Source organism: Dermacentor silvarum, chromosome 11 (assembly GCF_013339745.2).
Source record: "Dermacentor silvarum isolate Dsil-2018 chromosome 11, BIME_Dsil_1.4, whole genome shotgun sequence".
Classification (NCBI taxonomy): Eukaryota; Metazoa; Arthropoda; class Arachnida; order Ixodida; family Ixodidae; genus Dermacentor; species Dermacentor silvarum.
Genome location: NC_051164.1, coordinates 113,602,921 through 113,747,099, shown reverse-complemented (window position 1 = coordinate 113,747,099; position 144,179 = coordinate 113,602,921). Strand labels below are relative to the sequence as shown.

Genomic DNA, 144,179 nt, shown 5'->3' with positions numbered 1-144,179 from the left:
GATTGATTGATTATAACATCCGCTGTAATGTCCTCAAGAGCAGGTACGAGCGGCGCGCATTTTCCGTCTTATGAAAGACGCGGAACGTACGACCAGAGTAAACCGAAACTCGTCCGGATATGGGTTAACGAGAACTATCGCGCGTGGTTACTCGCTGTCGCTGGGTAGCTAATTCAGCATGCTCACTAACTCGGCATCCGAACCGCAATTATGTACACCACCGTCGCACGCGGGTTAATTACCGCGTAAACTATAGCATTATCTTCACGGTACAGTGAAGATTCCGCACATGCCTGAGTAGCAGCTACCTATATTTATTTTTGCCAGGACCATTTATTGATTTAGTTTTCTATTGTGCACACACCTCTCCGAGCATAATTTTAAGGATACTAGTTTTTAGCCAGCTATGTGTCATTGTGCGTAGATGTCGCAGCGTTGATAGGGTTGACCTATACGGAGCAATGAGTTATGCTAAAACTACCTCTGAACAAAACCGTGCTGAAAGTCGCGCATGCTGGCAAATGAGGAAATGCAAGAATAGGTTATAGGCGATCTTTTCTTATGCGTGTTTTCAAACCTAGTCTGTTAATTTTACTTAGCTGATAAGGGTACCAACCTCTCTCTCTCTCTCTCTTCTTTTTTTTTTTTTTTTTTTTTTTTTTTTTACGTGACACTTCTTTCAGATAGGACAGCATAAGGGTTCGCTTGCTGAAACAGCGTGTAACGAAGATACGTTAGACTATTACCGCTTATTTCTTTGCAACTGTGCTACCCACGTGCCTTAGTTTGGTAGCATTGTGTAGAGCAAAGAAGCCATTACTCGATGATGCATATGTCGCGTGTCGCGCGCCACGCATTGCGCATTCAGAGCTGAATTTCGGCATAATACGCTCGTCTACCCCAGCGGGAGTGGTCGCGTTTGAGAGAGCTCACTTAGCCGTATAGTTGGTATATAATCGAGGAAACCCTAACCTGTGCTCATAAGGAGTTATAAGATCTGCAAGTGTGCAATTTCTTGCGGAGAGTTCTCGATCGCTCGGCCGTGCCCCCCTCCCCCCACCTGCGTTCGACATGTAGGGTCCGAAAATGGCGCGAAGAGACTCGGGCAGCGGAACAGAGAGATTTCAATTCGCGCACACCGCTTGTGACCACGGTGGGCCCACTACGAGTCGAGCGCGATTGCAAAATTATACCGTAAGACCCCCAACTAGGTGTAACGTAAGTTTAGCACGTAGTCTTTCTCATGCGTGAATAAATGTAAATTGTGCATTTGGTTGCTTCATTTCTTTACCCTAGTGCACATATGCCCTCTGGAGCACGCGCAAGGCTTTCCACGTATCCCACTGCGGCTCCGTTCTTGATATAGCCTACCCATTTGTTTGTTTCTTTAATTTTTAGATAAAGAAAAATCAGTCCGGCTACCCATACAGATTCATAAATAGTGGAAGCAGTTTGGTCGAGCCGTTTCATGGACCAGGCGCAACGCTGTGGAAGCTACGCGAGAAATTCGGTCACCAAAATGTATCACTCCGCGCGTTCCGTCTCGCTGTGCGCCAGCGCCGTTCGCTCGCGCGAGCATACACTCGACACTGCCGCGACGGGCTGCAAATGAAAAACAACGAAACGCAAATTGATCTAAGACAACGTGTTTACAGCCGTACTAGTACATCCTAACGGTAAATTCTTTTTTATTATTATTATTGAGAGCTGAGCTTATATAAAGACCATTATCACAAAACTCGGTCGGAAAACACCGAACTATTTCCAAGTACGAACGCAGGCACTGCAGAAAGTATCTGTAGCCTCCACAGCGTTGCACCTGATGTATGAAACGGAGTATAGTGGGAATGTAACGTGAGGCTGCATGACACCAACTTTGGCCCGCAGAGAATGTGCGAGTGCCTGATATGTCCGCTTCCGTTGACGGCACGAGTGATGGTTTTCATTGCTTTCTCGCCTGTGGATCGGCTTACCGACCGCAGGAATCGTGGCAGAGATGAAGAAGATTTCAGAACGAATGTGTTGGTGCCCTTAATTTTCTCACCGTAAGCTACGGAACCTTGCTCAGTTTCCCGTACTGCGGTGTGGCTGCGAGCGTGGTATACTGCTTTATTACCTCAATTCATTCGAACCTTTAGCCTCTTCACTAGCGAAGGCAATGCAGGCAAGGAAATAAGTGTGGTGGTGGTGGTTATGCTGTTGAAGCAGGCGGGGTTAGCCTGGCATACATAGCCGGCAATTGTTCCGCCTGATCCTCCTTTGAGTTGAGATCAGGGGTGTGTCACCAGGAGCTAATAAGTGTCTCGCCACAGTAACCGCCGCTTTGCGATGTGGAATGAAATGCAATGACGCCGATGCACTGGAATGTCAATCCGTGTTAAAACAGCCCACGTGTAGGATCGAAATCAGTCGCAACTAAGCCCCTTCCCCCGCCCGTTCACAATTCCTTAGCGGTGCCGATAAACTTCACAAGTCAGAATACAGTGAAACAAGGACAGCTACCTTGCACAACCATAAAGTATGGCATTTCTTTCTGGTGCACAGCTAGTGCACAATCCAGCAACACGCGTTTCTGCTTGTGCCTCGCCATGCTTCAAACCAAACGACACGTCATAGAAGCAAAAAGCGAGCAGAGGAACGACTCGTCTGCCAGGTTTGCTTTGTGCCTGTTGGCTTTGCGACCAAGGCGTCTTGCAGCGTACGGAGTGTGTTCGACACCAGCAGAACGAGCGGTGTATACACGGCGGGGGAAACACGAGAGCAAGGAGCGCGGCTTTCTTTGCTGTCGCGCCTCGCATTCTCCGGGCAGAGCGCAAACGACGCGGGAAAGCCGAGTGGTGCAAGCAGCGCGACTTGTCCTGTTTCTATGGCTTCCTCACTGGGCTCTCAGTTGCCGAGGCTGAGCGTAGGCTGAAAGACCGTCTGATCCGCTGCAGCAGCGCACACTCTTGTCGCCGCCAGCCTGCCGCTCCCCCAATCCCCGAGTGTTCTTTTTTGGGCATTTGTTTCTCTCGTAAATGCGGTATTATTTTTTTTTAGTTCTTACGGCGCTTTTGTCTATCTGTGCACCACTTCTGCTTATGTTGCACCTCAGATGCAACACTCGTCCGCATCGCTGCGAACAGGATGTAATCGTCCTTCGCCGAGCGCGTGTGTTGTGCCGAGTGTCTGTGAAACAGGAACCGTGAACGACAGAACAACACAGGCGCTTTGTCTTTCATTGGTCCTGTTGCTGCGATGTTTTTCTTTAAATGTTGCCCAATCAACTAGCCCAACTTCGCACTCGTGTACAGTACACTTCATCGTGCGTAGCTGCGAGTTCGTATTTACCACTTTTGCGAACTTGGAGCGCCAAAATTTTCTACCCGGAGCTATTCAGCTTTCGTGCCAGAAACAGCCTTTCCAGCTCAAAGTTCTCTGACACTATCGGAATAGTCAACACAGGACCAGGTGATCACTTGCTGTATATCACTCGGATGTTTTTGTTGACATCTGCGAGTACAGGCGACAGATAGACGCGGTCTTGTTTCAGGCACAATCTTGCTTCCAGCTAGTGTGTCCTTCATGTCGAAAGGGAACAAGGGGCGCAAAACGAGGACAGGAACACAGAGGGGGCAGGACACGTGACAGAGTGGTGGTCCTGTTTTCGTCTTTGGGTTCTTCGTATTTTTGCTCCCCTTGTTCCGTTTCGACATGGTGTTCTCTGTAGCGCCCCTAAGCCACTGCTAGTGAATAAAACAGGCGAAACCTGTTTTTTTAAACAGGCTTGTGTGTATTGCACGAGCATACATTATTAGGGAAACCGGGGTACAGGCTGAAAAAGCTGGTCAACGGGCCACCATTACGTGTAATGTGTCACTTGGCGGCAGGTAGCGAAGACAGATAGGCTGTCTGCTATACAAATAACTGTTACACACAAGAACCTACTTTATCTAATACGATAATATACTCCATTAGGCCACAAATATGTGCGACTATTGGCAAACATACTATATAAAAGATGCAACAGACGAGAGAGAGCGAAGAAGGAAAAAAGGCGTGGATGTTAACCAGAAAAAGTGTCTGTTTGGCTACCCTACGCTGGGGGAAGGGACAAAGGGAATTGAACGAAGATGGGAGTGGGGGAAGAAAAGTGAAGTACTGCACATGAAAGGCGCACTAGACTGCACAAACTAACCCTTCGCAGCTACTGTATGTTGTACTTTATTCTTTGAGATTTGTCATCTCTCTCTTCCTCCCCTCCTTCCTATCTTTCCTTTCTATGTTTGTCTCGTCCTTTCTAAAGAGTTGTGCCCCTTCTGGTGGCAGTTGCCAGCCTTGCTCCTCGCTTTTTCTTTCCTGTATATATGTTTACAAATCAAATAAATAATAACCCTTCGCAGCAACATCGACCTCTATACCCGAACTGCACCGACGCGAGACACCGCTTGTGTTTCGGTTGTGGTTAGGTTGCCTTCACATACTAGGCACTAATTGAAATGGCTGACAGTATTTCATATGATGCCTGCGGCTGCGAAGAGAACATCAACCACTTATTGTGCAACGCTGCTTGATTTGATGTACTAAGGGTGTGTTCCAATACTCGCCTTAGACGGCTAAATAGACAGCTAAGCGTACGGCGGCCATCTTAAATCTCGTTCCAATTCTCACGAAGACGTCAAAGTAGACAGCATCGCGAAGACAGCATTGAAGTCAAGAACGATGCAGGCTACTTTCCTGTCTAAATAAGATGGCGACTGAACAGGACGTAGAAACTCGACGGGAAGGTTGTCTGCGCACGCAAAAACGTAGGCACGCTTTTCTATACCCTAAATAATGTAAGTCACATCATGTTTTTCATAGGTTCGCAGGCGAAAATACTCAAAATACAGAACTAATGTGTGCTTTTGTTAACTTTCTTTTTGTCGCCGCGAGGTGGCGTCACGTCGCAGAAGCGTCTTCCAGACGGCTCGAAACGCGTTCCATTATTTGGCCTCGAAGCTGTCTTGGCTGTCTTCGTAGACGTCAAAGTAGACTGTCTACGATGATGGAAAGAATTGGAACACAGCCTAAGACAATCAATGCCCAATGGATTGCGGAGACTAGACGATTGTTTACTGTTCGTGCAGACGCTACTGGAACACCGCCTCCAGCGATCATCAGCCCGGAAGGCATGTTTATGCTTTTTGAAAACGACTCGATTGCTCGAGCGCCTTTGACTGCGTTCACACATTCAAGAAACAGATAAAGTGCACAAGACTGGAAAAATGAGTTAAATAGTTCCAAGGAATGATGCGTAAATGCCCACAAACAAAAATAAGATGTTTCTTCGTCAGCATTTTATTGCATGTTTTTAACTATTCGACCCGGTCTTCGAATTGATGAAAACAATAATATAAGCTCTTCATTCTGACGTTGTCCTTGTGCAGTCGTCTGCTGGCTGGTCCGCCACGGTTGGCCTGGGGAAAATTCTCGGAGCCTTTTTTTTTTTCCCGGGTTCTTTTACATTCGGGCGCCAAGTTAATACAGTTCTCGAAAACAAACGCCAATCGCGATGAGAATGTACCTTTTTTTTTATTTTTCCAGCGTTTCCACTAGTGAACACGACGTGGCGTTGGCCCAGCAGGGCCACCTCTTCGATAACTTCCCGGCATGGCGGCGCCTGTTTACTTTTGGCAGTGTCGTATATATAGGCTCGTCGGCTTTGCACGCTCCTGGGTAGACAGAGCGTAGGCAAACTTTCCAGTGTCTTTGAGTGAGAACAGGAGAGACTTATTTGAACCCGAGGCTCAAGTCGCCAAAGGTACAAATAGAGAAAAATGAAAAGAAAAATAAGAACGGAAGGAGGAAGTGAAGAAGCTGTTAGTTTTCATGGATGAAAAAAGAAAAGTAACGCCTATAAGTGGGAGGTCCAGGCGTTGGAGGCGTCCGCCGCCTCACTGTGAGGAGACGCAACGCAATCGGAAGTCAGGTCGGCCTCAATTCCGGCCCGAGTTCCGCTCAATTGTTTCTGCTTCCGGGCCCCGAGAAAACGGCGTCCCTGATGCAATTTGCAGCTTCCCGTCTCCACTAGGGAGGAGCACGCGCCCCGGAGACAGCTATGGTGTAACGTCTCCATGCAGGCCTCTCGTTGTTTCATTCTTCATTGCTTCATTTCCTTGGAGTTCATCTTTATGTGTCTCTGATTTCGCCCCTTGGATGTTTGGTTCTCATTTGCCGCTTCATTCGCTAACCCTCTTTTCCCACCTTCTGGTTATTCCGTTCCATATTCTCCGCTCGCATGTTGTATTCTCCAACTCGGCGAACGCTTCGCGTTTTCTTATTGTGATTTTAGTTTGTCACGCCCTCCATCTGCCTTCAGGGAATATGCCATAACTCGACGTTCTTGGTTTCTCTCTAGCTGGCTCTTTTTGTTTCATTGATTGGGCGTTTTGTTTTCTGCACACCGGCCTCACTCGAAGCGCACAACATTTCTCGCGGCTGCAGACGAGAAAACTTTGAAGCGGGACTGGCCTTTATAACTGATGTCGTTGTGGTGATCAACGAGGAACATGCACCTCGTGACTTCGTTAACTTTTGTGAAGCGTCGCGAATCATCCGAATTGTCGACAATGGAATTTGTGTTCCTCTCCATGATTGTCGTTTTGCAATGCGACCTTTCAGCGGCGAGCCCCTGCCGACAGTGTCTCGCATCCGTTTTTGTTTCTTTCTTTGTGATGGTGTGTTTCGTTCATGATTGTTTACTTACATATTTAGAACTTCTTTCTATTTTATTATATAATTCAAGGCCAAATGTCGCGTACTATCTGTCGACATCTGCGCGTAAATACATACTGAGTCAACTTCTCGCTAATTCTGGGTTCGTGCATTGATTTATGCTTCACTGTTAAGATTAAGGATAACCACCTCACGTGTATGTCTCATTGACTTGAGGTTTTATTAGATGCTCTTGTATGCTTTTTCGTGTGTTATTCGTTAGCTTTCGTTGTATCTATGGTATCGTGGTGTGTGCCATTGCTGCAGATACCACTATTAACGCGACAGCGTTAAGGGCCCCGTGTTGCAGAAAATCCTCTGTTGGCGTCCAGCGTTGGCGACCTGTGAGCGATAAATAGTCTATACGCCGCTGAAGTACTTCTGCCACTAAAATTGCTCACACTTTGTCTTACATTCTTTCAATGTTATTCCTCGGAATTGTCACAATGACAGCCCACAAACAAATGTCATGGAACAAAACACCGACAGTGCATGCATGTTATGTTTAATCTTCTCAGACTTAAATATTAAAAGTGCGAAACAATAACAGAAGATTGCCCCACGCAACAGGTCGCGTTTCTACCAGAAAGCTCACCTTCGTGCATAGCGTTAGCCGCCAGCGTTTCCCGGTAAACATTACGGTTACATAAGCTGCAGTTGCTGGGAAGCAAGCGTGACAATCAGTCAGGGATCTTTGAATGCTGTCGCGTTCCTCTCTTAAAGGCGAAGCTTAAGCGTCCTCCAAAATTTTTGTGACAGAGTTTTGAGCGGCCAAGCAGATCGCGTTCGCGGGCTGACATACGGTTGAAATCCGATGAGATAGCACACCATTTTTGCACAGGAGGGCGTCCAATCTAATACGCAAGGTTAGGGAGCCTACATGCGAACAGCGCTTGCATGTAGACTCTCTACGCAAGGTGTAACCGTGTGCGTAATTGAGAGGAAGGGGGGGGAGACAGTGCGCAAACAGCTGTTGCGTTCCCGAGTTCATTTAAGGCTCTTGAGCTTAAAATTTTAGCACTGGTAATGTGTTGTTCGTTATGAAATTAATAATGCGAAGCACAAGAGATTTCTATGAACGAAATGGCTTCGGCGTACCGAGAGTTCTGTGACACAACCGGGCTCTCGCAAGATAAGCGTGATGAAGCTTTGAAATGGAGTAATTTAATTCTATTCTCCACGACGCCCATTGGAAATATATTGGCTGGAACGGCGCCCAGACTACTCCATGGCCATCCTCCCCATGATAGGCCAGCTAAGCTCCGCACATTTATCGAACGCGGAGAACCACTTTTGTATACCTGCAACACCGTCGTTCTCAAAATATATTTAAATAATTATTTTTTCTTTGTAATTCCAAAACATGTTTACCCATTTCTTGCAGAATAGCGCAGTCATTTACCATTGAACCTAAAGACTATTGAGATGCTCGTTCCTATAATTGGCCCACTTGCCGCGAAAAGAAGCCAATTAGGCATGCTCATTTTAATGGTCATTAAAAGCGAGCATGTGTCTACGATATGACACGTTCATAGATGTTATATTACGATCGCGTGGCTCATACACAAAGACGAATGTTTTAGAAGATTCAATGGGCAAGAAGCCTTCGGCACCGTCTAACTTGTCAGCCGGGGGCGTTGATCAGTCATTTTCGTTGTCACCGACGATGATGGTGCTCCTAGAGGTTCATCAGTTCATATGGCGTGAGATGCGCCGCAAAAGCAAGATGACGTCGCGCTTTGGTTTTCTTCATCACTGCGGTTTTCCCGCATCCCGATTTTACTCTTCAGGCTTGAGAGTATAGTGCCGTTGATGGCTTAGATCGTGCTCGTTTATTGTCACTACACAGCTTCCTTTGCCTATACTTCTCCATGTATCCACTCATCTTCTTGGTGCTTTGCTGAAATTTTTTATCTATCAATTTATCTGAAAGACCAGCAGTTCCTGAAAGCTGTCATCGATTACAACCTCGCGTGCTCCACAGTGTTAGCAACCTCGCTTGCTCCAGTGTTAGTCGCTTACTCGCTGCCTACGTGTTTCTTTTTTCCTTTCTTCCTGAAACTCGGAACTACGTTTTGCTTCTTCCTTTCTTCCTGAAAGTTTGTATTACATCTTGCTCCCAAATGTGTGACGTTCTGAGTGCACTTGCAACTGTGAGATTCCTTGAAACTTTCTGCAATACTTGCGTACAAAAGAAGTTCCCTGCCTACTAAACTTGGTCCATCGCGAAAAAAAAAATACACAGATGTGCGAGTGTGCAAATACTCTTCTCACGTGAGCTGCTGGCCAGCTGAGCCCAATAATACCCGACGTGAATGCGCATTTCGATTTGCTTTTCGCAGGGAAGCGCTGCCGTACTTTGCAACTGTGCTATATGTAATTCCTTCACATCGCATTCAGCGGTATGAAATGTTCACGTACTTCTCCTACCTTTCTTCTACCCTCGACGACGTGAATGATTTGACAGCGGGTGCACTTCTTCGTTACGTAGTAAGAATAAAACCAATGTAAATGTTGAAATAAGCTCAAACTTTAGACCAACAATTCTTTTTTTTTCCCTCAGATTTTGTGTTCGCTGTCAATACATCTCAACACAGTTTCCTAAAAATGCCGCTTCGAATGCGCTGAGGGCTAGAATCAGCTTTGTTTATTGGCCGCCCAAAGCTCTGCCCCGAGAACTTCCTAAACTTTTCCACGAAGTGCGGCTGGCGACGTGCTAGGTAATCGCACCCTGCAACTATGCAACACACACATAGGGAGGGCACACTGGCGAAACGTCTCACTCGCCGGCTTCTCCGTCTGAGCTGATATCTCTGTTCTTAGACGCCACATCGAGCGTCCTTGCGTTCATTCATTTTCCACTGCACCCTGGCCTCCGAAGGCAGGATAGGGGACGCACGAGGGGGCAGTTGTTGCAATCAATAGATAAAGGCGGAACTCGTGTAGCCCTCTCAATCGATATTGCGTGCAGCCACCGGTTCCGCTCCCACCCCACCCGCAAGACCTTGCGGTGAAGCTTTTCGTTGTCATCGTCGTAGGGCTGATGCTGCTCGACTGGGCCAATCTCCTTCCCTACAGCCTTCCGCGTAACTACGCCCTGCTGCCGTGAAACCGTGCAGCAGATTGCATTCTATAGTGGGCTTGATCCACTTGGCAGTCCAACTCGCAGGCTAGACGACCGTCTTGGCGAGCTTGTGTATTCGGTCGTTTTAAGCCAGAATAATGGCGCAGCAATGAGGACATGGACGACGCGGACAGGCCCACTCTCCGTGTCATTTCTATGACACTGCGCCACTATTGCGGTTTAAAACGTGCACCAACTAGCCCAAGAGCTTGTTTTATCAAGCTTTGCTGTTGTAGCGTTTTCTGTGCTGATTGGCTAACGAGCCGTCTGTCAGCCAAAACGCGAGCCGAAGGCTAGTGATGCGCGAACATGTTTTTGTGAGTTCAGCGGCGGCAGCCGCATTTCGATGGAGGCGAAGTGAAAAACGTTCGTCTACTTATACAGGGGCATCTTCAACTGTTTGTTAAAACGGGCATGTTAAAGAACTCCGGGTGGTCAAAACTTATTTGGAGACCCTCACTATGGCGTGTTTCATAATGAGATCGCGGTTTCGGCACCTAAAATGCCAGAATTTAATTTTTTTTTCGGCGAGTTGAGCTCTCGAAAACGTGTGGTAAAACGTGCTGTAGCCTTTTCACAACGCTATAGTGTAGTGCGACACAGCCAGAGCGGAAGGTGCTGGTGAACCAGAAGTGTTCGTTGCGCGGGGTCAGCCTTGATGTATTTTTGCCACAGATTGGCTGAAGCGCCGTTGACTTCGGGCAGTGCTGCACGGTTATCGGGAAGCGCGGTGCACCACCCCAGCGCCTCCTTCCGACTTCTTTTCTTCACTTGTGCGCCGTGAGCAGTGCCATTGTTTCAGTGACGTGGCGCCTGTGGGACGGGGCATCGATTGAATCTCCACTGACATAGCGGCAGGTTCCGTCAGTAGCCGGCAAGAACGGATGAGTAATGGTGCGCGGCTCTTTATCTTGTCCGTCGCTGCTGGGTCCCGACCGCGGTCGCGTGTGTACCATCCGAACTACACCGCTTTCTGAGGCCGCGCCGCCCACCCGTCCTCCTAATCCTCAACCCGTGCTTGCACTAGCACGTCGTTTCTGACCGTGAATGGCGGTGGCATTCGCTAATGAGAAAGCTGCCGCGTTATACGCGTCTTGTCTTGCTGTGTATACACGCCTCGTGTCTTATGCGCCGTGCAGTAACCGATTGGCTTGACTCTTCTCTGGTACGACTTAGGAGCGCGCTGTTCCTTTTCATTTTTTATTTTTGTGTGTGTGTGTGTGTGTTTCGTATTATTATTTTTTATTTTTCAACGCACACGTCTCACCATAATTCTTCCAAAAACTGCAGCGTTAATGGCGACGGTCTGATCGCAAGAGAGAGAGAACGAAAGGGAAAGAAAGACAAGGAGGTTAGCCAGTGTAAATACCGGCTGGCTACCCTGTGCTGGGGAAAGGGCAAGGGGAGTGTAATTCGTCTGGACAATATATTTTGAAACTGTTTTCGCAGCGCGCTACGAATTATGTACTCGTATCGCGAGTACGGTGTTTACTTGTAGCGCAGAGGCCGACACGGAGGAGTTGCTATTGCTGCAGGCGGAGTGCGGTAGAGTACGCATCCCCGTCGCAACACAAGATCGAAAAAAAATGCGGCAAATCTTGGAGAAGACAAGCGACAGTCAGAAAAGGGGCTGTTGATCAACTTGTCTTTTATCTCGTCTTGCCTATTGCTGGGCTAGTAAATAAAGGGAATCGCCGACTTTCTCAGTAGTGTGTTCTGGCATAGCTAGAGACCCGCTCTGTTATGAAATTATACCTGCATGTGCGTATGTGTGAATGAATTTGCATTATCGCTCTTTCCTGGTAACGGAAGACGCGACGTTTCTTTACGGAAGTCCGAAGATGAGTGTCGTCTCATTTGTCACTACGTGCTGTTATATCTCAGCGTTTTCGATGTTCTTCCCTTTTGGGCGATTGTCTTGGATTCGCGCTACCTCATACAGGCTTATAAACGCGTATACGTTTGCTTCCACGTCATAATAGTATGCGTCAGAAGAATAACAATAGTAGTCATAATAGTAATAATTTTGCTGGAATGTAAGTACGCAGTAGTGGTGTCACCAGCCTTGTTTGGGAATGGAATCCGCGATCTTGTGCTAACTCTACAGCGTCACAGTTGCTAGGCCACTGTAGCGGACACTTTAGAATTCCATTGACTGCATATACTTTGCCTAGCAACTTTAGCTAATAAATAATATTGACTAATCCTCATAACTGACAGATACGAAGAGACGTTCTGAGCCACCGACTACACAATTCATTGGGAGACCACCTTGCGATGTTCACACGAGCTCCACAGCTCCACTCCCGGTACACTTTGAAAGATATTGTGAGAACTCAAGGTATACAACTCTGAAAATTCCCGGGTAACGCGAAGTGGCAGAAGCGTTCAGCACGCATGCATCGGAGTATAGACGCGCGCTGGTGGTACAATTTTCACTCATGTGTTTCATGAGCCCATGAAATAGCTAGGGAGGAGAGCTTAATGATAGGAAAGGTGGAGAGGTTGCTAACTTGCTACTATACAACTGGGGTAAACGGTTTGGGAGAGGCAGGGAAATGAAGAGTGAGAAAATAAGGTGACGATGCAATACTGCAGTGAGTGTTAGTGATTACTCCAGTATACTGTATACACACCGTGTGTACATTTTATGAAAATGCGAATCTTGCACACAGCCCCTTCAATGAAAATCAACGCCGTATGAGTGACGAAAAAGCGTACCGCAGTGCACATGGCAGCATGTTTCGATATACGCTGTGCTAAGGCGCACCAGACGGGCCCGACGGAACGCCTTATTTTCCCTCTCTTCATTTCCCAGCCCCTCCCAAACCGTTTACCCCAGTTGTAGAGTAGCAAGTTAGAGACCGTGGCGTGCTTTTCTGATCCTTCTGGAACCATTGAAGGAGATTTATTTGCTGGTGCATAGGTAATTATTGCATGTGATGTTACTGACTACAATAAATGCCGTGTTATGAAAAAAAAATGCCGTGGTGCATGGTGATTAGAATACCGGACGTTGAACCGATAGGTCGTTTGTTATATCTCACGTATACATATAAATCATTTTTTTCATGGCATGCCTGAAATAAAACACAGTGAGCAAACATGGTTAGGCTGTTTTTTAGCTGAGAACTATTGTTTGCAGTAATAATATTGAACGTCCAGCACTAGTCGAGTCGCCCGTGTTACGGTAACACTTCGCAAAACTTCCCAAGACTTCGTCACTAATAGCAGAGCTTCTCTTTCAAGCTAATCAATCGTGTAAACGATAATACGTGCGCTCGTCTCGCCAAAGCTCTCTTTAAAACTTGTAGCTGGGTATGCATCAGGGTGATATATAAGGACGTATTTGACGTAAAGACTGTACTGGTGTTGATTTGGTGTATGTAACTTTTGTGTTTTCAAAACTTCATTTCTAGTGCTCGCGAGTTCTCGTCTGTGCTATCTCTCCATGTTTTGTTTTTAATACTTTCATGTTTGTTTTTCAATGTCCCAACTCGGATTTCCATTCTACTTCTTCGCCTTCAAAGTCACTGGCGTGTCGCATCTTATTATACCAGGAGGACCAAAGACGCAAAAACACGATTACTTGCAAAGCAATACGTATTTCGAACTTAGTGCTACGAATTCTCGTTTCCTCAGTGGGTTTTGGTTGTATATTTATGACAGTCAGTTGATATCTCCGGGAGAAGACGAGTCTTGACGCCTTGATCCTTTGTTACGGGTTTGAGACGGTATCATTCCAACAACCATCAGCCGTCAGTCACAATCCAGTTTTTCTAAGCCTGCTCACCATCTTTCTTCAGAGGTAGCTGCGGCGTAATTTCGTTACCCCCCCCCCCCCCCCCCCCCCCATTTTTTCGGCTTTCGTAAATTTCTTTTTACTTTGCGCAGGATCGATAGCGTTGCTCTCGCGAGCCTTTCTCCGGTGAATCGATCCGCCGGTACCGACCAGTGCGTCGGCAGCGTGCTACTAAATTGCATTTCTTGCGATATCTTCCCACATATTCACGGGACACACGTCAATCGAACACCGCGCTGCGGAGAGAGGTACGAAGCGCAGCCGATAACGTCGACTCGCTTCCCGGGAATCTTTCAAGAGAGACCGTTAAAAAAAAAAGGAGAATGCGGCAGCGAAAGAAAGGGGAAAAAAAGAAAGTGCCGCGTGCAATCGTCCGTGCTGCAAAACCGACAACTGCGACTAGCACAGCGTACGGACGTCGTCGGCTCTCCGCGAACATAGCCCTAAAGTTGATGCCTTGTCGATTCAGTGAAATCAGAATTGTCAAACCGCCCGGAAACGCTCAAAAAGAGTAGTCCATCTCTTGGGCGAATGCAGAAGTGTGCCTTTCGAACGTTACATTTGCTTTTTTTTTTTTTTTTTGCGTTCCTCGTTTTAATGCGAATAGCTCGGCATGGAAGTGTGCGCAGTACCGCGGCTGCGTATGTGATGGGCGCAGAGGGTGGAGAAGAAAAGCACGAAGCTCTTGTCTGCGGCGCCCGATTCGTTTTTCTTATTTTCTTGTACTCATCAAAGCCGCCTGGATAATACCACGCGGTGAACGAACCAGCCTGAAAAGTAAAGTAAGCAAGTTTGGAAACAACGCGGTGCGGCGTCGTTTACGTTTCACGTCGTGTTCGTTCCACGAGAGCTGCGCTGCCGTCGAGTGTTCGCCCGACGCAAGTTTAACGCCCTGCGGTTACAAAATTGACGCGTGAAACCGGCATTAAAATAATAAAAGGCGAGAGGAGGCAGGAGAGCATGATAAATAGAGCTATTTGGGATGGAACGGCTGCAAACACGAAGGAAAGCGCGCCGAGCCGGGTGCAGTCGGATAAGCGTGTTCCGAAACCGCGGCGCCGAATCTAATCAAGACCGCCACACCAACTATGCCGGCGGCGCTGTATCCCAAAGCTTCTTTCCCTATCGCTGTGCGTTCGACGAGCTGAACCATCCACGCGTGCTTCGTTTTGTGCGTCTTGTTTTTCATTTGCTCTCCACACATGCGTACTACGTTCATTTTTACTGATCCTCGATGACTCATTTGCCTTTTAACCTTTATTTCCTTCGAAAATGGTCGCCATAAGCGGGCACACTGCTGCTTTTTTATTATTATTATTATTGCTCATTTTCTCGGCTTCGTCTCATCACATTTAGTGGGCTTTAGCGTAGGGCCGAGTCAGTAACGCGCGCATTCAATTATTGTTCTTTCTATGCAGAAAAAAAGCGGGTGCTCCTGAAATGTAAACTTGCTTTTTGAACCACCTTTGAGGTATCGCTGATTTGTTAGTACTGTTTTCTGTTCCAGCTACAGGCCTGTTATTTGCAATTAATCAGACCGTTGTCTAGGCAGTCCAGATATATACCTTTATAATCTTCGTCTATAAAGCTCAGTAGGGATCTAATGAAATCTCGGTCCGTGAGCCATTCCTTCGGTTTCAAACGAATTAATTCACTAATTGATCTCATGGACATATTTATTTCTAAGCACCGCGGGAAGACAATTGATTAGCGCACGGAGAAAGATGATAAGCGACATCTGATAAAGAAGCTGTTGAACGTGGTGGCAGACTGCATTCTTTCTACTCTGCCAGACGTGTCGAGAGTTGACCTATGTTTCGGCTCAGGAAAAATGTGAACTTCTCGTAACTGTGCTTCTATGTCCTTCTTCCTCTTAAGTATCATAATAAAATAATCACCTTTGATTCAATATATTTTTATGCTTTTGCTTCTCGGCGCACGCCCTTGACGCTTTGGCTGCGTTGCTGATACTGCAATTAATCTTCGTTGAGCAATCACTTTCGGAAATGCCACTTACAAAAGCGTACTAGTGGCCATACGGAAAGAAGCCTTGTTGAGAACTGCGCCCCGCCGGCGTTGTTTTGATATCGTGTAGTTTGTCGTGTTAATTCACACGAAAGGCAGACTCTGCAATGCCGCTGAATGCCTATAGTTAGTACAGTTTAGCTCCACAGCTGTTGATCTCTCGTGCGGAGGTGAAACCGTCGTCCAATGTCTTCGGTTGACAATGTTGGCATGGTTTCGTGCTTGTAAAAATAGCATATACAGAGACGCTATGTATAAGCGTCGCTTATTGTCATCGGCACAGCTCCAATGCACTTACCGGTGACTTACACGGCACGGATCACTTTCGAGCAAACTTACGGAACTTGGCGGCATTAAGGTCCGCTCGTACATTCCTCTGGACAATGATACCACTACTGGTGTTATCAACGACGTGGACGTCTCCATCTCCAGCGCCGACTTGCCGATTTTAATTAAGCCAGCCGTTGATTGCTGCGTTATCACTCATGTGTCTCTACTCGGCACATCCCGCTGTGTGAAGGTGGTTTTCAAGGGCGAATCTGTTCCCTCACACGTCAAGGTGGGCCACTTTAGACATCCCGTGCGTCCATTTATCCAAATACCACTCCAATGCCAGAACTGCCTGAGGCTGGGACACGTGAGTGCTGTGTGCGAGAACACGAGAGTTTGCTCGCGCTGCGCACAGCCCCACGCTGCAGACTCCTGCGTAGCCGCAGTTCTCAAATGCGCCAATTGCATTGGGTCCCATGGTGCTACCTCAAAGGACTGCCCTCAAATGAGGAAAGAAAGGGTGGTCTTGAAGCAGATGGCAAGAGACCGTTCGTCTCGTTGGGAAGCTGTTGCGGCCATTAGAAAGCGACGCTCCCGACGTCGTCGGACTTAAAAAACGAAGATTCCTCTGTGAAGAGCGCGGCACATCCGACAACTCCTCCTCCTCTGCCCCCACGGTCTGGCGCAGTCGAGTCTAACTCTGACAAGGTTGTGCCGGGGAACACCCATACTGAAGCCTGGCCCGCGTTACCAAAGTTACAGCCGCTTCCACAGCAGAAGCCACAACCGAAGCCACAACCGAAGCCACAGCTGAAGCCACAGCTGAAGCCACAGCTGAAGCCACAGCCGAAGCCGCAGCCGACGCCACAGCCGACGCCACAGCCGACGCCACAGCCGACGCCACAGCCGACGCCACAGCCGACGCCACAGCCGATGCCACAGCCGGCACCACAACCGATGCCACAGCCGGCACCACAGTCACATCAAAGGATACAGTGCATCACGGTAGAGTCCACAATGCCGATTCCCGATAAATTGCCCGAATAAGACCGGCAAGTGGTTGTGATGCTTCGGTCCCTTATAAATACCCTTCGTATACTCTTAAGCAAGCTGCATACTCCGTCAGCGCGAAGTGCAGTGCAAGTTCTGGATGCTCTTAATCTAGCGCTTGCAAGTCTCGATTAAGCCCCATGGCTCACCCGCAGCACCCGCATTCACGCAACGACGCTCTTTTGTGCGCCCGTGCCTCACTCGCTATCCCTTCTTCCTACCCTTCTTTTTTATTTTCTTTAAATTTCTTCCCGCATCCCCTCCCCCAATGTAGGGTAACCAGGTGCAACCAGTTAATCCCTGCCTTGCCTTTTTTTTTTCTTCTCTCTTTTTTTCTTTGCAAAATTGTCTATGGGTGGCGATGCCGTTCTTGAGTAGGCGGGAACTTCTAACAGTGTAGCTGTAAAACGAGCGCAGTACGTGCTCAAGCGTTTGACATGATCCGGCCTGCACACCGCAGCCGTCTAAACCTCTCTCTCTCTCCTGCTTCTGTGAAGCGTGCTTCTCCGCATCGAAACACTCGATGCGGCAAAGATTCGCACGAAGTGCGATTCGACGTTGCAACTGTCGACGTTCTTCTGCTTTCTTTTTCTCATTCTTTTTTTTTCAGTCTTGTTCTAAGTTATGTCGGTTGTGTTTCGCCGTTTGTTGCTTAGAGTTCTACTTGTTGCTTCATCTTCAGTTGCCTACAACGACGGGACTGCGGTGTGCTGCTTCGCGACCCGTATGACGACAAAATGGCGCTCTCTGGATGTCTCCTTTGAAGCGCGTGCCCCAAAAGCGGTTCCCGTTGCGAGAGCCGTGCACAGAACGCCTTGATTTACGACTTCGCATTGCGGGGGTCTTCTTCATTCGCTGCGTTTCTTTTAAATTTTGCTTCATCTCTTGCCTTCTCTGCTACATCCGCTGGCTGCAGTTCAAATACGCGTTTCTCCATTCATCTTCGCCCTGCTGTACCTTCATGTCATTTCAACCTGTTCGCCAGTGCGTGCGTGCGTGCGTGCGTGCGTGCGTGTGTGCGTGCGTGCGTGCGTGTGTGTGTGTGTGTGTGTGTGTGTGTGTGTGTGTGTGTGTGTGTGTGTGTGTGTGTGTGTGTGTGCGTGTGCGTGCGTGTGTGTGTGTGTGTGTGTGTGTGTGTGTGTGTGTGTGTGTGTGTGTGTGTGTGTGTGTGTGTGTGTGTGTGTGTGTGTGTGTGTGTGTGTGTGTGTGTTCGGTTGTTTTGCGTAGCTTGTGCGAATTTTGGCGATTCTCAAGCGCCTTCGCTGAGCATTTATCTTGGAAGAGATTGCACTGCAGGGGTTAAAGTTTTGATTTTTGGAATGTGTCTAGCGCTTTTTTAGGTTAAGAACGTTCCTTTATTATTATTATTATTATTATTATTATTATTATTATTATTATTATTATTATTATTATTATTATTATTATTATTATTATTTTCTTCCCTTGTTGATGTATGTATCAGAAGCGGAAAAATCTTGAACCATTATAAAATGCATAACAATTCGTTGTGGCATGCAAAACAAGATATATTAACCTTTACTGCGTTTAACGCTTTGATGTATGTTATCTATAGTTATCATACGGCACGTGAACCCGACGCCGCGGTGTGTAGTGCCACCAATGGTCAGTCAGCCGTTACGTTACGTTATAAAGTGGCATTCGATGCATTCACGTTCCTCTGCATTATTCCCGTGCGCGCTTGAGATTGTTGCGTTCACTTTCACTAAGACAGACTGCGTTGACGCAGCTCAATCCCTAAGAACTGAGAACGATTACAGCAAGCATAAATTGGACAAGATAAACCTTCTTATGTAAGCCTCGTGTAACAAGAATGCAGATTCCAAACATATTTTTGTCTGCCCTTTCCCCTCCCCCTTGTAGTTTAAAAAAACCGTCTGTTTCTCCTCTGGTTAATCTTTCTGTTTCTTCGCACCTCACTTCTGTTTCTATCTCTCATTCTCTCTTGATATCGTATAGTAAAATGTGGACGTCGTCGGCTAGTACCTGTCGCTTCAAGATCGCCTTATCTTGTTTTTGAAGCAAGCAGTGAAATGTGACCAGGATGTCTCTTTTAGGCGAATAAATGCTAGTATACTCTCGAAACGTAAACAGTGACATGCTGCGGTTGCGATGCTGTGCAGACAAATCGACACATCATTGAAACGAAATAACAAAACAAATTCCTGTCACAGTGCTCGCGGCACGCATTGTACATGCCGTCGACTACAGCGCAGGAATAGACAACTTTAGAATAGCGTTTGTCGGCTTACGCACGTTAAACGTAAGCACGTTTGCGGGACATTACGGTGCGCGTTCTTTCAAGACCTTTAGTTTGCCGTACGGAAACGCAAACGTAACGAAGACGTTCTAAAACGGGGCGCCGTCTGGTGCCTCGTGGCAAACGTATCCAAGCCAAGACAATCCATTAGCAGCCATCCTGTTGTTGCTATGGGGACGCGTCTCGTTAGGCCTACGGGTGCCGGAATCGCCGAACGGCCTCGGAAATTGGACGCGCTATGCGCTCATAACTAACGTTTCAGGTGAGTTCGAGAAAGCGAAAGCCCACTTCAATAGTTACTGGCCATAAACATAAGTGAGAGCGTAGCCATCACGCCAATTCACGCTGAAGCGGGAGCCGTTGGTGCCTCCATGTTCGACAACGCTATTTGTTAGCGTCCGCATACATTACGAACATTAAACTCGCTAATTAACGTACGTTATCATAGCACACGTAAACCAGATCAACCCAACAACGTTCGGAGCATGCGCAGTGAGGACGACGCAATTTCTTTACGTACGTAATGCGTTTACGTTTGGTTGCAAACCCCAAACTAAAACTGTCTAATATCTCGTAACTAAAACGTCAAAGCATGCAAACACACGTGCGTTGACACTGTCATAGCTAATTCCATACTTTCCTCGGTTATTGCACATACACCGCTAGCTGCAGGAGCCGCATCATATATGCTGCAATGATGCACAATAGCCGTCGGTTTAACACGGGTTTCGTATAGGCATATAGGCTGCGCAGCCACTCATTCTTCCCGCTGTCCTCTTCGGCCTCTTCCCTAACCACGCGCCCTGCTCAACGCTGTCTTTGGTTATGCGACCGTAACAATATATACAGTGTGTGTGTGTGTGTGTGTGTGTGTGTGTGTGTGTGTGTGTGTGTGTGTGTGTGTGTGTGTGTGTGTGTGTGTGTGTGTGTGTGTGTGTGTGTGTGTGTGTGTGTGTGTGTGTGTGTGTGTGTGTGTGTGTGTGTGTGTGTGTGTGTGTGTGTGTGAACGAGAAGAAACGACACCGACGGGCCCGATTTTTAGTAGTCATATCATAAGAAACCGACCAAACAATGACACCAGGGACAGCATTTCCCCTATGCTGTCCTTGGTGCTATTGTTTGTTGGCTTCTTATGATATATATATATATATATATATATATATATATATATATATATATAGGGTGAGAGAGAGAGAGGAGAATTTATTAGAGGAAAGGCAGTGAGGTCTATTTGAGCTAGTATGCTCTGCCCTACTACTCTGTACAAGAGAAAGGGTACATAAAAAAAGTGATGAAATATGATGATCATGAGGCCACATTATATATGCGCCAACTGAATGCGTTCCTCTATTGAGCAGACTTCTGTAGCTGTAGTTTTCCTTTATCGTTATGAACGCTAGCTGGAATTGAGTTCGCATGTGGACCAAATGTTTCGGTATATAATAGTTGAAGCTGCCCTATGACGGTACGCAGCATGCGAGAGCTCTGTCAGGCGACTTCAAGCTAGCGCAGTACCGGCGCTCTATGAACGAAGCCTGATTTTTGCTGACCGTTCCAGACAATATGCATCCGCCATAACGTTTTACGCGATATTTTTTAGTCGATGTTCCCTCTTTGGTATAGCAAGCGACGGAAACTTTGAGCACGTTATAAACCTAGCCCAGCTTTCTTCGTCAGCTTCTACCTTCTGGCGTTGTTCAGAGTTCCGTAGCAGCTCTGCGAGAAATGCGCTTTTTTCCACCTACACTTTCAGTGCGGCAGCATTAAATATCGTTATTCCTAGTACGTAGGTGAACAACCATGTTTTTCAATAACTTTACACCTTACACTTATAACAATCTAACTCGATGTAATCGAAATCTAACACGTCTACTAGAGGAAACCTAATCGAAGTTAATCAGCTTACGGCGAATCACTGTGTCCAGAACCATAGTATTTGTTTAAATAAGAGACCGTGTTGTAATTGACGGGATACATCCGAGCAAAACCCCGCTCAAAAATAAATCTGTACGTGTGCTTTTTTGATGTAGTTACTACAGTTATATGCATTAATTTAATATCCGGGTATTCCCTTCAACCTGTTTTTTTTTTTTCATTATTTAGAAGCCGAGGGATGCCTTCTTAACATAGTACGTACACGTTAAAATACAGGGTGTTTCACGTAACTTGAACCAAGTATTTCAAAAAAGTGATTAGCCGCAGCTGGGTGAAACCAACGACATATGTGTTGCCGTTATGTGGCGCTTCTTGGAGGATTTTTTTTAATATTCCGCTTAATTAGTTAATTAACTGAGAGGGAATTATTCGAAATTTTGTTATTCACTTTAGGGCCAAGTGCGTTTCGTTACGTTGTAGAGGGGGCTCAGAAACGACCGATCCAATTTCCTTGTGGCAACGTACATGCTGCGTGGGGATTTTTTTTTTTTTTTTGTGTTCAATGAAAGGCCCGCGAAATATGAAATAAAACCATGTGGCTTCGCTCATGTGCTATCGTGTTGCAGCGCTCTCAACCGCGCCTTGACCGAAAGAACCCGAACGCCAGGCTGGGGCACGCTTGTACCCATTTGAACCAGTGGGTGCCCAGCGGCGGTGGGAATCGAACCCATAGCCTCCCGCAGCCGAGACGGGCGCTCTCCCACACACACGTGTGTGTGTGTGTGTGTGTGTGTGTGTGTGTGTGTGTGTGTGTGTGTGTGTGTGTGTGTGTGTGTGTGTGTGTGTGTGGTGTGTGTGTGTGTGTGTGTGTGTGTGTGTGTGTGTGTGTGTGTGTGGTTTTTTTTAAATATTTTTTTTATTATTTTCCTCTCTCACCCATCGCATCCCTCTACCCTCTGGGGTAGAGGAATGCGGGATGCACTACTGGGGTAAGATCGTCATCAAAATACGCTAAGTATTAGAGCCTCAGACCCGAAAGTAATAGTTTCGGAGCCAATTAGCGAAACATGGCGTCCTGGTTACGGGCTCCATTGTACGGCTACGACAATATCAGTTTTTTTTTTTTCTCCTTCCGTGCTTTGAAATCTGTGCGCAGCTGCACGATAAGAGCTGCGGTCTGATTTGTCGTTCGGATCTCTCGCGGTCGCCCGCTTGGACCGCGTTGCGGCCTCGGCGACGCGACGGCACTGCGACCGCGTTCGATCCATCACCGCAAAACGAACGCTCGATTGACCGATCTGTTTCCTCCCCGCGACACCGGTGACGACGACTACTTGGCGACGAAGATGTAATGCGTTTGTGTCTCTCTTTTTCGCAACATTGCCATTGCTGTCACTTTGTTAATGGTGGCGCCTCTTCATTTTTTTCTCCTCTGGTTTTTGTTTCGTTGACGTTATCACGATTTCATTCGCTCGCTTTTTTCTTGCAGTCTCATTTTTGTTCCTTTTTTACTTATTTTTACTTATAGTGATTGCAGCCTACAATGTTTCGTTCCTGCAGCACTCAACGAATAACTTAAAGGGCCAGGATTAGGTATCGATATATGTGTTTCTCTATCAGTTTGTCGGCTCTTTGCGACTTGTTTTCTTGCCTTCACCGACATCTGCTGCTGACGGACCATTGTCGTACCTCTATTTGAGATCTTCCCTCTTACTTGCTGTGTATCTTTTTCTTTTTTTTTCTTTCAGAGCGTTGCTTACGCTCCGCTCCGCTAACGTTTCACGCACACCCCTGGTTGCATGAACTGCGTTGATTTGGCTTGTTTGACAAGTGCGTCTGCCAGAGACGCCGGCCACGCGCGCTCAGCGCGGCTGTAAAACGGCAAAGCAACCAGTAGACGCACCCTAACGCTCCGCTCAAATGGCTTCGTAGCGGACCGTGGGCAGCGTTCTTCGTTCCGCTGCCGATATGAGCGTTGTGCGCACGCGCATTAGCGCTCCCGCTAGCGTTCCGCTGAGCGGCTCTGCGCGAATCGTTCGGACACGACGGTCTGAGCGGAGCGGACCGTGAACGCTCTGCTAAAACTGTCTACTAACGCGCACCGACAGTGAACGCTTCGGTGGTCTCAGCACTACGACGCCTCGATGCCAGCATTCGAAGGGACGCTGGCATCAAGAAGCACTACCAACGCCACCTAGGTGGCGTTCACCGTACTCAGCACAGCGGAGCGTGGCCTCCGCAATTAGCTCTGAAAATGTTTCTGAAGTTGATCGCGGAGGCTGCAATTACGACGCGCTGTACGCGCTGATTTGACTCGGTGACGATTCAGTTACGTGCTTTGTCTTGCGCGTTGTATTAGTGTGTCAGTTACGTGCTTCGTCTTTCGCGTTGTGCTAGCGTACGTGGGCGTGGTATGTCTGCCGTTTTGCTTCTAAGAAAATACATCTGTCATCACTATTCGATTTTCTTGTATTTCTCGCCTCCTTGGCAAACGTTTCGCCTGTGCCGTTTGCAACAACGACTGTTACAACTGGTCAACAAAGGCCAGTGTTTTCAAATCTCGTCCTTCGCTTTCAGAATGAGAGAGGGGGTACGTGGTCGATGAGTCAATGACCGCGTTGCTTCTCAGAAGACGCACACGAACCTGTTTTGCGCTGCACGCGTTAGAATATGAAAAAAAAAAGTAAAACCTTAAAGGAAAACACGATTGCACCGTCACAAGACCTGGTTTGTTTTATTGCGGTATCAATTACACGGACACTTTATCCCGGATGCGACGGCGCATGCGCGGGCCGCTTGTGGCACGCTTAGAGAACGCAGAACTGGCGTTCCGCGTTACATGACACGCAGCGTTCCTTTGTCCTCTGTCAAACACAACGCACTATGTCGGAGCACTGGTTCGTGAACGTGGCGGAAAAGGACAAACATTTCGCGGTACGGGCAACACCTTACGAGACGCTGGCCAAAGCATAGTTGATATTATAGTGATAGGTGCAGGCAAAATGAACATTTTGGCGTGTCTTTTGTCTCGTCGCAAGGCGAAGGTGAAGGCTAGCTGTGGACTCCGATTTGTCCATATGCTACACCACCCACACGCCTCGTAGTATTAACCAATAAAGGTAACCTGTAAGTGTTCCAGCAGACTCAGCAGATCCAGTGTAAAGCTATCACTTGACTTTGAGTATCGCCATCTTATAATTTATTCTTTTTTTTTTATTGTTTTTAATGCGTTCGCATTAGGAGTGTCAGTGTGAAAAAAAAAAGAGTGTAGGTTAAATGTGACAATCCGGTGCGTAATAGTGCTCCGGACCACCGTCAGTGTCACTTCTCTCCTCGAAGAGGCAGGACGTGTGTCGAATGAGCTCCTGAACAACAATTTGCAATGTGGTGAACGCGGTTTAATATCGTGGATCCGGCACCTCTAGGAGGTGCGACGTAATGTAACGTATTTCTCTTGCATTTCCTACTAAATCGCCACTAAATTCATTTTTCTGCCACTGCTGCTGTAGCTGCGGTGTTGTGATCGTTAGCGACATCGACGCATTATGCATTCATTCTGCCTTGCTATCACTGTGCATCGTTACTCGCCGCGCTCCTTTGACGACTGTAACGCTCTGCAGCTGAGAACAGTGCAGTGCGTGTCGATAACGCGCAAGGCGCCTAATTTTGATGGGAGCTAAAGGGATGCAGTAACGCTTCTAGACGTGGCATTCACCGCAATTTGGAGTATATTCCTCCGCCCAACTGGAAATTTTAGGGAGAAATGCGAGGCTGAGCGTGTTTACAGGATAGGAAAAGATGCTTTACACGGTATACGAGTACGCTCTGGGACAAGATGTGTTTTTAGATGTGAAGCATCTTATGGTCGGGGCTATGTCACTCCCTCCCTCCATCCATCCGCCGTGCGGCGTCCGCACCCCTACTGCGCATGCGCGTCCTCCTCCCCCTCCTCTCCTCTCGGCATTCATGCGCATCCTCCTCCCCCTCCTCTCCTTGTATCATGTACTCTCCTCTCGGCATTCCTCCTCTCATCTCCGACGTTTCTCTCCTCTCCGGATTGCGCAACGAATGGCAACACCTGCGGCTCCGCGCGCGATAATGCGAAGTAGCTTAGGTTAGAGGCGCGACGGTAGGCGCTGCATACTCCGCTGGGGGGCGCCACTGTAGCTCGCGGTATAATGACGCGCTCGCGCCTTCCGCTCCTCTCTCCTCCCGCAACGCACGGTAAATATAACGGTAGCTACGTACCTCAACCTAACGGAAACGACGAACTGAAAGCTAATGGGAACTTGAGTCGGGGACCCCATGGCTGCTTCGCATACTATTCAGGGTTTCCCTACGGGAAGATGGTGTAATTTTTTTCGGTGCTTTTAATGTAAATGTCAACGAGCGAGCTATTTTCAGCAGCTTCCGTTGCGAACCACTTAGAAACGGAGCAGTCCTTCGGATCGCACGGCTGGACGCGATTTTTTCCGCATCCTCTAAGCTTTCGTGGTTGGTCTTTCTTCGTGACAAGAGAGGGCCTCAGTTGCTTGCGCAACGTGTATTGCAATAGGGTGCTCTGTTTTTTTGACGCCGAACGTTACCAGCGATAATTACTTTGCACTCGTTTCACTACTGCACGCTAACCAACGTTTTGGAGGAGTTCTTACTACAAACTTTTTTTTATGATAGCAGACGCTTCCAGCTGCGCTTACACCGTAATCGCATACGCTACGATAACCTGGATTTAGTTCGTTCCAAGTTTCCTATAAATTCCCGTACTTTTCGGATTGAAATGTCTAGCCAATTATGTCATGCCACATGCAGTGCACAAGCTTTCCTTACCTGGTTACGTTTCGTTCTCTTTCTCCTGTACTGCGCAAAACCGAGAGGGTGAACGGCGTGCGCGACAGACTCGTTATTGCAATGATGCTTGTGATAAACGCTGCGTTATTGAGCTTTCAAGCGTAGCGGAATAATAGCATGTTGACAAACGGACGTACAAATGTCGGAGAAAAATATCTATGTCCTTCTGCTTCTGTACGTGTGAGTTTCCAATCCGCTAAGCTGAAACGCTCAATATTGTCATAATAACAAGATCAGCTAAGCACGTTTCTTAAACACGAAACAAAAGATAAAGTGGGGAGGCGGCTACAGGAAAAGTTAGTCTTGGACACAAGGGGTGGTAAGGGGGTCGGTAATGCCGCGCAGCGTCCATTATTTCGAATTCGCCGTCTTGGAGTACGCATAGAGTCGGAAATACAGAACAACCTGAGGAAACGGTAGGCAGGCTGGCGAGAGAGGTGAGGCTCGGCGTGTTCTCGAGACGATAGTCATCGGGCGATACTACCAGCGGAAGGATTACGAAGGCACCGATCTGGGCTCAATTTTCGGTCTTGGAAGGAAGGAGTTATGGCGCCGGACGAATTCGCTAGTGCGCAATGGGAGCCGGTTTCGCAGACACGGGCGGCGGCCGCGTCGGCAAAGTCGCTGGTGCTCCGGCTCACGAGTGCGTGCAGCGTAGCCAAATCTGTGGGTCGAGTGTTGAGGCAGCGACAAAGCGATTGCGAGTAGCCCATCCTTTGTTCTCGCACTCGTCCTGGGCAGTCGATACATTTTAGGCGTGCATCTATTCGCAAGCTTCGTGTACTTCTTCCATGTACGACCGAAAGCTAGTAGTGGGCTAGGCACATTAATTGCTTTTCAACCGTAGAGAGAGAGAGAAGGCATCGAGGTTAAACAGATGGTGAGTTTCCGGTTTGCTGCCCTGCACTGGGTGGGGGAAATAGCAGTTAGAAAGAGGACAGAGAGAGAGGAACCGGAAGGACGTTCGAATTTGAATCGTTCACACAAGCTGGTGGATCGCGAGAAGTGCAGTATAGCGCTTGCACGGCCTTCTGATGCGACGTTAAGTGTCGTCGACTCTGTCGAACTCATACTTCCGACAGAAGCCGGTCGTCCAATTGGTTGAGCACGGCGGATAGCGATTGTCTCTGTACACTGCACTGCGGGCGCTGGTACAGAGCATGACGTATATTTTCCTCGTCTTTTCCTCGTCGCCGCAGTGGCCACTGGCTGGGGTGTCGGATGTCTCTATACGGAACGCGTAGGCATTGGTAAACGCGACGCCCACCATTGCCTACATAAAATGGTCGTGTCTCTTCAGGGAAGTCTTGATGTAAATGGAGGCTTAAGTTAGGATCCAAGGAATATAATCGGGTACGCATAAAGTATTGTTCATTCATTTAGTGACGAAATTCAGCCTGTCGGATGCGATGCATGCCTGTCGTTTTGGTCTTGAGTGTAAGTGTTGCGATGTCTGCATGAATTGTACCTATACTTTTTCTGGTGCTGTTCAGTTGAACAGCAACACGCAATGCTACACTAAGCTATCCACAAAGCAGCTGTGGGGTGACCGCGCAACGGTTTTCTGTCTCGTCTCAGTGTCTTCTGGCAAGTAAAACAGAAAGCTGAGTATCCCGGTCCGTATCGTACGACCTATATAAGCCGAGTGTAGTTTCCCTTCTGTATCCGTTTTTGGCACTTTGGTAATGTCTCTCTATAGAATGTACAGTAGTGGTCAAAAGTTTCCAGGCCACAGCTTGCGCGAACACGTTATCTCTCAAGCAAGTGGCGGGGCTCCTGGAGTAACTTACAGTCGGAATCCGTGAGTGGTGAGAAACAGTGTCCCTTACCCTCTTCACAAAAACCTTGGAGCTCTTATAATTCGATACATGACACACCACCGGGCACGAAGTCAACGTGTTCGCGCAAGCTGTGGCCTGGAAACTTTTGAACACCCCGGTACATTCCGAGAAGGCGTGCATTGACCGTTTCAGTCCACTGGAAGTAGTGCGCTCTTTGTGTTGCTTTCACGCCATTTCGTGGCCAATTCGAACGCAGATTTTTGTACTGTGGATGAAGATAAGTCGTTTTTAAATGTGACAGTTGCGCATCGCATTAATGTGAACTCAATAATGCGTACTGAAAGCGCTTCATCTGAATGTGCCAGACAGGTGTTAGCGAATTCTTGTAAGCGCGGCCGGTGCATGTAATGTATTAGGTGAAAGAAAATGAGAACCTGACTGCATATGACAAGTGGGAATGTATAGAAAAGAGACCGACGCGGACACCTCCACTGTTCCGTCTTCCTCTTTTACATCCTCGTTTGTTTTACGCGCCTTTTCAAGTGTTGATTAGTGCCAACACGCCCAATTTGTCATTGCTTTGTTCGACAGTTTTTTTTTTTTTTTTTCATTCTTGTATACCTTGCTCAACTACTAAGCCCCCACATTGCTACTAAGTGCTCCTAATGCAGATAGAGAGAGAGACAAGAAGGAAATGCAGGGAGGTTAACCAAGGTCTTGCCACGTTGGCTACCCTACACTTGGGGAAGGGGAAAGGGACAAAGAAAGATAAGAAGGAAAAAGGAGAGAAGGAGGCTGATTGTGCGCGCACTCGCAGATGAAAGTTCACTCACGTATATATATGTTCCCTCATGGGGAATCTTCACTCATAAGCGCTCATCTAGTCCGGTTGTCTTCAAAAAGAACATTAGCTCTTTGGTGTCATTGTGCATTACTACAAATCTTCGGCCAGGGTCCCAGGATCTTAGCTTCTGAGAATGGTTTGTCGTCTAAGCGGCTACGACTGATACGCAGAATATCTCGTTGAGGAGTGTAAGTTGGACATTGGATCAGAATGTGTTCTGTGATCTCATCCCGTCCGCAAGAGTTGCATACGGTGCTCTGGGCCATTCCGATGAGGAATAAGTAAGCGTCGTAAATGCGATGCCCAACCATAGGCGGCACACTAAAGTTGTTTCACGACGGGATAATCCGGGTGGCAGGCGAAGTAGCGTGTTAGGGTCCAATGAATACAATCTAGAGTTCGCAAAATCCAGCGAATTCCAATGTCGAAGCGTAATGTTACGTGCAAGTGAGTAAAGTTGCCGCTATGCATGGGTTCTCGAAACTGTATTGGTAGTCACTCATTTTGATGGTGAGCCGAGCGGGTTGTTTCATCTGCCCTGTAGTTGCCGGCAATTCCGCAGTAGCTCGGCAGCCCCTGAAATATAATATGATGTCCGAGGCTTGCAACATAAAACGAACGAAATAAAATGACTTTATTTTCCATAATGTTTACACAGAAATGCACGCGGGGTTTTGTGGAAACGTTTCCAAATTTATTAATTCATTCATTCATTGTTTAACTCACTGACTGACCATCTGATTGATTGATTGATTGATTGATTGATTGATTGATTGATTGATTGATTGATTGATTGATTGATTGATTGATTGATTGATTGATTGATTGCGATGCCTTGCGCTGAACTACCCACGAGTGCCTTCAACTGCGTACAATTGTTGAGACGAAGTGCCTCCTCTTTTCGCCGTGTCCGGCTGGCCGATCTGCCCGGGGGCCGCGTATTTCGATTGCGGCGCGTTGTGTGCCCCTTCCGAAAACGCTTACGGACGAGGGAGCGCCGATTATGCGCGCTGCAGCAACGCGCGCACCGCGCCTGCGGGGGGCGTAAAAGCCTCCGTTATGCCCCGCGACCCATTTCTCGCTGCGCAGTTATTTCTGCGCGGTCTTCGGGCGGTCGGATTATGCATTCAGGCGCCGCGCGCGCGCGCTTCGATTGCGTCGAAGCGAACAGCCTCCGGATGGGCGCTCATTAATTACGACGTCTGGGCGCGCTTACGCCGCTGGACACACCAGCGCTGCTGAGGGCATCTGCGAAATGCTGCCGGCTGAACGACGACGACGAACAGTGAAAGATGGATGAGGCCGCGAAGGAATGATCTCTCTTGACACGCCCCACGGTTTTGCTCCGCGACGTTCGTGTTGAGGGCCTGGTCAACGGGGAAGGAGGGAAGGCGGAAATTTTCTTTCTCTGAGGCACACTTATCTGTAAGTTCAGCTTTCGTTGAGGTAGCATGCGGCCTTCACGAAGAGAATAAAAGGCTTCGTGAAAAAGAAAATGTGAGACGTAATTTTCATCCTAAAAAAGTGCAAGAAAAGAAGTGTCAGGGACGCATTTCACTGAGCAACAAGCACACATATGCACAGATTGGGGGGGTGACATGTACACGCAAGTGTTACGTTGAGATATCCGCAGGAAAATGTCGTGGTGTGTGTGGGACGGAACGCGAATATAAGTAAAACACGTCGCAGGGAGATAGAACGTGGAAGACGATGACTGCGTAAGCGTCGAGGACCTAAGCGAGATCGTTTGGGCCTCGTACCTCGATTTCAAGAGTTCGGACTTCTGATAAGTATATGTGCTCAGGAGAGTGGAGTCAATTTGAGCTGCATCTTCGTGGTGGAAACTGGTGTCTGATTCATGCAACCCCGAATGATATTAGTTACGTCGAGGGGGCGCTGTTGCTGGTCTGGTCAGTCTATGATCTGCTCAGCAGTTGGAGGTGAAACTTGAAGCTTGACCCCCGCTATTTTCCAATTTCTGTCGATTTTCGTAAACCTTTTGAGCCGCAGTCGAAATGCCCCACATGCATTTGAATCAGAAAAACCCGAGGAAAAGCTTCTTAAGACTTTCCGCTCCCAGCGCTGCTCAATTGCAGTGTCGCATATATAGTGAACTGACAACCCTCGCAATATATAGTGGCAACGGTTAGCAGAATAGTCATAGTTTTCATGCTTTCGCCACGATTTGCTTTGCCATCGAAACGTCGATCTATACGCGTAACGTCGCAATTCAAAGTGCTTGGGTTTTGTCTGCGTTCAAAGAAGAATAATATTATCTGACCGTATGGACGGCACCGTGTGTTCTTTAAAACTGAACCGATTCTCAACATCTTCCTCCCTCCCCATCCTCCCGTAAAATCGAAGTTCCAAACTGTATTTTCTCTGCATAAGCACTTGCCACAAACGCTGTTTATTGCTCTTTCGCCTCTTGCTGTAGATTCTATATATATATATATATATATATATATATATATATCGGCCTAATGTATGACGCTATATCTTCAAGTTATCCAAACCGTGTTGTCATTGTTCCTGTGGTGGTCGATCGAAGTTCATGTCAACGCTGTTGATAATTCGTTCACGCTAACCCTGGTCTTTCATTTACGTAAATTTGGGGTGCAAACACTGCTAATTTGAAGCATTTGCAAATGCAAACCGGCGTAGAAAGGGAAGAAAATGTTTTACTGAGAACGCATCCGTTGGTAAGGGTTCATAAGATACAGCAACAGCCGCGGCAGCAAAGGTCGTCTTCCTCGCAATAACTGTTAATGCGAGAAAATCTACAGAGGCGCTTGCAGCGTTGTATTCGAAGGCGGATGCGCTTCGATCACAAACGCGCTCAATGGTATTTCGCTAATGCGTGTAGATTACCGTCGACAGGCATGCGCAGGCGGCGTTTTTGGTGCAGGAACATGTTCGTATCGGTCTCGTTATGACATAGTACATTTAAAGATGTCGCCTGGTGGTGAGCGCACTACGCGGTGTCATTACTCCCGTTCCTCTTATGTGGAGGACAGCAGAGTTGTTAACCAATTATCTGTAGTATACAGCAGTAAGAGCATTCTGCACCAGTGCAACCTTCTGCTGAAAGTTACGCTAGGTTTACCTATACGATTGCCGTTTAAAGGAGGCTTTATTCATACTACAACTTGAAAACTCTTTAAGCGCAGTGATTGACAGTACACGAAGGAACAACAGGACAGGGCGCTTGTTCATTCCTGTCTGCATATCGTTGTGCTTATAAAGTTTTCGATATGCAAGTCAACTAACTAGCCCGATTGACCATTTTGTTGCTGTTTATTCATATATAATGAACACTATTTAGTGTGCATGAAGACTTTCGAGTGCTGTGAAAGTTGACAAGTTCTTTCAAGTTGGCCGCTATTCAGGCTTCACTTTCTGCCTCGTTATGAATAAGCTTTGATAGTTGTGTATGTCTCTAATTTAGATCTCGTTTTGGGCGCTACGGCGTGTTATACGGCGAAAGCGTGGTGCGGAGCCTGAACGTGTCTTTTGTTTTTGTTTTTCTGGCGCAGGTTGCCTTTCCATCCTCGAGCACGTTGCCGAGCCGCCGCTGGTGTCCAATTGCTCCGCGGCCGTTCTCCGCTGTCGCCTGGACACCGCGGGTCCCAACATCGAAGTGTGGTGGACGTTCCACGGCGAGAACGCCTCCAAGCTTCCGAACGTTGTCCTCGAGCCGCCGCCCAGCCGTGAAGCCAGGGCGGTCTCAACCGTCGTCGCGCCCCCGGCCACAACACCGACAGTGATCGCAGCGACATCGAGCGCAACAACCACACCATCCAGTACAGCGGCAGCGTCGGCCCACAACTCGACTTCGGTACACAACTCCACGTCGTCGTCTAACGAGACTGTGAGCGGGACCGAACCGCCGCTGACGACGGCCGGTGGCGACGTCTTCTCGGCGGAAGACGCCGAGAACGTCACGACCGCGTCGCCGCACGCAACGACCACTTTGCCGAGTGGCGGCGGTGAAGCGGCATCGTCCGAGGTCGAGTCTTCCTCTTCTGGTGAGCATCAGGAGGAAGAAGAGGAAAAATCTGCCGTGTGGACACTGCGGCTGAACTGCCCGACACTTGAACACGCCGGGAGTTACGCCTGCTACGCGCTATCGCGAAACGCCAGCGAGTTCATCTACAAGAAGGAAGCGTCCCTTGACGTCTATGGTAACTGTTGCATGTTTTCAAGCTTACAAGTTCTCGTGCTTACAAGTGAAGCTAAGAGCCAATCGGTATATCCCTTCAATTAGAGGAGAGCTTGACTCGGCTCGTGACACTCTGGTCTGCCGGCGAGTGCAACTCTCGGTGTACAGGGCGATATTGTCCTGTCAACTTAATTGGTTTGTATGGACGATAAAGCCATCGTTTAAATTTGCAACGGTATTGTCCTTGCGTTTCTTTATTTTTTTTTCAGAGCCTGAAGCTGCGCAGTTTGCTTGCTTTAGTCATTACTGTCACCTTCAGTGTGAGCTGGGAAACTGAGCAGCGCTAAAACGACAAGGAAACACATAGGAACGGCAACAAACTGTGCTGTTGGGCCGTCTTTCTCGCGCTATTAAGTTTCTCACTATGACAGACCAACTAGCGCGAATTACTGCCTCTGTAGTAGCTGCAACCTGCGAGACAGCCAGAGCGTTCGCGGGGTTTAGCTAATGACAGTAACGTGCGGTGCGCCCGAGAAAGAAAAAACAAAGAAAGTGTGGATAGCGTATTGCTATTCCAGCAAAGGGGGCAAATGAATCCGGGCGCTATCCGTCGCCTGCTTTCTTCTGATGCAGTGCGCATGCATGTATCGCGAAGCGATAATGCCGGAAACCACAGAGGAGCGACGCGCCATGACAAAGCACGTCGCGCTAACCGCAGGAAGTCCAGCTCCACGGAGAGCGAGTGTATAGCAGCGTTTACATGAATTCGGGGCGTATCGCATCGCACTTCTATAGAGCATCGCATCCATGTATATGGAGGTAATGCCCTAGGAAGGCAAACCGCATTAATGCTCCAGGAAAGGGTATATCGAGGGAGAGATGAAAAGTGGGACAGCTGCCGGCCTGTGCTACCCTCCACTCACCGGCGAAACGCACTCGCTCGAAACAAGTTCCGGCTTGTGTTGGACGAAAAGGACATGTAAGCGCTGTCGCATAGTATTACCGTGATGCGCTATAAAATGCGATACGCTGAGGCCGCATTCATTTAAACGTGGCTTGTTATCGTTTCGCGGTATAGGCACACCGTGTCCAAAGAAAGCCGGCGACTGAAAGCGCAAGGATTGATGCGCATTATAGAACTACCTTCAGCTTCCTTGAACTGTCTTGAGAGACACCGGACGATACGTGGCAGACGGAAGTGTGCTTACTAACGGATGTAAACTGTGACTGGAAAGGAAGTCCCTTATACACGCAAGCACGTCATGGTGAATATTAGCATTTGCGAACTTTAGGAGAAGCCGGTAATGGCGGACATGGTCGAAAGCTTCAGAAAAGTCATGAGAAATTGCATCAAATTGTAAGCCAGTGTCTATTGATATGCCCGGCGATCTGTGTTTCACACCAGTTTCATCACTTACGGAATCCGTGCTGGTACTTAAACGTCGTGATCTTCTAGATAATTTATAACTTGAGAGTGTACTCTTTGCTCGAAGTGCTTGCAGATGATACTAGGTGAAGATATTGGCGGGCAGTTAAGTGGTGAAATGTGGCCTCAGACATAAATGGGTATTTATCAATAAACACCGTTCCTCGTGTCCGGCGTGTTGAGAATGATTGCGAAAAAAAGACCGGAAAAGTGAAGGGTTATGCTGAGTGATATATTCCTGTGGATCTTGTTTTTAAACCTAATGGGTTCAGAAGTGGTCGAAATTTAATTACGAAGGGGAAAAAAAGTGCAATTGCAACCAAGAATTACTTCTGCGAAAGAAGTGTCGTAAAAAGCATGTATCTTGGTGTAGGAGCCATTGGTAGGACGGGACGCAATGAAAAAAAAAAAAAAAAAGAGAGAACAGGTATGGTTGTTAGTTACTTGGTAACGTCGTACGCCATATTTATAAGGGAGCGAACATTTTCAGTCAAGTTCAGTTTCAAGTCTGTTGCCTTTCTTCGTGGTCCTTCTTGCTGCTCGGCAGTTTCGCAAAGATTCATTCGAGCCAGTTTGCCTAGCTATCGCATTAATGCCCTTAAATGCTCCAGGCTTACGTTCAGATAGCGGTGAAAGTCAGTTTCATCGCGACACACGTGGTCCGGAAACTCTAGCACGCACCCGTGTTCGCACTCTATGGGTTAGCTAGGAGTGGGCCTAGACTCTTCGCCAAGTTCTGATTGCGCCGCATTCGTAGTCGTGAAGGTGAGCAACTTCGCCTCGTACTCGTTCGTAACTCGGTGCGAGTACAGAAGGGAGCGTCAGGCATGGCGAGGCCGCAACGTAGACTCAGGTTAGCGGGCGTCGGACGTCCTTCTCACCTCACAAGGTGCCCCTTTCGACGTCCTTTGGAACAGCACCCTCGGGGATCGTTCCTCGCGCCACTCGGTCCACGCTGCGGCAGGCACTCCCCCGCGGACGCCAGCCGCGCGCGGGCTTGAGCCTCGGCCCCCTTTTCCTCGGCCTGTCGTGGCGCCTAGGTGTGTTGTATATGCGTGGACGGGTCATTCCTGGCCGGGCGCGTGGTGCGGCGTATTTATGGCCCTCGGCCGCGCTTTCGCGACCGCCGTGTAAATCTCGTGCGTGGACACGTGCCTATACTCCGCCACACAGCAACCGCGCAGCGTTGCGAGGCCACGCGCTATGTCGAGGTGCTTGTTTGTGGCGCGTAGCAGGATTTAGTGCCGCATATCGGCGCTGCGGCACAGTTGACAGCATTAGTGGCGCACAGAGTTCCCGTACTGAAATGCGTATGCGCGTCGACTGACAAATATGTCGTTTCTGGTGGCTCAGCGTGGTATTTGGGAAGCTGCTTACCCATAGAAACGGGTGAGAAAAATGTGAGTACCTTTCCGAGTCCGGGCGAAATTGAAGATGTCTAGAGATGCACTCTGTTACCGTTGGCCGAGCGGTACGTGAGCTAAGGAACTAGTCGCTTGCAGTGCGGCTCGCAGTCGGAACTTTCATCTTGATCTCCGCTAAGCAGCGGAATCCGGCACCGCGCTAAAACGAGGAACATCGTCAGTGCACTTAACAGCAAGTGAAGCGCAAAACCTTAGTTCTAGATTGCCGACGACATGGGGGCGGATGCACGCAAAGTGTCGATGCGGGCTGGCTGTCGCCGAGCGGATATTTCAGGATGCTGCACCTTAATAGCGAAGCTGGCCATGCGAGGCCGCTCTGTTGCTAAAGGCCTGTCGTGCGCCATGGCATCACTGGCCGCGTCTCTCCGCCGGTAGCACCGCACCGTTTCTTACGGGAGCGCACAACGAGGGTCGGCGATGCGAGAACCTCGTCTGGATCGTGTTTCGTGAAGTTCGTGAAGTGCAGTCGCTTATGGCGTCCGCTTGATGGTCGTTCATCTCCTGTTTCGCTTAATGTGCTGTGAGTAAAGAGGAAAGCCTTGGCGGCTAAAGTGGTATCCGAGAGGTCCGTCAGAAGCGGTATGCTTTATCCTGCGGAATCTCAGCAAGGACGGGAACTGACGCACGCATAGAGGATAGGGCATGGTTAGCGGCGGGAGAGATGCAATAAGGTGAAAAATCACGCTGTCCGGACTCGTTAGGCGCAGCTACGCACGTATACGTATATTGCTCGTGCGCAGTATACTATACATAATGTGTACAGCATCACGTGTGTTAGGCGTGTCTACAACGGAAATTCGGCTACATCGTTCGCACATGTCTCGCTGTCGTGCTTATTATTTCAAGCTTGTCATCTTCCTATACCTTGTTTAATCCGACTTAGATTAATCATTAATCAGCACCGTACGCACAATAAATTAGCATTAAGAGGTATAAAATCCTGCCAAGCGTTATTACATGGTGCTGGACGCTGTTGGTAAATTGGCACTCTCTTTTATTTGTCATTTCTTGTACTCCTGCTCCTCATATTCTTGTAACGTTTCATTCATTTCTGTCTTATATCTTTTTTTTTTTTTTTGCAGAGCTGTCTTTATCTATTGATGACAACCTCGGAATCGTGCCATGTTAATTTCTTCTTTCGCATGCTGTTTTTCTAATTTAACACATTAGTGATGCGTGTAAGGAGACGCTTACCGTTTAGACTCACTCAGCTTTAATTTTCCCACTCTAGCATTGCCCAATATGAAGGTTTTGTCTTACCGAAGTTCATATGTAAGGAAATACACAAACTAAACATTTACTAACCAAACAAAAACCGTTATGTGTTTTCCCCCTTAATCTGGGATAGCTTTGCTTGTTTGTGTTTCTGTGTCGTTTGTGCGTACAATCTACCCATATTTAAGTACGCCGTTTTGTTCTTTGGTTAAAGTGATTCAGTCCTGATTTGCGGGCGTATAGACAAACCTGCCATAGTGAAAGCAGCCAAGTGTCGTGCCGTCGTTTCAGGCTGCTTCTTCCCGACGTCTAGCGTTTCTGTTCCCTCCCACCTCTCTCCTCATCCGTCTAGTTCCCGAAAAGCCGAAGTCAAAGTGGTGCCCCGCGCCATCTGGTGGTGACTAACGAAGGCGCCTCTTGAAAAATGGGCTATCCGGCTCATTCGCGGGTTTCACGACAGCGGTGCCCTTTTGTTTTGCTGTTCAGATTTCTTTTTATTTGTTACGTTGCGTTTTTCTTTTTCCTTGCGTCGCATGTTCCTGCGCGGGATTCCCCGATCTCTGAAGGTCTTTGTTCGTGTCTTGCGCCAATCTATTAAGAACAGACGGGTAGTTATCTCTCGACCCTTCCTTTCTTTCTCTCGCTCTCTCCATCTTTTCATTTTCTCTGCTCCTGATATTTCGTTCCCGTTCGTTTATTTTTATCGTCCCATCTTCGCTCTCTGCCAACACACATGGCTTTGTTTGTTTCCTCTTCTCCATGCGGAAAAGAAGGCACTGTTTTCGTGTTCTTGCGCGTTTGCAGCGCTGTTGCAGGGAGAAACTGAGCAAGACGAACGCCTGTGCTGCGATTGAGCAAGAGCGCCGAGAGTATAGTACCTTATGCGTCTGGACATCTATTTGTCTTTCGTGGCCCGGCAGACGTTCAGGCGAGATAGGACACGTGTTACGCCGCGCCATTTCCAGCTCCATTTTTCAATACATGGGCGCTGCTCGACAAAATAAGATAATAATAAGAAGAAATAAAAGGAAAAAATTAAAAGCTTATGATTTCGTAGCTCCCTTCGTTGCAATGGTTAGTGCGAGTTTTCTACTGGCGCACCTGTGTTAAGTCATTTTGTCCCTTTTCTCTCTTTTTACTGCGGAGACATGACCGTCGTCAAGCCTCGTTTTCTTTTTCGTTTTTTTTTTTTAATCTTGCCGGATTTAATTTGCGGCAATGTTTGGCAGAGTTGGATTGCTTCAGGGCCAGATGAGACATCGCAATCACAGAGGCCATTGCGGTCGGTCATAGGCTATGCATTGCGTGCTTTATGTTTCGATTTCTTTTATTTTTTTATTTTTATTGTATTTTTCCCTAGAACATTGAGGGCTACCCTTCACGCCTGAGCTGATAACATTTTGATGGATTCAAACATGATGCTCGAGCACTCACCTCTTACTGCGCAGTTAAAAAGTTGAAACGGTTGAGCTCGACTTGGTGCCTACTATGTTGGTGCCATTGGCTGTCTACACCGTTTCACTTAACTGATAGCCTCAAATTTCTTTCACATTGGAGAAGCTCACATTTCCTTGCAACGTTCTTTTTCATTAATGAAATAAAACAAGACGCTGTCTATGATCAAGAATGGCACGATAGATCTGTGCATTAGTCTGAGTAGAGAAAAACTTGCGTCACGTGAATGTGCATAAAAGTTAGCCTACTGCGGTATTTTTTTTTTTTTTAGATCAGCCAACTTAAGCGATCTTTCTAGCTCTGAACGCATTTACTGCAAAAGCAGCCCGCTTTCGCAGCAGGGGACACCGCCTCCATCTCATGGACAACTTGACCAAGCGTCTTCGTCCGCTACTGTTTTGGCCGCTCTAGCCTCCGAAATACGGAGCCGGACGCGCACCCGTGCTGCACCTGTTTCACTGACGGTAGCCGATGCGAGGCACTTTCAGCGCTGGTCTTCCTAGTGCGATACGAAGAAACTGCAGAACAAGAATTGGCTGCGAGAAAGCGCAAGCAGGAGGACCGGGCCTATCCGGAAACGAATAGCGGAGGCGAGCGGAGAACTAATGTGATTTATGGAGGCAAGGCGGTCTATTATACGCGAAAAGTGGAGCGGTCGGCCAGCATATGTAATGAGCATTGTAGAAACGGAAACGAGGAATGTAGGGATAAAGAGAGAAAGGTAAGGCCGTGACGTCATCAGAGTAACGTGTATGTTCACTCGCAGTTTAGCCATAGATAAATTAATAGGCTGATGGGCTAGTTGGTATGACATCATGTACAGTGGAGTGCGAAAGTTTGAGGATCAGAGGTGCTGCTAAGCTTCTTTTTTTTTCTTCGCAGCCTAGGCATCGAGGCTGTAATCAAGTGGTACTGCCTACGTGAGCCTGTTTGCCCAGTGTCGTGCGTTAATACAATTTGACGTTATACGGCTGTGCTAGAAGAAAGCCATTTTTTTTTTTTTTCACTGATGCCGTGGTCTCTAGATTATTGCACTCAGCTGTACACTGCTGCGCAAATAAAACACAAAAGGCAACAGTAAGAGCGCCGTGTCTCCGCCATTCTGTCGCCTTGTGTGTGCCGTTAGCGCTACACCGTACAAGGTTCATAGATTCTGCATATGAAATGCTGCGCACAATATACGTATGCAATATTTATGCGTTTCCTCTATTCGGTGACGCATTATTTTTTCATTCTTACGTAGATATGACAAATAACGATGAAACGCCCGAAAGGCGAAGTATCGATTGCGATAGCGAACTAGTAGCCTCCTGAGACCCGAATACAGCTATGGGCCATAATCGCTCTTCAAGGCGGTTTTTATTGTCTACTGTTATGTTATGAAGGCGAAGGACAATTTAAAAAATTAGATACCATGCGTTAAACTTCAAAAGCTGCGTCTCCATGTACGTGAGAAATCTATTATCTTCTCATGTTTGCTATGGTAAAAACTTCATTTCATTCCTTAAATGCATAGATGAAGATGGAACTAATGAAGTGCATTGCCATGTTGCTACACCGTCCGGAATTTTCACGCAATCTCTAGTGATTTCGAAACACACCTCAAGCTTGCTTTCGGCCGTCACGGACGACACAGAGGTCTAGATCAATTTAGGGTCAAATTATCGAAAGCGGTTAACAGCAATATAAGTAAACCACTTCTTTACAGTTACACATGCACCATACTACAAACCCAGAAGAATATTTTGCGTAATCACTTCCGAGTGCATGTCGAAAAAATGTTGAAGGCAATGTGCAATGTATTGTACAAGGGGTCTAGAAAGGTAGACAGCTCTACGAAGTAAGGATAATAGTTTTATCGGCCGTATAAACTTGCAAACATTTCATTACTAACTGAATTAACAAGCATGGTGTCACGCGCGCACAGGTAAACATGAGCACACCTAGCTCGATGACCGCGGAAACTCGCTGTCGAAAGGCTGGAGGAGGAAGCACGGCAGCAGCAGCGAGCGAATTGACCGTCGTCCTGTCTCTCGCTTCAGCGCGAATTAAACGTCGAAAGCACAGCGCATACGAAGCTACCGGCACTCGGCGTAGCGTACTTTGTTCACATCACAGATCACTTTGAAGATGAGGCTCGCGCGGGCGCGCACTTTTTCCACATCACAGATCGCTTTCAAGATAGGGCACCCGCGCGGCCGTGCCGTAAGCAGCAGCCGCCGGAGTCGAACGACCTCCCCCCCCCCCTCCCCTTTCTCTCACGCGTGCGAGATTGAGCCGCGATCGTCGGCTGACCCTCGCAAGCTTTCACTCGCACATACAGCGTACGGCGTGCGGCGACGATGTGATCGTGTTTGGACTTTATACCAAACAGCACGGCGACGCCGACGGCAGAAATACGCTTTGCAGTGCCCATATAATTGTTCTCGCAATAAAACAACCGAAAGGGCATAGAAGCGCTACCAGACTTGTTGCGAATTAAGACGAACGGTGTCATCAGTGAAGCAGCTCGCGTACTGTTTGTTATTCCGGCATTTACTTATTTTATTTTACCTTGTCGTTCTGTAAGCATCGAGAGGATTCTCTTCCCCGTTGCCTTTCCCATGCAGTGCAATCAGGTCCCTGAGTCGCGAAGGCAGCGACATGTCAACACCATTTCCTCTTTAAAGGTTAAGTGAATCGATTATTCCCGGGGCGCCTACTCGCGGCGTTGTTTCCGCCACGGCCGTCAGTCGCCGCGCTTCAAGCTCCATTCGTTTTTATTTCTCTTTCTTTACGGCCGCTCTATCAGACGACGCCGTGCCTGCATGTTCACGTTCTCTGCGGCGTAATCGCATCGTTCGTCCGCGACTTGTGTTTTTTCTGCGTCGTTCTGCCGAGACCGGTGACCCGTCGTCGTCGTCCCATGACGCCTCAGTCAGGTCACGTCTCAGAGCGCGCGCAGAGACGCTCAAGCTGCCTCTTCCGCTCCCCCGTGGGGGCCCCTCCTCAATTTCTAATGGCGTTGTCGGCCTCCGTTTTCTTCCCAACCCGCGCCCGCACTTTCTCCGCGAATATAACCACTCGCGGCGGCGCCACGGCCCAAGCGAAAGATGCGTGCGTACTTTTGTACTGGCGCATTTGCCCCGAGGAAATTGGCTTTCGCCCGTCTTTGCATAATGGAATTTTAAACAGACTGCACACAAATGCTGGCTTGCACGATCAGTCTCCGTACTTGTCGCGGCCCTTTCTCTACTTGCCTCACTCGTTTCTTTATTTTCTTGTTTCGATTCTGGTCGTCTGCTAAGCATCTGTGTGTAACTGTCTTGCTAAAAGTGTGCAGCGATATAGAAGCTAGCGCGCACGTTCGTTAATATGACGAACTTACAAAGCCGTGTGCGCATATTTTGACGGCCCGAAGGAGTACTTGAGATGTTGGAGGACGCCATAGTGTAGGGCTTCAAAGTTATTCTGACTACCCGAGCTTACTTAACGATGTAGGGAATGATCAGTGCCCGAACGTTTTCGCGTTTTGCCTTCGTCGAAATGAGGCTGCCAACGCACGGTGTCTAACTAGCGACATTATTCCGGCAGCAGAGCGCTAGTGTCGCCGAGCTGTTGCCGTAATTTCACTGACTGGCGTTGTTCGGTCGGTTTGCTGGCGCCGTCAGAATTCGAACCATTCCTATAGCGGGCCGTCTTCAAGCATTTATGCATAAACGCAAGTACTACGGTGGTATCTCAGCGCCTCTTGCCTACTCCTGCCGAACTTCTGTCGTAGCTTTTATTCCCGCTGGCGGCTGCCGCTTCTCGATAGGAGTGCAAGGCAAAAAACGCCAGCTTACGTTCGTTCAGCCGTACTGTAAATCACTGATGCGGAAAACGCTATAGATGGCAAAGGTCTTGCTAATTAATCATCATCATCAGCCTATATTTATGTCCACTGCAGAACGAAGGCCTCTCCCTGCGATCTCTAATTACCCCTGTCTTGCTCTAGCTGATTCCAGCTTGCGCCTGCTAATTTCCTAACTTCAACACCCCACCTAGTTTTCTGCCGTCCTCGAGTGCGCTTACCTTCTCTTATCTTGCTAATTAGACCATGGCAGCTTACACCATGCACCAACTCACGCACGCGTTGCCGCGCGATGGCACTGATTATGCTTTTAGTGCTTTTTCTGTTATTCCATTGATTACTGGCGTTCTCAGGCTGATCGTCTCAGAGCGCTCTGGCAGTGCAACTTATTTTGTGCGAGGCACTTTTAAAGCTGTATTACAAAAATAATCGGGTTACGTGGCATTTATTTGAGCCAAGTTATTCTCAAAGTGAAGCTTAGTTGCTGTGTTGCATGACGTGTGAAGTGCTGGGGAAAATACGCGTACAATATTAGACAAGTCTGTTCACAAATATATCGTCAGACCTTTTTTTTGTGCAGCTAGGACTGCGTCATACATACATACATACATACATACATACATACATACATACATACATACATACATACATACATACATACATACATCATACATACATACATACATACATACATACATACATACATACATACATACATACATACATACATACATACATACATACATACATACATACATACATACATACATACATACATACATACATACATACATACATACATACATAATACATAACATACATACATACATACATACATACACCTACATACATACATACATACATACATCATACATACATACATACATGCATGCATACGCATACATACATACATACATACATCATACATCATCATACATACATACCATACATACATACATACATACATACATACTCAATACATACATACATACATACATACATACATACATCATACATACATACATACATACTACATACATCTACATACATACATACATACATACATACATACTACATACATACATACATACATACATACATACATACATACAACATACATACATACATCATACATACATACATACATACATACATACATACATACATACATGGACGGACGAGGACGACGGACGGACGGACGGACGGACGGACGACGACGACAGGGAGGTTAGCTAGCGTAGACCGGCTGTTACCCTACGCTGGGACAAGGGGGTAAACGAAATTAAAAATGACAGAAGACACTTGCAAAAAAAAAAAAGAACTGTACATGAGTACGATGGAATAACACACCGGTAACGACACCTGTGACTGTCTGTCTGATCCGTTCATAGCTTGGCAGCTCTTAGTATCCTCTCGCATGACGCATCTAGCGAGCGCTGGAGCTGTGCCAGGAAAACGCCCTACAATAAGAGTGTGGAATTATGGCGTACAGCCCCTAACCGCAAGTAAAGATTTTGTCACCCTCACCGAGTAGCCCTCGATCCGGGGCAGAGCCGTAACATGCGCTGAATTTCCGCTAAAATCAGGTCTGCTGTCGAGGGGTTGAAAGCTATGGCATTGACCTCACCAGGCGCCATGGCGCACCTAAGGTTCCGTTACATGCGCATGTAACTGATCCTTAAGCCTACGTTACATGCCGCAAAAGTACACAGGAAGGCCACAGGTCTGGCTATTCGGGAATCTGAGATTCCCGAATAGCCATTGCCGTAGCTCAAGTTATGAAGCACAGTTCAAGCCTCGCGGACGTTTCGGGTTCGGTCCGCGCAGTCACATTACTCTATATTCTACTCTGCATCACTTTAACGCACTTCTAAACGTAAATCCATGGGTCCATGCTATGAAAGTATTTCAACACATCCGTATTTTTTTTTTTTCGCTGAATGTGGGCCCCTCTTTTTCATCACGAGCAGTTTAACATCACGAGCTGTTTTCGTCGTGCACGAGTTTCTAATATTTCCAGTTCCATGGTGCCCGAGATGGAGTTTAATGCTCGCGATCAATTTCCACACACAAGCGAAAACGAAGTCGTCCAAGTTCTTTCCCTTCCCGCCTATATTCCCGCTTTCGCAGTTGCCCACCTCTGCGTATGCTTCGGAACTCGAGCGTGGCAGGGCCTTTTGTCCTGCCCAATCTTCGTTCCGTTCTCCATATGTCTATTTTCTTGTTTGCTTGAGAGGGAGGGTTGTGAATTTCCCGCCCCCTATGCAGCCTTTCCTTTTTATTTCCTCCCAATTTCATGCATATCCTCAGAGTTCACCTCCCAGTTTCAGCAGTCATTACTTCAACTTTCTTTCTGTTTCCTCGACGTATCGAGGGCCACTCGCAGTTCTATTCACTCTCGTTGTGCGTTGCCGCTTCCTGCTAATACCAGTGAGCCTAGTGCAGCGTTCAGAAGCGTAGGCACCACCGCAGGCGTAATTTTGATTGCCGTTCGTGCCGGAAACGATACGTCGTGTGAGCGAAAAAAAAAGGGGGGGGGGGGGGGAAAATGTGGCCTTTTTTGTTTGTTCTTCATCATTTCTCGAGGAACTTTCCACCCGAACTTCAACGTTCCCACTTTTTGTTCTGTTTCTTTTAAGTTCTCTACCAGTCTGTGCGCTGTGCTTCGTCACTCGTATGCCATCCCAGCGCCCTCTGCTCGGCCCCTACTACTGTAATGTATGCCGTGTTTGCCTATGCGATCGCAATTATTCCTTCCGTCTGAGGCTCGTTTGCTTTCGGCGAAGGAGTGTGCGTCTTCCTCTAGTGTGTATACCGTGCTTTTGCGAGTGTTACGTGCGTGAAAAGTTTTTAGGCTCCTCGAAATAAACTGCGGATGCGACAGAGGAAGAGGAGAGAGGGAAAAAAGAAGGAAATACAGGGAGGGTAACCAGGTGACACTTATTTTGCTACACTCTAGAATACGTTTGGACCCTTTGGGCTTTATCTTGTCCCACAACAATTATCGCCATCTGTATTGCGTGCCTTTCCTTTCTTTAACGCTGCGTGCCCGTTAGTCCTACGTCACGAATGGCATGCACGTTATTAGCGTGACATGGCATTCTCGACAGGAAAACAGCGAGCGCAGAGTTTTTAAGAAAGTAAATTCGCAAGCAAGGCAGATGGCGATTATTGTTGTGGGACAAGATAAGTCCCAAAGGTTGCAAACACGTTTAAGAGTGTACCCTACACTGGGGTAAGGTGAAGCTGAAAAAAAAAAAAGAAGAAAAAAAGAAATTGAAAAAGGATAAATTGTGGATGGCGAGAATCTTGCCAATTTATATGCGGCTTCACAGGTGGGGGAACCGCCTGCGATAGGGAGTGCGTAAAGATTCTGCGTCCGTGGGTTATCAATTCACGTAAATACAGTTAAACTTCAAAGAAATGAAGGGAGCTGCACGTCAAACTTAAATAGCAGCTTCTGCAAGACTGTCACAAATATATTTAGTCGTCGCTTGTTGTTAACTAAATCAATATAATTGCATTGCTCTTCTTTATATATATATATATATATATATATATATATATATATATATATACTATTCTTTTCGTAGGGTATCTCAACAATGTTGTATGCTTATGTATAGAAGGTTGCGGATATCCGTGCGTTTTTCGACGTGAGGGCTTTTCCGAAAGCTAATGTCTCCTGTGCCGTGTCATGCAAGATAGTGTGTGCATGGGCCCTTCTTTTCGCTGAAAGAATTATGACAAGATTTATCTCCATTGGCACTACGATCTTGGCAGGTTTCAGATATATATATATATATATATATATATATATATATGTGTGTGTGTGTGTGTGTGTGTGTGTGTGTGTGTGTGTGTGTGTGTGTGTGTGTGTGTGTGTGTGTGTGTGTGTGTGTGTGTGTGTGTGTGTGTGTGTGTGTTTCTCCAAGAATGAGAGATGTTTTCCGCCGCATGGGGCAATGACCACATGTTATGCGGATTGTTTACCTTTGAGACAGGCTGCGCCTCGCAACTGTGTGATGTAGCATACTTTAGTGAACAGAAAAGGAAAAGGCGTCATCCAAATCGAACTGCATCGAGGTACTACACTGGCACATACCTCCCGCGTGGCCTGTTCTGGTGTGTTCGTGCGTATCGGTCAGCCTTCCTTTTCTTCATTTCTCTTTCTTCCTCCGAGCTCTTTCTATTTGAGAGCCAAGTGTTTCGTTTTTGTCTCAGACAAGTTATGTGGCGGACCATCTTTTCTCCCTGATCACCTCGCTCTCGCTTCATGGCCTCTTAAAGCTCTCCGGTCCATTCTTCCTCGACAGTACATGCTGTCGAGGATTCTTTTTTTTTTCCTGCTTTATATACCGTGCTTCTATATGGCCTTGATTGTGATGTTATTGTTTCGACCTGTTTTATACCTTCGCTCTGCCGTATCTGTGACAGAAATAAAAGCGGCACTTTCTTTTTTCTGTCACGGCCAGCATCAATAGCTTCGGCACTTTTTTCCGGCTTCGATACTTTCAGTTGTTTTAGCCTGTCTGATTTCTTTCGGATTTTTGTCTTAACGCTCTGTTGCATTCTCTCTTCTGCTTCGCCTCTTCTGCTATTATGCTAATCAAGTGTCCAGCGCACTTACTTTACTCTAGCAATCAATATCCAAAATTGCATATGTCTACATCCGTGATGTGGGCTTTTTTCCTATGGTCCGGTATCGCTCGGTACAGAACCGTAGAGAATCACTTCTGTTCTCACTGCAAAATTAAATTCATTGGGGGGGCGCGCCTACAATTCAACTTCTTTCTCTTTTCATTTTTTTTTTCATTTTTGTTCCTTTTCGTCACTGCTCGGACGTTCTCTTTTGCTATGCTTTTTGCACCATAGGCTCTTGAGAAATGTCCGTCGTCCCCTTGAGGTCTTTCCCATTGTCTGGATTACTTACTTTCTAGCATATCCCGCAATTTTCCGGGACGTTCGTCGGCTAGCATACTTAGGCAGCATCAGAAATGAATGTATGTGGATGCGAATGTGACGTCACGAAGACGCGGCGCCGTTACTATCATTGTTGGTGCAAACAAGAGATGTCCATCTCCCTTGCGTCAAACGTCCGAACACGTTTGCTGGCTTACGTGACGTAAGTACGACAGACCCACCCGGCGTGAATTTTGTGTATGCGAAATTGATGCAAAAAGCATTTTTTTAAACACTAAAATGTTTTATCCCGGGTTTCACGACTGATTTCCGGCAACGGATGTGATAGTCGCCATCTAGGAGTGGTGAAGCGAAGCACTGCATTGCGACACTAACGAGCGCCGACAGGGAGCGCTTCGGTAGTCACAGCACAGCGGAGGGTCGAACGCGGTGTAGCCATATAATAAACAACCAAGTATAGCCTCGTACATAGTTTCATACAATAATTATGCGATAAATAATCATACAATATAAAAACATTAGTAATATTGTCCGACGGCAGGATTCGAACACAGGAACTCTGGAAGAGAAGCCCGATGTTGAAACCATTACGCCACGGACGAACTTTCCTTTATTCCACGGACGAATGCCGCGACACGCGACATAAAACGCCCTTATGAATTTATCACGGGCAAGCCAGTGCATTGAGACGCTTGGCGCGTTTCGATTTGGCCACCTCGCCAAGCTGAACCGTTGTAATTAGTAGCGATTGTGCGTGTTCGCAGCGTCTGCTGCACTTCGAAAAGTATACAATGATGCGAAATTTACCACAATGAAGACATGTGAAGCGCAATAAACAAAGTCACAAGAACGTCTAAATCCACAAGCACGAAGATCAGACAAATCCATGTACTTCCCATCATTCCAATGGTGGCTGAACGATTGCAACGCCAGAATACGTGGCCCCGTGTAGGCACTTACCGCACATGGTTTGGCCATATAGGTGTTCTGTGGTTTGGCTTTCGCGTCGGATTAGCCTATGGCGCCTCGTCGCCTACGGATTGCTGCTTCAACGTGCATCAGCAGCGCATCGCCTACTGCTTCGCTTGCGATGGCACCACCTTAGACAACTGCTGCGCTAAGCGCCACAGAAAAGCAACGACGTCGCCGGGCGAATCTCGCTTTGCTCCGGCGAGAGACACGCCAGTGTAAAGCAGAATGCCTTCGCCTGTTCGCGGCGCACGGTGCGAACTCTGCCACGGGCATTCCTGCAGCTGCGCGCGTCGCAGCTCGACTGGCTGCCTTAGCCACTACGGAGCCGGAACAGGTCGAATGCTCGCACCTTCGCCGAAGCCACTCGCCAGCAGAACCGCGCTCGCCAAAAGAACGCCGCGCGCCAACAAACCTGCAACAAGGTCGCCGCCCCGCAAATCTTGCGCCTTTCGCTGCAGTGGACCGCGAGTTCACGAAGCAGACATGCGACAGCTTCTGTGAAGACACGTTTCACTTTCGTGTTCTACCGATTTCTATGAAAGAGGGGTGCAACCGTAATTTTTTTTTTTTTAGGATTTCACCTTCTGAGTATCATTCAAAGAGGCTTATTGCGAACAAGAGGGCTAACTTACCAAGCTTTCGCACTTGAACTGTTTTCCTCTGGTCTACTAACTTTGCTATCGCATATGTTTGCTTTCACGTTTGGCCGGTGCCACTTCTTACGCACCCCTCTTGCTTAGGAACTGCCTTGTGAATATGGGCCAAGAAGCCTAGAGCGCATGTGTATTCGTCCGTTATTTTTTTCCTGCAGCCTTGCTCCCTCACTAGATGTTTTTGTACACCGTGTGTCGCAGCGCCCCCTTTAATGTCTAGGAATTTCCAGGTTGTGTGTTCGTGCCCCCTTGAGAGTTTGTCTCTGCTTTAGCTAGCAGTTTTACTATGGTCTTTTATTCAAAACCATAAAGCAATGTAAACTGTAGAGCAAGAAAGTAATATCATAAGTATTCCGAACGTTAAATTCATGTGACGTCGTCACCTTCTGATGATTTCAAATAGGTCTCAACATGTCCCATCACGCTGGAGGCTTGCCTTTCTCGCTTCCCATGTGCCACGTCAGCTGGACTAATATCGTCGATACTGTGTTCCCTTCTCCTCCTGTCATCTCTGTCAAGCTCACTGGCATGCTCTTTTAATTTTCGTTTGACAAAATTGGTCGCCTTCCTTTCAGCGCGATTGACTTGCCTGATAAATCGTAGACTCGGGCTTCTTGGTCGACGGTACGTCAACTTCCCATACGAAAATTTGCGACGTCGTACGTCGTTCTCACTGAAAAGTTTGTTTCGTCATCGCCAGCCGACTAGCTTGCTATCTTACGTATAGCGCAGCATGGACACCCCTCCCACACACAAAAAACTAATAATTTAAAACCTTCTTTACTATTTCCGTGCGCAAGCTGGTTTCATCCTATGCCTGCAAATTTCTAAACTGACCAACCATGTACAAACTTCTACCACCATATACGTAAGTGTAGGCGGCGCTTCCTTTCACACGGCACCCATTTGTTTCTGCGGCTGTGGTATTGTCCTCCCTTCCGCTGTCACATTGTAATGGTGTGCATCGATACGCTGACGAACTTTGGTAGCGAAAACCAGCTGTACTGAGGGACGCCGTGGTGCAGAAATGGCGGAAACGATGACAAATGGAAATAAGTTTTCGTCGCTTTCTGCTACGGCGCGTCGCGCTCGCCTGCGGTTTGCAGGCCCCCGCGTTGTCTTCACTGCCTCGTCGTTTCTGTGTTCTAGGCGTCTTTCCGCGCGTGCGCGGACTCGCACCGTCGGCGAACCGAGACGGCGCCAGATCGGCCGAGCGTGTCCGGAGCCGGCAGAACATCGCAGCTCTTGGGGAGCGCTAAAATCAACCCGAGGGGAGGGCGTTCGATGTGGGCAGGTGCGGCAGCTGGGATTCCCGAAAGTGAATGGAGTACCCCACGGATGACGATGGGGCCGAGTCTAATGTCTGGTTTGATATGCGCAGTAAACCCTCGTTATAACAAAATCGATTTGCCGCCGCGTTACTTTCGCAATCTGTCAAAGAACTTGCGACATGGTAGACAACAGTTTGGAACCGCCGCTCTCCACAAAAGCTAATTAAGGCTTACGAGACGCATCGCAGCACGATGGCAGTAGTGAAGGCAGCATACAGGCACGTTCACTTTGTCGCTGAATAGTTGTATTTCCTGATAATTGGCGTGCCCGTGTGTTTGATCGTTCCGAATCGGCGTTTTGTAGCGAAACCAATTGGTCAGGGCTCACACTCTGAAAATTGAAAAACCGAAAAGAGAAATGGCTGATTCCCTTTGCGTTTCTTCTTTTTTTCAAATCGTGGTTACAAATCAACGCTATAAATGTGAGTTTGCGAATAACGTCGGCTTCGCTTAAACGAGCTTCATTTGCTCTGGCGAGTTGCTTAAGACCAACGCGAAAGCTGCTGCAGTCAAGAAGCTCAGCTGGCAAATTCGCTGTTTGCAGTTGCAGTTTATGCTCGTCCTTAGAACCGCACTGTCACCATGTGCAACTATGCACAGGAATATATACGCTCCCGCACTGTGTGTAACTCAACTGTAACATTCGGACGCAAGCTATTGTAATGGCTATTGGACGCAAGTACGTTATATTGAATATTTAGTCTTACTTACTGTGCGCGAAAGAAATGAGGAAAGCTCAGCCGATTATTGGCCAAGTTTCAGTAATATTTATAAACATGGATCATTCTACTTTCTGTATAAACTGTTTGGCAAAGCGGTTTCTCGAAAAGACGCATTCTTCTCGGACACAATATTAAAGAGAGAATGCGGTATCGATGTTCCTTGCCAGCTACGCGTTGTTGAGATGCCCATCGCTATATTTTTATTTATATATTTTGCGAACACCAGCCCATTGTGGTAGCAGTAAGAGGCCACAGAATTCGTAATGCCTGGAATTCGTGATGACTGCACTAGTGAGCATGGCAAGAGTTTTTTCTGACCACCCAGCGCCAACTTCTCCGTCAGGCGATCTGACTGAAAAATAAATTCGCGTGAATAGAATAATTCGCGTGCATTGTTCAGCGTGAGACAAGCACGCTTGGCGTCACGGCGAGCAGTGAATGGAAAATGTTTTCTCAATTATTTAAGCAAGCAAGACACCATCAAACTAGAGGGAGCCATTGAGCCGAGCGGCGCCGGCGTCGTATGCATTTCCATGCATGAAGCTGTCGAATTTGAAACTAGAGATCGCTTGCTTTTTCTCTTTTTTCAAACGCTGGGTGGCCCTTCCTGAAACTTTCTTTTAATACTCAATAACAGACTGTACCGGCGACTATACGCCGTTGAAGTGGAATACCTTTCACATATGAACTGAATTTTTAGAGCGACTTAGACGCCTGCATGCACCTAAGAAGTACGCGCGCGTTTATGCGCAGTTTTAAGGCTCTGAAGGAAAGTCCTTGTCTGTTATATCTGAAGGCAATGTAGATGGTCTTTCCCGATAAAAGTTGTGTGCATATGAGCTTCTTAAGCGCGAAGGTACATGTTGTTTTCTCACAGAACAGGCATCGCGTTTCATGCGTTTAAATGCGCGGACCTGTTTATAAGCATTAAATATTTTAAGCGCCTTTCACCGGCGTTCTCCTTTCAACACCTGGATCAGTTCACCTTATTCTACGAATGTAAACAGCTAGCTTGCATCTTTGTGTGATAAGTGCTTTCTGTCTCGTGCTGCGAAGTGTATCATTCCTTTGTCGTCCACTCCAGCGTGCAGTCTCTTTGGAGCCGGGATTAAGCTGCGTCGCGTATTAATTTCGTGCAGGAGAGCTGGATGCTCGTGTGTTATATAGTCTCGCATCTGCACCCTCCAAAATAGTTTAGAAACTCTTGGACATAGTTAAGAAACGAAGACTTTAGCATTGTACACTTTTATTTAGGAGGGGGGGGGGTTCCGATTAGTATCCAGCCTGAAAAACTCGCAGACTACTGTTCTAAAAACCGTTTACTCGAATAGAACCACGGCTGCTCAAACGACTCGCCCAGTAGTGTCAAGGACTGACGTTCGACGTTCTAGGATATATGTCAAGGTCCATTGCTCGCGCCGGAAAGTAGAAGCAGGGTCAAAAGTTTATGGGGCGCGGGTTCCGCGACACATTGTAAGAAACCAGCGCAAACCGGACACGTACTGAGAAAGGGCACGACACATGTGCTTTGTCCTTCCTGAGGCCGTATTCTAGTTGCACTATTTCCTCGCAATATGTAGTGTACACACAAGGCCGAATCCGTCTCATTTCTCTAAAATGTTCAATGTTAACCTAGATTTGGCTTGTAGCCAATTAAAACAGTACAACACTATGTTGATCGTGTACACAAGTGCACGTAGGCCCAATCCCATACTCATATTACCTCTTTTCTGTGGGCTGTGTGCACATATTCCCCGTTGATCCTAACTCCTAAGCCTTCCCAGTCTAAGAGCTTGAATACTTCTTCCAAGCATGCAGTGAATAGCATTGGAGAGATTGTGTCTCCTTGCCTGACCCCTTTCTTGATAGGTAACTTGATACTTTTCTTGTGGAGAACCAAGGTAGCCGTGGAATCGTTGTGGATATATATTTGCCAAGATATTCACGTATGCGTCACGTATATTATAATATGTAACTACAGTACTATAATATATCACACTACAATACAAGCATCTGTTTACACAGGTCAGTGACCACTGGTTTTATAGTTTTAAAGCGCTATTTCTTTCCGCTCACGTACGCTGCACCAGCGGTGCCCACAGCGGTGCACGAAACTCCCCGGGACGGACTGTGCTTCCTCCAAAAATATTGAAGCCAGGCGCGAACTGGCGACCTTGTTTTCAGCGCGGAGTGCGCCGCGGTGACTTGGCGCGGCGTCTTTGATTAAGCTGATTCTTGAGAAAGACCTGAGGAACAATCCTTAGCTCCCTGTGGTGGCTCGCCGACTTGTTTGAAGTCAGGATACCTCGCCCGTCTAATTAATCACTCTGTCATGGAAGTCGTCACGAAGCTGAGCCTCTCAAAGCGGTGATAAATTTTAATCTTTGCAACAGGGCCATAGTATTGCTTTCGCAGGAGTTTCGCTCACATTGTTACGGTTGGTGAAGTCATCGTTGTCTTGGGGAGCTGGCGTTCGACCTTGAAGAATTTCTCCCCGGAATACACCACTCCAGTACCGTACGGTACTTCGACATATCGTTACGTTCCACATCAAAACGTGCTGCATTGTGGGTTTTCACTCATTGTGGCGCAAATACTTAGACTTTGCAAGTGGCTCACCCTGGTGTTAGGTGTAAGATTTATAACCCTGTCTTCGAGTATATAGATGACCCCACCTTGCAAGCAGCGGTGAGTCACAGCTTATGCAGCCGTAATGTTCTAGGATTGTGAACAATAACCTTATTACCCACGCTCTCAGCTAGCTTTTGCGCACTCTTGCTAGCGTTACAGATTAGTGAAGAGCATAACAAGATGACATATTGAGCGCGCAAATGCTTGTTTTTAAAATGCTGACCAGTGTTTCGGCGCACAGCTTTCTGTATATGCTATTGCTCCCTGCACGCGATTCTAGAGCATTGTGAGTGCGCCTGCAATTGTGAGTGAAAGTATAAAGCAAATCTGGCTCTGTTGGAAGTTCTTGTGTACTTTTCATGTACCATTTATGTTTGCGAATCTGGGAGAAAAGGCTACAAAATGTTTTGAAACAAAAGTATTTCGTGTTTCCGCTTAGTGCACGCTGCACAATAATTGAAACACGAAAGAGTTCCAAAGCTCACATTTTTAAGTCGCTTAATACCGAGCATGGTTCGACGGGCTTGAAGCCATCGATATCCTCGTCATTCTCTGGGTTTAATGAGGTATATATTGCAAACGAAGCGGGGTTACAAAATGCACCCGCACACTTGCTTCTGCCAGCGTTTATCTCTCTCCGTTATAGAAGCCGCAGCACAGCGGTTCCCAAACGTGGCGTTGTTAAGGGCCTCACAGGAAAGGCATGAGCGCTTCTGTGGGCGCTTGCATCCGTATCTCCATTTTCTTCAGTTTTAAACTTTGCCCAGTAATGGTTCTTCCCGCCGTCCCAGTGATCAGCAGCAAAGCAAATATACGTTGAATGAGATAAAGGTTGTCCCCGGGTGCTGTGGCGGCGCGCCCGAATCGTTTATATGTTCCAGCTTTGGCACGTTTCTGGGACCGCCCTTTCACCCGAGGGGTCGGTAGCGTCATTCCTAAAGTTCGCAGAGGCGTGGCTTTGTTATCCCAGCGGCCTGTTGTCTCTGAGCCAAGCCTCTCAGGGAGCAGAAAGAGGGCACAAGCTAAAAACAATAAAGGGAAGAAAATGCAGCTGGAAAAAAAAAATGCGACATGGACGCGGTGCTTCTCTCGTTTCAGCGGGACAGCAGATTTAGTGAAAGTGAAAGCGTGCCGTTTTGTGGAGAAAGCAAAACTTTAAACTGCAAGTGCTCTGTTTTGCGCAGAGCTAAGCACGTGAAGATTTGATGCTTCTGGGCGCCCCGGTGTTCTGACTTGCTTTGCACGGCTGCCTGCCGATTTCGGTCCGTAGTACTTTCTCTCTCCTCTCTCTCCTCGCTCTCTTTTCCCCTGTTGTGGTTTTTCTTTGACACTCACACCTCCGTCTATTTTTGTCTCAATACTTGCCATAGCCATGCCGGACAGACGGCTGGTGATGCATTTCCCGCCGAGACCTAATGGTTTCCGCGTGCATGTGGGTGCGCGGTCGTGCGTTTAGAAAGTGTCCTGGTCCTCTCTTTCTCTGATTTGTTGTCACAAGGTGTTTTAGTCTTCGCCTACTGTTTCTGAAGTCTTCGTATATTTTTCGCATAGCATTTTTTCTCTCTCCCTCTACCTTTTGTCACTCTTTTTATTCTAGTGGTTCGTTACTACCCTTTTCCTTAAGATTGTTTGATGCATGTTCGGGAATTTTTTTCCTCTTGTCATCTTAGCTGCAACCATTTATTTTACAAGCAGTGTTGCGCTGACGCTAACATCCTTTCTTTCCCTTGGATTGTCACCTAACGTTTCTCTCCGGCCCCTCCCTCTCCCGCGGGCTCTATCCATTCACCTTATTCGAGTAATTTTACTTTCTCCTGTAAAGCGTGCTTTGCCGCGTTTGAGTTCTTTGCGAGGGAAAGCACAATTATTGCCGAAGGGGCGTCGTCCACGTCGTCTTTCGTCTGTACGCGGGCATCCGTCCTTCTCGCTCCGCTTGATTAACGATCATCGACGTTGAGCGATTTCTGATAGCTTGTTGTGCGCATTCTTTTTTATGCTTGTATGCGGAGAAGCCGGTTATTTTTGGTACTTTATGGTTACAATTGTAACCTGATGTTTCGAGGACTTTAATTTGGTAAATTGCTTATTCAACTTCACTTCATTTGTAGCAATGTTATAAGCTGGCGTGAAGAGCGTAAAACTGCATTTAGTGCTGGTCACTCCGCGTATTCTTCGCACTCACGTATTTAAGCACGTTTGATTTCATTTTATAATCCATTTTTTATTATAATTATTTCTTGTTGTAGTATGGTTTCTATTTACTTTTATGCGAAGGTGCAATAATAAATAACGCCCGTAATTTTCCCTGGGTCAGCAGCTGTATTTTGTTACTGTTGGTTTCTCTTTTATTTTGTTCTTTACTTATCCCCTACACCATGTAGCTATATAACACAGCAACGGCGGCGCGGCGACTTGCTGGGAAGTGACGAAAAGAAAAAGTGATGAAAATTTTAAAGAATCGCTACAAAAATCGACCTGCATGCAGAAAGCAGTCTGCAGAAAGCATTTGTTCACAGCGAGAAAGCTTTCGCCAAGTTTCTTGCAAGTTTTGTTTTAAGAACAGCGGCCCCTCGTCAGACCTATTCCTTGCTGGCGTTTTCCCGCATAGTTATTTGGTTTGGCTTGTAGCGGTTTTTATTATTATTATTATTATTATTATTATTATTATTATTATTATTATTATTATTATTATTATTATTATTATTATTATTATTATTATTATTATTATTACTTAGCTGTAGGGATACGACCCGCCGCGGTAGCTCAGTCAGCCAAGGCGTTGCGCTGCTGAGCACGAGATCGCGGGATCGAATCCCGGCCGCGGCGGACAGCACCGGGATGGTGTTCAAATATCTTCGTAATGGAGTTATAAATGAAGTAATTACTAAATAATTTATACAGCTCCAAAAATGAGCAAACTTGGCCGTGCCGTTCTTTTCTCTCACCGACTGTAATTGTTCTCATTTTCCCTCGTTTTCTTTACCTTCGTGCATTTTCTACGCATGCTTAACCTTCGCAGTGAGCTACAAACAAAAAATACTTCCGAGTGCCATTTCAGCGAACACGCTTTTTCTCCTTAATCCAAGGATTTCCGTGTGTCGAGGCAGGGGTGAAGAAAATGCGCCCGATGCGCCTGTATACGTTAGGACCTACGTGGATTGCCGAGCTCGTCGAGTCCCATTTAATCTCCCCTCGGAACTCAGAGCGCCTTTGCGGCGCGAGGAATGGCATGGAAACTTCGGGCCCGGCGTTTCGAAGACGCACGACCCAGCAGGTTGTGAGAGGCAGCCAGGAAGGCCGACAGGAAGCATTTTGTCCAGTCCAAATCGGCTTCTCTGGGTCTCCGTTGGTGATCCTCGCAGATGGAAAGAACGAGACGGATAATGTCTTCTACCTTCGTGAAAAACAAAAAGAAAATGTTAGGAACTGTGAGGGCAGAAGACTGGAACACGTGGAGTAAGAAAAAAAAAATGCTGCCGTGGGGAGGAGAAATGAGCTGATTATTTTTTGATGCCACTGTTGTCCGATGCGACTTTTTTTTTTCTCGGTGCAAGCGGACACGTGGGGGCGCTCGCTCAGTCGTGTTCGTTGATGTGGCCAGCAGGATAGGAGGTGGTCGTGCGTAACTGCCGCGCTTACAGCTACAACTGACCCAGGAAGTTTTGCTGCTGGGCGTTCGCAGCCTCGCCACTGATCATCGCTGCAGTAGCTCCTCTATGATGACTATAATCACGTTATCTTGCCATGTATAAAACAAAACGTTAGTGATAGAAAACGAGGCACCTCAGCTGATATCACAGCTGGCCTTCACCTATAAAAACCAGCACTCCAACCAAGTGGGCCGTAGAACTTTTTTTTTTTTCATTGACGGTATGCTTTACATTGAAAGCAACGGTATGCACACAATTTATTTGCGAGAGCACCAGCCTGCGCTGTAGACACAAGTCAAATGACACGGCAAAACGCAAATTATGAGAAATGTGCTGTAATGATTATAGCGCCACTCCACGCCAACTGATCCAGACTTCGGGCTCGACCATCTTCGATTTCTTAAAAAAAGAAATAATCATGGCTTATTGCGTTACTGTGACAAACGATAACCCAGCTTGGTTCTGGTGAAAAAAAAATTTTTTCGCACCGTGGCCGCCATGTTAAACTTGCAAGCGGTCGCAAAACCTAGCCTAACAAAACAAATTTGTTGAAAATAAACATTTTTACCAATGACTATGAAACTTTTTTCATGCATATAAAAGAGATTGTTTTTTTTTATATGTGAACTTGATCTGAATTTGTTTTACTTTTGTTTAAATATAAAACATGGAAGAAGGTACAAAAAGGTGCAAATTCAAATTTTTAATTAAATTTTGTGGTCTCACAGTAGTCATTCCAACTATTTGTCTAAGTTGTCCAGAAGGCAAAGAAGCCGATAAAATGTTTCAGAGATCATAGGAGATCATAACGCATAACGCGTGCGAGAAAAAAATTACAAACTTGAGAAAATTTGCTTTTTGAGGCATATTCAGCCGTCAATTGCATAGTGAGGTGGTCCAAGTAAAAATGTGGAAGATAGTAGGTTACACAGTACCATTCAATGGAATTTATTTCTTAAAGTTTAATTGGAACAATTTTCGTTTTAGGCAAGAAAATAATTTGGAATTCCTACTCGAGTTGCTCTTGGTCGTAGGCATAGTGTTTCTTTCAGTTACCCAGATGGGAATCTAGCGCCACTGTTTATGGGAGTTTCCTAAAGTACGCTGTGCCACCGTTGGTAAAGTGTGGATATGTGTGGTTTCGCTTTTTCAGAACCTGGATTTGCCTATAACATGACCATATTGGTGCAAATTTAGATTTTTGGAATGAAATCTTCGTGAGAAGTCTCAATTCCCTCCCGCGAATGAATCTTATGCAGTATACGCGCAGATGTATTCGTCTTTCCTCCGACGTTAGCGACCTGTCGGTAGTATTCACGTTTGGTATAGCCAGAACCCTATAATTCAAATGACTCTGATATAGCTCTGCAGCCCATCTTGAGTGATTATGGTTCAATAAAAAGTGTTCTTAATTAATACAGAAAAACTGCATTTTAAACGCTGTTTCATTGGAGAGTCGACTGCTGTGAGTGTTTGCGAGACGCGTTTTCGTAGTGTCTTGACTGTCCCAGCAACGTGTTAATCTGAAGCCTCCATATCGCGGCATTCCCTTGCATGCAACAGCACCGCAGCGCCATTTTTCTCTCTAAAAGCTACAAGAAGCTCTGTGGTCGTCGTGACTTTAAAGTGCAGAGCGATTGAGCTTGAATGCGCTATTTCGGAGAATCAGTGCGTCAGATTGCATCGCAGAAGTAGTACAGATTGTTTCATCAAGTGAACCACTGGGATTAATGTGCTCCCGGGCGGTCACACAACTTATCCGTTAATCTCTACCACGGTGGCTCTCTCAACCGCTGTCCTTCATTTTTTATTGATTTATTTTTATTGGTATATTTTTATTTTTTAATCTTATTTTACTTTTATTTTATTTTTATTTATTTTTGGGGGGAGGGGGGGGGGTATTAAACCTCACCGATCAATTAATGTTGGTTTCGTTTAGGTGGGAGCCGTATCAGATCCTGTAGTTGCTTGTGAGACGCACAGTTTTTTGTTCTGGCTGCAGCTTCTGAAACGCGGTTATGACAAATGCGATGCGTGCGATGATATAATTTCATAGTCCCGCTATTACGAACTTTTCGAAAGAATTGCACATCACTAGCCTTAACATCCTCACATTCATTCTGCTGGACGGACACTGTAAGAAATATATCATGACTCCAACCACTGCGTTGGGCTACGGAGTTTTCACTATCGGGTACTCCGTTTCCATCTGTGCTCTTGCTGCCTTCAGCAGGACAGAAAAAAGAAAAAGAAAGAGAAACATTGTTGGGCGCATTTGGTAGAGCCCATGGAGGAAGAAAACCCCGGAGAGGCCCCGGCCAGCACGGACGTATTGGAGAAAGTGTGGCGGAAGTCACGTGCTGTTTTTCGTAAAGTAGCACTAGGACGAGTACTCTAAACGTAGACGTTGCCATAGCAACCGCGCTCCTGGAACTCTCGCTGCTGCTCTCGGCCTCTGAAAACTGAGATAAGATTTTTCCGCCGGTGTCTTTCTCGCAGCACATTTTGTTCGCGAAAAAAGCTGACTTTGGAGTGTGGTGTTTAAGCTTGAAAGTTGTGTTTTGGGTCAGTGAGCGTGAGTGTCAGCCAGCAACAGGTACACTCAAGCAATTACGGTGCAGGTCTTCGTCGTCTTCTTCAACGTGCCACAGAAAAACACAGAGCGCGTCTGCTTCGCTAAAATTGCTACAAAAGTTTTGTAAGGTTTGTTTTGAGGCGCGTCGGCAGCACATACTTCTGGCGGCTGGTAACAATGCAATTTCAAAGCTCACGCCCCGCTCGCGCCAATCTGCTCCGGCGAGCTGATTGGAGGTTCAAAGGGAGATGGCACACCAACATGGCAGCACTTCCGGCTTCAAGAACGTGACGTCAGGGCCTCTCCTGTTTTGTTCCTTTCCTCGATGGTAGAGGCTAACGATGCTCTCCACTTTAGCTATTGACCAAGTACCACCGTGATGTCCACTACAGACTTCTTGACAGCTAGTCATTCTCTGTGGACGCGCAGTTTCATCCCTTGCGTGGTAGAAGGTCTCGTTGTCAAGGATACTTGCAGAGCGTTGCGTGACAAGGTGCGTAAGTAAGGTTCCTTGCGACCCCGATGATTCCTGACTGCTTCTCTCTTTTTCTCCCTGTGTCCTCGCAGCAGCGTCCCTGAAGAGGGCAGAAATGCGCACGGTATGCCGCAGTCTGCCACCGCGACAACCTTATCGCGGCCCGCAGACATGGCTTGCTCGTCCGCTCTCAATTTCAGCACGTCTCTCGCGCTGCCGACCCTGACGGGCCTGACAGAGTGCGGCCGCGCGGCCGCACACACATATGCCGTCGCACGTCGCGCTGCCACCCACCGCTTTCTTTCTTTCGTTCGTTCTTTCTTTCTTTCTTTCCTTCTTTCTTTCTTTCTTTCTTTCTTTCTTTCTTTTGTGCTTTCATTGCGTCTACCGGAACGGAAATAGAAAAAAAAAAACGGCGCGGTCAGATGGAGTGACGGTCTTCAACGCCGACGACTGGAAAGGAAGACCTCGCAGCATGCGCCGAAAAGCGGGCTAGAAAGAAACGGCCACGCACACCCTCCCGTCCTACGTCCTCTCTGTGTCTACACGGTGTTTCACTAAAGGCGTGCAGTGTTAGGTAAACTACGGTTCGCGTCGACCAATCGGGTGAGGGCACCGCGCCGACTCGTGGCGTCCTTTCCTCGGCGCGCACATCCGCAATAACGTCGTTTTGCTTTCGACGCGATGAGCAGACGACGCGATGAGGCGTGCGAAGGGACGTCCGGGTGGTTCGTCATGTCTGCGCTGAACATAGACGATTTTCTCCTTCAGTGGCAGTATTTTGCAAGCAAAATGAGTTAACGGTTAGTCATCGGCGCAGTGCACCGTGGCGCTATGCCGCACCGTGTCTCACTGTGGATAGCACAAACAGAAGTCCCCGAGCTAACAGCAGTACTTATTTACATATTTTAGCGCAATGATTTCAGTGAGCGAAAAATCTGTTCTGTGTGTACTTTCGCATCTTGCTTGCGCTGCTTCTGCAAGTCACTCGTTCGAGGATCTGAAAGCGACAATTTAAAAAAAAATTAAGAACTGCGTGAAGCTTACGACTTCCGCACGAGCGCGGTGCAATAATGGCGCGTATTATGTGCGCAAAGACTATTTGCCGATGCCACGAATTACAGGCATACCTTACACGAGCTTCCCAGGCTCACCACAGCAACCGCCCCGCGACGCGGATCACAGCCTCTGTGGCGCTGCACTGTTGTAGTGAGGCGTAGTGCAGTGCGTGTCCCATATTTCACGGCGCAAAAGCGGCGCGACACCGTGCGCGAAAAGAGCGACAGTGGAGACAAAAGAGGCTCATTAGGAGGCAGAGGAGGCCGCTGACAGTCACGATGTCGAGCTGCTCTGGGAGCGCTCGTTAAAGCCTCGAGGCTCCCTCTGTCCCGCCTTGCCGTTCTCTTGCCCATTTGCCCACGTCCTGGATCTCGCCACATTTCATCGTGGATCCCTGCCCTCCCCACTTTGCCCCCCGGTGCTACACCGTGTCACGCTATAGGTGCACTGCTCCTTTAATATATATATATATATATATATATATATATATATATATATTCTTTTTTTTCATTGCACATTGAATACATGCTCTTCACTCGTATGAAAGGGATACTGCTCGCAATTTCATTCGGTGCTCTATGCCGTGGTTATCCATTCACCCCTCACATTCTCTACGAACACCGTCTTTGCCTTTTGCTCGCCGCACGGAGTCTCTTGGGAAATACTGTCGCCAGCCGAACGAAGGAGCTGTGGCTAAGCACGCTGAGCTGACATTCTGGAAAACCGAGTAGTGAGGCGAGCCCCCAAAGAGTTAAAGAAAAATATGTACCAGTACCAGGTACCAGTACCAGGTACCAGTACCAGATATGAGGACAGGTACCAGTATCGCTAAACTTCTTTCTCCTCATTGCTGGTATACGGCAGCATCGTGCTCAGTAGCGCGACGAGGTCTGTGCTTCATCGAAAAAGGCCGGGCATTTCGAGCCACGGACGAAAAGCAATCGGTCTCGACGTGGAGTGTGGCGAAGCCAGCATTTCGCCGTAAATGTAAAGAACGAATGCAGTCGTCTTGCTGGTATGCATGCTAATGAATTCTCCTGTATACCTTTATGCAAATGCGTACATGCTTAGATTGTCATGATGAATGCTTTTGGATAAGGCAGGAGCGTCGAGAATAATGGACAATGTACTTCCCCTTGCCGACAGCGACTGGCAAAACGCGATTGAATGCCTCCGCACGGTGACTGATTGCCCCGAAAGAAAGCGGCACTCTGAGAGACGAGGTGGCGATATTTCATTTCATCTTTATTCAGACAGCCGGTACCTAGTTGCCTAAGGGGCCGGCGTATAAGGGTTCAGAAAACGTGACGTCCCCCAACCTCCCATTCCCCGCTTTGACACATCTCACCATTGACTAAATCGAAACAAGTTTTGCAGAGAGATTAGGGGGAAAAGTACATGGCGACTAGATATTATGACCTTAAATATACAGGTGTTTTGCCTATGAAAACAACATGAAAGTGAAAAAAAAATAGGGGCAGCTTCACACTAAGTGGTGCGAAGACTGGGCAAACAGCGAAGCTGGTGGCCCTTCCCTAGCTTTAACTTTGCTTTCCTTTGCTTTCCTTTGCTTAACTTGGTTTGGCTTGGCTTGGCTGGTTCTTAGCCAAACGTAGCCGACCCCGAGTATCGGGACGATACTCGGGGTGAGCGCGCAGTCTTCTAAAGGCCACTTGATAGTCCGACGCAGCGTTGACGCGCGAGCGCGCTCGGCACGGGGACGCCACACCAGCGAAAGCGCAGCACTCTATAGTCCGGCTCGAGGCGTGGCCGACGAACGAACGCCGGATACGTCGTCCGCGCCTCGCGCTGTGACGAAGGTAACCTGTGAGAGGGTGGTAACCTCGCCGAGCGATGACGTCATGTGCGTCGCCTAGCACCGCGCGGTGACGTAATCGCCAGGCGCAGTTTTCTGCTGACGCTCCACGGCCTAACCAAAAGCTTAAACAGCTCCACTGTTAATAACTCTATACACAACTTTGGACCGTAAAGTTACCCACCCGTTATCCAACAGGCGTCCCCCGGCCCGACACTCGGCTTTCTTTAAGGGTGAATTGCCCTGGGGAAGGAGCCCGCGCCATGCGAATCGTTTCGAACCCTGTGGGGACAACGAAACTCTGAAGGAGCGGTAGTAGGCCGCTCCCTTGGTGGCAATTTCCCATGTGGCGTTCCATGGCACCTATTAGGTGGGGGCGCTCTGGGGTTGGGGAGAAACACCCCTTTACGAGAGTTGAGGTCCCATAATGACTCGAGTACCTGGCCGGGAACGCGCTTGTACCTATTTTGCCGGTAGGTATACCGGGGACCTCTACGACAAGGCCGTCTGTGGTTGGACAAAGGGCGCCCAGAGAGGACGCCTAGAAATTTAGATGGGAAGCCCTTTCTAGATGAGAACCACGGCAAGTAGCCGAGCACCAGGCCGGGGGACATTTTTTTACCCATTAGAAAAAAACAGACGGGTTTCCGGTGGCACCGGGATTCGAGCCTAGTACAATTCCCGCTTACGAAGCGAATGCTCTACCACTAAGTCACCGCTATGGTCTGTAATACGTGTAGTTTCAGCTGCAACGACAACTATTGGTCGATTGTACCCGTTCGCTGGTGTCTCGTGCACGCTGTTGTGCAATTGTTTTCTCTCCTCCTTTTCGTCTCCTCTTCTTCGGTATGGCTCCCGAACCTGAAATCTGACCGGCCACCTCACCTCAGCGTGAGGCATCCCGTACCTGTAGCGCTGCCTCGTCGTCACGAGCATTGAGATCGCGGGAAATAGAAGCGAGGACGCCATGTTACTCCGCGCACACACGGAAAGTGACTACAGTTGACGCAGTCACCTTCAGCGGCTAACCGTCCCTCGTCGCGCGTGGCCCTGACTACTGCTGCACGCCCCGCGGTACATAGTGGCGAGGTGTTACTGATGACGACGGTGCCAAACAGAGCAGGAAAAGTGAGGAGAATGTGTCTACGCACTGTAAATTAGCAGGGCGTGTGCAGATGGCACGCTTTGCTGTTTTGATGGCTGTCGTTAGTTTAAGGTTTAATTTAATCTAATTTTAATTTATTTTATATTTTAGTATAAAATTAAATATGAGGTGCATTTCGCTTTCTTCTTTTCGAGCAGCAGTCAGAAAAATAAATCATCATTTGTGTTTGTGGTAGAATGGATTTTGTTCGTGGTGTCCATACCGGCGAGCGGCGGAACGCTGAAATCTATGATTTTAGGATAACCTAGCACCCGAACCTTTTTCTTACCGCTGACGAAACCTAGGGTCCGAAACCGGGCACGTAACTGAGATCATAACCTTAACAAATGCTATTGCATATTTATTAACTCAACGCACACTAATGGTTTGTTCCCAGTGTATAGGAACAACGTACTAGTGCAATGCCCAAGCATTTTTATTGTATATTTAAGCTAATGACCCGTCCTTTAGTACAGTGTACGCGTTTAACTGACGACAGAGCATTTTTTTTTTTCGAACGCTCTACTGCATAAGCTTTTTTTTTAAATTAATTTATGTATTTATTTATTTATTTATTCTAAAGCGATCAGAACTATGTATTTGTGAACTCCACAGTCGCTCGAACGAGGAGAGAGAAAGGAGAGGGTAGAAGGAAAAGCGAGAGTCAAAGAAAGCAAAACGGAAACCGGCAAACGACTGCTTCTTTCTTAGCGTGATTGCGCGGTTCGAAATCGAATAAGTAGCTTCCTAATGACACTCCAGGCGTACGCGAATTCTCCGCGCACCTGCTGCTTGCGCGATGCGCGGAACGTGCGGCGGCGCACAGATGCATCTGTGCTCCACCGTTCCGAGCCTGTGCAGTGTAACCAGAGTTAAGGCGCGTGCTCAGGCAGTCCGCACAGGAATGTGCTTCCTTGTCTTATTTGGCTGAAAGCTGTCAATTGTGCCTTGCAGGTGACATAGCATCGGTGTCGCGACTGGAGCGCGGCCTTGGTTTCAGGCAGAACATATAGCGTGTCTTTAGCTAGCAGCTAACTGGGGGAGGACGACACGTGACGCAGTCTTCGTGTGCGTCACGCGCGGTACACACCGCTACCACGAGCCGTGACGTCAGAAAGTTTTTCAACCTGAGGAGCCAGAAACACCTCCATCTCAGCCACTGCGATCATCATTAGTGATATTGTGGCTCCTAACGACGAATGAAATAAAGAAGAGAGAGAGAGAGAACGAGCATGTAAGCTATAAGCACGGTGGTATTCCTCAAAAATATCAGAGATGTATCACGTTAAGGCGCAGTGAGGAATGAAAATTACAGCGAAGTACAAGTCCCGCAGAATTATATACGTAAAGATTTTCTGTCGCAGATATTTAGTGATACCAATATTGTTTACGTTGTAAACAACCACATGTGTCCGGTCATATCCATACACTCAACGCTACGTATACGCGGTGGTCTAGTTGCTGTTACGTTAAGACGTTCTGTATACACGCGTAACATTTAGTGAAACATTTCCATTGCCCTCCCGGCCGTGGTGACTACCAAGCTAGCATTGTCGGGCTGACTTGATGCGTTGACTAGCGAACGCTTCTACTTTCCATCCTCGACCAAGTTGTTCGCACACTCTTATCCCATGGAAGTCCTAAAAAAATATTATTTAGATAGTTCATAGAATTCATATACTTTTCGTAAACATTTTGCAGGCGAAATCGTAGAAAATTATTAATTATGTGTATTTTTCATAGACTTCCATATGAGATATCAGGCAGCTCGTTAACCGCAATCAACAAGATGGTCGCGGTGTATACGACAGCTAGTTGGCCTTATACAGACCTGTGCGTTTTCTAGGATAAATATTCGTAACGAGTGGCCCTGTGTATAAATGCGCGTCTGGTTCTGCAACGGGAACCCGTCGCTCATAACCTTGGCTGCACTGCACGGGTGTGATCGGGCACCGAAGTTGCGCTCCAAATGGGCTGCTCGGCTCCGTACGCTTCGGAATACTCAACTCTCTCTCGCCGCTCACATTGAGCGTTCAGGCCGTAGCGTCGAAGAAGCGGAACAAGTAGCTAAAGAGATTTTGCGAAACGAACCGTGCAAGAGCTTTATAGCCGTTCTTCCTCATGCTGCTGCTTCCTTGTTTTTTTTTTTTTTTTTTTTGCTTTTTTTTTTCGACTGCTTCGGCGTCAGCCGGTGAACGGAAGTGCAGCAATATTAGCGCCGCCTGAGGCAACGTTCTTGAAGAGCATTTGCTTAAATGCTGCACGGAGCGAGGTAATTGAAGCTTTATTCCTCCATCTGCCTGTCCGACGTGTTCGCTCGTATATGGTCTCGTTCAGTGGTGCTCCTAGCGGGAGCGGGAACCAAATAGAAAAAGCGAAACAAGCATCAGAACGAGGCGAGTGCGCCCCAGAGTAGTGCTGCAACTCTGTAAGTGCATCTCTCCCTTCTTGAGCTTCACTGTCGGCGGGCGCACGGAGGGGTAACTTCCAGTACACACTTCCGGCGCAGGCCGGCTCAGCAGCGGCCTCCCGCCGACTTTTCCTTTTTCTTCGGTTGTTCATCCTGTTTTAGAAAGCTAGCGTTGCCTCTCCTCGCACCGTCATCATCGCTCTATTATGCACCTCTGAATATCCGCTACCAGAGCTTGCTTCTTCCGCTCGCGTGCCGACACGCTGTGCGTGCTGCCGACGTTTATGCGGCGGGTGAGACAAAAGACGCGTACAGCTGTCGAGCTTTGGTGCTGTGCATTTCGCGCTTTGAATTTCAGGCCAACGTCTTTTGTACCGAGTACTCTCTCTGCTTTAGAAGGCGTCAGCACGAGTGTGCGTGATGGTTTTCCCGCCTTGGAAGGCGAGCCGATATCGCGCCGATGGAAGAGTGACGCGTCTCCGTCGGAAGCAGCTGGTGGCAGCCACTTTCCATCTCCGGCGACAACGACCAACTCTCCGCTCTGTCTACATCAAACAGCCCCCTCTCCTCCCGGTCCATCCTCCTTCCGGCTTTACCCGCCACTTCTTTTTCATCATCTCTGAGAATAGTGGGAGCTCTCTCTTAGCTCCAAGCATGTTCTGCAGCCAGTTCAGACATATCCGCCGTGGTGTGTGTCCGTGGCGTTTAAGCTTGCGAGTATGATTTCTAGCTTCGACGGCCGCATTCTATTGAGGGTGGAATGCAAAAGCGCTGACATTTAGGTACAAGTTAAATAGTCCAAGTTAGTCAAAATTATGCAGGGTATTGCACTACGGCCTGTGCCATGGCCCTTGAACGGCTTCGATACGTTAAACCCTACCAATGAATCAATGAGTCAATCAATAAATCAATCTATCAATACTTTTCGATATCTCTCCTCTGTTATATTTGAGTGTACGAGGCCGCGGGTTGCATTTCTGGCCGTAGCGCCAGCATTTTCGATACTGGTACCACGAGCACTTCTGGGGTTCTTCGGCGCGCGCTGATGAACGTCCCCAGTCATCGTATCTAATCCGAAACCACTCGTTGCGGCCTCTGTGATAATTCATATGTAGCTGATGGGCCTAAGCAATCAATCATTCAGACTTCGAAGAACGGCCAAATGAGTAAGTTAGTACGTATTCGTGTTGGAACTTCAGCGCAAGAAAGTAGACGAGCACGAAAATGGAAATTATCCGACACTCCTCCGAAAGGACTTCGATTCATCTTTTCAAATACTACAGTATTGTGACTCGGGGTCCGGGACGAGAGACGGAGTCTTGAAGCAGGCGAAGAGGAGACGAAAGCTTTATACAATATGTACAAATATGTACAGATATAGCAGGAATAGCAGGTAATAGCTGGTAATAGCTGCCATTAGCTGGGGATAGCTGGTCAAAGCAGTAAGAGCTGGTAAGAGCGCACCAGACCGACGGGGCGGTCCGGTGGCGACTCTCTGGCTTAACAATGGGCCGGTTCCTCCTTAAATCCCCTTGGCGGCGGCTCCTCGTAGACAGGAGCCAGACGGGACGGTTGCTGACGTCGCCTGCGCCGTATTGTGTCGTCGCCTCCCCTTGGCGACTCGTCGAGAGGGCCCGGACGGGGCGGCTTCTGACGCACCCCTGTCGTATTGTGTCATCGCGTCCCCTTGGCGACTCGTCGACAGGACCCAGAGGGACGGGTGACGATGATGGCAGGTGCTATGGCACAACAACAGTCGTCTAATTTTTTCCGCCATACTAAGCTTCTTAATTGTGGACGTTGTCTTGGCGACAATAAGGATATTTGTTCAGAGGACAAGCGGTGGAGATGGCGTGCCTGCAAGTCCAGGCCGGTATGGCTTTGGTGGTGTAAGCTGGCGCCTCTTTCTTGAAACACCTCTTACCTGCCCCATCACACACGCACACTAGGGAAGACGCTGTACAAATCTTCCAGGCACATGTCTACGAAGCTTATAACGACAGAGAGTTGAGCTAGTTGGTAAGGATTCATAATGCAAAAAAATTTAATGCGTGCAGACAGGGACACAAGATGATGATTACCTGATTTTATGCAATAGGGATGAATTTGATTCCACTGCTACCTCAGTAAGTGAGCAATTTAAACTTAATGGAGGAGGACTGAAGTTTACCAAGGAATTGTCTCAGAAACGCGTAATACAGTGTCTAGACATTTCCTTGCTCTTCGAACGAAATCACGTGTGTTGGCAGTACTCCCCTAGATCGTCGAAGCCATTGTTAAACTTTCAATCCAAGCATTCCAAAGTAGTAAAAAACGGAATTGCCGTGTCGTGCCTTAAGTCTTCTCTCACCAGATCGTGCATGCACAAAATGAGCGCCAGTTTTAATGCACAGGTCCGGCGCCTATTAGAAGCAGGTTATCCTAGCGTGACAGTGGCCACTGTAGCTGAACGCCTAAAGAAGTCGATTTCGCGGGGGACTGACGTGATTACAGAAAGCAGTAATAGTAAGAACAGAGTCGTGGCTATTCCTTACATTCATTCAGTCGCACAGGCTTAAGAAGGTTGCAAGTAGTAGATATGGTTTTAATGTTGTTTTTACGGCTCCCAATATAAGCTAGGTAAGATATGCGATGCCGTGCAGAGGAAAAAGGAACAGGTGAAAGACATATATATATATATATATATATATATATATATATATATATATATATATATATCAGATGCCTTCATCAGAATGATGAAGGCCGGACCCCGGTCGAAACGTCAATAACCGCTTCATACGCGCGTCTACTTCACTGTGAATATTTACCCGGACCCATAATCGCTTTTTTCTTTTATATATATATATATATATATATATATATATATATATATATATATATATTTGTCCAGTGAAGCCCATCAAGAACAACAATTTTACTGAGTGTCGTACGGGTGTGGTATATAAAGTTTTCCTTAGCTGTGGCCATTTCTACGTAGGGCAAACAGGGCGGTGTATCAATCAGAGGCTAATGGAACATAAGAGTCCATCAGTGTAGACATTTTGGCTTGTTGGTGTAACACGTTTGCAGATTTTCTTCTTGTAGCGCAAAAAAAAAAAAACACACACACACACACGGACGTAGAAGAAGAACGGAGACACACACAGGCGCTGTGTGTCTCCGTTCTTCTTCTACGTCCGTGTTTTTTTTTTTTTTTTTTTTTTGCGCTACAAGAAGAAAATCTGCAAACATGCAACATAAGAGGTCATTAACCGGTGGATCGCCTTCCAGTCTTTCCTTACATTGCCAAGACTGCCAAGATCGTAACTGCACGCCCGAGTTAGATGAATGCGCGATACTGTTCAGACATAGGAATGAAGATACGCGTCTAATGGTCGAGGCTTGGCATATCAATAATGGTGGAAGTGCGTGCGTGAGTCAGCCTTACATAAGGAAGAGATAAAATGCCTCAACAGTTATCTCTAACGTAGACCGGCACGTGTGCCCGATTGACACGTGGTGATACCATTCCAGAGCATGCGCAGATGAGTTTTGTGTCTTCTTTCTTTTTTCGCCTCAGTGCTTCCTTCAGTTGATAGTCGGCGTTTGTGTTGTCCACTTCTCTTGTGTCCGTGTCTGCACGCCTTACATTTTTTGCATTACGAAGACTACCTAACGCTGCTACCGGCACCACATTGAGAACAGGTGAGGCAAACCGGCGTGTCAAGTATATAACAAATGCCCCAACGCACTCCATTTCTGTCTTTCTGTTCTGTTCTGTCGTTGCGACCTTACGACTGACGTGCGTACGTGTGTTTTACCGGTTCGATTGCAGCCGCATATTAGTGCATTTTTTCTTTGCGATATCGAGACGAATCTTTGGTCGATGCTCGAAAAGAATTTCTTCATAGCATCTTCATGATGCAGAGCGCGCTGATACGGGAACGTGACTGAGGCAGCACGAAAAGGCGCAGGATGCGAAGAGGAAGCGGGAGGTTCACTTTGTCAGTATAGCTGAATAATAACAGCAAACAAAAGGACAACGAGATACTTACTTGATGTCGGCAAACTATAGTCACCTCTCTCTTGAGAGGTAAATACAGTACTGGCCGTCTCGTCCCGTCGCCTTGTCACTGTTCCGCACAAGGCATCGCGGACGGGACGTTCTACTCTGGGTGCCGCAGCGTATGGCGCGGCCGCGCGGGCCCTATCTTGAAAGCGATCTGCGATGGATGCGCGCTGGTGTGCGCTACGCTCTCGTCGCTTACTTCGCGTTGAAGCGAGAGGCAGCACGAAGGTCAATTCGCTCGCTGCTGCTACCGCACTTTCTCACTTCAGCGTTTGGACAGCGAGTGCGCGCGGTCATCGAGTGAGATGTGTTCATGTTTGCTTGTACGCGTGTGACACCATGCTTGTCAATTTAGTTAGTAATCGAATGTTTAGAGTTTGTACGGCCGATAAATCTACTGTCCTTAGTTTGTATAGCTGTCTACTAATTTGCTATCGCAATCGATGCTGCGCCTTTCGCGATAAACTTCGACTTTTTTATTCGGTTTATTTCACGCTTGAACACGTTTAATTACACAGCACAGGGTGCGTTTCGCAGAGCTTATGACGCGCATTTATTTGCTCACTTTAGAAGAATATACCTGCTACGTTGCAAATATGTACATTTCCCATGTTTTTTTTTTTTTTTTTTTTTTTTTTTCTTTTTGGCTGCTATCTCTCTCTCTCTCTCTTTCGCTCCGCAGTGCTGGCGCTGGGTTATATTACCTCTTGCAACAGCGCTATTCAGCGTAGCCTCTCTGCGTAATCCCAACACCAGCTTGTATAAGAAGACACACGCACGTGCAGAACCAAAAAAGATGAAAGTAAAAGGGAGTAGCGTGGCGAAAGTTCTGGCACCCTGGTTCTAATCTTCCAGGGCAGTGGACGCAGGGGGTTAGCTGTTCAATACAGCCCAGCAAGAAAGGCTGATTGCCCGCTTTTTTCGTTGCAGCCCGTCTTTTTCGCCACCGCTTCTTCCCACGCATCTCGTCCTGCGGCGATAACATGCTCCCAAATTGGGAATTAACGTTCCCTCTAATTTTTTTGAGCCCGCGTCCTCCTCGGTACCCCTGCGAATATTTTTATTTTCATTAATCTCCTCTCGGGTGCGATCTGGTTCTCTCTATGGTTCATTTCATTTTGTCCGTTTATTTTATTTCTTTTTCTCTTTGGGAACATACGTAGTGCATAATATTCCTCGTGATTTTCGCCTTATTAATAGGCCGAAGTCGACGGCCCTGCTTTAGCTCGGCGGATCTGTTTACTTTAACGTAGGCTGCTGGATAGTAGCCGCTTGCTTCTGCGTCTGATAACATTATTAAAATGCGAGCCCACGTGTATCCGTTTTGCTTGTTGCCCTTTGTAGTCTCGCCGCTGACTCACCGCGAAAAAGAAAAGAAACACGTGTCTGGAAAGAACATTTCTTTTTGGCTTTTTTTGCCCTCAATAGAGGGCGCCTTCCACTGATGCGGCATGCTCGCTGCGTGCGCCATCTATCGGAGAACCCAACCGCCCCTTGGCGGGAGCACTCTTTCGGCTACGAGGTACGGCGAGGGGAGATAACAAGCAGCTTGCCAGGAATAACGGCGACGCTGCGCTATCAACAACGCTAGCCGCCCGCTGCGTCTCTTGCGTAGCGCGTGCAAGCGTTAAGCGAGCTTCCTTTCTGTTGTGTGTCATCCGCGTTTCCGTGTGTACCACCACGCACCGTAGATGCTAAATTATTTCGCGCTGGTCTTAATATGTGGCTGGTCCCTTTAAATCGACGAAACCACGCTCCCCCAAGAAAAACCGCGACGCAGATAAGGGAAGGCTGTTCTGCCGTCATTACGGGCTTTGACGACTGTGTAAGGCGTGCTACTTGGGTCGTTACTCTTTCAAACTGGGTTTCTCTTGGCTGAACGTGTTCGTAATAACTCAGACCTGCAGGGGTTCTTCAGTGATTGCTGATATCTCACTTTAAAGCTGCCCTACGTATAAGTGTGGGGCCAGGCTGCTACTCTACAGGTACAAATTTTAACCGCTTTTGTTGTGGTATATCTTTGCACTTTCTGCGGCTACTGCAGCTCCGAACCTGCCAGGTGCAGAATTCTTGTTTGCTACACGCTGACGGGCTCTGCACAGTACCAAACTTGTTTGTTAAATTAAGTCCTCTCAATGGTTAGGTTGCTCAGAATGGTCTTCTACGTCTGAAGTCCTTTTAAAGACGATAGTCTTTCTTGGGGAACTTAAACGCTGAAAATTTTTTTGTCTGCTCTCTCCTAGCTTTGACCGCAACCATGACACGCCATTATTTTATCAAGCAGAAACTAATCTAAGACACAACAAATAATTTTGTGCAGTGATGTTTATTACGGACCGTTAAATAACCGCAAGACTTGCGATATTCAGCGTTTTCAGCTTTTCGAAAGTTGAAGCTGCGCACGTGCGCCTTGTGGGAAAACATTGCCGAGGAAGTAAAAATTACCGGCGTGCACACAGTCGTCGTGGTTGCCGACCACACGTGACCCCGAGGTGGCGCGCACTGCTCCTTCTGTGTTCCTTTCGTATTAACCCGCCGCTGAGCGGCCGCGAGATCCCGAGTTTAAACAGATTCACTTCCCGGGTTTATTTTTTTTTTTTTTCGTTCTCTGGTAGTGCCCTTCCATTTTGTACGGGCGAGTACTCTGCCTCTCGCTAAATCTGTGCATCGTTGCGAATGCCACACTAGCATTAGCCGATCAGAGGCGCCAACGCGGCAATGCGCATTGCGCGAGATGTGGTTAGGCTGTAATAAGGGGCGGGTAAATAGAGCATATACAACGCGGGGAAGAACACCAACGACTACTTTGTTCGTTCAGTGCTTGTCGCGTTAATTTCCTGCGCCGTCTATATCCTTCGTCTTCTCCCTGCATTGCTTGCATAATGACGCGGTGTTGGCCTCCGCGCATTCGCGTGCACGTCGGCTGCTGTCGAGAACGATGAGCAGCTGACGCTTCAGAATGCATGGCGCGATGTCGATCTCGAGTTCACGAAAAACGTTTATCCGAACAGGCTCAGGAATTTGGTAGATTCCGAACTTGCGCTTTACGGTTAACGATACGTTTTCTCAATGACGATATTGCGTTGCTTGGTTAATCATTGAATAGCTGGTCTTCTTGGTTTCCTTCTTGCGGTCTTTTGTTATTTTGCGCTGTTAAGATGGGTAATGCCTTCTAACAAATGAACGCAGCTTAACTTTCGCCTTCTCTTTTCCTTTTATGTGAACCTTGTCCTGCGTGTTCAACAAAACCTGCTTGTTAGTGCATGTGTGTGCCGTTTAGCCGACCAAGATACCCGACACTGTTCTGTGGTGCGCTCAGGTGACCTCCTCGGTACACTTTGTAACTCGCACAACGCTGCACCGTTTTAGTGAGACAAAGTACAATTCACTGCCTTTGTTTCGGGTCAGTTCTGGTTGCGCTCCCTCAGCGACCATTGTGTCCATCTTCTGCTTTGTTTTTTCCCGCATCACACACACGTACCCACGCTTGGCTTGCATTGCGATTGCTTAACTTTCTCTCGTGTTTCGTTCTCCGCAATCCCCTTCTTTCTCCGCATTCTTGTCTCGACCGAGGCAAGCTTGTCCGCGCCGAAACGCAAGCGTGCATTGTGTTCCGAGTTTTTGTTCAACGCTCCGCGTACGTGCGTGGCGTATACAGCCCGGTTATCGCGCATTTGCCTGCATGTACGCGCGCGTTCTCGTGCGTGTGAACGCGCGTTTGTCTCCAATGTCTGCGCGCATGTGCCGGTGCGTGCAGCGACGAGTGCGAAGCGTCAGCACTGGGAAACGGACCGTGACGCGGGTAGACAGCGAGCTGAGTGAAGCAAGCTCTCGACGCACGTTTGTCGTTTTATTTTTTCCTTAGCGGTGACCGTGTTTTCTTCGTCTTTCTCGTATTGCGTATGGAAACGTGCGCGCTCGCATAGAAATGCGCGAGAGCTCGGCGACGCGTACAGATCCGGTTTCGCGCCCCGCGGCTTTTCGTTATTTAATTACTTCCACCGCTTATTTGTAGTGCGATCGCTTGCTCGCTCTTCCTTCCTGTTCGTCGATCGCGTTTATGCATGCATTTAACTCGCGCCAGCTGTATGGAAGGTACTGCTAAGTTATGAAGAACTAACGAATGGTGAAATAAAAAAAAAGATATGCCGATGCATATCTTTTTTTTTCTTCTTTTTTATTATTCACTATGCGTTAGTTCCTCATGGCTTAGCAGTACCTTCCGTTCAACTCGCATTTTGGAATATATTTGAAGCAACGATTTCGTGAAGCGGTTAATTAAATGCTATAAGACAAGAGCAAAAATACACAGCCAAATGATGACATATGGACATTTATTTAGAAAATTCAAATGAGGCACTTAATTTTGTAATTGCTTGGTGCCCGCGGAAAATTAATGAACATCGCGCGATGAATTCATTTTGAGTGGTAATGAATTTCGTATTGTCGATTTTCGTGTAGCTTGGTCGGCCATCGCCTTGAGCCGTGCTGTGTTCTCGCAGTGCCGGTGAGCGTGGAGGTTGAGCAGAGTGTGGTCGAGGCGACGGTCAACTCATCGGTGACGCTGTCATGCCTTGCCACGGGTCACCCCAAGGTCACCACGCTTCTCTGGTCCCGGGCCTCGGACGACGACGAACAAGACGACCCGGCGGCGGCCACCGGCAACTCCACGAGCTCCGAGGACGCCGCCTTTGGCAGCCGCCTACTCGACAGCACAAACGTCACGCAGGTACTCGCGCATGCCTCGTGAGAACAAGACGCAGTCTTGCGAAACGCTGATGGAACTGATGAAAAATTGGTGCACATCATCGTATTACTTTCCACTGCAGTAGCAGCTACATTTTGGGTTTCTGGCAAGAAACGCGCGTCTTTTCGAGTGTGGCCCACAAAAGTAACTCAAGAAACTATTGAGAACACGAAATCGCTTTAGGAAAACGAAGCGCCAAGCGCGAGAACGCCTGAAAAATCGTACCGTCGACATGGCGGCCGCGTTTCCTCATCTTGCTGGCCACACGTTGTTTAGCGTATTCTCTTATTTCGTTCAAGTAGGCTGTAATTAACGTATGAATTAACCGGGCAGTTATGCGCCCCATGTAGCACCCCGCTGTGCACAGTACACCAACAGCCGCGGTGCCACCTCTTCTCGTGCAGGTGTCCGAGGTTCAGTACCGGGCGCAGCTGACGCTTGAGTCCCTCCAGAGGCGGGACAATGGCACGTACGTCTGCTACGCGGGCAACGAGTACAACATGACCATGGCGGTGCAGGATGTACTCGTACTGGGTGCGTACAACGGTCTTTTGTGTGCCTATACAGTGTTCCTTGTCGTTGCTGTCATGTCGCGTGCCCTGTCGTGAATGGAGGCCGCGTTTTGTAGCGTCTTGCATCTTTTTTTGTCCTTCTTTGTTGGCTCTTGCCACACCACTATCGCGGGGATCGGCCATGAAACGTGTCAGATAAGAAATTAGGGAAATTAATTCCTAATGATGATGGCCCTAATTAACTCTTTGTTTCAGTTCTAGTTTATATCACGGCCGACAATTGAAGTTCAGAATCGGTATGCTAACCTGGCATGCGAGACTATTCGCTGCCTGCCAAACTGAAGGGAATAAATTGTCGTGCGAGCTTGGCCTGTTCCAGTCCCTGATGTTTGGGTAAGTTAACCGATATCTAATAAGTTGAGTTTGGTGATGTTGGTATAGTCTTTGTTGTGTGTGTATGAGCCGTATTTACTTGCGTAATGAACGCACCCCCAAATTGGTCGCGCGATAAATCTAATCTTTTTTTCCTCTGCTGTGATTTATTTATTTATTTATTACCTCAAAAGACCCCGGTGTGGGGTATTACATGAGGGATGGGTGATCACTTCAGTAAAATGTGGACTCAATGGCAGCCTTGAAATGATGTGGATTGGAGTGGTGCATGGCGTCAGCGGAAAGGTCATTCCAGTCCCGGGCAGTCTTCACAAAGAAAGAATGTAGGTGCGCAGTGGTCCGGGCTGGCGGAGGGTACATAGATTTTTCGTGATGTAATCGGCAAGATTGACGGTGCACTGGAATGATGGCTGAAGTACTACGGAGCAGAATGATAAAATTTGTGATAAAGACACAATCTAAAAACGTGACGCCTTATATCTAGATTGGAAATTCCTGCTTTTAATTTTAGCTGAGAGACACTAGTGTGGTATGAATAATCAGAATAAATAAAACGAGCTGCACGATTTTGAACTGCTTCTAGAGTGTTAGAAAGGGAGGTTTGGTGTGGGTCCCAAACAGAATGTGCGTATTCTAGCTTAGGTCTCACAAAATTTATAGTAGGTTAGTATTTTTAAGGGTGAACGCATCCCCAACTTTGCTACTATGCGGTCCCACGATCGAACGGTCGTGCTAATGTTTTTTGGAGAGACTATGATATTTTACTCTCGCACATGTGTTTAAAGCGAGCGCATTTAATATGGCAAAGCCATGACAACGCCATGACAAAGCCATGGCGAGAGAACACTGGCGGGAAACATGCGGTAAGAACAGGCTGAGCATTATCACGGTAGCTTGGGACCTGACGGAGGCAGCGACCGCGATAACGCTCAGCCTGCTCTTACCGCATGCTTACCGCCAGTGCCTGCGCAAAGGCACCGCGGAGGCTCGAGAGAGAAATAAAAACGGCAGCTGGCTCGCCGCAACAGTACTTAACGCAGTTTACGGACTATCCTCTGACTTAAAAGGAGAGAGGGCGGCGCGCGATACGCGGCAGGTCGCGGCGCTTGGGAGAGTCCAAGTGAAGGAGGAGCGGCCGGCACATGGTCGGCGTAGTCCGCTGCTCTGACATGCCGATGAGCAAGACGGTCGAGCAAAGAGACGCACACAGCGTGCTTGTCGAAACAGTTTCCGAAAAGCAGCGTTTCAAGGTGATGCTTCCGAAGACGGCAGTCGGCCGGAAGCGGCTGCAAGGACGAACTGTTGAGGAACCACAAAGCGGCCAGTGACCTGGACGACAGGTCTGGTGGTTTCGATGCGTGGGGAAGGGCAGCTAAAATGATCTTACGCTTCGCAAATAGCTTACGTCTATTTTTACTGCAAATATAATTATCTAATGCATGTTTCAAATAATTACGGTCTCAGTTTTCAATTTTTGCTGTTTCGAAAAAGTTCCCATAGAATTTATCCCGCATATTAAACGCACCCCCCAACTTTGCTTCGATTTCTTGGGAAAAAAGTGCGTTCATTACGCGAGTATATATATATATGGTATACATATCGGATAAAATACAACAAATGATTGAGGACTTTAACCGAGAAACTGTAAGAGTGGGGTTGAAGATCAATATGCAGAAGACAAATATAATGTTCAATTGCCTGGCAAGAGAACAAGAATTCAGCATCGCCAGTCAGCCTCTAGAGTCTGTAAAGGAGCACATTCATCTAGGTCAATTACTCACAGGGCACCCTGATCACGAGAAGGAAATTTACAGAAGGATAAAATTTGGTTAGAGTGCATACGGCAAGCATTGCCAAATCCTGACTGGTAGCTTACCACTGTGGTTAAAAAGAAAAGTATACAATCATTGCATTCTACCGGTGCTTGCATATAGGGCAGAAACTTGGAGGTTAACAAAGAAGCTCGATAAAAAGTTAAGGACCGCGCAAAAAGCAATCGAACGAAAAATGTTAGGCGTAACGTTAAGAGACAGGAAGACAGCGTGTGAACCAGAGAGCTAATGGGGATAGCCGATATTCTTGTTGACATTAGCAGGGAAAAAATTGAGCTGGGCAGGCCATGTAATGCGTAGGATGGATAACCGGTGGACCATTAGAGTTACAGAATGGATACCAAGAGAAGGAAAGCGCAGTCGAGGTCGGTATAGAAAACCAGATGGGATGATGAAGTTAGGAAATTTGCAGGCGCAAGTTGGAATACGCTAGCGCAAGACAGGGGTAATTGGAGATCGCAGGGAGAGGCCTTCGTCCTGCAGTGGACATAGATATGGCACCGATTTCTACTTAAAGGAAAGCTTTAGGTCGGGGGGCTACTATCTAAATACACGGGAAAGGAGAAATCGTTTTTCTCGGCCGCCACTGTATCAAATTTGATGAGGTTTGTTGCATTTAAAAGAAAAAGTTAACATCTAATGACTCTTGGTAGCGAATTTTTTTTTTTGGGGCGGTCAATATTTTCATAAATATTGTTGAAAATTGCTCATTTTTAGAAAACGAAACTATGCAGTTTACAACGCTGTAACTCGGCAATGGAATACGATATGACAATTTTGTAAATTGCATCTAACAGTACATCTAACTCGGACAAAATTTATGTATTATACAAGGCTTTCAAATAGGCCACTAATATGTGAGTATAATTTCTGCAGAACCCTTGTAAACAATGTAACAAAATCACGTAAAATGTAAATTGATACATCAAGTTTGTCCGCTCTGGTGCTCTCACGGACGCAGTTTACAGAACTGCGATATCTATTCTTAGCGCAGAGTATACGAATTCGCAAACTTAGTGGTACCATTTTTCTTTTTTTTTTTTTCAAACTTACCAATTTTTGAAAGTTCCTTCTAAAACATTCGGGCGCTAAATCAAAATTCCGCTTCCAACAGTCACTAGAATTTAACTTTCTCTCTCAAATTCAACGCATTTAATTAAGTTCGGGCCAGTGGTTAACTCAGAACAGCGTTTCTGCGTTTTACATGTATTTGAATAGGCTGCGTGGGAGTTGGGCCCGAGATAAAGCTTCATCTTAAATCAAGTTTTCTCGCCCCAGAGCGGTACATACAGTTTACGCTTAAAGGTTGAATGACACAGGTGTCGCTTGGTCAACGAAATGTGATTTCGACGCATGGCTCAAAGTAGCCGCTAAAGTCGATAAAGGAAGGTGGCCAGCTCGGGTGAACTATCACTCCGCGTCGCACAACGCGTTCGATACACCTCTCCCTCAATCGAGGGCGCTATTACACCGCACTACTTAGTTAGTGTATATGGCTCCCGCAGGGAGCTCCTGCGGGAGCCACATATAGTAACTCTAGCACTACTCAGCTCTCGCGCTGGTCCTAGAGAACGCTCGACGTCAACGCATAACGGGCCCTCATCTGCACGTGTTTGCCGTTTCCATTCCAACGGATTGTAATGGGAGCGTCGGTCTTCCTAGATGACAACACGTCACGTGACGCGCACGCCTGCACACTATAGGCACGGAAGCTTTAAAAAAAAAGGGGTGCGCGTTTTCACATTTCACATATTCTTCGTCAGGCGTAAAGTCGACATCACTGGGCGGAGCCACACCGGCGAGTCGCAGAGATCGCGCGACCAAGTTCGTCGCAAATGGTCGCATTGGTCGAAAAGCGAACGTTTCCGGCCGGTCGCTCGCTGCTCGATTTTTCAGCTCTGCGTCGGGAGTCGCAAAGCTGCTGGACCAATACGCAGCACAGGAGAAGGGCGTCGGTATACGCTGACGCTTATTATGGCGAGGTGGAGCGAGCAGCTGTTTTCAACGTGGCGACCGGCAAGTCGCGCTTGCCGGTGTGAATACAGGTATAGGCCTGGGCCGGCGATTTTGTAGCGATGCCTTATGACTTATTAAGGACCGCACAAAGAGCGATGGAACGAAAAATGTTAGGCTTAACGTTAAGAAGCAGGAAGAGAGCTGGTGTGGATAAGAGCATACGGGGATAACCGATGTTCTAGCTGACATTAAGAGAAAGAAATGGAGCTGGGCAGGACATGTAATGCGTTGGGTAGATAACTAGTGGACCATTCGAGTTAGAGTGGGTGTCAAGAGAAGGAAAAGCGCAGCCGAGGACGGCAGAAAACTAGGTGGGTTGATGAACTTCAGTAATGTGGAAAATTGGGCGAGTTGGTGGTTAATCATCATACCGTATTGGTGAAGCAGCGCACTGACCAGGGAAAAGTGGAGAGACACAAGAATACAGCGAGTGTCGTGTATTCTTGTGTCTCTCCACTCTGTCCTGGTCAGTGCGCTGCTTCACCAAAAGGGGTGATGAAGTTCGGAAATTTGCAGGCGCAAGTTGGAATCAGCTAGCGCAAGACAGGGGTAATTGGAGGTCACTGGGAGAGGCCTTCGTCCAGCAGTGGCCATAAATATAGGCTGATGATGATCGTTATATATATATATATATATAACAATCATCATCAGCCTATATTTATGGCCTGGAGCACACTAATATATATATATATATATATATATATATATATATATATATATATATATATATTAGTGTGCTTCACTTTATTCTCAGTTCATTACCTGCTTTACTCCCAAAAGGCACTGGCAGGACACTTTGTTATTAAGTTTAGAGGACTTAAGAAAAACATTATTTTGCTGACCAAGATTTATTTCAGCGGTCAATAGAATCGGTAATAATAATTATTGAATAAGTATTACTGATCAGTTTTATAATCATCAAATCTGTAGGGCATGTTGTAAAAGCAGAATTGAAGTCAGCCTGTGCGCAAAGTATAACGATTCGCCTGAAACTGTCTATAGCACCACATTCGAGAAACACGGGCTCAAAATACGCGATGAAATGCACATTTCCAGTCAAGCTTTTTCCACTGTACATTTCTCCTTAGTACGGGAGCACTTATTGGACGTAGAATCAATTTTCAATGAGATTACTCTTCCTGGGAGCTTAGAATTTTTTTATAAAGTAATGGGTAATTGAAAATGTAGGAAAACACAATTTTGCCCCTGGGGGGAGCTTAAACTCGGCAATCTTGTGGGAGGTTGTGCGGAATGTTTGTTGTGCATATGCGCATACACATGCGTCTTTGTTCAGTGTGAACAAATACTTGCACCGACTCAGCGCGTTGAATGTATGACAATGTTGAATGTTGAATGTTCACAAAAATTTGTGAACAAATACTTACACCGACTCAGCGCGTTGAATGTATGAGAAAAACTGAAATGGAAGAACAAGCATGTATCAATTCCACTTTTGTTTTGACCGAGCACAAGAAAAAAAAATAAAAGCATTTATCTAACTAGAATCTAGCAACCCTCTTTTATTTATTTATTTATTTATTTATTTATTTATTTATTTATTTATTTATTTATTTATATTTACCTCTCGCTTTCCTTGTTACAATATTATTAATTTATTATTATTATCTTTTTCCGATACTTACATTTATTGCTCTGCTTCAGCTTTTCACGAAACGTGTGCAGCAAGAACGACGTACAGGTCCGCTGTGTGTGAATCGTTCTTTCTGTTGTATAATGCATTTGGGCCATATTTCTTGTAGCTGTTTGTTCTCCGTGTTATATTCATATAAATACTGTATTTTCAAAGTGCAATTCGGTCGGCTGTCACTTATATTACAGCGCGTATTGCTGGACCATCGTTCCACTGGTGCTTTTGACAGACATGCAGTGAAATTGTTTCGCAAGCAGCTTAGGTACACCGCTGGCAGCAGGTTTTCAAGTCGAGCGTCAAAACGCTAGCTAGCTACCCAGCTTGCCGCAGACGGAGCGCCAACCGCTAAGCTTCATTGCCGCCCCCCTGCAAGCATCACGTTGGGCTTCGCCTCATATGACTTGATGTTGCGGCAGAGCACCCTTTGCGGGGGCTGGAATGGCGGGTTCAGTGGAAAGTGCACGGATGTACCAGAATGAGGTCTGAGGGGGCTTCCTGGGCAGGCCGGCTGACATTCCCCGAATGCCGCCGCTCCGGCAGCGTTCCCGGTCCATAAAGCCCTTAGTGCCTGCCGCCTCGCGGAACAGTCTCTCTCGGCTGCTCAAATCCCGCAAACATGGAGCCATTGCAATACTCCGCGCCTCTTTACTCGTCGTAGGGAGGAGAGCGATGCGGGACAACGTTGTTAAGGGAGGGATAGTTGCACCTCGCTGATGAAATGAAGATGGTACTACAAAAAATGGCGGGAGAGAACGGAGAACTGAAGGGGAAAGAAAATAAAGGAGGCGGAAGGGCATAACACGTAGCCCGCGAAGCCGCCGAGGAAACGACCTCTTGACGTAAATGCGTTGTCGCTGGCGCCCTCGCGGTGCGCTCCATTCCGGCGGATGCTTCGACTCTTCCTTCCCACGTGAAGGTGAAGAGAAAGAGAGTGGATTATGCTGTGCATCAGAAGGGGCAACAAAAGTGTAACGTCACCTACCCGCATTGTCATGCGAAAAAAAAAAGAGAGAGAGAGAGAGAGAGAGAGGAGCTTCTCTCTGGGCCGTCTGTTTTGTTACATCTGCCTGCCGTGCGTGCCTGGCGGTGCTGTTTCGAAACAGCGCGACCATCAAACGCCTTGGTTTGTGCGCTTCCATGCCTTTGCGGGTATGTCGCAATGCGTATTTTCAGTATAAGTACTGGGTACATTTTTCTTCGTGCTTTATCTCAGTTTCATGAGCTGGACTTCTGTTTCAAGAGTTTTAGAAGTTGCGCAGCGCCACCGACGCGGGCCCGTAACGGCGCTCTCGCAGCCGAGAGTAAACGTCATGGTGAAATGCTTTGTACTAACCGTAAAATTTTGTTGTGAAACACTGTTTTTCTTTTGTATTGTGTGTTTTTCGAGCCCTCAGCTCATTCCACGCCTCGTAGTTTGTAAATATAACTTTACTATGAGATAAGCATGAAGCAACAACCTTAGTGAGCAGCTAGAGTAGTTGCGCTCATAGTGGATCAAGCTGTTACTTCTCTGTGCTAATTCCTTCTTGCATCTGGTGCAGATTCCCCACAAAAGAGAAAGGGTAAGACAGTTCAATGGCTTAAACCATTGTCTCATGCAGCCTGAAATATTCTTTTACAGTGTCATTGTGATCTCCACAATTCAGTAGCCAAAATGTTCTGATCCCATTACACCAGTGAGCAACAATCAACAAGAGTAGATAACTTACTGCATGCCTGTGTAGAAAGACGGCTGTGGGCATTATACTCATGGTAATATAGAACCGCATAATGCATTGAGGTAATTGAGTTGAGCTGAGAATGTGTTGAGTTAATATTGAGCTAGTGAATCACCAGACCTTAGATTCAAAAAGCATTACTTGTGGTATGCAAATAGAAAAGCATAGATAAATATTAGCGCCGTGAGTGAAGCTAACCAGTTTATCCTGGGCCAGCCGCTGCCTGAATCTTTATCTTGAGAGGCAGTCTCAAAGCTCGCGTACCGCTTCGGGACCATTTTTGTATGGTCCACTAGTTGTATTAGTCAAGTTTGTGCCTCCTCAGCTCTGTTCCTCATGGCCCTAGCTACTTACACTTACCATTTTATTTCGCATCGCGACATTATTTACTTTTTTTTGTTTTTCAGTACCCCTGTTGCACTGCATCATGAAAATAAGCTTCAGAAGCTATCATTCCATATCGCATTTCCTTCTGACTTTCCTGCACTAGCCTCTTTCTTGAGCTCAGAAACTTCCTGTGCAAATCTTTTTTGCGGGGTGCACTAGCATGGAGAATGAACCTGGTTGAAAGCCATGCACACTTTTGTACTTCTGGGCAATAAACCATGCAGGTGAAGTGGAACTGTGCCATGTCACATGTTTTACTGCCTACGAGTGTTCCAGGTGTTAAGATGTTTTGTTGTCAGGGCCTACAATGTTACCCATGGTTTACTGAGCACAAAAATACCTTTCCTTACAGCACGCTTCTGTAAGAAGCAACATGGAATTATTTTTCACGTCGTGTGAAAAAAAAGCTTACTGAATCTTGAGACACAAAGTAATTTTTCTGTTCTTTGAGTTCATCCGTTGCCTGGGTACATTTTTGTTTCTTAGAAGTTGCAGCTGTTAATCTGTTATATTGCTAAACTTTGGCTAATCATGTGTGATCAGCACCTTTTCTTTTATATCGCTTTTTTTTTCTAGCGTATTTTGTATATTTTGCAACCACTAACATCTGAAGTGCCTCCTGCTGCTTTCCAGAGGCATAAAATTCACACTGCCCTGTCATCACCATTCACAGAGCCCCCAGAGGTGAACCTGTCATCACTGAAGGCCGAGGACGCACGCACAGCGAAGCTTAGCTGGCGTGTGCGCCACTCGGGCAACCAGCCTGTATCGCGCTACCACCTCCAGGTGCGCAACTACTCCACTGAGGCCGACTGGCTGGACGTGCACAATGCAGTACCACCAAACATGACCTCCTACCTTGTCCACTACCTGGCACCTGGTGCCACCTACGGTTTCCGACTTGCTGCTGTCAACTCGGTGGGAAACGGCCCCTGGGAGCAGCGAAACATCACCATGCCACCCGACGGTATACACACTAGCTTACAGGCTCCTTCTGATTTAAGGATAGGTCAAAAGAACTGCTACTATGTAACTGTGTTAGAAAAAGAGATAATAGCTGGTGTTCTTGCTAGTGGCAGAGAGCTTCTATTGATGAGCAGTCCATCCTCAGATTCATTGCTTTCTGCTTTTTTTTCAAAGGGACACAAAAGAGGAGCATAAAGTTGAACTAGACGATTGGATTACACTTGTGAAATTGCACAAGTCTCACTTAACACAAGTGGTGCGCCCTGCTAAGACAAGTGGGTCTTAGGAGGCCGAAAAGAGTGCTAGAACAAACTACAGCTGCCAATTCCACCCTTCGATTTCCACACCAGCTCTAGGTGACTTCATCGGCAACACCTGGATCATATTGCATTTGAAAGATGACAAATGCTTAAACTGGCAACTTTTGCAGACTTTTCTGCTGGAGAAGGCTTCAAATAGGTGAAAATTCCAGGAGGTATGAGATGCCATCGTGTCGTGCTTGAACTCAAAATTTAAAAAGAAACACTGCAATTGGCTAAATAATCTGCCACATATACCTGCTTTGGTGCTTTCCTTTAATACTTCTTGAACTCCTTTTTTTTATTTAATAATGTGAAAAACGTGACCACTTCAGCTTGAGTACTACATTAACGATAGCTTTTGTATGTATTAAACGAGAATATTAACAAATGGAAGGAGACATGGCCATAGCAGGCAAATCATTTGAATGCAGTGTTCATTTGTCCTTGCCAATTCCCCAGCATAAATAGACACATTTCAGAGTAGCCCTATAGACATAAAGCTTGTACACACCAGTTGTAAAAATTTGTGAACAACTTTATAAAGACTTCTTTTTCATAAGACCATGGCTTCACATTTTGACTACTTTTGCATTAAGCATATACTGTATATTGCTGACTGAAAGGCTTGTCAGTAGCTACGTTCCACACATAGCTGTTATTTCCATTATGTCCATGCATCTTACTTGTGCCTTAGAGACTTTGTATTTAGCATTTCTCTTGTGATAATGCCATGAATTCGCTTTTTAATTCTAATGTTTGGATTTTATCATCAAGAGTGTTGCTGAGTGACAGCAACTACTTGCATCTCCAGTCAGAAGCCTATTGTGAAAACAGTGTAAACACTTAAAGCCGAGGCACTTTTGTGCAAAAAAGTTATATATCATTTTTGTGCTCTGTAAACATGTTTCACTCCTGCCTTTGCGACTGTCTTCTTTGGATTGTGTGCCATTTTGTGAACACACAGTATTACCACTATCTTGAGATTCTTGTTTTAACTTAACAAGCTTTTGAATTTTTGGTCTTCCTCAGGCTGAATGAGCTCTGCTTCTGCCACATTTGTTAAGACAGCACTAGGGTACCCTGCCTTTGTGAGTCCATTAATCTAGTTTTGAAAGCTACATTTGACATTACGTGAAGGTTATTCTGTTGTTGTTGTTTTTTTGCAATAAGCCACATGCCAAACAGCCCATGTGAACGCAATACTGCAATCAAAGGTCCTCTGCTTTTGTTCTTCCAGTTCCACCAAAGATCAGCCAGGTGCACCTGCTTGCAACGACTAACGAGACGCTGGTGTTTGCATGGCGGAGACCCAGCCATGATAATGGTGCGAACATCAGCCAGTACCAGTTGGAGCTCTATCGTCCAGGTCAAACACACCGCAACCAAACGACACTTTCAGCTGAGCCCCAGAATAGGCTGAAGCACATGTATGTCTACGTGGGCCTCACACCAGGAGAACAGTACATCTTTCAGGTTAGTAGCGGCTGCATATTTTAAGTAGTAACATGCTTTACCAACCGAGAACCAGCCTGGACACCTTCAAGTTTGTGTACTCAGGGTAAAGCCACCAGTATAATCCTTTCCATAGCATGACATATGAAAGGAAGTGTTTTGCTGTTGCTGAAAGTTGTTTATTCCCATGCTCATTAGACAAATACTTTTTTCCACATGGAGGATTTACACCATCTGAGCCTAAAACTGTCGCCTTATTTTCCCCTTTGTGACAAGAACAATAACTAAAAGCAATTTGTGACCCTCGATCAGCTGCTGCTTGTCAAAAGAATATATATCCAGATTAAGTTGTGCTTGCCAATCTTAATACATTTAAGTCTCATTGAGGCACACCTGCTCAGGAGCAAGAAAACTATACACAAAGCTTTGGCACAACTCGACTAGTAGTAGTAATGCTAAGGTTGGTGAAGAAAGGCCATGAAATTTTGATATCAAATGTTTTATGCTAAGCTATGTAGTACTAAGCAGGTAAGTAGGTCTTGATAGCATTCATAGAGATTGCATAAAAAAGGACTTACCCAATGAGCATTTGACTTCGAAGAAAACTTCTTCTTTTTCCTCATATTCATCACCCTGCTGTTGCACTAAGTTCATTCATCTTGCCTGCACTAACTGCTGCTATTCGTAGAGTTGCCGCCACTGCACTTGCCATAGTGCTAAAATCTGTCCGTAATCCTTTGAAGTGATTCAATAGTCATGTTACACATGAAGGTGCTAGATGATCTAAGCTACAAGACAAAAGTTAGTCTCTCACCCTACAAACATATTGTTAGCACCTACTTTTTGTGAACACAAAATGTTCTTGACATTCCTCATAGCTTATGCAGCTTGATGCCACCATTGACAGTGAAAATATATTGTCCTTCTGTGGCAGGTCTGCCTGGACTTTACCTTCTCTTAACAAAAGCCTATGAGCTAGCTATAGCTGGCTTTCACTGAGGTTTCTTCATTAGTTACATATTCTTCTTATTGGCCTTAAAGCCATCAAGCACCTTTCCTATGCCTGAGAAAAATACGATGATCATTATTTCATTTTTTTTATCTGCATTTAGCCATGCATTAACAGGTGCTAGCACTTCTGTATTTTGGCATTAATGTGCATTTATAAAGTATTACTGAGTTCATTAATTATTGTGCAGATATAAAAGATTGGGTACATTGCTATGTTTTCTTGTTCCAGATGCGTGCATGCAACATCATTGGCTGTGGAAATTGGTCTGAGCAACTGGATGTGAGCACAGCTGATGGAAGTAAGCTGATTCTGATTTGAAGATCCTTCATGTTCATTTACATTTGTGAAAAGAAAGTGAAAGCTGCATTGGCCTAGCTTCTGCATGCTACCAAGAAGTATAACTCCATTTCTTAACACATTTTGCTCCATTAATGCAAATAGATTTTTTTTAGCTCATCTGCCCGTTTTTGGGATCACTGGCTGGCGGTCAAAGGTGGGAACAAAAGCACTGACGCAAATTGGCACTCACTAGTATTGCGAGGTGTGGTCATCGCCAAAAGCCACCTGACATAGCTCTTTCAGGCGCGCACTATAAATGTGCTGGTTAACGGCTCTGTTGTCTACAAAATTATGAAATGGAACAACCAATTCTATCTAAATATCTTCACTGCAACAAATACATATTGTCAAGTGCACCACTCCTTTCATTAAGCGAACAGCTTTCAATGTGTTTGGCTATTTGCTTAAATTGACTATCAGCATCGATAGTTTCTACACATCTTTTTGTCACATTTGTTGTTTACTTGTGCATACAGCAATGGTTGATGTCAGAAGCAGCTGAGCGAGAGTATGATTTGGGTCACAGAGGGTGGAGAGGAAAAGGAGGATGCTACACTAATGAAGGAGGTGCACTCGGATTACACTGCATTTACAGTGTAATCCGAGTGCTGTTTGAGGTTTGATTGTTCATGGACAGTCAACCACGTAAGGGAACATGGAAGTGTATGGCTGGCATAGTCACTAGGCTGCCACTCCACTGAGCACCACATGCTGGCATTTGTAAGCAAATGCCCAGGTGCAGAGCACGGTCACTTCTGCCACCTCATTGAAGCATGATGTCATTGCAGTGAAGCCAGCTGCACTTCTCCATGCCACATGGGATCTACCAGCCCAGCTGCCATGCTAGGCTGCTCCTCTTGTGGCATGGCATAGGGCAGTTGGCACAAGTGGTGACCTGTGTGGAGCTCCAAGAAAATTGTTCAAGGGAAGGTTGGAGAGAACAGAGGACGTGCACCTCCACCACTTGTGAGGCAATGGTTAGGTCACAGGTTTATTGTTTAGCAAACATGCCACTCACTATAATTGTACTGCTCAGTGATGACGAGTAATGTACAGATGTGGAAAATGAAGTGCATTCACAGCACTCGCATAAATATGGACCATTGGAAACTCTTTCAAACTGCACCTAAAAAATGTAAGGAAAGGTGCACACTCTTTGGAGCCAGAAATGATGAATGAACTGGCATCTTACAATGTTTAGAGGTAAAAGTGGCTTCAGCGTTATGCTGCCATCTTTCGGTCGTATTACAGATGTCGTGCACAGATCTGCTCTGTGCCTGTAGACTCGCTATCAAGACTTCCGCATGTGACACTCTCCACACTGCCAGCCGCACGCTCTATTGTTCCCTGCTGTACATTGGGTGCCCGTGTACACTTGAAGAATTTGGACGCCCTTACCTGATCTGGAGTTGGTCACTAGGATCGATAACTAGGATCACTATATCACAGCTGCTTCATCAGCCATGTTGCTACTCGGAGATAACACAAATACACAAATTTTACATGATATGCATTGATCTTCCAGTGGCTGGTGCACCGCAGAATGTGACGATGCATTGTTTTGCAAACACGGAAATGAACATGACATATGGCATCATCACGTGGCACCCACCTGAGGACGCGCGTGGTACAATTGTTGGTTACAAGGTAAGCTGAGCTGCCTTTTGTTTTCCAAATTGCATTTTTTTCTCTGCCTCTCTTCTTCCCTGATTGTGAGATTCTCGACTCAGATTGAGAGTGCATTTTGTGCTAAGAATTTTGTGATTGGCTGACTCATACACATTGGTCAATCACACTAGTCAGTCAAGATCTGGCCCATACTGTAGTCAGTAGTGAAGTGATCTCATGTGGGTAACCTTTATCAGTTTTTCTCCCATTATGTAGTGATTGCTAGTAGGAATCTCACAAGAGTGTAAATGCAGCACAAATATGTGGAGTTAGGCCTGCTAAATACCTTTGCTCCCTTTTCAATAATTATTTTTCCAGTACGTTATTATGATCGGTTTCTACTTCAAGGACCCAGGAGCATTGCCAGAGTGGAAAAATTTGAGCATATATTAATTAATAAGTGACTTTCTTAACTGTGTTTTAAGATATTGTACAGCCAAAATTATTCATATGTCTCTCAAGCTGGGTTTCACAGTGGCCTCTGATATAGAACCTACAGCACCTGCAAACAAGGCTTATGCAAGAATGAAAGCAACATTAACTGCCCTACTAAAAGTTTTCAATAGAAATCCAATAGCTTATTGGGTTATTGACAGCAATAGGTCTATTGGTTCTATAGGTCTATTGGTTCTATAGTTGTATTGGTTCTATAGAGTATTGGTCAAATTGGCCTTTTAGTAAGAGAGAGAGAAGTCATAAGGGAAAGGTAGGGAGGTTAATCAGGCTGAGCCCGGTAGGCTACCCTGCACTGGGGAAGGGCGAAAAGAGATGGAAAGAGAAGGAAGAGAGAAGTTCACACCCTGCACGGTTGCGCAGTCAAGCGTTCATCGCTGAGTTTCGTCACAGGTGGTCACACAGGACTGTGCACCCGAAAAAAACGCAGCAGCGCCTTTGTAGCCGTGCACATAGCAGACGCACGAGGCCACGGGCCCAAGATCCTCTCCTTTGTAAAAGGTCTGTCGTCTAAGTGCCCCAAAGCCGTCCGAAGGGCAGTCCTCTCATCTTCGTATCTGGGGCAGTTACATAAGAAATGTCTGGTAGTTTCCTCAACACCACATGTGCTGCAGTTGGCACTGTCCACCATTCCAATTAGGAATGAATAGGAGTTTGTAAAAGAAACTCCTATTCGCAGGCGGCACAGTAAGGCTCCTTCTTGTCATTTAAAACCCGGTAAAAGTTGTAATTGCATCTGTGGGTCCATGGCATATAGGCACCGGTTGGTAAACTCTGGTGTATTCCATTTTGTTAGTTATAGCAGAGTCCTATGTTTTTCTGGTTACGAAACTCCGGCGTCACGCTATAGGAGAGGTTCATACGCTGCCCAAAGCTGCCGCAACGCGGCACCACTGTGCCACAGAGGGCATCGTTCGCGTACCGAAACGCTTGCATCGTACGAGGCGAGCTGAGTGATCAGGTGCGTTCTGTGCATGTGCTGCACTATTTTTCGAGTGCTCGACTGTTTAGTTGAAGTAGCGGGGTGGGACAACGATGCTGAACACGTGTTGTGTGCCAGGGTGCCATTCCGGCTCCAAGGGCACAACCGAAAAGGTGTGGTTCTGTTTACCTATTGACAAGGAGCAGCGTGAGAAATGGAAACGGGCCATACCGCGACAGGAAAGTGGCGGTTTTAACTTCGAATTGAAGTATACGCGTGTGTGCGCGAAACACTTCGATGCCTCGGACATCATCACTGCGTACAATTTCAAGATCAACGGTGATGCCGTGTCCCTGGAGTGTGAGAAGCCGACGCTGAAGACTAACGCCGTTCCAAAGATTTTTGAAGGCCTTCCAGCGTACCTCACGAAACCTCGGTCCCGCACATTGACAGTTCAACCCTCACGCGAACGACCACGTGAGTGGTCGTTTGCATCCTGCCTACTTTGCAAAGAAGTAGATGTAGATGTAGAGCCTAGATGGTAGTGGCGCATACCCACTCTAGGGAATTGGCCCAGAGAAATCAGAAGCGTACAGAGAAGCTCAATTTCATTTTCTTTGTCACTAAGTATTCTACGGAAGCAGCCCTTTGCAATAACAATTTCATTCTTTTGATCTCCTGATAAGATATTGCCCACAGTTTAACAGAAAGTGAACAGCTGTGCTCGGCGAACAATCTGGCACTATGCGCAGCCGAGAGTTGGCACTTACTTACGAGTGAGCGGGGTGCAACAGCCCATATGTTTGCATCTGGTGGTTTGTTGCGAATGCGGGGTGTTTAATTTCAGGCAAATATTAAAAAAGCGTAGCCTACCGAAGTGTTGAGGCGAACGGCGATCATGAAGAAATCTGGACCGAGACCACCCGGCCATGCACAGCGGACGCATTTCGACGTAGGCGAAATGCAAAACAACCGTCCCCCACTACGGTGTGCCTCATAATCGTATCGCGGCTCTGGCTCTTAAAATTCCAGAATTTGGGGGGGACTGAGACCGCCGCAAGCTCCATGTTATGAGTGGCTTTTTTTTTCATCCCGGGCACTCATTTCATGGCAGAAAATGCGCTGAGGCAATTATTTAAGCATGTGGAATGTTAAAAATAGTTACGTGAAAGTAAAGCGACGGTTGTGGAAGTTGAGAAAGCTATAGAATACCGAGGCTGCCCCACACACAACCACAGTGGCAGCGGCATTCACATGCCCTCTCACGCACGGTTGCGCCTCTAGCGGCAGGCGCTGGCTCTATATGAAACTGACGCGGCAGTTTCGTGACCAGAAAAAAAACATTGAAGGACTCTGGTTATAGTATGCGTAAGACTGCTGAGGTGTTGCACTGCGTCCGTTCTTCACAATGGTATTGAGATTCTTTCATATTCGTCTTGTGCCTCACAGGCAGCTTTGTCAGCACATTCATTGCTAGTGATGTTGCAGTGGCCAGGTAGCCGCTGAAATACAATGTTGTGACTTCTGACCACCGCTTGATGGTAGCGTAATCGTATCTCTGCTACCAATTGTTCATGTGGGCTGCAGCGCAGAGCTGATAAAAGTGACTGTAGGGCTGTCTTTGAGTCACAGAATATAGCCCATTGATTTGGTGATTGTTCGTGCACGGTAAAGCACTACGCTACGGAGGGCGGCAGTTTCAGACCCTGTCGATGTTGTGACGTGGCTGATCTTGAACTTGTTACAGAATGATACTGACAGAATAACTAGCGCACCAGTAGTCGGTCAGAGTTGAAGAGCCATCTGTATACATGTGAATTCGATCAGAGTAGGAATCATGCAGCAGATGTAGTGCAGCTTGATTCGGGGCACAAGTAGGCAAGTCAGACTTCTTTGTGGTAAGAATAGTGTCCAATAGCTGACATCTATTGGCTGTCTACTTGACCAATGTACCAATAGGGTTCAATAGGTGACCTCTATCTTCCACTTATTGGCCCAATAGAGTTTGATTTCACAATAGGCTGGTATTGGCACCAATAGGGCCCAATAGGTGATCGCTATTGACCAATAGGTTCGTACTGATACCAATATGTTTCTATAAGCGGGAAATATTTGTTGTTCTTTTGCTTCCTGTTGGAACAATAGAGACTGAAAAAATAAGTAATGCAGCTGGCAATGCACATAGCACTGCAATTTCCCAAATCACTTCATTGTAAAAGTGCGGCTCTCCTGGAACGGAGAGCCGCACTTGTGGCTGCCGGAGACACCACAAAGGACAAGGTGGTCTTGCTGCAGGCATGAAGTCTGATGGAAGAGAAGAGCGATAGGAGGTTACAATGCCTGAACAAGTTGTATCTGGTCTACTTTTCGAGAGAGAAGCAAGCTTTGAGACTGTCCAATAGAATTCATTGGGAGGGGCGACCAAGCACCATACATGCTAGCGAGATAGGAACATTTACACAAGGCTAAAGATTAGAGTTCTTTATTCAGATTTGGCTAGTCAGCACTTATCTCAAACATGCAGTACAATAAACACATAAAAACCACATAGACAGGGATAAAAATGATGCCAAGTTCAGAATTGATTGCGTGGCAAAACTCGGTTGTGAAACTACTGGAATTGTGCTGAAGTGTGGCAAAAATCTGTTGCGAAACTACTGACACAGGCTCGAAGTAGCTTAAGATGTGTCTGCGGAGACATCAAAAAAGAAATAAAAAGCACACATTTGCTACGAACTGCTGAAATTATTAGTAGCACATTTTGAAGGGAAACATCGTTTATCTCCGGGCACACTAAACGATGTCACGTCAGCCTATGGCCTATCGCAGCACATGATACATCGATACTTTAGGCAAACTTTCGTAGTAATTAATAGATGAGGCAGTGAGCAATGTCCAAGGTGGATCACATGGTGGTCAGCATGCATTTCAGGATTTCAAGGGCCCTGTTGTTGCAATCATTAGGCCTAAGTCTGCCGGCAAATTCGGTGTGGCCAATACATCAGGTAGTATTCACCATACGGGTCCCACAACAGCACTTCTGTGTGATTATGGACTGCAGACAACTGCGAATCAATGGCACAAATCCCAGCATACATATTAGTGAGAACATAGGGGAATAACTTCGAAAGACTGAGGAGCAAGGTGTCCACTGTAACCACTTGATTGTTGTCCACGCGCTACCTGTCATGGCAGGACACAAACTGGCGCAGTTGCACAGTCCCGTCCACTCAGTCTCATTAAGGCGAAAGCCTTATATGTCTCATCATTCAGTCAACCTTCATGGTCCTTGAGTGAAAACTGTCTTCGAAGTGAAATCATACACGATGACGACTCTATTCACTTACTACACTGACCTGGCATCATGTCTTACTTTTATACAAACGCTCACGCAACAATTCTTATGGTGTGCGGGTCAAGCAAGCAATGCTCGCGCAACAATTTTGATGGTGCGTGGGTCACCATCGTCATCGTGTTCATTCAGATAGAGTTAATTCAGGCACTCGAACCCACGACCTTCAATGGGAGTTGAACCCTCGAGCTTATGTGGGAGTCGAGCCCACGACCTTTGGTGTTAAGGCGAAGTTAATTAGGGTACAGTAAATTAATATAGAGTTAATTAATGCACTTGCACCCATGACCCATGGGAGTCGAGCCCATGACCTTTGGTGTTAATTAGGGCACTGTTAATTGTGGCACAGTTAATTAAGGTAGCGTCAATTAAGCTACTTGAACCTGCAACCTTTGTTCAGAAAAAAACAAGTAATAAGAAATAACGCATTCGAATGAGAATGTCAAGTAATTTAATGAATCTCTCTTAAGTGCGTTCGCTTTTGCCTTCACCCTCTTTTGCGTATGCTAAAGTGACTGTCAATTTTTCAGGCACCACTTAGGATATTGAGCAAGGCGGAATCGTGTTATTATGCAATTGATCCAATTGCGCGTACACAGGCTCCTCTGGCACGACAAAGTGGAGAGGACAACTGGCGAATTAAGCCGACCGTATACAAAATTGCTAGATTCTCAGCGTGCGTGTTCTATGACCAACACCGCCCTATCGTATGCTTTCCATCTTTTACAATGAAGTGATTTGGGAAATTGCAGTGCTATGTGCATTGCCAGCTGCATTACTTATTTTTTCAGTCTCTATTGTTCCAACAGGAAACAAAAGAACAACAAATATTTCCCGCTTATGGAAACATATTGGTATCAGTACGAACCTATTGGTCAATTGCGATCACCTATTGGGCCCTATTGGTGCCAATACCAGCCTATTGCGAAATCAAACTCTATTGGGCCAATAAGTGGAAGATAGAGGTCACCTATTGAACCCTATTGGTACATTGGTCAAGTAGACAGCCAAGAGATGTCAGCTATTGGACACTATTCATACCAATAGAATCCAGATAATACCCATAGAGTTCCAATGTGTTATCAATACAACCTCTAGGAAAACTCTATTGGACCGATAGAGTAAAGTGGAACCTTGTTGATACGATTCAGTGTAATACATTTTTTGGGATGATGCATATTTTTTTTCCTGATAATACGATTTATTTGAATAATATGTTACATGATACAATTTTCGGATGATACACTTTATTTTCTGGTTACCGTGAAGGTCGTATCGACAAGATTCCACTGTATTTTGTTTGTAGTTTTGCTAGGATGTGAAAGGAGGCCTGCAATATTTTTCATATTTTTTCTTTCTTCTAGGTTCTCCTGGAAGGCCATGCATTTTTCCGACGTGAAACGGGTGTATTCGACACGGAGCGGCTGAAGGAGCCACATGAAGTGAACTCAACCACTCTCAAGTACACCATCACCATCAAACCCAACACCAACTACACTGTGCGCATCTGCACTGTCAACAAAGCTGGCTGCGGAAACTTGAGTGGTGTTACAGCTCGGTCTACTTGCACTTCACCTCCAATAGGTGCGCACGTTCGGCTGTTATGACCGTCTCCTCAGCACGAAGTAACATAGGTGTTGTAGGCGATGATGATGATGACCATCATCATCAGCCTATATTTATTTCCACTGCAGGACGAAGGCCTCTCCCAGTGATCTCCAGTTACAGTTAAATTGTGCTAACCGATTCCAACTTGCACCTGCAGGTTTCCTAATTTCATCACCCCACCTAATTTTCTGCCGTCCTCGACATTGCTTTCCTTCCCTTGGCACCCATTCTGTAACTCTAATGGTCCACCGGTTATCAGCCCTACGCATCACATGGCCTACCCAGCTCCATTTTTTTCTCTTGATGTCAACTAGAATATCCGCTATGCCTGTTTGCTCTCCGATTCACACCGCTATCTTCCTGTATTTAAAGTTAGGCCTAAGGTTTTTCGTTCCATCGCTCTGTGTGCGGTCATTAACTTGTTCTCAAGCTTCTTTGTTAAAGGGTCCCTGAAACGGTTCGGACAAATTTTGTAGACGCGTAGCGTACAGCCTACAGGAAAACATTCGCACAACAATTTGTGTGAAATGTCTCGTATTAAGAGACCTACGGATGATTACAAGTTACCCTCCTCCCTAGCTATGCTTTTTCTCCTCAACTCAATCGCCGAGTAATCGGGCCTGAGCTCCGCTTTCACTGGCCGTACGTCATGATATGGCGTCGTGTTATGTACTTCCTGTTTTCTTGGAGCCAGCGTACAAAGCCTCTCCAACCTCACTGCCAGCCGCCAGGCACTCAATCCCAAGCAAGAGCTTCGAAGTAGCGTGTGTTGCGAGCATTCTGTCACGGTGCCAAGCACGTCTGGTATTCCAGCAACCACAGTCGAGCTGGGCATTTTAACGGATGGGTGGAAGCGTAAACTAAAGCCCCTCCATGCTACTATTGCTGTGATGACGGAGCTTCAGTCAGCGCAGACATAAGTGAGCCGTGTGAACAGCCTGATCAGTCTAAAGTCGGTCTGCATGGTCCAGCCACCTAGTTAGTGGTGCAAAGCTTAACCAGCCAAACAAATAGCTAATATTGCTGTAACCAAGTATAAAACATTTTGAACATCTATAAAAACAATGTGTTGTTCACGATTATGCTCCTTCCAAAAATTTACACCAGCAGCAAAGTAGAATACACTTGATTACTGCTATATTATTTCTGTGTTCAGTTGAGCTCTGTGCCATGCACAGTCTAGGTCGTTCACGTTTGCGCCTCCCCTCATTCCGTAAAACGCGCAGCTAGAGTGACCTAGAATAATAGCCCGGCGCAGTCAGCTTGCGCTTGCGTTTACACAAATTCCCGGACACACGAATCACTACTGTGCTGTGTTGTAATCCTTCGACGAGAAGTGACGGCCGCAAACGCGTAGATTCCAGTGCTGATCGGATACCCACAACCAGCACTGCAGCCACTTCGCTCGCATGTTTGCCTTGCAGAGGGACACGATGTCGCAGCTTGACATGTCACCGATCGCTACGTTTGCAGCCCACCACGCGAAGGTGAACCATGGTGCTTGCAAAAATACGGATTGAGACCAACACAGGCTGCGCAGCTCGCGTCAACATGGAGCACGTTGTAACACAAGCAGACGACACTTGCTGTAGGCCCGAAGTGCTTTCAAGAGTGTAGTGATACACTGTCCTTTTGCATCCTCTTTCTGCCACTTTCTTTGTCTAGAAACAAATTACCTAACATTTCAACTATTACGAACAACATTTGTTCACCATGATGTTAGAAAATTATGGATGATGCGCCCTGGGCAGCCAATCGGATAGCTGGCCCTATTGACTTGATATGGTCAAATCGCGTCAAATGGTCAGGATCGGCTTAAAATTGATCCAAGTGGCGTGCTGCGATCGGTAGCGATGTGCCTTTTTAAAACCTTGTAATAAATTATACGCATTACGCAGAGCACTTAGCTGCGTCAATGATCAGAAGGACCTACCTTAACGATTCAGTACCTTTGTACAAAATCGTCAAAATCGTTTCAGGGTCCCTTTAACCTCCACGTTTCTGCCCCATATGTTAGCACCGGTAGAGTGCAATTATTGTACACTTTTCTTTTCAACGAAAGTGGTAAGCTCCCAGTCAGGATTTGGCAATGCCTGCCGTATGCACTCTAACCCAATTTTATTCTTCTGTAAATTTCCTTCTCATGATCAGGGTCACCTGTGATTAATTGACCTAAATAAACATACTCCTTTACAGACTCTAGAGGCTGACTGGCGATCCTGAATTCTTGTTCCCTTGCCAGGCATTTTAACATTATCTTTGTCTTCTGCGTATTGATCTTCAACCCCACTCTTACACTTTCTTGGTTAAGGTCCTCAATCATTTGTTGAAATTCATCACCAGTGTTGTTGATTTGTGCTTGTTCTTTCTAAAGCGAAGCTTTCTTTGCCTCTTCCCTTTGACTTTTCCACTGCTGTTGTCACAGTCTTGCACGCCACATTAGAGCATGTATATACATGGGAGGAGCATAGCAGCTAGGAAAGGCAACATGAGACACTCGTTGGGACTTTTCCATCGTATCGACACAATGCTCCCTGGAGCTTCTTGGGGGTCACCACAATACCAGCTTCATTGCTGTAATTATCCATGACCCCCCCCCCCCCCTGCAAAAGCATTGCAGCAGCTGCAGCACTTACCTTTGTAATAACGTGCAACAGTCCAGAGGAGAGGTAGCGAGAGCAGGCAGAGAATGGGTAGAACCGATGCAGTCACGAAACGAGTAAATAACAGCCTTGCCACTCTTTGCTCGCAGCTCCCATACGTAGGGGGAGGTCGACAGAGGGAAAAGGCGACTTAAGAAGGCAAGGAAACGTTACTACTAGACACGACAGCGGTTGTGGACATACTGAATAAATTTAAGTTCAAGGAATGACACGGTACATTTGTACTATTTCTGAAAAATAAACACCTTGCAAATTTGTGTAGCAGACAACTGATGCAGGGAGTGCAGATGCAAAGCCATATTAAAGCACTGTAGCGTCTAAGCGACACTACGGAAGCGGCTATACATCAAATCAGCACTTCTGTGCCTGCCGCGGTAGATTTTCGACTATGGCATTGCTCGAGGTAGCAGATTCGATTGCGACCGCGGCAGCCGCATTTTGATGGGAGCATATACAAGAACGCTCATGTAGTTGAATTTAGGGGCGCGCTGAGGAACCCCTGGGGGTCAAAATTAATCCAGAGTCTGCCACTACGCTGTGCCGGAAAATTTTATTGTGCTTTTGGCAACGTACAGCCCCATAATTCAATTAAAGTTTAACACTTCAGCCACAATGCGATGGGCTGTATGAGGCAATGACAATGCTAACCTTCTTGCACGTTATGAGCATTGAGCAATAGCGCACTACAGTGCCCCAAGCAAACATGTCTCGCTGTGTGTTCTGTGTACTACGCAGACAGAGCAGTGGTGCACACAAGGTAAAGATTAAAATCAACTCACCAATCTCGTATTGTACTAAATTGTACATTCACCGTCAACATCACTGCTAATTATTATCAATCTAAGCAAACAGCACAGAAAGCTTCGCTTACATCGCTTCCCACAGTGCATGGGATCTGCGTAATTTTTTGACAATTTAATGTATTTCCTACTATGATTCATCTGCCGCAGGCCCAGCACAACTGCCCAAGTTCAACCTTCAGAGAATGGAGCGTGAGAAGCGGCACAGGCAGCTCAAGCTTCACCTGAAACGAGTGTCAGAGAGGAATGGAAACATCCTGTAGGTATCATGTGTGTAGGAAAAGTTATCTTATGCCATACTACATTTTCTTTTAGCATTGCTGTGGCAAGTACGAACCCGTATGTACACTGTTGTGCAGTCCATGAAAGTGGACTACTCCAGCAAAAATGAAGGTACTGGTCAGCATTAGCACACTGAGGCTTTGCACAGCTCATGAAAATAAATGTGTGCAGTCTTACACAATCTGTATGTCCATGCATGCACGTAGCCAGGCATTTCTGAACCATGCAGCCACCACCAAATGCCACCCGCATACACCGGAACTTCAAGGAGCTGAGCTGTGTGCTCTGCACAGTAGTCGACGGGTCTGTGCAGTGACTGCAACGTGTGTGTAGGTCTTCTTAGCAAAATTCTCAACCATTACTGTCGAAGTACCCGAATAACTATAGAAATGATAATAAAAATAAGTTTTTTACAATTTTGATAGATGGGCTCACCAAAGCCACAAGCTGTCTTTTAGGGTGGAGTCCAGCAGCAGTAATAAGCTGTCTGAACGTGCAGTACATACTAATGAGAAAACCAACACAAATTTAATACGACAGTGTATATCACACCATAGGATTAACCTATTTACTACATATAGCTCACTGCATCGATCAACATACTTTAACTATTTCCGTACCGTGCCCATTGGGCACCGTCAGCCCTCCATCGATGGTTTGAAACCACTTTTGAGACCTTCCGCGCCGCTCACCGACATACTGCGCCACCGGATGTGAAAGAGGAGAAACTGTTTTTGTTGTCTAAGCAGTTCGCTGTTTTCCTGCCAGGTGGCGATTTTAAACACTTTCCGAAGCTTCGCGATCGTCAAAGCAGAACGCAAAAATGTCCGGCTCCGGAAACGGCACACGCACTTCGAGAGATCGCAGATATCGCGATTCTGCTGCCTCTGTGGCTGATCTTATCGATACATCGAATAGCGGCGAGTCAGAGGACGCTGACTTCTCATCGGACTTGTCTGAAAGCGACGACGACGTAAACCAACTAGGAACATCGGCGGCCGCAGCCCTGCACGCCCAAATGTAGTGCTTGCAGTTAAATTTTTGTAGTGGAATACCGGTTCAATGAAAAATTTTGATTTTTTCGGAGATAGTCCCTAATAGATGGCAATACATTTTGTATATCTCATAATTTTCGTAACATTCTTTTCTTAGGAGATACAAACGTGTCTTTACAAACTTTGTTCAATATTTGTGCACAATCTTGATTTAACAATTTATATCCTTTTTATGACATACATTTTGTTAATAAAACTTTTATGCGTGAAAAGTGCATTCATTTTGCTTTCTGTTTATGTATTACATTAAATATTGAGTGCAGTAGTTCCTTCAGAAAAAAACATCTGACGTAACATACAAGAAACACCTACTTTCCCCATGGTAGGGAAAGAGTTAAGGGTGAGTGCAGTATGTTGCGATTGACTTCATCTAGGCACAAAATATACATTTTATAGGAAACAATGCTTTTTGCTTTCGTAGCACATTTACCTTGTATAAGTTATACCTTGTATTGTATAACCGTTCATTGTGTCCTTTCAGGTGCTACAGAGTGATTGTGGTGAAGCTTGCCCGTGGAGAGACACTGGAGTCTCTGCCCAAGGACCAAAGGCAATTAAATATCACATCCTATCATGAGGTTCATCGTATAAGCAGCAATGGAGCTTACATTGCAGAGGCCATCAGCAGGTGTGAAGCACACAAACTTCTTTTTTGGTGTGGGCAGTACAGTAGCCACTTACAGTGCAATGTGGTTGTTTCAGAATTTACAACATGCTACTTTTCTTTTGAACCACAGGAGATAGAGCTATGTCTGTGGCTTTTGTGATATAGCAGAATATACCAGTTTGTTTTCAGTATGGAAATTTCTGCATAATGTAGAACCATAGGTTTATCTATGAAGGGGAAAAAAGGGATGTTCGTTAAAATGTTGAGAAAGATCAAGCAATACTGAAAGTTTCTCTTCACATCCACATTGTTAGAAATTTTGATAAATTGAACACTTTAGATAGCACTGTTTCTAATGAATCTGTTCCAAGAACATTTTTTGTGCCAAACCTGCATCATTCACATTTGTTTAGCAAAAGCATTATTCTTAACCAAAATTTGTCACTCGTATATATTGTCACGTAGTAGTGACGCTGAAGAAAACAGTCGTAAAACTGTGTACGACGAGACTGGTTGTTTATTGGGCGAACCTGTGCCCACAAAATCAATGTACACTCAAAGCACAACGATAGCGGCGAACACAGTCGGCGATCGTCGAAAATCTGATCAGCGGCGAAACGCGTCGGCTTTTATACCTGAGTCATCGAAGGTTCTAGATTAATCCCTGATGCCCGTGTGTCTTCCAGAAAGTTCTAGACAATTCGCGTCAGTCATGCAATCAGATAACAGAAGCGTCGGTGAAAACAGGCAATGGAAAGAAGCATCGATAACGTTCTAGAAACTTCCGATACAGGCGCGTCCTGCGCCGAGCGATAACGTTTAACATTTGTTAGCCGGTGGAAAGCGGCCACCGGTGAAAGATAAACATGTATACGTGTCAATATAGTTGTTGGCAGCCTAGAAATACAATTGTATAGTATTCATTCAAGCAGCCATAGAAAAGCCCAGTTTAACTGACTGCCATCTGATGCAACAGGGTGAACTACGGAAGGTAATGTCCTGGACTGTTACTATTATTTTTTCCCAAAAGCATCTATGTATTATCCTGATATTTATTGTTAGCCTAGTAAAATACTTATTGCAAAGCTAAAAGATAAATAGAATAACTCTTGAATAAGCCTTGGATATCTTGCTCTTCAATTAGTGAATCACCAACGTTATTATAGAGTGCATCATTGTCAGGCTTCTGCACCATTTATGAAAAGAACGAAGCACCAATATTTATTGTCCTTACAATTATTGTACAGTATAGACCACTTATAACGTAACCGCTTATAGTGCAGGACCAGATATAGTACAGTCTTTTCAGACTCCCGTTAATTTTCCTATAGCACTCCATGTATACGCATACCGCTTACAGTGCAGCCACGTCAGACAAAATACCAGTTGTAATGTGGCTTCCACGGGAAAATCTCGCTGACAAGGGCGGCAGGGAGCACGCTTCTCAACAAGATGCATGCTGCCGGCCGGCGTATTTATTATTCAATGCAATCAAACTCTCGTTAATTCGGACTTATTTGGCCACACATCAGTTAATTCGGACTACTTTCGGGGCTCGGTAAGCGAGGAGCGCCGCAAATGTTCGACACAAAAGAGCAAGAACGGCGCTAGCGTCCAACCAAAACGAAGCGACGGAGTCCGCATCGCCACAGCCATGAGTTGAAATCGTACGTGAATGACAGCAGCGCCAGAACGCTTCGAGCCTCTTTATGTCTTTAAAGCCTGTATTCTTGCATTTACCGCCGCGCATAATATCGCGTTAGCACCGGGCTTTCGTAACTGCGTAGTCGTCATCCACGATCGCGTCGATAGCGGCCGCGGTTTTCTCAGCAGCGGTTGCGGCAAACAGTAGTTTCGTTTTTACTCGGTACGCGCATCGGCCGCGTGCCTAAAAAAACTGCGTAGTCACTATGGATGATCGCATAGATAGCGACCGCGGTTTCGACTGCAGTCTTTGCAGCGAATGGTAGTTAATTCATCCAGACTCGGTGCATGCGTCGGGCGCGTGCATTCAACACAGCAAAGTCGCCGTTTATAACCGCGTCGATAACAGTCACGGTTTTTTCCGCAGCGGTTGAGGCAAACAGTTTCGTTTTGACTCGGTGCAAAGCTGTCGAGTTTGAAGAGCACCGGCTACATTGTGATTATGTTTTCGCCAGCGCACTGGCGAAAACGTAATCGCGATGTGCGCGTGATAGTACAAAGCATGTCTACATGCTTGGTCTACATGTTTTGCATATGTGCAGGGCTTGAAAATCGTTATTTTGTTGATAGTGCGGTACCGCTTATAGTACAGATATTCGCGACTCCGGCGACTTACGTTATAAGCGGTCTACACTGTACAAACACTGGCATGGTACCCTTGAATCAGACTTACCAACAGACCACTTTGTAGTTGCCACCTGTAGCAATAGAGTGCAGTGTTTCTGGGACCAAGCCATTGTGTAACATTTATTCATTACGTTTTGTCTCGCAGTGAAGACTTTGTGGAAGAGGTGATCCTCGGTGATGAAAGGAATCATGTGTGCTCTGCGGATTCTATGCGGAGTTCAACAGAAGACTCGCGCATGAACAGAAGAGCTGCCGATGCACTCAACATTACTGAGCCGTCTACACCTGCTGTTGACGTTGAATATGTGCGCGATGGTGCGCTTGCGGCCAACACAAACTACACTGGCTTTGTTCAAGTACATGTTCGGGGTTCGAATGGATCATTGCTCTCTCAGCAGAGTCCTTATTTTGCTCCAGTGGAAACAGGTAGGTTTATGTGACAATTTATATCAGAATGTAATAGGTAGAAGTCACCCTAAATATGCATAGTTGTTGGTTTTCAACTACAAATTTTTTTCCATATTCTCTTTTCGATATCAAGGGGAAACTTACTTTTCACTTTTTAACACCCAGACAGAATTGAAACTGGCTTAGTTTTTGGAAAACAAACATTGTGGTGTAAAAAAATTTGCCCTTACTCACTGTAACCCAACCTCCCTTACCTATACTATAGTATTATGGCAAAGTGATAAGGCTATCAATTAGCTGCCTGAGGCTAAATTGTCGGACATATCAGAGCAATGAAAGCATTCAGCTGATTTAATTTTGCATGAATTTTTAAGGGGCACCCAATATTGAAGCGCAGAAATTTGCATTCGTTAAGCAGCCAACTACAGCTAGTTAGAACAATTCTCTACCATCTGAGATAACCAGGACTGGTACTTATGAATATTGTGTAAATAAAAGGGCAATGCAAGAGACAATGATGCAGGTGTAGCTTACAACTGAGTTTATTTGCAGTACATCATGCACATAAATGTACTTCATCAAATATGCATGCACTACTAACCTTATTTTATAGTACTCCTATTCATCATCCCCTCCCCCAACCAAATTAAAGGTAACATTCGGAATACCGAGCACACATATTTGACAGAGTATATGCTCTTGATGTACTGCTAATGAAAACGGTTGTGACCATGTGCCTACATGCATTGTCATCTTTCTTGTATTAACCTTTTATTTTGTATACTAGCTATTCATGAATGACCAAGAGCCAACTTGCCATTTGAGCCCAATATTAATCAAGTCAATGCTTGTTCAATGTCGTTTTGCCATTAACAGTTATTCAGTTAACACTGCCCTTATTAATCTTGGCCACAAGTAAAGAAATGTCCACTTAGGTGCAAGCGTTCTTATGCTTATTTCCTCTACACAGGCACTGATCGCAACACTATTACTGCCGAAAGCCCTGCTGCAATTGTGTTTGGAGTGATATGTGGCCTTGTCCTTGTGGCTTTGATGATGGTCATCATTGTGTGCATCATGAAGTAAGATACCACCACTACTCAATCACTCAATCAAAAATTGTTTTTATTTAAAACTGTTCAAGAAATGAGTACAAAATACAGTGTAATCTTGTTGATATGATCCTGCGTAATATGTTTTTCAGGATAACGCGTATTTTCATTATAGACGATTTTTTCTTATATACGATTATTTTCGAATAATACGATTTTTGGGTGATAGGTTTTATATTCCGGTTCCCATGAAGATTGTATCAATGAGATTCCACTGTACTTGGACCAATAGCCTTTGCGGCTAGAACCTGGTCCAATACAGAAAATACATATAGGTCAACCATTCACATGTTTGCTCGGTTAGTAAAAACAAACATTGTTTAAATGATCAACCAATAATTGACTGAAGAAGAGCTATGAAATTTCAGTATACAAGTAGAAGCATTTGCATGCAAGGTAAAAGTTTCTGGTAACATTTATTTTCACAGGCACAGCGTTCCAAGTTATTTTCCCAAATATCAGATAACTTGAATAATTGTTCACCGTACATATTGCTGCTGTGCACTGTACACCTGCTGTAACCTTTGAGGAATTTGTCTCAACTATGGGCCTCCTAATTTGTTCTATTGTTTGTTCTATGGTAAATTGTTCTATTTTAAAAAGCTGTAACTTTCACACCAGCAAAAGAGAATTTTTTGTACTTGACACCTCAGTGGTTGCTGAAACACTCTGTGTTTTCTTAGAAACAAGTCATACCGCTTTGTACTTTTTAGCTACATAGCATTTTACTGCCTGTAATTTCAGCTGTGTGCATCATTTTTGAATTATGCAACCACTCATGCTTTTGGACCCCTTCCTTCAACTAATGTCGCTGTGAAACCAAAGTTTACCTAGAGGGTTCCTTGAACAAGCTCTACAAACTGTCTTTGATACTTTGATGATGAAGATGTTCAATATTGTTGTATGACCTCATATTACCATAGCCATTCTCGAGGGCCACAGTCGCACTTATCTTTCTGTTCTTCTCCTTAGGAAGAAAAATGGCCAGCTGTATGAGGACCAAGGTGAGCGGCTGGGTCTGACCGCTTTTCTTCGGAGAACCATTCAGAAGAATGGCCATGTTCCCCGGGCGAAAAGTGAACACATGCTCTTTGCTAAGCATGATCTGGCTTTCTCTATAGTAGCTTTGGCTGTGGCTGTTGTTCTTGCATGCAAGCATGGCTTTCCTGCATTGGATACTTGCATGTTGCGCAGTCCACTCACAATGAACTGAAAACAAGCCTGCATTTCAATATTTTGTTCTTCTGGAATGTAGAAGAATGAAGACCATTTGGCTACAGATAAATTGTGTGTTAAAATGATGATAAAGTGTGATGAAACAAGTACATACTAGAAGTTCTGGCAAATATATATATATATATATATATATGAAGGAAGTATTTCTTAAGATCCGGTGTTTAATAAGGTAAAAGAAGTGCAGGAGCGCGTAGAAAAGCAAAAACATTTTAATTCGTTCCGTCCGGGTTTTGGCCGGGGTCTGGCCTTGATGAAGGCTAAACCCCGTCGAAATTAAAATCTTATTGCTTTTCTATGTGCACCCGTACTTCTTTTACTTTACATATATAATACACATACATACACACACACACATGTACTAATAACCTACATCTTTCTTAGTTGCTAAGTTGCTAAAGGTTTAGCAAGCTGTGCTCTTCAAAGCCGTAAAAAGCAAGGGATATAAACTATATTCTAGTGTTAAAAACATGGTTGCCAACATCAACTAATCTTGACTACAACCAACATTAGCATTTACATTTATACAGTTTTAGAACACTAGCAACCATTACACAAGCATTAGCATTTCAGTACTATGATTTAAGGATGGTCACCTGCACATCAGTATAATCTATTCTTGCTAGCTCTAATTTTTTCCTTTTTTGCATTGGTTATACAGGTATATTTTTTTGTCTTAATGTTCACTTCAAAGCAAGGCTCTCTTATTTTTTTAGCATGTTGCTACTAATAAGTATAGCTTTGTCTTCAATACTTATTCTAACAATCTTCTCCCTGTGCATTTTCATGCTTAATGAACTATCACATTTCTGCTGCACATTACACTAAAATCATAGAATAAATTATATATTCTGGATTGCAATATTGTAGCCCAAGGTCTTGTTATCTTTACAAGGTAGTATTGACTCCTAGTGACTGCATAGTACTGTAGCAAAGACTGACTTATAACGTGCTTGTTAGTATTGCATATTGCTTTACTTATATGCTGAGGTTTTTTTCATTGGCCCTTGTATACGTTTTGTTTATGAAATGTAAACAGTTCTAGTTTGCTAGATATTGCCATCATTTCTTAAAATTGTTGCATTACCTTTTTAATGGTGGAATAAAATGATTCTTTCTGCATGCATGATTTTTCACACAATGGACAAACTGCCTGCGTTATTGAGACACACACACTGGCTTCATTAGTTTGTAGAGGTCTTGACCAGTAATGATAATGACCGCTATAAAGCATTATAAAAATTTGTAGCACAGAAACAGAAAGAATGGCAGAAAAGGGGACACAAAAACACCTCTATGCTGTTTTCCTTCCTGCCCGCTTTTGTGTTTCTGTTGGACAAATTTCTGTAGTGCCCACCAATAAGCCCTTGTATCTGCCCTTCTGTTATGATTCATCACTATGCCATCTTGCTGCCCACTTGTCCTTACAGTACATGATTTTAGTCTTCACGCTTTCTCTGGCTACAAAAAGGATTTTCACATATGATCAGCAAGTTAATCTTGCATGTACTGAAAATGTGTTCTGCCATTTGCACCTTCATTGCATGCGACTATTGAAAAGGCTAATGTTAAGTGGCACGCAAACAGTTTAATTAAATTTTGTGGTACAGTCAGCCCATAGGAGTAGCAAAGATTGGGTAGGGTATTGGAAAGAGGTTGCACAAAGAATTGAAATGCATTGTAATTTCAGGAGGCAGTTTTGTGAACTCTCCGAACTCGATCCCCATCTCGGCGGACAACTTGCCAACTGCCTTTGTGAAGCGTCACTGTGACAGCGATTTACTCTTTCAAAGTGAATTTGAGGTTTGTATCAACAAGCTTTTTTTTTTTTTTTGCATGCTGTGCTTCAGCTCGGACAAACGTATCAGCCATTATTACTGATAGCCATATGTCGGGGAGAAACGGTGGGTCTTTTTGTGCAGCTGGTCATTCTCCATTTTAATGCCTCTAGCTGATAAATCGCAACAATGTTTTGCACTTGCATTTTATGTTAGTGTATGTTGCTCAAGAAATGCATATGCGTCTAACTGTCTCTACAGATGTTGCCTGAGAAGTTCAAGGACAGGACAACATATGCATCCGATGCCCCAGAAAATATGCACAAGAATCGCTACCCAGACATCAAGGCTTGTGAGTGCTTGCCCGGATTGACTGCATCTGAATCTGATGCGACTGTTGATCTGCATGCCATAGAGTGCACCTCAACTTATACAGTTGTCCTCTTGCAGTTGACCAAACAAGGGTCAAGCTGTCCACCATTGACGGCATTCCTGGCTCTGACTACATCAACGCAAATTTTGTTGAGGTAACACAGCACCATTCAAGGCACCGAGTTAGCTGGGCATTGCTCTAATAATTCTTAAAGGACAGAAGTGGCAGAGCAGTACAATGGAACAAGCATTGTTAGTTAATAAACTTTGTTGTGTTTTATGTGAAAACCTGGTTATATGGTAGCACAATTCATTAATAATTTGTTTAGGTCAGTTTATAGTAGCTTCTAATATGATTTCACAGCTAGTACAGGTTTCTGGGCTTTTGACTAAATCATGTTTTACAAATAAAACACATGAATTATGCAAGTGAAGTGCTCATGTTTAACAGGAGGCCTTCTGAAGAAAATAAAATGACAAAGTACTAAGCAAGAACAAGAGGCCTAGAACATTGTTAAAGTTGACGGTAACAGTGAACTGCTGTGCAAATGGTATGCAAAATTATGTCTGATAAAGATTGATGATGACCTTCGGTTGTAATGTAGCCAAATAAATTAACTGTAGCTGAATTCATTGCATGAATTTCAAGGTTACGTGACTAAATATACTTTTGGCTTGTTGTGAAATGAACGTTGATGGTGGCACTATTTGATCACACTATTAAATTTGAAAATGAAGTTCAAAGGATCCGATGTAATGTGTAGCAAATGCAAGTTCAACTAATATTTCTACTCGGCACCGGTGAAAAAGAAAGTTAAACCTTGTTTTCAGAAGGGTGTTCTTTTATACTGCTCTGATATGTTTAGGTCTGCCATATATTATCTGTTTTGATTCATATGGTTCTAACAAATAAATAAATCAAGCCCCCTGAAATCCTCTTATTCTTCATATGTATAATATGCGCACACGTCCGCCCCACACTGTGCAGATGTTTCATGTGATCTGTACATTAGTGCAATGTTTTGAACAAATTATTGTAAGCAGTCCCATCAGTGATATTTGGTGTGATATTCATTGGGATGTGCGGCTAGTAAGAGTGCATTATGATTTGTGTGCTGATGCTCCTTGACATTTCATGTTTCCTGCTTTATTTCAACAGGGTTTCGGTGGAAAGAAGACCTTCATCTGTGCACAAGGTCCGCTGGATCGGACTGTGACAGACTTCTGGAGGATGATCTGGGAGCACCGAGTCTCAGTTATAGTGATGCTAACTGGAATTGAAGAAAATGGCAAGGTAGCCTATCTTTCTTAAAACGTCCTTTAGACATATGCTCTTCTGACTAAATGCTTATTGTATTATTTCTTTACTTCGTGTACTTAATGACCTCTGTGAAGTTATGCTTGTCATAATGGCTATATCTTGCAGCTAATACTAGCAGAATACTTTGGCATCTTTTTTATTGGGAAGTTTCTATTGTGTGTTCCACCATGTGGACCATGGTGAAGTTAAGAAGTTGTAACCAGTTACTGATTTTCAAAAACAATTTTTCAATGTTGCTATGACAATTTTACTGTTGCTCATGGCATAATTTAGTTGATGTGATTTCCATAATGGGCTGTAATTCATCTGTATGTTGTCTTTGAATACAGATTTCTTCAATGTTCTGTTTCTTTTTTGTCTCCCAATATAGATAAAGTGTGCCCAGTACTGGTCTGATGAAGGTGTAAAAGAAATTGAAAAGCAGTATACTGTCAGAGTTGTCACAGCAAAGAGATATTCGGATTATGTTGTGCGACGGTTCTTTGTTGAGCACACTCAGGTATGCACCTTTCTTTAACTTTTGCTATACACTCATTTGTTTGACTGCAGAATCTGTTTGCTGTCCAACTTTTGTTGCAAACTGAAATAAACTAGGTACTTATGCTCTCCAGTCCACCCATGTTTGTGTGAAATTCTATAATAACGTGCAGAATTGTAAAAATTCTACACACATATTTTCATTAGTTCAGGCATTACATGCTACATTAGCCAGTTTAACAAGCCTAGAAGTATGAAGCCATTTAGGATGGCTCACATTTAGAGACATTTTAGAGCTGCATTTAAACAAATTAGAGTAACTAAATAGTACTGTGAGAACTGCACACTTAGTCAAACGAAGTCTCTATATAGTTAAACTTGGCCACTCATACAAAATAGGATGATTACTCCTTTCACTGACCTTTCTGTACAGCCTCTTTATCAAAGCATGAAATTGCTTAGCACTGAGCTTTCTGCGTAAATTGAAGAATTTCATGAGTCTGTTCAAAGCAATTCTGTCAGGCCCTTGTCGTGCAGTGCAATTTCCACGGACTTCAAGCACAGGCAACAAATGGTCTTATCACAAAGTGGCTCAGCTTGCCAGAATATGTCATCACTTTTGTATCTTCACATGTGTATGCATAGATTACTGCTTGATGTTGCTTGCAGTTGAATTTGTTAATCATTCATGTTGTGATTTTGCTATTTGATTTAAATCCTTTGGCCACATGAGAAGCACAGCACTGTTATCACTTTTGCCAATAAAATATCAAGAGACTGCAGGCCTGTCATGCTAAGGCAACCCTTTCCCCTGTGATTTTCTGGACAGAGTGGCAAGTCCAGTCTGTTCTGAGTGGTGAGCTTTCTTTCTTATTTGAACCAGGACGGCATCACTGAGGAGCGAGAGATCTTGCAATTTCACTTCACCATGTGGAAGGACTTCCTGGCACCTGACCAACCTTCATGGCTGCTACGATTCATCAAGCGTGTCAATGAGCATTACGTCTCTGATAGAGGGCCCCTGCTTGTTCATTGCAGGTACTTGCAGCACATTTCCCTTGCCGAAAACATAGGTTTGAGTCAATTAAGGTGTTCACCCATGGGTTAACATAAATAATGACTGATCTTGCGAGCGTTTGAGTTGAATGCCCCACACTAATTGATTAGCTATCAATAGCATTTGTGAAAGATCACTTGTTTATTGGCATATTAACCTTTTGGTTTTGATAAAACTGGCCCCTTTTCAATTTGAGCAGATCTAGCCTGAAGCAGTATTGTTCATTTAGTGCCCCTTGACGACAGTGGTGTAGTCACCTTTATTAGTCATTGTTAAGCCTTGTTTGTTTCTGCAGTGCTGGTGTAGGCAGGACAGGAACATTTGTGGCCATCGACTCGCTGCTGGAGGAGCTGGAAAAGACCGAAGAAGTGGATATCTTCAGTTGGGTAGCCAGTCTTCGCAAGCAGCGCAATTTCCTTGTTCAGTCACTGGTACGCAAACCTTGTTTGACTGGCTCTATACCTTGTGGCACAGTTAATTCTGGTGTGTCCTGCAAGCCATAAGCATCATTGCATAAACAAAACATGAACTGCACAAATTCAATGAAAAAAAAAACTGAGCATGCATACTCATCAAAAGTCAGCTCCTTTTCCCCTTTTATGATTGTACTGTGGCTCACCTGTTCAATATTTTACTTGTGCAAGAACTGATCGATTTCTGTTGAAATTTTTACTGCAAGAAAGTCAATTGGGAGAGTAGCCATTAAAAATTTGTTTTTGCTTCCTGGAATAAGGGACCCTCCCACCTCGACTGACAAGTCACTGCTTCAAATAAAGGTTTATTCATTCATTCATTGCTGACATAGCCTGGTGTGCTTTTAACTAAAATAATCTAAGAATTGCATCAAAATACCGAATATATTGTTAAATAAGAAGATTAATATTCTGAATTGTTGGAACCAGACACCTTTGAAGAGCCTTGTGTGTGTGTGCACACGAGATGATTGAAGTGAGTGACAACAAGAAATTAACTATATCATTGAACTGATGAAGCCTGTCGAAAAACAACAGGGCAGCAGTGATTGATCTTTGCAACAGTGAACCGAATTCTGAATGAGGCTGCATATCTCTCTGCCTTTTTCAGAAGCAGTATATTTTTATTTACCGTGCTCTTTTGGAGCATGCACAGTTTGGTGACACAGAAATTGAGATCCAGCACCTTAGGGACCACTATCTTCAGTTGAAAGAGAAATTGGGAAACTCGGAAAAGTCTGGAATGGTTCTGGAGTTTGAGGTAAACTGCAAGGGAATTCTTTTCCTCTTTTAACGATGATCTTTTTTGTTTGTTTGTTTGCTTGCTTGCTTGCTTGCTTGCCTGCTTCTTATATTTAAAACCTCCCTTGATATGAACTTTTGCTCATTATTTCTCCCTCAGAAACTGGGTGATGTTATTGAAGACCCCAAGACATGCTGCGTGGGAATGATGGACATGAATGTAGCAAAGAACAGATATGACTTCATTGTACCTTGTGAGTTCAACATTGCTTGATAATGTTACACTCTAACCCTGATGTAAAAAATTTTTCTATTTAAAAAACTTTCATTCACCAGAGCACTTCCGTTGAGTATTACACATTCATTAAGTACGTATGTGTGTGAGCATGCAGAATCTGTGGTAGCCTTCTTGAGACTAACGAAAATGCATTTGCTGTGCCTTTTACATACCGGTTCAGAAACTTAGCACCTGCAATCCGCACTGCGTTTGTGTTGTACACCCTTGCAATTGTTTAACAATATTATGTGAGCATCAACCAGACGGCATGTCAGCGCGGCCTTGTAGCGGCGAGGGACGGTTGGATTTGCAACTCTATGTGCGGTTGTGCAAGGTGAATTCTAGTTCTAACGTATTCTGCTGAGCTGTTCACTTCAGGAGTGCCCTTCAGCGCTACAAGGCCACTGAAACGCCGTGCGGTCGAAGCTCGCATGATATTGTTAAAAAATTGCAAGGGTGTACCTGCTTCTGCACTTCAGTGGTGTCTTTACATAGAATGTTGTGCCCAACACAATTATGGTTGTGGTCTAAAGACCTTGCAACACATCAGAAAAAGGAAGAGAATTTTTTCATGCAATTGATGCTTGCTGGTAGTGGAGATGTGACACTTTTGTGCAGGTTGGCATGTTTCCACGTAATCACGCCTGCCTGCTGGAACTGAAGAAAAAACACACAATGAGCATGTATCTGGAGATTGATCAACTTAGCAGCTTCTTAAGATGGCTTGCTGAATTCCACAGTGTGCATCAATTGCCTCTGTACATGCTCTTTTAGGTTTAGCATTACAACACAGATTTCATCTGTATGCTGAATTTACTGGACGCATACTTACAGATGCAACAAAAATGCCTGTTCTAATATTATCATTGCTCGTCACACACATCAAGGCCCATATTATCTCACAATAAGTAATTCCAGAGCTACGATCACACTGTGGCAAAGCATCTCCTGTGGTTCTCCAAATTTAAACATACATTGCAAAGATGGCCATCTGATTACTAATTATGCTCAATAAGAACATGTTAGACATTCTGGAAGCAGACAAACTTATTGGCACAGCTAAAACCTGATGACTATGACAGCGATAAATCCTTGGCTGAGCAAAATTTTCTGCTACAAGTACAATTTCATTAAATTGAGGGTTAAATGCATTTGTACTCCCCTTGACAATGGGATGAACACAGCACAAATTTTTTCAGCATAGTACCAAGTGCATTCTCGTGGTTATCAATGCATGTGTTGTAATCTGTACTCTGAAAGCAAAGTGTACAGTATAGAAAAAAGAAAAGGCCGGTTATTTAGACTTCTTTAGACTTATTTAGAAAAGGTGCACATTTGAGTCATGATTTACTTGTCATTTCAATGTTGTGACTTCAACGTCACCAACACTGAGTTCTTTGCAAACCTCTAGCAGGGTGTAATGTAAATGCCAAATCATGTTTTTCTTCTCTAGATGATTGCAACAGAGTAATTTTACCCGTGTCACCTTCACGAGACCACTCATCCTACATCAATGCCTCATTTGTGCAGGTAAACACTAAATATTTGCTCTTGCTCTTATTATTTTTTTATTCACTGCCATTGTGTTTGCCATGCAACATGTAATTCCTATGTAACAGCGGCTTAATTGTGTTGAAGTTTTCGTAGCAAAATTTGTTTAAATATTTTTATCATACAGAGTTATTACTGTGTGCCAAATAGTCTTATGACTACCATTAGAGAGAAATTGGTACAACAGGCATTAGGTGTAGACTTCATTGTAGTGTTATTCCTTAAAAAATTGTTGACACCTGACCGTCTTCTTTTCAGTTTTTGTGAGCTCTGACCAACAGTTTGCTGTTTCTTTTTCAATACCTTGCTAATTAACAGTAAGATATTTTATGAAAAAGCTTCCCTCATGCTGCAGTTGAATCTTGATATAACGATCATATATATAAGCAGTGGTATCGCTCGAGGGGGGGGGGGGGTACAGCTGGGTTGTGAAAGGGGGGAGGGTGAAATAGCAAAGAATTATTTGTTCAAAGCAGCGAAAAGGCACCGAGCACCTTTCGCCGAGTGTAATAGTGGCACTGTGCACTTACTACAAAAAAACAAAAGAATGTAAACTTGTAGGAGGTGTGCCCTTAGCAAATCTTAATGACTTAGGGTGCTTTAGAACATGGAGTTAATATGAAATATGCATTAGAGATGTCTCCCCTGGGATGTAAATAAAATGTTTCACAGATACACCTGCATAGCGCTCGTAGTAACTGCTGCAGAAATACTTCCCCACCAGGGCCAACTGTGCTAGTGGATAGCGCGAGATTAGCATAAATTCATGCTTTAATTTTCTTACAAAAGCTCCTTTAAAATACCACACATTCTACTGAGACAGTATTCTTCTTTGCCTAGTTGCCTACTATTTCTGGCTCGTCTGCATTTTCCTCTTATCAAGTTTCCTCCTTCCGAGGTGCTTCGTTCAACTTCACTTTAAAAATGCAGATAATCTATTCTTGTATATACCTAAGCGGCTACGTATGCAATGCGCATCACATGTGGCTATGCACACACTGTGCATACTCATGCATGCACATATTGCTATGGGTCTTTCTACATGCTCAAAGTTTTCATTTCTTGTGTTCTGTGTGCACGTTTATATTTTTAATGTTAATCTGGACATTCATCTGATGAACCCTATTTGTTCTGTCCATTTTTTGAGAAGTGTTCTTTTTTGAAATCAAAAATATTTGCACACTCCTGCTTTTCTTGTTAATACAAAATAAAAACGTAAATATGCACTTTCGATCTGATGTCGCGCTGAATTGGTAGTTATATGGTGCAATTATTATTTCGGACCTTTTAAAAAGAAATAAAAATAATTTTTCGTCAGCTACAGAAAAGAAAAATTGTGCTTCATTGCTTGAAACAATAGGGCAGGGTGGGGGGGGGTGGGGGGGTTGTCACAGCAGTCCACCGCCCCTGGTACCACTGACCCTAGTGACGCCGCTGGATATAAGAAGTCATCGGATGTAACGAAGTAAATCTAGAAATGTTTGTGACGGATATCAAAGACAAGGAAGAACTGTGGGAGGCCATGGTGTCTTGTCCAGGCCTAGATGACCAGCGAAAGCTGGTGGACCAGGCCAGGGTGGTAGTGAGAGCCCACGGATTTCTGGAATGAGGAAGCTACTCATCTGAGGGTGAAGAGAGATCTCTTTCTCGCTAGTTCACAAATAAACGTTTATTTCTCTCGCTTTCTAATCGATATCAACGACTAACAAATATATGTTTATAATAAATATTGGATATAATGAAGGTATTTTCATGCCGGATGCAACTTCGTTATAATTAGTTTCGATTTTAGTAGCAAGACCGTCGAGAAAAGACTGTTATACTCAGGATAGGTCATTCTGTGATGTCTGGATGCAATATGACGTTGTGGCTTTCGCACTTTCTCAGGGTTACGACAGGTCACTGTCTTTCATCATCACCCAAGACCCTCTAGACTGCTCTGTTGTGGAGTTTTGGCGCATGATCAAGGAACAGTGTATTTCTACCATTGTTATGCTCTCTGAACTTGGTGAGGGGCAGGTGAGTGGCTGTTTGTTTTGTCTTTCTTAAATTGTATTCTCGCAATTTCTTGCAAGACCATAACATAAACGAGAGCATCTGCTGAGTGCCTGCATATCAGTAGCACTCACTTTTCAAAAGTTCTAGGCTCTGTGAAATTGTCAGCACCCAATTTAGGTGCTGTCCTTTGTTGTCCTTTGGCCAATTAATTGTTAAGTTTAATTTTTTTTCTTCTTGTGCTTGAATATTGTCAATGAAGTGTCATGGTTTTCATCATCAGCATATCTATATCTGCTGCAGGAGAAAGGCCTTTACCAGATATCTCCAGTTAATCTTGTCCTGGTTCAACCAACTATATCCTATGCCTACAAATTGTGTATTCTCATCACGAGACCTAATTTTTTGTTGTCCTTGGCTGAATTTTCTTCCTCTTGATACCCATTCTACATTCTAATAGACTACAGGTTATGCATTACATGCCTGCACAGATGCCCTTCTTTCTCTTAATATCAGTTAGAATATTAGCTACCTAGCCTGCTCTCTAATCTATACTGCTGTATCATTTTGCATTACACTGTATGTTGTGTGGCCCTTAACAATTTTATTGCGATAGCAATTATATGGACACTTCTACCGGATTTCTGCCGTCGTCGTTGCCGTCGCCGTGAGGTTCCCTATAGATAAAATCTTCGCCGCGTGCCGTATGCCTGAGCGGAAGCGTGAGGGGACGCGCGCTTCATGGAGAGCGAACGCACTCAATCACCCACGCGCAAGCAAGGAAGCGGGAAGCCAGCGCCGGAGGGAGCCCGGGGGGGGGGGAGGGCGCGCTTCTACGCTGCCAACAACCACGCTCGTCGCTCGTCCGCACCGTCTCTTATCTCCACACGGCTCTGACCTTTATGCACCGTGCATTCACCGCTCAGTTTCCGTTGAAGCGATAGACTGCACGTACCTTCGCCCGCTGCGGCGTATATACGCTCGCTGCCAGCGTTTTGACAGTCGTTGTCTGCAGTCGTTCAGTGTGATCTATTCCTGTTTGTTTGTGCGCGCTCACACCACGCTTGTTCATTCAGTTAGTAATAGTCGGGCCACATTTTCCAACGCACGCAACACATGCAATGCTGCCCGGATCGGCAGTGCAGCACTACAGGTGTGTCCCTTCGCACGCACTGCCCACGGGAAGCACTTCTCATCAACATCACGGTTTCACACGTGTCTTCTCGTGGTCATCGAGTCTCTCTTCATGTCGGTCTACTTACGCCGCAGCACACCTGCTTACTTAATCAGCTCATGTTTACTACAATTCATATTGCTACCAAAGCCGCTCACCTTACTTCGTATGATATTGCTGTGTTGCTATCGCATTCATTGCTTCGCCCTTAGGGCGAAACTGTGACATTTTTTTCATTATACAAGCTTCAGCTAACACGTGCATACAAAGATATGCATCTGTATCCTGCCTGCATGTCTGTTCGGTTTCTTGCTTTTTTTTTTTTAACAAGACTATATACCGGGTGCTTCAGCGAACAGTTTCAAAAATTTTAATGGTTGCTTGTGGCAGATAGCACAATTCTAGTTCATGAGCTGATCTACTCGAAGAGGCGGACATTACTTGCACAATAAATTGATATGCATAATCGAATAATTAACAAAAATTCACTAATTAAGTTTAGAACTAATCACCTAAAGGCCCATATTGCAATTTACAAATTGTAGCCATGGAGTTCGCAAGGTGGATCCACTTGGAATGAATTCTCGGGATGACACCAGTTTCGAGACATTAATTCCCGAACTTTGCGGAGAAATGGCATTCCAGTTACTTGCTTAACAAAATGTCACATTATGCATTGAAGCACAAAAGTAACTGGAACACCAATGCATTTCTTTGCAAAGTTCAGGAATTAATATCTCGAAACAGGTGTCATCCGGAGAATTCGTTCCAAGTGGATCTACCTTGCGAACTCCATGGCTATAAATTGTAAATTGCAATATGGGCCATCAGGTGATTAGTTATAAAGTTAATTAGTGATTTTTTGTTAATTAGTGGGTTATGCATTTCAATTTCTTGTGCAAGTAATGTCCGCCTGTCGAGTAGACCAGCTCATTAACCAGAATTGTGCTATCTGCCACAGGCAACCTTTAAAAAATTTGGAAGTGTTCACTGGAACACTCTGTATATAGCGCTGGTGCACTTATAACAAAGTTTTTGACAGTCAGCTCTGGCCCTGTGTTGCATGTTTTGTTTCATCAGTGCACCATCACATCACCTCATCATCATTTGATGGTGCACCTCATCAGTGCACCATCAAATTAATAGTGTTTCATGTTTTTGGCAGTGTCATTTCTGTGTTTGGTTCACATAGGTGCAAATTGACACATTTATCAATAGCAATCAGTGTGAGTGAGCTCCTGATTTGTATTTTTCCTCCATTGTATGCAGACCAAATGCCAGCAGTACTGGCCCTCTGATGGAGAGCTCATGTGCGACTATGTCAAAGTCAAGTTTGTTTCGCAAGACATAGGCAACTACTTCATCAAGCGAGAGTTTGACGTCATCAATGTGAAGGTAACCGGCGTCTTTCTTGCTTGACTGCCTGTCGTTAATTATGTGTGTCGTATAGTGATTTAGCATTGCACGCTATACAGTGATGATATCATGCTCAGTTAAACTTATATATTTTGACATTGTTAAAAAGCAACAAAAGAAATATGTACCTCATGGTGTGCATATAATAAGGTAAAAGAAGTGATACTGAACACCCTAATTTCACTTAATGTTACCTATGCTGTGAAGTGACTTCTATTTTATTACCTTATTTCTAGCATGAAAATGGCACATTTATTCGTAGAAATTGGCGTTCAGCTCTTGGGTCTCTTGGTTAGGTCTACTGCTTATCTAGTGTGCTTATCTAGTCATTGCATCACAGTCTGCAAAATAAGCGAGTTAACTGAAGTTGTTTGTTGTCTTTTTTCTCATTATCTTTCAGAAACTAATTATTTCTGCTGAAAATTTGACATTTCTTACATCTCCAGCATAAAAAAAGAAACAAAAAAACATAAAGCACCAGAACAGATTAATATTTGGAGTTCTTCAGTGAGCTTTATTTACAATCCAACCTCATGTTAATGAACTAGCATCCAAGACGAAAGATGTCTTTGTTATATAGCTGATATTTATTATAGGTATATATTCGTTACATGCTGATATCAGTGAGAAGTTTTATATCTACTTCGTTATATCCAATAATTTGTTATGTTCATGTTCGTTATATCGAAGTTCTACTGTATCCACAAATGGTGGACTCCTTGCTTGAACTCATAAATGCACTACAGGTAAACAAACACAATTGGCTAGATAAAGTGCTGTGTACTTGGAAATGTTCAGTTGCTTGACAAAGTTTCCTAATCACTGTCAAAAAGACTGATAGAATTAAATGAACCAGCTACTACTACATGGATGCATACTGGCACTGTGGACAAGCACTCGGACTTCTATGTTCCAGTAAACCTCTTGTTTGGGCTAGTTGGTGCATTCTAGAACACATAACGAGGCAGCACACAAAAACGGATGAAGAAAGGTATGTACACAGGACGGGCGCCCATCCTGTGTAGACACCTTTCTTCGTCCATGTTTTTTCACGCTGCCTCGTTATGTGTTCTATGTTCAAACTTTCGCTAGACACACATTGTACATAATGACTTTGCAGCATAAGTCCATTTAGGAATGACTTAAGCTGTATGCAACAAATTTAAAGCTTCATTATTTTTATTGGCAATTATGGCTTCGTAGACACTACGTTGTATGCACGGGTGTGCAAGCATCAGCAAATGGTACCAGAGAACACAAGGGACAAGCAAGGAGACTGAGGACGATCAGAAGGCACTCTAACAACTGGAAGTTTATTTCTTGATTGTGCAGAATAAATGCTGGTTGACAAGTGATAAACTGACGCTATACATCAGCACGAGTACAAAGAAAAATAAGCCTACTACGTGTTCACACCAGATCCCGATAGGAAGCGTGCATCCTTCTCTGATATCGTAACAGAGGGCTTGCTGACCCATAATTCCCCCAGCCTTTTTATCTCAAGAGCTTCCATAATTTCTCGAGTCAGCCGATCAGCAGATGTTATCTTTATTCTTTGTGATCAAGAAAAAAAACTTCCAGCTATTAGTGCACCTCGTGATTGTCTCGGTCTCCTTGCTTGTCCCTCGTGTATTTTGGCACCGTTTGCTGCCTTAACAAACCAACTAGCCCCAAAATATGTTTTGATGTGCAAGTAGCACTTGAAGAAGCTACACTGACATAGGGTTCCAGACAATGCGCTTGGAGCTGGGAAATACCATCACACTCCCTTCCTTGCAGTCTGGGGACAGCCATCGAACAACACAATTCCAGTACCTGGGCTGGGTTGGGCAGCCAGTCATAGATGCTGACAGCACAGCAAGCATCATTGCCCTCATAGAGTGTGCCCAGCAGTGCCAAGCGCTCCATCCAAGCGGTGGCCCTGTAACAGTACACTGCAGGTATGTCACGTACGCTGGTTCTTGTTTGCTCGCCTCACTTTGCTTTTCTTGATTTTAGCTTGTACACTGAAGGTCGCGTAAGTAGGAGCACCAGGTGTAAATGGCTCTTCCAGCTAACTTTTTGCTCTCAAATTTTGCACACAAGTGGAATTTTTAGATTTTGCAGAAACAGGACACCATGTATAAAACGGTAAAGTGAAATATATACTTTGCCCCAGGAATGACTGATAATGGAACCAAAATCAACATTTTTATTCTTGTCACTTTCCAATACAAGCAAGTAGAGCTAAGGATCAAGTACAGAACCTTAAGTGTACTCCGAACTTCATTTCTGGGAATTTTAGCCAGTCTAACAATATTGTATATTACTTCTTAATCAGTATGTATTGTCTTAGACATACGAATAGCCTTATATGTAGTATGTTCTAAAAGCAGCCTTAGCTTTCTTGTGCCATATTACAAACAGTTATATAGGTCTTACAGGCACTATGTGTTCTAGTATAAACTATTGTAGGTGGCCGTTAATTGCGAACAATGGGCCATGATCTATTGTAGTATTATAGAGTGTGACCCAACAGAGCACCCCTACATTCTGCGCTCCTTGAATGACTACTTTGCTTTTCCTACACTTCCAACACCACTGATGGTGTAGCTGACTGTAATGCTACTACACTATACCGGGTGTTTCAGTGAACAATTTTCAAAAATTTTTAAAGGTTGCCTGTGGCAGATAGCACAATTCTAGTTCATGAGCTGGTCTACTCAAGAGGCGGACATTACTTGCACCAAAAAATTGAAATGCATAATCGACTAATTAAAAAAATCACTAATGAAGTTTTTAACTAATTGCCTTATGGTTCATATTGCAGTTTACAAATTCTAGCCGCAGAGTTCGCAAGGCGGATCCACATAGAACGAATTCTCAGGATGACATCAATTTCGATATACTAATTCATGAACTATGCAGAGAATTGCATTGAGGTTCCAGTTACTTTAACAAAATATCGTCTTGCAGATTGAACCACAGAAGTAACTGGAAGCGCCAATTCATTTCTCCGCAAAGTTTGGGAATTAATATCTTGAAACTGGTGTCATCCTGAGAATTCATTCCAAATGGATCCGCCTTGCGAACTCCATGGCTAGACATTGTAAATTGCAATGTGGATGTATATTGTAGGAAGAAGAGGATTATACATCTGTCAACTTTGTCAGCAGATGTTATAACCAATGTTATCATTCTTTGATTCTTTCATCATAATATCATTAATTCTTGAACCCATAGAAAAGGGAAGTTACAGTTCTTTGAGTGTAACTTCCCTTTTCTCTGTGTTCACAACACCTTGATTGATGATAAAATGTGCGTCAATGCTATTACCTAACATTACGTGAGTGTGTGGCTTTCTGCACTTGACTGTTTGCTCTTTTCCCACATTGCAGTGGTGGTGGTGACAGGAGCAGTGTGTTTGTAACGCTGAGTGTCCTGATCCAGCAGCTGAAAGCGGAGGAAAGGGTGGATGTTTTTCAAGCAGCACGTTATACTCGTTCCCAGAGGCACTGTATGCTGCAGACGCCTGTGAGTCTGTTTCTTTTTTTATAATTACAGTAAAATCTCGTTACTATGAACCCCACATTAGCGAACTTTTCAGATTAACAAACTTTTCAGAAATCCCCCCGTTGACTTCTTATAGTTTCAAAGTAAAAATATTTTAGTACAGTACGAACTTTAGAATACCGAACTTTTCAGAATAACGATGGTTATTCTGTTTCCGTGTCATGTTAACAACGCCTCAGTACTTCCAAATATATCTGTGTATCCAGGCACGGCAGCCGAAATGGGAGGCTAGCAAACGACAAGGCGCAGAAAGCGGACGCCGTGGCATACGGGATCGGAAAACCTGATATACGCTGGCGCGCTGCATCGGTGCGTTGGAAAGCGGGGCGGCCGCCTCTCGAAAGAGCAATCACCCACGATAATCACTCCACGAGTTCTGAAAAAGGCTCAAAAGCAGCGCGGCGATCACGCGAATTGGTGACAGCGGCATGTCACAAGGGAAATGGCTTTCGCCCGCGCACGCATACAGGTTCTTCCGCGCATGCCTTTTCCGTACCAGCCAAAGGATGGCAGATTGTCGTGTGTCACCGATCTCGGGGGGCATACGGGTGTTAAAAGAGATGAGGTTGGAAGACGTATGGCAACACAGCAAGCAGGTTTTAATTTCACACAAACTCAAAACTCTGCGCTTCGAGGTCTCGTGCCATTTGGAACGCGCGGTTCACATTGTCCGTCTCCTCTTTTCTTTCACCGCCGGCCTCTTACTCATGACACAGATGACACGCCAACGCGCACTGCAGTGGGTCCGTCCCTGGTTTAGGATGGTGCCCTTGCGTTCTACAGTGACGCAGTGTGCCCGAAGGCCCCGCGTGGACGGATATTCAAAAGCGCAGCTCAGTAGAGCAACGGGACCAGCGAGGCGAGAAGGCGCGTATTGGGTTGGGCACCGCAAGAGACTTTCGCTCTCGACTCGCGCTTTTGTGTTCCGAGGCAAGGTAGCAATGTCAGCTGAACAGTTAGGCGAGCCGTTCTTTCTGAGAAGGTCTTAAAGTGGCGATTGTCACACGCGACCGTTCGAACACTAGCTGAGGCGACGACTCATCAGGTTTTGTGAGCGCATGCTCCGCCAAGACAAGTGTCGTCTAGCAACGGAGGCTCGTCTCTTCCTTCTTTCACCTTTCTGCGCGCCTCTATTGTGCTTTCTGCGGCCGTACTAGCTACGCGCGCGGAGAAATCTAACCTCCTTTCTACTCGTGGGGTTGCCGCACGAACACACTTTGTACTTTCTTGGTGGTGTCATTTACGTGCGATTCACTTTAATATAGTTCAGGTGACTGCCTCGAGCAAGACAGTTGCTGTGTCCACGGCAAGGAATGTGAAAAACAAGCAAACAACAAGAAACATTGCGCTTTGGAGGCGGCATGGAGCTTCCTATTTATCGGTAGTTTTTTCAGCATAAGAATCTGTTTTGAGCGCATCACTCTTATTACACGGTGCTTCGGTGGAGCGTGGGGCCGGAATCTATGGCGAATAGCAACAGCGCGGGCTAAGAGCCAACAGCAACGTCTTCATGTATAGCTCATATGGTGACATCTTATGAAGTGGTCGGTTAATTGGCGAAATGGTTAATTTTGGGGCTTTCACTATGATGACTTTCAGAATAACGACCCATTTACCGCGGTCTCCTGAGGTTTGTTATATTGAGATTTCACTGTAAAAAGGCCTTTCAATTTAAAATCTGAATTGACATGATTTGCTATTTCTAACAAGACTCTGAACAGCTAGTATTTCCTGGCCACAGTATATTGTACAATTTTCCAAAGGCATGGTCTATTAATACAGTGTCTGCATTTTTTTCCTAGCCACTTTAAAAGCAGATTCCACGTAGCTTTGTTTTTACTCATATTTCTCAACACAATCGCATTTTGTGATCTACATTTTTAGATAAATGCCTGGCTTCCTTGCTTGCCTCGTTTGGTTGAATAAATAACAACCACTGTGGTATGTGCACCTAACTGTCAGATAATTAACTGAGCTTCCACAGAAATGCGAATTTGTTTCACCACCTGTCAGCGGCTAAAAGTGCCTAAGGACTAAGCAAACAATGATGCCAAGTGTTCTGTTGAATTATGCAGACCAAGAAATTCCATCTCATTACAAAATGTGAGCAAAAACAAAGCAGACGTACCAGTACAAATTTACTCGATTCTAACATGCCCTCGATTCTAACGCGCACCCCTTTTCCGTGACGACAAAAAAAAAATCTTTACAGTACGGCGTACCTCATGCTTTCAAACAAATACAACTTTCTGTCATTTGGAAAAACAGATTTTCTCCCGATGCATTGAAGTTGCGATGAATAAAAAAAAAGTCGCAGTTACGCCCCAAAGGCGAAGCATCGAATTCGATAGGAAAATTCAAAATTTTCAAATTCAAATTTATTTACCAGACAATAAGCTACAAGGTCCGCTGGGCTAAAAGCCGTGAAAACGGCTTGACAGGGCCCAGGCGACCGTTACATGGCAGCAGCTGTACAAGGTGCGCAGGTTGAGATGGCAGATACACCGTGACAAAGGTAAAGTGAAAACAAGCAGATTATACAACATATACATAAATCACACAAGTGCACCTAAAATTACAATGCACAAAAAATGCATATGGAAATTTACAAGGAACAATATATTTATCAGTCACACAAATGTATAAAAAGAAAATATGAATAATATAGTCATATAGTTGAAACAGTTTAGTCGATATCATTTACAGATAATTAATCCTTTTTTAGCACACAATAGAACAAAAGTATGAATGTAACTGTTTTTTACTCCAACTGATTGTGTTTGCATATGTGTTTAGTGTTTAGCAAGTTAGTAGATCGCTATACGAAGTAAGGATACCAGTTTTATCGGCTGTATAAACTTGCAAGCATTCGCTTACTAAATAAATGAAAAAGCGCGGTGTCACACACAAGCAAACATTAACAAATCTCGCTCGTTGACCGCGGAAACGAACTGTCAAAATGCTGGAGTGATGAAGCGTGGTGAGCGAATTGACCTTCGTGCTAGCATGCGTCTCGCTTCAACACGGTGAAAACACGGCGGACTTTCCCCATCGCAGATTGCTTCCAAGATAGGGCCAAGGCGATCGTATCGCCGAAGTGGATCGTCGCAGATTACGTCCTGCTTCGGTCCACTGAAACCGTTCCGCATTGCTTTGCTGGCGAAAATCTTCTGTTTACGCCAGTCCCGCACGCAAATTTCGGATCTGAACGCCGTGATGCGGCCCGATTTCCGTCCATCTCCGCACACATGATCACTTTCCTTTTAAATGTAGCATCGTAATGAACTTGGTACTTCATGCTGATAGAGCAGATGCGGAGATCGTGAAGACAGACGGTACACTATTGCCTAAGCACGTGTACTGCAGCACACGGAGGAAGCTAGGGTAACTAGGCTAGAAAGTAGCTAGGCTTGACGCGCGTGCGAGGCGGCCATTTGGAAATGCCGATGGTAATGCAAATTTAGGGTCGTACTCGATTCTAACGTGCACGCAATTTTTGGACCTGTTTTATCGAAAAAAAGTGCACGTTAGATTCGAGTAAATACAATAAGTGTGGAAACTAGGGGGTGTGCAAATACCGAATAGTAGATTTCAAATCGAATTTATAATCAAATCAAAGGAAAAAGCCATGTTGAATTGAATATATCAGAAAATTTAACACAAGCTTTTATGCTTCTATATTTCGTACAAAAATCACGGTGCTGCACATGCTAGCTATCAGTAACTTGGGTACCTATGAATCGAGATGTATTCTATGCTCTAAACTTATTAAAGGGAACACCAAATTTGTATGTGAGCACTGATAACAACGCGGTTCGTATACAAACGCCTGGAAAATAGTTTTTATCAATAGAATGCCTGTCAAATAGGATCAAGTGCTTTTTTTCCCCTCTTAAGCTCAAGAAATAGTGGCGTTGACCTAAATACCTATGCGGTTTTCGGTTTAATAGTGGGCCATACTGTGCTTAATGGCAATCTTCTATTGTTTTGAAAGTTTTGCTTTCCAGTTATCTTTCAGAAAACAGGAGGGATTTACCATCTATATGACAGGTGGTTTCTGTGGGTTATCATCAGCTCGTTATAAGGTTAATCTGCACGACAGACAAAAGCGGGGAATGCGCATCACGTCACTCAGCACTGCTCCACGCGGTTATCGGTGCCGCACGGGCTGACCCGTACGGCGTTCTAAAATCAGGAGGCTCACGAGAAGTTCGCGCGACGTCCCCCCCATCATCTTTTTAAAACGAAGCTTTCTTTGCCTTCTCCTTTGATTTTCCCACTGCTGCTGCTGTGCCTGGCTACACCAATGCAATAAACATAATGTAGCAGGACATCCTATGACACGAGGTGTGCACCACCTCAGGGTAGCTATAAGGTTGGTATAAAAACTTCCGGAGCTAGAGACTGTGATGCATGGAGGTGCTTTGCTGGGAAACCTGATAGCTGCCATTGGTACCCAAACTTTGCTCACTGTCCTGGCCCCTGATAGCATTGATTTACATTAGCAATTGCGGATATGGGTTTGAACAAGGCTCACCCTACGAGCAACAGTCGAGAAAAGGCACGACACTCCTCCACTCCGCAACACACAAAGGGCTGTACCGCAAGACCGATCAAGGCTCACCACAAGACCGATCGAGTATGCGCACGCTGTGCTAAGGCTAACCGGGTAGCCGTCCACCAAGCGCTAGAACGAGGAGTCGCGAGAGCAAAGGTCCCACGTAACCAACTCGTTGCGGGCCTGTGAGCATCTGCTGCGGCGATGAGGCGCTCAGTAGAAGAGAGCCTGGGGGCCGCCACTCGGGAGGCCAATCAGGGCGCATCATGGTGAAGTTTGTTCGCGTGGCCACTGAAACCCGGGAGGGAGAAGAACGGCTTGCGCGGGAAATTCGCTCCAGCGTGCTAGCCGTGTCCCAGAGATCAAGTTAAGCACAATGCGTGAGCTGGGGGACGAGGCGCGGGAACACACCTCGATCCCCACACTACCCCTTTTCCATAGTGAAACAGCATTTATAATAGAATGCAGTTGTAAGAAGAGACATTTGTAGGATTTGCATGGTGCAAAGCAGTATATTGAGTAATTGTTGCTTTCTGGCACTGTCACAAAAGCTGACATCTCACTTAGCTGGCTCAAAAACTCTTCGCTGTCTTTATATCTTTGAAAAATATGCACCAAAGGATTCAGGGTATTATCAGACGCCATCACATGTGAACACTGCTTGGCGGTGCTCTCACCATAATTATCGGCCTGCTGAAGCTCTTCAAGGACCTCCTCAGTGGCAGTTTTCAGTGTCATTCCTGCAGGTTTCCACATCATCATAAATGCTAGCATAGCTGTTCGGGTCCACAGAAAGATAATTTTCCTCTTATGTAGCTAGCAGAGTCGCCTCCTGCAAGTGTCCTGGTCTGGGCCTCTCGCTGAGTCAAATATCAGGCAGCAGTGGTGTCTGCTTAACATGAACAGCTAATTCGGTTAAGCTGAACTTCTGCAGATTTTTTTTTAGCATGGGGACTATGGGGAACCTACCAAATGTTCTCACACTACCTGAAAATTCACCTTAACTGGGTATATTTTAGTGGTAATCTACTGTATCAATGTTATTTTATTAATGTTTCTTAAATATACTTGTTGTTCAGCTAATCAGCCCCCATCTTTTTTTACACAATCTGAACAGTTGGTATAAAGTTTCCAACTGGCTCTACCAGTAATAAAGCTCCTAGTATATTATATAAGCATCCCAATTGGTCCCAAGTGGTCTTAACTGTGTTATGTGATACAGGGTGCCCCACATAACTTTAGCCAAACTTTAAAAATATGGAAATGTCATGTAGCTGGACGAAACCAAGGTAATGTTGTTTACTGTCGCTTGGAGATATTCAGATTATTTTTTGCATTCTGCCTAATTACATAATCAGTGTTAATTAATTATTCAACTTCGCACATCAACTTCGCAAAGTGCCTCGAGCGGCCAGTTGCACGGCAATTTTGCGTGTATTTTCTGGCTTCTTTCACGCTCGGAAAAACTTTTATGTAGCACGTATTGAGCAACAGAAAGCTGTATCGGGAGTTTTTCATGTTGCTGTACAATTTTCTCACTAACACTTTTCATCTAATTATAATATTTGATAAGTTGATTAATACTAATTATTTAATTAGGCGGAATGCAAAAAATAATCTGAGTACCTCCAAGCGACGGCAAACAACATTACCATGCTAATGATCCATGGAACCATGGTCCAGCTACGTGGCATTTACATGTCTTTAACGTTTGGCTAAAGTTACGTGGGACACCCTAGCTGTATAGCATGTTGTGGGTGCAATAGGCTAACCATGGGGTAAATATGTTTGAGCTTACAGCCTTTTCATAATAACTTTAATCGATTCACTGTGGTTGCTCAGTGGCTGTGACAATCTGTTGCTGCTGAGCATTAAGTTGTGGGTTTGATTCCCAGCCATGGCAGCCACATTCTTAATACAAAAAACACTCATGTTTGGTGCTTTAGTTGTTCATTAAAGAACCCCAGGTGGTATAAATTTATCCGAAGTCTCCAACTATGGTATTTCTTTTAGCTGGTGAGTTGTTCCGTGACGTTTAACTGCGTAATTTATTTAGTAACTTGAACGAACAACATTCATATTGCATATTGCAGGTCACTCATAATCAAACAAAAATGAAATGAATGAATAATCATTTTATTTTCTACTCATGGTTTCTTCGTCTTGAGTCTCTCCTGTTTTGTAATGCAGTGATGTAATGCTTTCCTGTGTGTTTTTTTTTTAATTCTTTTTGCAGAACCAATACGAGTTTCTCTACCGTGGTCTGTTGACCTACATCGAGTCGCACAACCTTTGCAACATGGGTGACACCCAACTATGAGGGCTACACATGCTAGGATGTTCCAAGGTCCACCTTCACCATGAGGCACGCACGAGCAACTGCGACTGTGAGCCTCACGTGCACGCGCCTCGGCCAAAGGGCATGCCCCTACCACGGCACTGAAGTCCACTCCCTACCAGCCGGACTGGTGGGAAGAAAGGAAGGTGGCTTTTTTTGTTGTTGTTGTTGACTGCTGACAAGCAAGATGTGCACGCTACACTCTGTGTATTTGACAGGAACTCGAGAGTGTGCATTTGGTACATGGACTCTTTTTTACGACTGTGAAGCGAAAGTGAAAATGGACAACCCGGCTTGTGAATAAGCCTGTGAAACAGTGCGAGCAATGAAATGCAGCACACGTGTTTCTCCTGCAGTGATAAGGCAATGAGGAGTACAGGGGACACTGGCACGCAGGAAGAGAGTGAAGGCAGTGCACTTGCTGAAAGGCTTTGCAGGTCCTTTCATCTTCTGTGACACAACCTGAAATAAAACCCGGGGACATTGAAAGACTTCAGCAAGATCTGGGAGACTGTGCTTGGGGGAGTTAATTCTTTTGGAAGAAGCAAGCAGAAGGCACCATCACTTATGAACTATCTTTCTGTTGCGGGAGAAGTCTGCCAGTCGTCCGTGTTTTGACGTGTTCCCTCACAGGTGGAGTGCTTTATGAGTGGGTCTTGTGATAGCCATCTGTTTGCAGTACAGCCTTGCAGTGAGTCGCTGAAGCCACCTGAAACTCCGCTGCCTACGGGAACAGTGTTTTTTAAATGAAATGCTCATTTGCTCGTCTAAGTGTGTATCCCAATTGGGGAGACTGCAGTCACACTGGAGGAACAGCACCCACGTTGGCAACACTTACGAGAAGCATACTTGCAGTGTGTGAGCCTTCTGTGTTTTCATGGCGTCCAAACTGCAGGAGTGCAATGTGAGCATCTTCCATCCAAACTGCTTCAAGCAAACTGACAATGCAGTGTTCATGTGGTCCGTAATCGACTTCTTATGCCTCTTAGCTGTGCGTGCCCCGAACGCTCCGCCTGTGGACTCGCAATGAAGTATTTACAGTCTAGGTTAACCCTAGTCTAGGTTACAGGCCTTGGGCTGTAAAGCTTGGGCTAGGTTTCTAGCTGACCTAGTTCAGGTTGTATTGACTCAGCCTGGGTCAAGCCTTAGGTGATGTTGCCGTGAACATCATTGTCTGTTTTTGTAGACACTCACGTAATGTTGTACAGGACAAGAAAGGGCAGGCACAAGGAACTGTTTTTGCTACAAGATTCTTGTTACTCCTGTCTCAGTTAATTTTTTTTATTCTAATCCAGAACCTGTGCAAGTGTATTTTCTAAAAAGACAAATTCATGTGGACATGCTTTAGCATGGACAAATGTCATAACTACGTGTCATGTCATCCTGTAACTTTCATTACTTTGTTGATGTTTCAGCCTCTCATGGTGTGTGTTTTTTTTTTTTTCGTTGTCTTGATTACAATTGAAAGTTGCAATTTAGTAGTGTTCTTTAGGCCCTTTATTTTTCTAATTTTCTTATTTTCTGACGTGTTTCAAACGAAGCAGCACCGTTTGCCTGTGGAACAAAGAGAGGTTGCTTTCACATGGCTCTTTAATTTTTTGTTGCGATTCTCATACGCTGTCACACAGATTATACCTTTCGTCAGAGCTTAAAATGGTTACAAGATTACACTAAATACTGCTTCACAAAGTTATATTACCAATCAGTCGCATATTGTCGAAGAAATGAAAGAACAGATGTTTCTTTTTGTGGTGAACAGATAAAATTGTTCGTTCTAGTATGACATTAACTTTTATCATTATTTTCATGTATATTAGATACCATTACAATTTTTTTATGACCAGTGTCAGGTTCAAGCTTTCGTTTCATCTTTGACTTCCTGCTGTGCTAAATTTGGCTTATATATTTGGTAAGAAACACTGTTATGGTCACAGCCATCATAATTGCATGTCGCATTGCATCAACTTCAGATGTTTTCAGTGCTTAGAGGGCCAGGAGGTATACTTTGCAGTAAAACACATTTTACTGTGAATGTACCTTGCAGACAAGAGCATGCTTGCTTTTCTGAGCAAACCAAGCATTCCCACACCATGAGCCAGCACAGGCAAACTCTTCAATATCCTGGGCAAAGTTGTACTAGTCATGTGCTTTTTCAAGATCAACTGTCACTCCTTGCCTCTTGTTGCGGGGTTGTCTCTCGATCTTTGCATTGTTATACATGTTCATGAAGTTTGTACGTTTTGCTGGGAGACAAGCAATGCCATATTTGTTCAGTCCTTGCACTGATTTTCTGTACACGGTATGCATCTGTCTTTTGGTCTAGCAACCAGCAAGCTTTTGTCTGTTCTTGACAACATTGTCTTTGCTTCATGGCTTCTAAAATAAGTCTCGGTTAGTTTGCACAAAAAACAAAAGCATGTCTTGTCCATGAAACAGTGGTGAGGGCCTACCAAGTCATTATATGGGTATCTGGAGCAAAGTTTGATGGCTTGACAGTAAGCCACCAAATTTTCCTACAAATCGGCCTATGCTGCTTCTGTCAAGTCTGCTGCCTTGTTCAGCTCTCGGGTGGTGGCTGTAAGCAATCCAAACTGTGAAAAAGAAAATCGGGATGAATTCCACTGTTGTCTGGTGGTTGTATTTACCATTAGTACTTGACAAGACTCCTCATTAGCAGTGATTACTTTCATTTGTTTTAAAGTATGTGTCGTGCCAAGATTTGATTTACCTCAGGGCACTGGATGCCAGTGAGATATCATGACATCTCCATTAGATACTGTAGCTTTGGAAATGCCAGGTCTTTTGCTGCATTGATGTGTAACTTTAAAGAAAAAAGACCTGGAGCATTGTGCATTGGCTGCTCCGTGAACATGATGAGAGTACTTTTCTCTGCATCGTCACTGTTTTACGCTGACAATAACTTGGAGATTACAGTGCTCTTGAGCAGCCACCAGGTTTCAAGACCTGTAGTAAATGAAGCATTCAGCAATGACAGAGCTTTGCATTTTTCTTCATACAGTTATTGGTATTGCTCTTGGCATAAGACCTAAGCTCAATTGGCATTATTGGCATTTTTATGTGTTGTCACCTACCTGATTGCATATGTCCAGAAGAAAGACCAATAAGTTCAACTAGAGTCTTTGGTCATTTCATCCTCAGTAATGCCAATGCACCTCCAATACATTCAGAATGAAGCAGTTTGTAATTTTACAGTGCTGGTAGTGTTACTGAATGTATACTGAGTGCTGTTGTGATGTAGAACATCAACCAGCTCAGGCTGTAATTTTCTCGAGCCTTTATAGAAAGGGAGAAAAAAAAATGGAAACAGCGGCCACTTAACATACACAAAGGCTCAAAATGATTCAGCGCATGTTGTGAAATAGTGTATGCCTTCAATAAATTATTCTGCCTGCTTCGAACTTTCCTTAGTGGACTTGTGGCTTGACCACTGAATGTCAACACAAATGTTGAACAAAACTTGCTTGTGAGGGGCCTCAACAATGCATTTTGTTGTTGACCATTGCTGTAGAAAACAAAGAAATAGAGTGAATGGGTTGTACAATAAACATGAGTGAAGTATGAAGGCCTATTCATATTATGAAAGCACAAGCATCAAGTAGAAATAAAAGCTGGTAAGTACTGCGTACCACTGCAGTGTGACGGACACCAACCACGTTGGAGTCTTGTGCAGCTTCTGCAGCATTTCTCTGTAGACAAGTGGACTGCATTGCAATGCAGCCTTTCACTGTGCCAGTGGAGGGCAAACATGACCATGGCAATGTTTATGCATAACTTGCATAGTAATTGTTCAATAATTGTGGGGAGTCCTGCCAAACATTAATTTCGAGTAGTAGCAAAATCTTGATTTAGTAAGGTCATAATTATCTTGAAGTAAGAAACTGCAAGAGAGGTTATCACCATGTAGCAATGCAAATAATTTAAACATATCTGCAGCCATCTTTGCTAACACATTTTGAATGAACATATTTTTTTTAGTAAAGATCTGAGCACTAATTGTATTAGAAGGCTCAGGTTGGAAGCCCTGATTGAGGCCGGAATATTCTGTCCAATTCTCCTATTTCCTTTGTCAAAGATTTGCATGCTTGAAACCACAATGCAGAACCAACTGGCCCAAAGTGACCCCTTATTTAATACCCGACAAAGTATGCCTGGGTGTACACATTTGAGCTCCAGTGTCTAAGAAGGTAGTTTTTGACACCACCGCAGCTCCCATACTGGCAGAGGTAATGCATGGGCTCTAGCATTAGCTTAGGGCCAACTGTAATTTCCCCATTCAAATAGACATGAAATGCAGAAATGGTGTTGTTAGGCAACCACTGTACCAATTTGAATGCAATATGCTGTATTTAAGACGTAGCTTTAGCTCGGGGCCAACTACGATGCCACCTATTCAAATACATGTGAAATGCAGAAATGCTTTAGTGAGACCACCCATTGACCGATTCGAATGAAATTTGTCGCATTTGACAGAGGAAGTTAAATTCTAGTGACTGTTGGAAGCAGCATTTTGATTCAGGGCCTGGAAATTTTACAATTCCCAAAAGATTGAAGCAGAAAAAAGAATAGACGCACGAAGGTTACAAACTTGTAATTTTGCACTTAAAACATACATCAGAGTTCTGTTAGAGCATTTAAAACGGAGAAATTTGATATATAATTTATATAAGTTTACAGCTTACGTGAATTTGGTACAATCTTTATAACGGTTCTGGAAAAGTCCTATTCACAAATTAGCGATATAATTAATAAGGGGTATAATACATCAATTTTGTCCATTTAGAAGTAATATTATGTGTATTATTAGGTGCACTTATTGTGATATCATTTTTTATTGCCGAGTTATAGTGTAAACTTCACAATTTCATTTCTTGCAATCTTCAAAATTTTTTAATAAAGACGTCAACGGCCTAAATAAAGAAAATTCGTTTTCTAAGCCATAGATTTCAATATTTTTGTTTTAAATGCAACAAAATGCAATAGATGATTTAAAGGGACTGACAACGAATTTTCATGGTACCCTTTCTTTAGTGCAATGGGAAGCTTACCGGTCAGTGTCGAATCATGAAGTGGTAACGCCGTGGAGCATGGAATTTTTCGATCTGCAGTGAGGATGTAGTCGTTCACTGGAAGAATGTTGAAAGCCATAGTTTCTCACTATATTACCTAGAAGGAAACTGGCATCTCGAGCGCTGTGCCGTCATGAGAATGACGGGATCTAGTTGACTGTACTACAGTACATGGCTACACGGGTAATGTGTTCTTAAAATAAAATCTTCATAAAAGGTGTTCATTAACCTATATTACATCTTTCAATGAAGCTTACTCAATTACAATGCATAATGAAGCGATGAAAAGCAACAGACGACAAATTGTTCCAATGAGATTGCAAATCCTGTCGTCTGTCCTCCAACTTTAGCAGCCCGCTGATACTTTTTACGTTTCACATAATTGTACATCGATTCACAAGTCCTCATAGTTAAACAACACATCTTTTTGTATAATAATTACATGCTGTTTCAGTAGGAAATGAATTATTAAAGCGTTCTTTCATTTTTCCATAAATTGAATCTGCGCTTATTCGTTTACTTATCGCGGAAATCGTGGTCAGCACGTGAACATTTGTCTTTCTTTTTTCATTTTCGGGAAAATTCTGCACCTATTCGTTACTTTATCATGTAAATCGTCGTCAGCACGTGCATATAGAGTGATGCATGCGAAGAACTAGCATTTGCAAGAGAAGTTATTGGATGTGGCTGAAACAATTCTTTGACACACACGCACACACCTATAATAGGAAGCCAACAAACAGACACCGAGGACAACATAGGGGAAATAGTTTGTACTCACTAATTGCATTAAAGAAATTATAAACTATGGAAATTAATGTGGATGAAAAAAATATCGCAGTTTTGCCCGAAAGGCGAAGCATCAATTGCGATAGCAAATCAGTAGGACTGCATAAACTTGGACACATTCGCTTACTAACTGAATTAACAAGCGTGATGTCAGCGCGCACAAGCAAACATGAATAGATCACACTCGATGACCGCAGACAACCATGCACTGTCAAAACGCTGTCAGCAGGCGCAGCGGCCGCAGCGCGCGAGGGTTCGCGTGGTGCGGCGGCTGCGTGCGGCGGCTGCAAGAGGGGGCGCCACCGCCCCCCCACGTGGAAGGATTCCGCTACTGTAATTTAAAGTCCCTATATATAAGAAAAGTACCGTCATCCTTTGATCAACGCCGCTTCGCTCTCTCCCGTATCTCCGATTGGATGATGATAGCGCGCGCTTTCACTTCTTTATATTTTGTTTTTTCCGCCTCAGCGCCATGTTGAAAGTCCTCTGCGCAGCCGCAGTCGCCGGTGGCGGCGGCGCGCGCCCGGCGTGTAAGCTTCAACGTGGACTTTCTAGGTGCGCCACCGTCGAGTTGCCTTCGCAAGCAAAAAGTAAAGAAAAAAAAACAAGCGCTTTAGGAGAGCAGACGGCGGAAGAAAGAGTAGATGGCGGTACTTTTCTTACATAGGTAGGGTGCCTCGATGCCAGCGCCGCCGTTCAGGGTGGAGACAACCCCGATGGCGCCGCCATATTGAATCACACGAGCTCAGCCTCAGCTACGCTTGCGTTCATAAATAGTGTTACTCGCGGCGCACTTCCAAGTGCTTTGCCTTGATGAGGATTTTTTTATCGGTATCGCGTCTGCACATCTTTATAACCAATAGCCGTTAACTCGTCGAAGACGTAAATGTATGGCGCCTGGAACATGCCCCAAGTTGCCTAATTCAATCACATTTAATATGCCATGTGTATGTTTGAAATACGCACTATCTTTTTTTTTTTTTTTGCGCTTCGATGCTTGGCATATAAGGTTTGCGACCCCTGTGTGTGGAAGTTTTTCTTTTTCGCTGTTGTGTTTTGGTTTACACGTCACGCCTCCTTTACCGTAGCAAGCCACTCGCGCACGGCGGTTAGTTTCCCTTGCGTTGTGCGTGCTCTTCGCGTTCGTTGCAATTATTTGACGATATCTACGCGCAATTTTGCTTTTTTTTGCCCACGAAACTGTGTGCTGACAGGACTAAGCTGGTGTAAAAATAACTGCGATGTGAAAATAAGGTTTAGTTAGTGCTGTAGAGAAAAATGTAACGTAACTTGTCTGTGTCAATCTTGCGTAGTACACACAAGAAAGCAAACGATCCACAAAATACATTTACTTAGTAATGTCTAGTACAGTCAATCATGAAAGAGATATGTACATGAAAATTGTGTACTGTGTGGCGCGCCTGAAGGTTATGTGGAAAGACGAGATAAAAAAAAAAATTCGCAAGGTAGGCTCGACACACACAATTCGGGATAGGGAGAGTTTTTTAAATTTATTCATTACATGGGGGGGGGGGGGGGGGGGTTCAAGTGAGTACATCAACCTTATTACACACACTATAAATCGAAAACAAGAATACAAACAAGAAAACGCAACCGCGGGTAATATTAAGCAAGATATCCAGCCAGAATACATCAGCCACCATCGAATACATCGCATCAGCCAAACACATCGATGGCGATCGAGTACAGAACAGTTTATAAATAACCATTAGAACATTGATAACTACATTGAAAAAATAAACAACACTGCATACATATCGCGTACAAAAACCGTAAATGAAACTACGACAGTTAAATACAGATTAGCAATGTTTTTCACTTCGAAAATAGAGTCCATGATGATGTAGGGCTGTTGACTTTAACAGACGGCGCCAATCCTGTCGATTTCCCTCGTACCGGTCCTCTTCAAAGTGTTTCTAAGTACAAGCAGGGTCCTTCAAGTATTGAAGGATCCTGGTACAAGTAAAACAACAAAAGTGATTATTGATATGAAAAGTTGCCTTGTAAACACAGAGAAACCATTACAGTGCCTAAAAATAAATTTTCGCAGAAGTAATGCTGTATTACCTCGCTTCACACGTTTCGAAGAAATGCACAAGCTACAATAGACACCATGCCAGAAAGCGCCGAAACATTTTGGTCCCATGATGCTACACCTGGGCATACCGTGCACAGGCATTTAAAGACCGTCACAGTACCCACTACGATCGGGAACGAGCACGAATGACCATCGGCTTACGAGCACCACGCTACAAATATATTCGTCTAAAGAATCAGCTATATAACGTAACAACCTGAGATCCGCAAGATATCTGCTGAGAAATCAGAGAAAATCACAATGCTTCGCTTGCCACGTACACAACAGCCGCTCTCCCCAGAAGAAGCACTGCGTTCTTTAGCCCCAATAACTAGTAGCGAAAAAAGAAACTGAGAAAAAAAAAAAAAGAAAAGAAACAAGAGACACACGATGTGTGCTTCCCGTGAAAAAGTAAAATAGGTGGCTTAGATGACGATTTGTAGCTAATGTAAGACTATTTCGCGGTGAAGCATTTTCGTCAGTCCTTAAAATAACGGTACTACTCGCATAGACTGCGCCGATCAAAACGGCAAAAGCCTATGCGACGCGCGCTCGCAAACCATAGGTTACTCAGACAGCATCGGTGCAGTGCTTAGTTCGTGAGCGAACGTAGGTACATGAGCGAGGATCAGAGAATATTTTCTTATTTAAATGAAAAGCACGGTGCGATAGCGTAAACTTTCTTGACACTTACCTTGCAAATGTAGGAGCTATCCGTTGCCTTCCAGTGATACTGCTTTACTTGGGCTTCCCATCTCTTCCTTCGCTCTGGGTCCCGGGGGAAGCGTAAACAACGAAGCCCTTTACGCGTCGATCCGGTGCACTTGGGAACACAACAGCCCGTCATGTCGACTCGATGCACTTGACTAGCTTGTCATTCATGCGGCTGAACACTGTCCAGCAAGTAGAAGCGTCAGCGAAGCATCCGCGCGCACGGTGTCTCGAACTAAGCACCGGCACCAAGTAAACGCAACCGCTCGCTGTGATTCAAGATGGTGTCGCAGCGAGAAAGCGGCGGCGCGGGGGCGGTCAAAGGATGGCACCACCCTGAACGGCGGCGCTGGCATCGAGGCCCCCTATATATAGGGACTTTACTGTAATTCCGCTCGCCGCGCCGCCGCTCCAGCGTCCTAGGGTGCCTCGATGCCAGCGCCGCCGTCACTGGCATAGAGGCACCCTACAGCGTCCAATCAGCGCGCGCCATCTGGAAGGAGAGGAGAAGAGTCAGACTAAAACCGTTCCCGCTCTCCGGAACGCTATTTGCTGGCGCTGAGCCGTGCTCCCTCAAGGGCTGCAGACGATAGCGCCAACCTTTCCTTTCTCTAATGAACCACTTAGTAGTAGCTCTTTGCCGCCGTGGACGCCGAGCAGCTAACACCCTTGGAGGGACAGCGCCGACGCAGGGCTGATGAAGCGGTGCGCGCCCGAGAAGCTGAAGTTGCTCGTCAGTGCAGGCAAGCTAATCCGAACATCGTGAAGGCCCAAACACAAGCTGCTCGCCAGCTGTCAACAGCGTCGACACAAGGGAAACACCTTCGAATCACTGCTTCGCACTTCCCCAGCTTTCACGTTCAGTGGAACTGCATTAGCGCCGAGTTTACCATTGCATAAGCGCCTAGTTTTTTTATATTCTGAAAACTTACAGCACAGATTAAAATGTATTTGCGTACGCTGGACAAAAAAAAAAAAAAAATGCACATCCCACGCATAGTGGGAATTGATGTAAGCGAAGCTTTCTGTGCTGTATGTGTTCATTGACGGCATTCGGCGAAAGGAGGTAAGGCGTGCAGACACGAGAGAAGAGACACACAAGAGAAGTGGACAACACGAACGCCAGCGTTCGTGTTGTCCACTTCTCTTGTGTCCGTGTCCGCACGCCTTACCTCTTTTGCATTATGAATCCTTACCAACTAGGTCAGCTTCCTGTCGTTCTATTTTGTGAAACATACCTGTATTCAAGATTTTTTTCGTAAACGATTCCAGGCCCTCAATGAAAATCCTACTTCCTCCAGTCACTAGAATTTCATTTCCTTATTCTTAATGCAAAAACCGGTCCGCCAGTTGTATCGTTGAAGAAATTTTTGCGCTTTACACGCATTCGAATACAGAAATCGGAGTTGCGCCGGGGATCGCCACACTCCCAATATTTCTAGTACACCAGCCATGTCACACGGCTTCCTGGACTGAGGAGGCCGTCCGCAAGGAAGGCGACCAAACGACTTTGTCTGCTCTTAATAACGTTCGATCTAAAGTCCCTAGATATTCTTTTGCGTTCTAAAAAGGAGCAGAAAATCTAGGGACTTTAGTTCGATCAACATCAATCTAGCTGAACGATTGCAGCGCCAGAGTTCCTTCCAGTAAGTGTGTTGTAGGAAACAGTGTTTGTGTTTGGAAACACTATACTATCAGCACAATGGCATGGCATTTGAGATCATCAACGCGTGCCTGCGTGTCGCGCCACAAGTGGTGGCGCTAGTCACCACTCAAATTCAAGCAAGACGCTTGTAAAAAAAAAAAAAAGTTTGTGCATTTATCGGCTTTGATGCAGTTGGGCGCCAGCGCAGGATAATCGTTATGCGTGTGTTCTGTGGCACAGCGCGCAGGCGAGTGGTGAGCATGAGCAGTGAGATAGTTGCTCAACGCGCTGCCGGGTTATACCCGAAACACTTCAAATCCCTATTGGGGCGATGAGTTAAAGCCCCTAAAGCCCCTATATATAAAAAATGTCACAGTTTCGCCCTAAGCGCGAAGCAATGAATGCGATAGCAACACAGCAATGTCATACGAAGTAAGGTGAGCGGCTTTGGTAGCAACAACACGCAGAACTGTTGTCGACGCCATCGGCGTTTTGCCCGCGTTCGCTCAAAATGCGTGCGGCGTTGGTGACTGTTGCCGGAGCCTCTGATATAAATAGGCACTGCGTGCCGCAGCTAAACGTCGCCTCCCTTCCCTCCCCCTCCCCCACGGCCTCTCGCTCGTTGGAAGAAGGCGCGTTTGCTCTACATACATGGTGATTGTGAAGGAGAACAGAGACGCCTACTTCTGCAGCCCTTAAGCGAGCACGGCGCAGAACGCGCGTTTGTTCTCCGCCGTGCGTTCACTCCCCGTGAAAGACGCGCCCCTCGCGCCCTTTCACTCGCACATACAGCGTTCGGCGCGCGGCGACGATTTCTTCTCCAAATGACGTCATACGGAACCTCACGGCGACGGCGACGCCGACGGCAGAAATCTGCTTTTGAGTGTCCATATAATTGCTATCGCAATAAAAGTAGCGCCAACCACTTCCCTCCTCCTCCGTTCCACTATCGAGCTCGGCGCGGCCACGCGATCAAGGCGCGATATCGACAGTGGCGCCGCCTACGTCGAGCCTGCCGTGGCGGACGACAGATAACGCGCTACCAGAGGAAAGCCCCGGAAAACTTCGATCGCGCCCTGCGGAGAAGTTTTTGAGGCGCGATTTTGCTTCGTCAGTCAGTAACTGGCCGTAATAATGCCGTATAGGAAATAGCAATGCGACGATGCGAGACGGCGCAAATACCAAGTGTGCAGCAAGCGTTTGCGCTCGCCGGATGGTAAACAAAAAAAAGCATTTTGCCCTCGCCTTGTCGGTTGCGGCAACTTAAGGCGCAGCAGCATGCCATCACAACGAAGTTCTTGTCCCTAACACGTTTGATCCGTTTGTGCGTACAGCACTTTCGTCGCACAGGCCCGAGAATGGCGGTCGGAGCGCGCTGGAAAGAAAAAATATACAAAAGCGCAACGCGTGCTTCCACGTGACACGGATTGACCAATGGGGATGATGATGATGATGATAAGTGGTTCTTGAGGGAAAGGGAAAGGTTGACGCTATCTTCTGCAGCCCTTGAGGGAGCACGGCTCAGCGCCAACGGGGAGGGGTAAGTGGGAGCGAAAGAAGGGATAGAGTGGAGTCGCCATGGCTGGGCGAAGCAAAACCGGCAGGCATAGGCGGCACGTATCAGGCCGAGATGGAAGGCCTTGGTGTGCTGCAGAGTCTGCAGGGGTGTTGTGCCAGGCCGGTCAGGCCCGGGGTGGGGTGGGAGGCCGTGAGGCCTTCCCGCTTGTAGAAATGTCCTTAGAGGCGTGCGGAGAGCCCTGACGAGTCAAGGAACTCCACGACGCCTCGAAGTGCAGAAAGGTGGTGTCGGCCGGGGAAGAGGAGATCTTCCTCCTTGCCAGAGGGGAGGCCCAGGCGGCGGAACTCCTGCAGGAGTGGGCCCCGCTGCTGGAGGTACGCCGGGCAGGCCAGCAGGAGATGTTCGATCGTCTCCGGCTCCCCGCAGGAGCTGCAGGCCGGGGACGTCGCTCGTCCCAGTCGGTAGCTGCGTGCTGCCGTCCAGCTGCAGCCGATGCGGAGCCGGAGAAGGAGCGAGGTCTCCCTGCGAGCCAGGCCTCGCTGGGGGAGTGGTCGTGGGGGGCATCCCAGTGCCACCCGTTTGTCTGGGTGGTGGGTCGCCAGGTGTCGCCGCAGCCTCAGTCCAGTGAAGTCGCCCTCCGTCACGGCCCGACTGAGGGGCACAGTGGTGTGGTGGGCGTCCTTCGCCAGGGTGTCGGCTGCCTCGTTGCCCGGGATCCCTACGTGGGCGGGGATCCAGTGCAGGGACACCGGGTGGACTGCGTCCTGCAGCGCTGTCAGCCGGGTAGACAGCAGTGCGACTCCAAGGCTGGCGCTTTCTGGCCTCTGCAGGCCGAGGAGGGCTGCCTTGGAGTCGCAGAGGATGGCCGCTGGTATCCCAGGAAGCTCCTCGGAGAGTAGGTCGGAGGAGGCTGGGGCGACAGAAGGCGGCGAGGAGGAAACGCCGGGGTGAGCGCGGTGGCGGCAAGATCTAAGAAGGGCGCTACTTTTTATATATAGGGGCTTTTAAGTAGCCGCCATCTGTCGGAAGCGCCTCGCTTGCGTAGTATGAGGGATAACGCGGCGCGCTCCTCGTAGGTTTGGCTGTCGGCGCTCAACAAACACTCCGCGGGAGCCCTCCTGGCCATTTATGTAAGTTCTCTTTAAGTGAGGGAAGTTTGTTACTGTCAAAATAATAACCTTGGGTAAAAAGAAAGCGCAGAATAGTTTACAGGGGCCATCTCCTTACCGAATACGTTCAGTGAACGCCCATTGTGCGCGCTCGACGCGATAGAGTCCCCCGAACCAGCTTCTTGCGGGAATGGTAGGCAATCGCTAGGAGCAGACTATGTGAAATGGGTTCTTATAGTTGGGCTGTCTGTATAACCAAATGGAGCATAACAGAATGAAGCCTCAATGTAGCGATCGCACGGGTTCGCAGCGACCGACTGCGCATCTGCATGCATGTCCGCGCACAATGTTTCGCTTTCGCTGCGAGCGCGTTTTCGCACCGTGCCGTGAGCTTTAGGCAGCAGTATGTGAATATTTGACAGTACACAAGCAACCGTAGTTGCGTGGACGCTATCAGAGCTGTTCAAAAACAATTGCGTTATAACTAGGGACTTCGACGCTATACGGCGACTCGTGATGTGTCATCGTGACGATTCAATAATTTGTTTTTCTTCTGAATTCTTGGACGTTCCAATATCGTTACTTCTCAAGTTGCGTCGCACTGTATGTTTGTCGGTCTTCTCAGCGAAGAATTTCCCGTTGCTTCTTTTTGTTAATCCAGTACATTCATTGTTTGGTGCTAACACAAACATGAGTATTTGCCATGCCTTTTTTGAATGTGCTTCTTACCGTTTCCTTTCCATTCTGGTGAACTTGCCAGTATCTAGCATCAACAAGTTCATAGGCCAAATTTTCATTACATCAACAGGGCAGCGCGCGCTTTCTGCTACTCGCATGGCAGCCCCAACGCCGCAGCAGAAATCTCTCTCGCGGACGTGGTTAGCCAACCAGACGCATTTATGGTTAACATCCCTGCCTTCTTTTTTTCTCCTCCTCCTCCTCCCTCGCGGAAGTGCTTGCTACACACACGAGTTGTAGCCGATGGCTGCTTGCCGGTTTTAAGTCTCGCAATCCAAGGTACACGCAGCTTCTTGGCCTGTGGGTACGTGTGAAGGCAGACACCGGGCTCCGTTGCGTACGTCCGGCGCTGCGACACCGAGCACTAGTCTACCATTTCGGACGCCTTAAAAGGCAGCCACTACCTATTAGAGTGCTTTCAAGTGTTGTCAAGCAGACACCCGAAGCGGGAAAACATCCCCACTTAATCAGAACCGGAGTGGGACTTTAAACTTTCGTTTGCAGCTCGCTTCGGCGCTTCCGAAGCAAACGACGCGGCCGCTGTGTCCACGTGATCCCTCATACCACGTCACGCCGATGGTGGCGCCAGCTTCTCCAGTGGTGGAGCTCGTCTACTACTAAGTGTTTCGTTTTGAGAAAGGAAAGGCTGGCGCTATCTTCTGGAGCCCTTGCACGGCTCAGCCAATATCGGAAAAGTACCGCCATCTTCTCTCTCCTCCGCCGTCTCCTCTCCGAAAACGCTTGTTTTTTCTTTATTTTTCTTTGCGAAAGCAAGTCGACGGCGGCGCCCCTCGAAAGTGTTTATTCCATGAGTTCCCGTTGAAGCTTTCAGGCCGGGCGCGCGACGGCGGCTGCGCAGAGTGACTTTCGACTTGGTTCTGAGGCGGAAAAACAAAATATAAAGAACTGAAAGCGCGCGCTATCATCGTCCAATCGGAGATACAGGAGAGAGAGAAGCGGCATTGTTCAAATGATGGCGGTACTTTTTAGGAACGATGGCTGCCTGCAAAATATACTCTGGTGA

The 144,179-nt window shown here is 45.7% G+C and overlaps 1 protein-coding gene across 1 annotated transcript; it reads left to right on the top strand.

Annotated features, from left to right (window-relative positions):
- The first annotated feature begins 26,553 nt into the window (after positions 1-26,553).
- LOC119432839 (tyrosine-protein phosphatase 69D) lies at positions 26,554-133,038 on the top strand. The gene is made up of 29 exons (XM_037699994.2): positions 26,554-26,650; positions 32,169-32,816; positions 75,061-75,287; positions 75,710-75,839; positions 84,488-84,781; positions 86,320-86,555; positions 87,775-87,844; positions 89,411-89,532; positions 95,645-95,864; positions 99,502-99,610; positions 101,170-101,316; positions 103,772-104,052; positions 105,005-105,116; positions 106,119-106,150; positions 108,070-108,182; positions 108,419-108,509; positions 108,608-108,684; positions 109,689-109,823; positions 110,221-110,349; positions 111,211-111,365; positions 111,680-111,815; positions 112,468-112,617; positions 112,759-112,852; positions 114,329-114,405; positions 116,314-116,445; positions 118,865-118,990; positions 120,791-120,951; positions 122,389-122,524; positions 129,358-133,038. Exons 1-29 carry the CDS (start codon positions 26,554-26,556, stop codon positions 129,439-129,441), a joined length of 4,521 nt encoding a protein of 1,506 aa, XP_037555922.1. The 3' UTR covers positions 129,442-133,038.
- Positions 133,039-144,179: the final 11,141 nt, after the last annotated feature.

Excerpts from the sequence above, each read along its gene's own strand:
- LOC119432839 (XM_037699994.2), top strand. The coding sequence starts at position 26,554 with ATGGCGCCGGACGAATTCGCTAGTGCGCAATGGGAGCCGGTTTCGCAG. Across the intron at positions 110,350-111,210 it reads TCTTTGTTGAGCACACTCAG|GACGGCATCACTGAGGAGCG; the intron begins GTATGCACCTTT and ends TATTTGAACCAG. Across the intron at positions 122,525-129,357 it reads ACTGTATGCTGCAGACGCCT|AACCAATACGAGTTTCTCTA; the intron begins GTGAGTCTGTTT and ends TTCTTTTTGCAG.